Raw genomic sequence first — 114,883 nt, 5'->3', positions numbered from 1 at the left:
GAGTTTTTGGAATGAGATTTCGTGCAATTTCCATAAGGTAAGCTTGGGCCTTCTTATAACAGCATCATAGGGCCCTTATTGGGCGAACTGATGTTTCTGAGACCCCCTACTGTAAAGAGATCTAATTGTCATGAATTCCTCGGGCTGTTTCCGGTAAGCCAACTTCTACAGAATAAGGACGTGAAGTTAGAAATGCACAAATCTTTATGAGTTATTAACAGATCAACGGCACGGTTTCAGGGAAAAGGCAATGAATGGGGTACAAATGGGCGATGATGAATTCAGGAGCGTTATCTTATCGTTAATTGTTATCACCCGTGTGGGACAGTTTCGGCGCCCCTATGGCGTATAAGCCGCACCAGTAAAATAATCCTGGAAACTCGCTGCTGTGATCCCAGCCTGATAAAATACATCAAAAATCATGGTTTTCTCTGCGAATCATTCAGTCCTTCTTTCTTTTTTTCAAACCGAACACAACTCAGGTCTATCACCATCTATGGGCGATTTACTACCTAGTGAGTTGTGCCGGAAGTGTAACTGTGTGTGTACCTAACAGTCTGAGTGCGTATGTAGTGTTTGATTTTTCAGTGCTACCATCCATATTTCAGAAGTGGAGTGATGTGTTATGATTGAATTACATTTGTACTTTTTGTAGGTCTGTTGCTCTCTGTGGCGAGACTTTTTAAAGGGAAGATCGGCAATCATTCAGTTCAGTTCACTCATAGTCTGAAATTGTGCATAACTTTTTTCCTTTAATTTTTTTTTTGTTGTTGCAGTATTTGCAATTATTTTTCTCTTTCACCCTTGATTGGCCGCTCCGTGCGTCCGCGTAGGTTGCACAGCCTAGAGCCACCCTTTTGAGGTTTGATCTAGATCCCCTAGACCTAGATTCATAGGTGGAGATTTGAAAGTCGGTGATACTGGCACGATGATGATTGCTGGGGGGGGGGGGCAGAATAATGATGATGTCAGTTCATATATACACATATACATTAGATCAGTCGGCCCCACCGTTGACGCTGGGGGATCACCCCTCATGCCCCCTTTCCGTATTTCCGGCCATGCCTCTAGATTCTAGGTACTCACCAAAGCTGTAGTTCACCAAAATTAAGGTACCTGTGAGTACTGTAATATTGGACATGTTAAGATTCCGTGGTTGTTTTTGAAGCCGTTTCTGAAATCCTAACAAACAGTCGATGGGAGAAAATATATTTTAATGTTTTCAAAAGATTTTGAAAAAAAAAGTCTAAACATCTAAGGTCTCTCTATCATTTGAAAAATATGAAAGCAAAATTCCAAAAACTTCCAAAGATTGCCCGAAAAAAAAACATCCAGGAAATGCTATCAACGACTTTGCAAGTAAAAAACACAAAAAGGGCGGGGAAAGAATTTCAATGTCCGTGCTTTATATTATATTAAATATTCACATCATAATTCTGCCCTAAATTAGTTATTTCCGAAATTTTCATTTTTTTAAAATTTATAGATTCAATATCGAGTAAAGTATACTTGTAGAGACCGGGGAAGGGCACCAAAACCATTTAAGTGCTTAGGGTCTTCAAATGTCTTATTCTCGCCCTGCCCCTGGTAGAGGTTGGTGACACCCCTAGGAACCGTTTAGCACACTGTGAGGAACACTGCTGTAATGGAACACATTTTATAATGAGAATTCGTGCGAGTTCGGGAATTACTTAAACCCAAGGGTTATCTGGGTGGAAGTGCCAGAATATGCATTACAGACGAGCGATATTGAATTTTTGTGTTAGAAAGTCACTCATCGAAAGTGTTCGTGACACAATGGGTGATAATCCATTTGGTTCAAACATACAGATAAATTTCAGCCACCTCATTTGGCAATTTGCCTGTTGTGGCCTTTGTGTTTGTATTTTTAATTTCTATGGTGTCCGAAAAGAAATGAAACTATCAACATGGGGAAGAAAATGTTTGTTGAATCCACGCCATAAATACGATAATGTATTTTTTCTTATTTTTTTTCAACATTTTTATGTTACCAAATCCTCCTATATTGACCGATTTTCATGACTTAAGTAAGGCACCTGGGCGCTACTATCTACTCATGCTTATCAAGAATGCTATCCGTATCCATACTGATTATGACCAATATAGGGATAAAAGATAAATTTTGGTACTACAGTCAATATAACTACCCCTTTCATTCCGTCGAAAATGGACGTTATATTGAGAAGGTCGTTATATCGAAGGTAAAACATATATGATAATCATTCTAGGAAAACATTTGAGACTTCTTCTACCGGTAGTTGTAATGGAATGGTCTCTATAAAGCAAGGCTGTTATAACGACCGTCGACTGTATCTCCGAAAACAAGCAGCGTTTCTCCTCTGAATATTCCGAGGAATATATGATGGGGGGGGGGGGGGGATACACGCTCCTTCAGCAAAGGATAATAGCATTTTCTTCTCGCAATGGCGTCGGTTTAATAAAAAAATTATATTTTTGACTTGAAAATGTTTATGGTGACTCGCGTAGTGTTTTTCCTTGATAGAAAACAATACATTTCAGCACAACCTTTTAAAATTAATTCAACTTAATTCGAAATTGATTCATTATCAAGTGTAGCAGTATATTAATAATATTACTCAATGATTTAATTATATTATCAATCATATGCCTCCAAAAGGATTTTTCGGTGTTTTTTTTACGTTCAAGCGTGGTTTCATCTGAATGTAATTTTTTTTATTTAAATGTTTAAGCTGAAAGTTGAAATTTGTTGTAATCTAACAAAATTTCTGATGCGTTCATAAAACAATGGTAAATATTCAATGAGATTTTCATTCAGAATTACATGTAAAAGAAGATAATCAATTGCAATGATTTTTCCCCCGTTGATGCTTGCAGTTTTGGTCAAGAAAGGAACGAGAATCCTGCATTTGAAATTATGCAAAATTTCATTTTCTTAAAACATGGATCTAAATAATATCGTAAGAACACTGCTGATTTGGAAGATAAATGACAGATAGCCGGCCCAGACATAGACACAAGAAGGTCCTGGGCAAGGATAAGATCTGGCCTGTGAAAGATTGCTACCGCAGGGAGTCCCACACACACACCGAGGGGTTATCGCACCAACCTCTCGTTGAGTATAAAAAAGGCTGCCGTTCGGAATCGGCAATAGGCGTAGGTCCCGGTCTAATTAACCCTCGTGTGCAGAAAATGACCGTGGTGTGACAAAAATGATCAAATGGTCAACCTGGCCACGGCCCTCCTCGTGTCTAAGTCAGAAATTGGGGTCTCTGTGACTTCATTAAAGATATTTTGACTATTAAGTGAATAATGTCTGGATAACGTTTTGGATAGGAAATTAACAAAATAAAATATAAGATGGTTTTTTTTATTTATGCATTATCTTGTGTTACATTGCTTGGCAAAACTTCATTTTCTCTTATGGAACCGTTCACACCCGAAATAACATAACAAAAAATAAAAAAATAGAATAAGAAAATACTTGCGTCTGAATTCGTTTCAGAATTTACTAAGATAACACACCAAAAAGGACAAAAAATGTCTCACGAGCAGCTTGATTGAAAATTTCAATAATTAATTTATTTTAACGATTAAATTTTGATTTTTTTTTTCATAAGCACCATTGCTCGACATTTGAAGTTCAAAGTATTTATTGGTGTTATTGCTAATCAAAATTAATTATTAATCACACTTTATTAAATGACAAATTTTGCTTATATGAGAAAAGTAGGCCGGGGTCAGAATGCCCACGCGAATTACACACTTGATTCGGACCACGGAGTCTGACTTGATGAATTTCTTCCAATGTGATTAAAATTTGGTAACCAACTCAAGTGAGATCCCTGGTCAGCGTTGATAGAGTTTGTATTCATCCTTTGAAGACGGCATCTATAGTGTGTCGAAACGCTTCAGGTATTCGTGGCGTTTTCCCCCTTATTTGCCTTTATCGTTGATTCCTTCTTTGATTTACCAGGAAAAGGATCATTACTATTCTAAATTGACAACGTATTTAATTGCAAACGTACAAGATTGGTAAAAATCCAATCGACAATTGAATTGATAATCTAAACACACAAACGAAATAATTTTTTGGCAGTATTCTGGTGATTAAAAAAAACAACAATGAAATAGCTAGGACTCGTGTCCCATTGGAGTCGATATCTGATAAGGGGAAAAAGTCAATAAAGCAGCAGATTGCCAGGCAAATTTGGTTGCCGACCCGTGCTTCAGTAAAGAGTGAACACGATTGCGTATCAAGCGCGTTACAACAACACTAATTCTAATTGGATAGTCATGTGCGCATATCTCTAAGATTGTCACTATAAAATCGGAATCACCAAAGTAGTTTGCATCAATTGCATTAAAAAAAAAAAAAATTCAAATTTAGCCAGATGTAAGTGGCTTTGTTTGAACCTGAGTAATGATGATTGGCTTAATTTTATAATTAATGAAAGTTTATGCATTCATTGGAACTCAACTCATGAACACCTTACTTTATGGTCCATGTGAAAGTAGAATACTGAAGTCCAACATCCGTCGGCGGGAATAATTTCGCGTAAAATTAAATTTCCGGATATGCGATTTCATAAAAAGTGAATAACACATATTAAAATGTAGTTTATAAATTGTTTCAGGAATATGTGAGGCGCAATTGACAATAAGAGGGGAGGGCGGTTAAAAGAATAAAAACAAAAATTTTCATTTTTTTTTTCAATCTTTCAACTATAACAATAATCCCATTTACAAGGAAAATGCACAGAAATAGCATTAAAAGAGAGGCTGTGTGTGTGTGTGTGTGTGAAGTTAAAATTTTAAGATGGCTATTAATTGTTCGGATTGGAAAAGCAAACACGTACTGTACCCGAACTTTATGGGATATACAGTGGAATCTCCCATAACGGACACCTCACGTTACCTGACACTTTTTGAATTACGTCAAAGGGACTTCGGATATGTAATTAATTATTTTACTATCCATTAACGGACATTCCTCGTTACGGAGAAAATTTTTAGTCCCGTGAGAGTCCGTTATTGAGAGGTTCTAATGTAGCACAAAATTTTTAAGGTGAGAGACCTTTCAATGCAGTCGCAAGTTTTCACAACTCTTTTGACAAAAATCGAAATCAACTACAAATATTCGATAGTGGGAATTTGAGGATGATGCTTAGTAAAATAGTCCAGCACTAACAAATAATGACGATGCATCCTTCCCATTACGACTGCTATTTATAGTTGTGTCTGTTTTTTAATAATTTCATTATTAATAGATATTTTTTAAGTATGATGCGAATATTAATTTAACTGCAATCAATGTAAAGATGTGCATATGTTTTGTGAATTATAACTTTTAATTATAATTTTTAACTGGGTTCATGCCTACCTTGGGTTAGAGCATAAGCGCCGGAACCTAGGGGCTAAGACCATTTGAGCCCTTCCCTCAATAAATTTTGTAAGGGGGTTGAGCCCTCCCCAACAACTTTTGTAAGGGGGTTGATTGAGCCCCACCGCCCAATATTTTCTGGGAAAAAAATGCAATGCACCTTCCCTCTCCTGCGTACGTGCTTGAGTCCCGCATATACGGGATGACCACTAACTTTCACCCCCCCCCCCCCAGTGTTTTCTTCATGTCGGCGCCTCTGAGTTAGAGTTCAGTGAGCTTCCTTCTCGTGGGAGTTTTATGCATGGCCATCTCAACATCATGGGTCTGAGAACAAAGTGATCTTCTAGGGCCCATCATTATCCCCCCCCCCCCCACACTCTGAGCAGAGCCCCTAGGCTGGGATCTTTGGTGAGGTTCCTTGCCAGACTTTTCTTTTTACGGGCTCCTTTTTATTAAATTCATAGTGAGAAAAAATTGTAAGAAGCGTCTTGGGCAACCAGGCCTGTGGGGGAGGGGGCCCATAATTAGCCGGAAGTAACAGCTTACATATTTACATAAATACATTCGAAAATCATAGTACCAGCTCTCATTCTTCAGGTCCTCTATAGATATGAGACCCTGGGTCATGCCCAGGCCTGTGGGTCAAGCTGGCCCTGGTTCTATGGACAGCTCTGCTGGGTTCTGAAAGTAGCCACATTTTCATCCTCCATCTTCCACTTGAAAGCTCTAATTCTTCACAGCTCATCCCTTTCCGTGGATCCCTTTTCATCTAATTTTCACCAGTAGTCCTCTCAGAATATCCCAGGAAGGCAAGGGGGGCTATATGGCTCTAGGTTGAGAACCACTGGACCAGGTCACTCCAGGGTTCCGTATTTATTTCAATGATGTATGGGTAGCTAGAATTTATTCTGATTCAAAATTGGGAATGGTAATTTCTTTTCAACTCAAAAACGTTCGACATAATAAAAATGCTTAATCAGCATTTGGTAAAATGGGCTGACCATATTTCGTCAAGATAAATATGGGAAATGAGATTTCAACATACAAAAATAAAAAATATAATAATAATAATACGGACATCGTTAGTTATATATTGCCAAATATGATGCCAAAGGTAAAAAGAAGTTGCGAACTACTGCTAAAATCATTGAAAAATCGCCTGTGACAGGATTATCCTAACATAACTTATCAGTTAAAAAATAATTTCAACCCTTGATTTCAATAAGGAATAACAATTCGTGTAGTCTTCGTTGCGAATGCGTCAAAAAATGGTACAATTTAAAAAAAAAAAAGATGTCCGGATTACCAAAAATTACGTGAAAGTACCGGGATATACAGGATGTATGGTCATTGATTGTGGAAATTAGAAAAGAAATCTATGTAACGGTCACACACATTTTCTGGGCCTGAATTTATGTGGGAGGCATTTCTTGATGGCATCATCTTAAACTCATTTGCATTAAAGTGTCCCATGACCGGCTAAGTTGAGGAGTAAACAAACATTGCAAACACTGGGTATTTCGTGTCTTTAGCTTGCTTTAATTTTATGTCAGTAGTGCATTGCCTTCACCTTGTCTAAGCAATGGGCTTCGGAGAATTCGCCATTATTTAGTGACTTAAATATTGTTCGAGTTTTCTCCGAGAAAGTGAATAAATAACTATGGCTTTTGTGTTTGCATTATCGGTTATGCTGCTCGGTAGTAGTATGTTTCTCTCGAATGTGATAGCTATGCCAGTGTTTGATGGACGAGATGACTTTTTGGAAACTTATCAGTCTAGTAACTGTTCTTTGATTAGCAATATTACTGTTCCTATTTTCGACCCTACATCTAAAGAGAATGATGATCCAATGAGTAATTTGATGAAACCATTAAGTAATTGTAAGCAGCATCTATCCGTTGGTGATTATGATCTTTTATGTCAAGAAGTCTATGAAGTTATTTTTAGTATATCTAGGTGCGGCAGACCATTTTCCTCACAATTCGGGCCGTTCCATGGGCTCATCCACATCAAAGCTCGTTCTGATGTATGCGTTGGCTTTAAAGAAAGCGGTATGACGTTCCGAAAAACCGAAACCTTCGTGAGTCCTGTTTTGAAAGATCGGTCAATATGTGAAGTGATGTGCAAAGGCAAATATGAAGCTGTGTGTAAAGTTCTACTCTGGGCGAAAGAGGTTTATTCTCAGTTGCATGGTATGCTATGTTTTACCTGCTCAAAAATATATTTTATGCACTTTTGTTCTGTACAGGGTGGTTTGAAATTCCCCTGATGAAACGGAAAGCAATGTTAGGTAAGAACACACTCACATAATAGTGATAATACAGTAGGACTCCAATTATCCAAGCCTCGATTAACAAAGATACTTTTATAAATTCATTTAAAAAATTCAGTGCAGTAAAATAATGTGCTAAATGCACAGTGCTGCAGAATATTTCCGAGAAAAGCACTGGAACAGACCAGGGGGAGGGTTGAAGCTACAAATGCAACATGAAATCTCGTGGTTGAATTGGCCAGGAGGTGATAAAAATTTAAATTTTTCTGAGGAAGTTGAATTAGAGAAATAAATTTAGAACACTCCTCACTAGACAAACATCTTAAGTCTATTGCTTGCAAACACCAAGGTGCTCTATGAAGCATTTAAGCAGGTTCAGTGACAGAAGACATTGGAAAGACTATAATTAAAGCATCGTGTGTGATCCTTGAAATGCTGTAAAGTGTGAATTTCTAACTTTACACTCCTTCACTTATATGTTTCTCTCAATTATGAGACAATTTACTGCACTCCTAAAGGTGTAGCATAATAATGATATAATATGTCTCTCACTTCCATGTCTTTTTTCCTTGTACCGATGCAAAAGTGAGAGATCACTATGCTCTAAGATTTCATGTAACTTTACTGTATTCATTTTAGTGCATTGTACGGTAATTGCAAATAAGTACCATTTTCACCATTTATAGCTTTATTAGGTTCATTTAATCGCCAAAATTCTGTTAAGTCAGGATTATCCAAGGTAGATCTGATAAAAATTTAATTTTTTTGTGTTCGTAATGAAGTTTATTTTAATATGATGATTGTTTTCATATTTTTAACTCTTTTTATACTACCCTGTTGCACGGAAGCATACTGATGCGGAAAAAAAATCAAAAACTCATCAACACATCTTTTAATTTTTTTATGTGAATTTTTAACGTCAAATTTTGACTGGAATGTGAATTTTTATCTGGGTCCGTGTCTACCTTAGGTTAAAGCATAGGCACCGGAACCTAGGGGCTGAGACCATTTGAGCCCCTAATAAATTTTGTAAGGGAGTTGATTGAGTATATTTTCTGAATAATATATCCGCCCAATATTTTGTGGAAAAAAAGTGTAATGCAACTGCCCTCTCCTGTGTACGTGTTTGAGTCCCACGTATACGGGATGACCAACAACTTTCACCCCCCTTAATGTTTTCATGTCGGCACATCTGGATTAGAGTTCAGTGAGCTTCCTTCTGTATGTCTGTAACATGTTTTCTTCTTTGTCTGAAGAAAAGCCACCTAAAAAAACACTGCATTACTAGGTGGGTTAACAAGCAGTTATTGTAGAGAGTCTAGTGTATTGCTACGCGAGTTTTAAGACCATCTCTATGTATTTCAGTAGTTTCAACCTCTTGTGGATGATTTAAACAACTTTTTACCAGTGTCCTGGTTGAAATTGATTTTGACTGATTAAAATAACAATCCTGAGTGAGACACTTTGTAGCAGATACATTTGGATATCAGATTAGTTGCTATAATATATGATAGAGCTGTTGAATGGCCTCCACAATCACTAGACTCTCATTTCCATAGATTTCTTTTTCTTAGAGGTACACAAAAGCTAGGCTAGACATATCCCATGTTACCATGATGCTTGAAATTTTCTATGTGCAATAACTAATTGGAATCTGAAGGCAAAGCAAAAACCTTGAAATTTATGTAAGCATTTCTGTGTACATGAGAAAAGGTCACCAGGACCAAGGGCAGGCTATAAAAATTTTGGCTTTTTTTTCTCGAGGAAAATAAATTGCTTCTCTCCTAGGAAATTTGGCTGGTGCTTTATTTTTTTCTCAATTTATCAAGCCCTGCATAAAAGATATAGTATATGCAACACTACCCATTAGTCTCTTAACACATGCTGTTCTTTTCTTCATTTTCAGTGATTTTTTAATTCAAATATCTTGTGAATAGTGCACTTATAATCGGTGAAATCAGTTGAAATGTGAAATTTTTTCCAACTGGACTCAGTAAAGCAGGACAACAACAATTGGGAGTTAGATGACAAGTACACCAAAAAAAATAAAAAATAAATTTTGTATCTCCATACAATGGTGGCCCTTAGTAGAATAAATGACAAATCTTTTTGTGAGCATTGGTGACCATATTGATTGTTATTGGTTGGTGTTTATCTAGAAAAGTAAAGAGGATAGAAGAAATTCCCTGAAGTATGTACGCTTCACCTCTCTTTATTTCCTCACAGGGAGATAATATATATTTTTTAAATTTTTCTCACATACTCAAAAACTTCGACTGAAAGGAAGAAAACTTTGAGTTAAGAAAAACTTCTAACATTTAAATATTGAAGGTCTTCTTATATGGAATAAAATCTTTAACTGAAACAGATACTGAAGTTAGTCTTTGAGCCCCCACAATAATTTCTGAAAAAATAATGCACCTTCCCTCTCCTGTGTATGCACTTGAGTCCCATATATACGAGACGCCCAGAAACTTTGAGGCCCCCCCCCTTAATGTTTTCTTTACGTCTGCACCTCTGACTGGAGTCATCCAAATTAGACTTATCATGAATTGACTGCAAGAAAGAAATGAAAAATATAAAATTATACAAGAATATAAAAATACACTTTTTTCATGAAGGGTGGGCCTTTAAAAAAAATGATTAACTGTAAGAAAGACTAATTCAGGCCCGTAGCCAGAAATTTCGTTCTGGGGAACAAGTGATAAAACAATATATTTCGCCATCTTTTTCCCTTTTTTTGGTCATTTTCTCACATTTTGGGGGGGGGGGGAACATGACCTTCAAGTCCCCCCTTCGCTACTGCCTTGGATTAATTGAAGGTATCCCCAAAGTAGTATATGCTGAAAACTGATGTATGTGTGTCACAGAGAGCAATCTCAGCAAGAATTTTAAGAAAAAAACCATTCTGTTCTGTTTGGAAAATACTATTACGTGAACATTTACTGCAGAACATTTTCAGTCAACTGAGAGCTCATTGCTAGAAAATGAAAAATATTTTAGTGGGGGGGGGGGGGGATATAGTCCTCCAACCAATGAGATGAAACTTGGCTGCATCGTGTCACATGTTGGATGAGTTCTATTCAATTCTTTCAGGTGAAACAATTGTGCATTGAGAATAGCTCCTCACACACACAAATCACTGAGCTTTCATGTTTGACTTGTCCTTCACAAAAGAATAGAATTGTCTGATGTGCTAGTTTCATCTCATACCTACATGTAAACAATGACTAAATATTATGAACATAAGCATTGTTAGCAACGGGGCTGTAACAAATCTATTGCTTGACATACCAGACCCATGTAAAAATTTTTACAGGCATGCTTTTTCTTTTACTACGTACCCAGTGTGAGTATATATAAAGGAAACTGCTTTCTCTTTCTTTCAAACCATTGCTTTTCATATTTTTGTAATTATCTGAAAAATCTGGATTTTGAGAGATATAGATGGCTTTTTTCTCAGCCAGAGATATCAAGGAAACAGTTATTTTTCCGGATATTATGCTGAGGTGAGCTCGGAAAGAAAAGTCATCACGTCTGACTCTGTCTATTCAGCGCCTCACGACACAGTGCGTGAAATTAGGAAGGCAGATTCATGTGTCTCCAGTGGCGTAGATGGTAGCATGCTTGCCCGGTATGCAAGAGGGCCTGGGTTCGTGTCCCGGCGGAGACGTGATGACTTTTCTTTCCGAGCTCACCTCAGCATAATATCCGGAAAAATAACTGTTTCCTTGAATCTGGATTTTATTTTTAAAAATTAAATTATTTTGAATTTTTAAAGTTTTTTGAAGTAAATCCAATGATAACATGTAGCAGTATTTTTCGGTTGTGTAAAATATCAATTCTGGTATCTATTATTTTAAGTTACATGCCTGACTGGGCATGTGAATTTTTAGCGATTTGTTCAGTCCTGTTTAGCAACATGCATCAGTTTCCCATTTGAAGTTCTAAAACATGAAATTACTTGCATGAAACAGAAAGATGGCTGGGTAGATTTTATATTTATTGTTGGAAAAACTTAATTTAGTCTTTTATATTGTATTGCGATTAAGGTTTACTTTGTCACAAATGATTCATGATTTCTTTAACTTATTTTTCTTTTTTTCTTTTTACAGATAATCTCAAATCGTATCCCTTAGCTCGTTTCTTCGAGTTCATGAAAGAGGATAATTGTACTTTTTCTAAATCTTTTGTAGCTCCTGACTTCCATGATAATGATAAAAATAGTGATGTCATAACCATTTTAATGGTTCATTCAAAACCTTGTGATGATATCATCGAGTTTGAAAAACCTGAAACAATCCTTTGTACTGCACTCTTTCGATCGCTTTTGGCTCTTTCAACTTGTAACGGAGATATTATAGATGATGAAGAAACAAAAGTAGAGAAAGAAATACATTCAGATATATGTAAAGCATATGAAGAATCTGAAAATAGTCTTACTGTGCACGATAATGATATAATCTCCTATTTGCAAAGTTATTTAGTTTGTGAAGGCATGTGTTCAGGTTCTACTAAGTCAATCTGTCAAATTATTCTTTGGGCTTATGAAATAGAGCAAGAGTTGACAGGTGAGTTCTTAGGCCTACTTTTTTCTGCCTTTATTTTCATTTACATTTCCCTATATGAGTAGGGAGGAATGAAACACTTTTAACAAAAATATTTTAAAATTTTTTTCTGTAACATGTGAAACATTGTAACTGACAAATCAAGAATCTTATCACTTTTGAGATAAGAAAAAATATGGTGCTCAAAAATAAATATATTTATGGGACATTTTAAATTTGCAAAAAATTTGTCCCATTCCTCTTGCCCGTATGAGAGGAATGGGACAATAATTAAAAAGTAAAAATTTAATTATCATTAAAGTGGAATAAATTTAAATTAAGTTTATAATTGAAATGGCTATCAGTCATGACCACAATATTGATAAAGCTTTGAAAAATTATATTCCTGTGACCAGATTTTAATAAAATAACGCCATCTATATAAAAAGTTTGAAGGAAAAAAAAATCATATACAGTGGAACTTTGATTAATGAGCTTAATTTGTTTCACAATTACTCATTCACATAAAAATGACGTAAAATATGCTTCATCAACAATACTGTGCCGCTGCTTGTCTTATTTAACGAGCCATCCGCCAACTCTCACGTCACTATAATACAGTACATTAATTTATTTAATAATGCAATACACCATAAGTAAACACACAATACAATAATTTTTCAGCGACCAGAGAGAGAGGGACTATTTTTTAGGACTATTATAATCTGCTGGCTCACCAATCTTTTTCGTTTTTTGTGTGAATTCCGAAAGGAACCAATGGAATGACGCTTGTTTTTGATTCCTTTGTGAGGATTTCATGGAAATGAAAAATTGCATTGTCATTGGACAAATTCATTGCTCGCACACTGCTACTGCTTTAGTTGGGTGGTTGTTTTCCTGGGTGGGACGGTTTAGAGAGATAGATGCCTTTTTCTCAGCTCGAGAGCCATCTATCTCTCTCTAAGCCATCCCACCCGGGGGCCATTTCCAGAAGTCAAGAGGCTACTAGTGCCTCTACTTCAGCACCTCATGCCACAGTGCTTGAAATAAGGAAGACAGGGTCATGTCTCCAGTGGTGTAGATCAGTGGTTCTCAACCTTTTTGGAACCGTGGCCCGGTGAATCAAATTGCTGTGAGTTTACGGCCCGGTCTGGAATAGTTTACTCGTTCAAAAGTTAATAATTAATAAACAACCAATTACATTTTGATTGTGAGCTGATTAATTAAAAACCCATTTAATCAATTAATTAATTAAACCCTTCTTTAATTAATTAATTTAATCTATTTTAATTAATTAAAACCTGTTTATAATGAATTGAATTCATTATTTTCTTGCGGAGTGATGCAACATTTTTTTTTCCGGTAATGTATTAATAACGTGCAGAAGTCAAAACATAAACGAAGCGTTTCATCATCAACTGCAGTAAACATCATCATTGCTTAAGCGCTGGAACCTGGGTACTGAGGCTGTTTGAGTGCCCCCAATATATTTTACGAGATGGCTGAGTCACCAATTATCAATATACAATGCAACGCTCCACTCACTCTCCTGCATAAGGGCTTGAGCCCGTATATACGGGACAAATGGCAACCTTCAGCCCCCCCCCTCAACGTTTTCTTCATTTCGGCGCTTCTACCTCATTAAAAAATTCAATTGATCACAAATCAATCGAGACGTCTTAATATTCAATTCTACAGACTAATTTCGCATAGTGTGTAAAAATATAAAGTTTTCATTCATAGTGGGCAATGGAATTTTTTTGAGCTGACATCAACGCAGCACTTATTTATTAGCACTTTTTTAATAACTTAGTGTAAAATATATTTTACAATCAAACTTTGCATTTAATCTTAGCTAGAAAGAAGGTAATGATATAAAAAAATTGTCTATATTGTAACTCACCAGAAAAGTCCGCTGAAGAGCAGAAAATTGTTCAGTTTTGGACGAAACACTTTTCGGTATATTCAGGATAGATGCTTATGTTAAATTGTGTAACTTGATAAATTACAAAACGTTGATCGTGATTTTTCTACTCTAAAACTTAAACTTTTCTCTATTTCTTAACAACCATTATAGTGAAATAAACCAATTAGTTATTCGTGAAAATACAATACTTTGAGAAATGAAAGGGTAATGAATATATTCTCGCGGCCCGGCAGTTGAGAAACACTGGTGTAGATGGTAGCATGCTTGTGCCCAGTATGCAAGAGGGTCTGGGTTTCAGTCGCGGCGGAGATGTGATGACTTTTCTTTCCGAGTTCACTTCCGGAAAATAACTGTTTCCTTGATTTTCCTTCTAAGTTGCTCATGATATCCAAGATACCCTGAAAACCTTCTAGCTAAAAGCAACAATTGCCATATAGTATTGTAAAATACAAAATTCATTAATTTGCTCTTTAAATTCAGACTCTCGCTAAAAGTGGGTCTGACTGTTATATTTTTTTTTTATTTTCAGTCTAAATATGTGTAAATGAGAGAACTTATCAAAAGTTGGTTAACTTATAAGTATATAGATAAGAGATTTATATTTGCGGCAAAATATTTCCTTACTATGTTTTCTAAGAGTTTTATTTTTATAGACAACAACTAATTTACAATATATCAATACAGTGGACCCTCAGTTTACGAAACTGAATTCATTCTCAAAGTCTGTAAACCGAAATAATTTTTTTGATTGTAGGAATCAATGTAAAATGGATTAATTTGTTTCTGAACCCAGAAGATTTCTATTGTGAACTTTAACAGCAGTGCTCAAGTCCATCATACCAAGTTAATACCAAAATTAATACTGAAAATGCTTTTCTTTAGAGCAAGAGACAATCCCTACCTTATGAAGTAACAGGCTTATACCCCATACTGGGTAAGAGCAATGGGGGGGGGGGGCATGTTTAGTTTCTTTAATATCTATAATCTCAGTGTCCAATCCTTTTAAATTTCTGCCTGAAAATCTATCTAACCACAGTTCTGTTCCTTTTTCTCTGAAAAGCAAGTTTCAGAAGCTCCAAGTACAGTTTGATATCCTATTGTGCCTATTTTCTGTTGTGATAATTGTGTTGTGGGGATCGTTACGTTTTCCTTCTTGTAAATCTTTCTCTGGCCATGTCTTTTTGCTGCCTGGGGGTAGTGTGTTCTTATCCTAGATTAATAACAAAAGTGTAATTTTTTAAATTTTAAAAATAATAAATTTCATATTCCCATTGTCAGAACTTAAGTCATGTCCACTGCAGGAGCCATGATGAAACTTAGCTCTTTAGCCTGTGGAACATAAGCTTCTAAGATAAATCCAGAATGGAAACCTTTGTTGCAATTTTAAACTGTTGCAACCAAAGTAGTACAAAATCATACAACGCACAAACATAAGTTTCATTTGCACAGATTTTGGAGAACATAAATTTTAATAGAAAACGGATTGCACCCATATGGCAAGGAACAAGCTGCCAAGAAATATTGCATTTGAAAAACAAGAAACATTGTGGCACCAGATGAGTCTCTCTAACATTTAATAAGCCCCTGACATTGAAAAACTTTTCCCTCTATGTTATTTTAATACAACATGTACTTGGGGTGTTGCTGTACAGGTTGTCCTGTAAGTCCTAATTCAGCTTTTATTTCATCAACTGTTTGTTATAGAGGTATAGTTTCCATTTAAAAAATGCTCAAAATGTGTTCAGCAATCACTGTATACCAGTTTGGAGATTGAAAATGCAGTGTCACAAAATAATCTAAATTTTGTATGTGGTCCTTCTGTGTCTTCAACCTTCAAATTAGAAAGTTGTTGCTCTGTCTTTTCTGAGGCAACAAAAACATTTTCACATTTCTAAGTGCAATATTCACTGAGATATTTTTGGATTTAAAATCAAAGAAAATGTAAGAAAGAACCACGTGAACTAAGGGATGCTTCTTTCTCTAATTTATGCTGTTCTTTCCCAACTTTTCTCCGGTTTCTAAATTAAAATATCTCAGCAAATATTGGCACTTTGAAATGTCGAATATTTTTGTTGGCCTCAAGAGACACAGGACAACAAATTTTTATTTTGAAGTTAGAAGACAGACGGACTGTATAAAAATTTTAGATTTTTTATTTTGGGACACAACTATAGTTTTAATTTCAAAACTGGTATAGGTGTGAGTGCTGAACAGTTTTTGAGCATTTTTAAAATTGAAACTATACCTCTACAATGAACAGTTAATAAGATAAAACCGAAATTAGGACTTGCAGAACATCCTGTATTAATCAGCTGTACTAAATTTAAATTTTATATATTTTTATAGGTGATAACTCTGTTATGCATTCTTTAATTCTTTTGAGCTCATGTGGTTTCTTTAAAAAAAAAAATAGGTCACGAGATCAATTGCCTGGAAATGTGCCTGATTAATTTTTAACTAAAACTTCTGTAATCTAGACTGTCCATAATGTGGATAGATTTGTCAGGTTTTTTCCCCAACTTAGACCTTTATGATTTTTTTTCATTAAAAATCAGTTTCAGCTGCTTCTTGCTCACTCATTTTTTATTTTTTCACCTATTTTTTGTTTGAATGAAAACAATGAAAAAACATATTTAAAATATTCTGATTTTGAAAGTTTGCTACGGGGATAATTTTTCTAAATAGAATGTTGACTTTCATCAATCACTGTGAGAATGTCTGAGATTGTGTCAAACAGGTGAATGTGAAAGATATGGATTGGAGTATTGCACAAGCTTGGGACAGTATCATTCCAAAAAGTTAGCTGGAACAATGAAGATTTCACTTATTATTCATTGGATCACTTGCCCAGGATTGGCTGCTTTTTATGGAGCCACAATGCAGTCCAATGGTTCTTCAATGTTGTTCTAAATCTTTCTTTCAATAAAATGCACTTTTCCTCTCTAATGCAAGAATCCACCAAAAGTGGAAACCTGGGGTTTTGTGAAAAGAGGGGAAAAAGAGATTACAAAAAAAATAATCTTTAACTAGTAGAATATACTTGTGCAAAGTATAAAGAATTACTTGCACAAATAGATTATAGGTTTTAGCGATTCTATTAACAAAGACGATGTGGTACTGTATATGGAAATTTAGGGACATCAATCATTGAATATTGGTCATTACAGTAGGTAGCATTCTTTTCAGCAGAGGAACAAGTATTTGATATCTCATTTGTTTCTCATTTTAAAATGAGCCTTGTTTATTTTTTAACCCTTTCCGGCATGCTACCCTTTAAAGTTGGAATTTCACAAAGAAAATTTGTAGGCAGTCTATTCAAGCCTAGATGAGTGCAAGTATAATTTTATAAAGATTACAACTTACCGTTTTAATTTTGTGGGTGGGCTCGACTTCTAATGGTCTCGAATTCGGGACTTGATTTTAAGCAAACTTTGAATTTAAAAAATAAAAACTTATACAGAATAAATAGATTGGTGTTCAGCCAACAAAATAAATTCAGCTTAACAAATTTTTTTTCCAGAAATCCTTTTTATATCAAAAAAAATTTTTTTTTGAAATTTGAATCCATTTCTTTATTTTTTGAAAACCTTATTTTTCATAGGCCAAAAGTATGCATTGGCTTGTGTGGTGCTGTTTTCTAGTATTGATAAAGGTGGTTTTTCAAAGCAATCCCTAAACTAATTTTCATTTTATTTATTATGTTTATTTTCAGTATTTGAAAAGGGAAATTTTAGGTTGCCCAAGAGAACAAGGGAAATGTTAGGCTTTTGAGTCAGAAAGGGTTAAACAACAAATTTTAAACTCTTGACAGTGTAATAATCTATTTGAGAAAAGTGCACCAAAACTGGAAGTATTTTTTCTTTGTTTGTTATTCATTATATCAATAGAAAAGATACTCAATTCCGGCTTTATGGAAAAGGAAACAATTTTTTTTTTTGTCGCAAATATAAAATTTTTCTGCAGCTTAAACTGCATTTGGGCATCACTGTCAAGGGGTTAAAACTTCTTACATTAGGTATTGTTTATATAACTTTGTTGATAAAACTGTTGCATCTGAGTCATGGGTGCTTGAGCACTCAGAGTATTTTTAGGCATGTGTGTCCGAGCACACCAGAATTTTTACATGAAGCTCAAGCCGAGCACCACAGGTCTGATCTTCTAATGCTCCTGAATCTAATCCCCTTCACTTACACTGAGCATTTAGATTCTAACACCATGCATAAATCAGCATGGAATAAAACGTATATCAAATATAAAAAATACAAAATGAGAAATTTATCCTCTTTATCCAAGTGTAATATTGTGTCGAAAAAGAACTATTGGGTATATTATAATGGACAAATAACTATACATGGTGAATAGATGACAGGGCATGTGGCATTGTACTGGCAAACCGTTTATCCTAGAGGCATACTACCAATTAGAAAAGTATCCAAATAACGTTTAGAACTCTGGTATGCCATTCATGTTGCAAGGGGTTGTATAGTTATTAAAATATATATTAACTTTTTATATGGACACCCTGTGCTTAACCCAATTAGAAAGTTGTTGCCCTGTCTCTCTCTTGATGCCAAAAAAAAATTCACATTTCTAAGTGCAATATTCGCTGAGATATTCAAAAGAAGAAGGAAAGTTAGGGGAAAAATAGCATTAAATGCAAGTAAACCATTTTTTCCACATTTAATGCACTTTTTCCAAACTTTCCTTCATTTTTTAAATTTGAAAATCTCAGTGAATATTGCACTTGGAAACGTGAAATTTTTTTTGTTAGCATTTTTAGAGACCAGGCAACTTTCAACTTGGGTGTTTGAAGACAAGATGTCCGTATAAAAAATTAATTTTTCTATTTTAATAACTATACAACCCCTTGCAACAAGAATGACATACAATCATGAGTACTACATATTTGGATACTTTTTCTAATTGGAAGTATGCCTTTAGAATCAATGGTTCGTCAGTAAAATGCCATATGCTCTGTTACCCATGCACCCTATATAATGCCTAATCAACTACTAGCGAACTATATAATACCAAATTATCGAAGGCGTGAACTTGTATTTAGTCCATGAGCCCAAGCCCACTTAATATTTGCCTCCATCTCCATAAGACCTATATAAATATTGGGATTATTCCCAACCCACAATATTTTAGAGTCCCCTTGATATTTTTAATAATTTAATGTCTTTGCATATTATACTTGATTAGTGCATTATCAAATTTGAAATATCATTTTTAAATCCTCTCTACAAAATTATTCTTATGTAAACATATACATTGCCGTGCAGATCATGCAAATCCCCTCAAGCAAAAATGAATAGAAAAAAAAGAAAAGATTTTTTTTTATAAAGTGAGTGCTGTAGTGGTGGGTTGGTAAGATACAGAGTTACAGATGGGAAGAGTTCAGGGTACATGGGTTCAAACCCACCCACCTCCAGATAATTACATTTGTGGTCAGCTGGGATTGGTTTTCTGTGGTTCCCAACTTCAAGGCGCAAATGCGAGCCGATCTCCCTGTTAAAAAGTCTCGCCACAGAGAGCAACAGTCCTACAACGATAAATCATTCAATCATAACACTTCACTCATAGTTAGAAAAACTAGTGACAGATGGCAGCACTACACATAACAAGCATTACAGAAAAACAACAAAACTTCACGTCAGGTTTCACTATACGTACACGCACATTACCGCATGTACCAATTCGTTGGGGGGTTCCGCGGGGGTGTGGGTGGGGTGCAGTAGTGGTGTAGTAGGTAGGGCCTCCAAAAAATGGCTCGGGGATCCAAGATGTTCGTAAGTCAGCCACCTCGTTGGGCAATTTGCCTGTTGTGGCGTTGCATTTGTATTTGAAAAACACGTTTTTATCTACTTGCACAAAAAATTCTTAAGGTTACATTCTTATCTCAAATTGGCGCATACTTGGTGTGTTTGAATGGTGTTTGTATTTCTTCCATAGAACTTCCGATATAATATGTCAGAAACATTGTACGGGTTAACATTCTGTTCTTTGGCTTTATGGAGGTCTGGGTTCAAATCAGTTTGGGCATCCACATGTTTGTAACTAATTTTAACAATTTTTCTAGACATATATAATATATTTTTTATTTTGCATTTTATTAGTGCATATTATATATTATGAGGAATCATTTCAATTTTTTAAATAATTAAATTTATTTTTGTCTACAGTTCATCCAGTGGTGTCAAAGAGACTTGATACAGTTTCAAAAGAGGAATTAAAGTCTGATGTCACAGTAAGAAATGAAATTTTTGACCTTACTTCAAAATTGAAAGAAGTTTCCAAAGTATTAGGTGGTTCACCAACTACTAAAAATAAAATTCCGTACTCAAATTTCAAAGTACAAAATATGTCTGAAAACAGGTATGAAGAGAAAGTTTCCCATTTGCATATAAAGGAAGACCATAAAATTCCTGACAATCCTAATGAAAATGAGGATATTCTCCAGAAAATGCAGTTTGGTGGTGATATTGTCAATGTCAGTGAACTTGAAAAATCAAAAGCTATTGATGGGAATCTATCAAATTCCGAATCAAAGGAGAGTCATAAATCAGTAACAATAAATAAAATTAATAAAACACTGTCTTTTTTTACCTCTACAATTGATTCTAGTACAGTAAAGAAAGAAAAAAATGAAGTTAAACCTGAACTGAGTAGTACAAGAAAAAATATTGACCCCGAATCTTCTAAAACTGAACAAGCAATAGACATACGTACTATAGCACCTCTTTATAATATTGGAAATGCAGTAAGCAAACCCACTGATTCAGTAACTGAAGGTGATGATTCAAACAAGGAATCAGTTAAATCAACAGTGAAGCCATTTTCAACAAGACTCACTGGGCAAACTACAGAAATTCCTCTAGTCATTACTGCAAGCATTGTATCTGTGACAAGTGAAAGAATGGGAAATGTTCATCAAGAAAATGTTTCTTTTAAAAGTTCATTTAATACTGGTAAGCTATCAAATAGTAGAATAATATGTTCTCAAATAAAAATTGTTTTTTATTTATATATGATTATATACATTAAAAGTCAGACATAAGGAGTGCAGCTTATAATGAGAATCTCTCTCTCGCTATAATTAGTAATTTTCAATACACCATAAATGAGTTGATGTTAAGAATACTTATTGATTATATAATGAGAAAGCTGTTACATTGAAAAATTTTCTTGTTAATGTGAGTTCTCATTTGGATTAAATTTTACACGTTGTCTACTCTTGTCATTGTCCAATAGCTTGGGAAATAAACTTCAAATTACAAAAAAAGATGTGTTAAATAGCTTCATTCAATGGCAACATTCAATTTGAAAAAAAGCATATCTGAGAAGTTATAAAATTTGAATTTTTGTAAGGGATTGTGGCCTATAGCCTATAAGTTACATCTAATAAAATGATCTCTGTATACTTCAATTAAAAATTATAACCAAAACAGGCAGTGTTATAGCTATTTGATGGTGAAGCACTTTTTTTGCTGAAAAATTTAAAAAAAGGATTACACATACACTAAATTATTTCAGAGACAAATAATTTAAAAATATGTACAAATTTTGACTAAATTTATTCATCAGAAGCACTCTAATAACTCCTAATGTTATGTCATTGAATGAAACTCTTATTGACAATCGAGAGAATAGTCAAGCCTAAGACTACCTGTTGAGAAATGAGCTATTTGACAATGAGTGTACATACAGGGTGAATAGCAAACAGGGGGTATGGCACTTTACTGTGGTGAACCATTAATCCTAGAGATATACTTTCAATTAGAAAAAGTTTCCAAATAACGTGTAGTACTCAGATATGACATTCATATTGCAAGGGGTTGTATAGTTATTAAAATAGAAAACTTGACTTTTTTTATACAGTCCCTGTGTGCCCCAAAATCCAATTAGAAAGTTGTTGTCCTGTCACTCCTGATGTCGAATAACAATAATTCCACGTTTCTCAGCGCAATATTCACTGAGATATTAGAATTCAGAAACACAGGAAATTTGGGAAAAAACAGTGTTAAATATAGATAAACTGTTTTACCCGTACCAGTTATGACGTTAAACATTTCTGACGTTTAACCATTTTACCAGTTATGAAGAAAAACTTCAAGAACTGCTGAAGCTATAAATATAAAATTTGGTCAGTATTATATTTTGTAATATAGGGACTCAATAAGGGTGGTATTCACTGACATGGTTTAAACTATAGTCAAAATTTTTGGATGGGAGATCGACACTGTCAGTGAATATCACCCTTAGATGAGATTTCTGGAAATTCAACCCCAAGGAATTCAAATGTGATATGGGGGAAATAATTGGTGAGCAATTTTCAGATTACCAAATCCATGTGAGTGAAGCCGCGGGTAACAGCTAGTTAGTTCTATAATCGTGTGTTGCAACTTTTTTGGATGTTGCTTTTATTCATATTTCATTTAAAAAATATGCATTCTCTCTCTCTACTTTTTGTGGTTTAAAACATTTCATTTTCACAGTAAATCACTTGGATCCTTCAAAAGAAAGTTCTGAACTTGATAGTCCTGCAGCTTATGATGTTCCATATGAAGGAAATGATCAGAAAACGTATGAAGATAATGATCAGAAAGCATACGAAGAAAATGATCAGAAAACATTAGAACCAACATACAAAGAGTTGGAAAAATCAGTTCAAGACCCGTTTATTGAGAAAAAAAGCTCCCATTTTTTTCTATACTTCTTATGCATGGTAGCTTTAGTCACAGGCTGCTATTTACTAATCCACAACAAACAAAAGGTATGTTTCTTATTGCAGTATGTCAGATTAACATGAATTTTTAATGAGAGGTGAATGGATCTACAGATAACAAAAATACTATTTGTACCTAAGTTAAGATTAATTTAATTACAGTAGACTAATTACATTTATATAACTTTCATTGTATTATATTAAAACCTATAAATGACATAATTGTGCAACCGAATTACCATTTAAAATGAGAAAACCCATTTCAAACCACAATTTAAAAAATTCAGTGTTTTTAATGCATTTTCAGTTTTGTTCAAAAATATCACAGAAATAGAATAAATCATGTTAGTAAATTGCTGAAAAAAGTTTGATAAATATTTTGTTTATTCAAACCTTTCCTTTTTGCGAGTTACAAAAATGTTATGAAATTATTTTCTCGTAGTACATTCTATTGCGAAAGGCATATTTAAATATTGTATGGCGTTTTTGTATTTAGGTTATTGCCTTAATTGTTGAAGGAGGTCGTCATAGACGAAGGCGAAGACCCCACAGTGCAAGTTATAAGAAACTTGATAGCTGATGATGTGCCATTTTTTTTTTCATAGTGAGAATGTAATTTCTATCAAATTTTTTTGTACAGATAAATTCATTGTGTCTGAACAGTTGATTTTTATGTGTAAACAAAGCTGTGTAATATAAAAACAATTGCATAAAAAAGTCATACCATAAAATGTTCCTTATATCATAGCTAGTCTTGATTTTTGTTTATGTGCTTAATATACTATGGTGGGGGCTCCTGTATAGCTGAAATTTGGGTCCAGAAAATGCACCCTTCTGGATTTGGAGAATGGACTTTGTACAAAATATAAATTAATGAACCACCCATAAGTTAGGCATTTCTTGTCTTGTGATAAATTAACTAGATTGTTTTACTTTCCACAATTTTTCTTTCCCATCAAATTTATGACCATTTTTGCGAAAAAAAAAAAAAAATTCACAAAAACAGGACCCTAAAAAAATCAAAACCCTCATGAAATCAAACAATGCAACCATGTTACATAACTTCTTTCTTGTAGACATTACTACTATCATCATTTCATTGCATTGTAGCTTAAGAAAAATTAAGACTTAAAATTAAAGACTTAAGAAAAATTGATGGAAAAGCTGTTTCACCATGGTATATAGATATCTATGAAATAATTATGTTTTACCAAACCTTGCTGTTTACAAGCATAAGTAGGCTGATGAAATATTTTACTCTCAAATTATCCACTCTTTGCAGATATCAATACATATTCTGGCGGTGCAGTTTATATTTCAAGGGTTTCTGAATTCAATTTGTATTTAAGAAATTTTCAAAGATTGTTTTGACTTTATTTTGTGCAGTAACTTGTACATCTATCAAGGTGATCCCATTAACCCTCTGACTGCTCAATTTGTGGACCGAAATTGCTTCAAAAATTGTCTAATTTTTTTCACTCAAAAAGTGAAGTTTGAGCGGTAATACCACGTGCGTTCAAATGCCACAATTTAGTGGACAACTAACAACATCTGTTGGCCAAAACATAAATGAAACGTCTAATACTGTATATAATTTATTTCAGTGGTTAAACGGGGGAAAAACGGGATGCGCTCCTCAATAAAGGAAGAAAAGCACATGCCCGCGGGATGAGCAGATTTTGCTACATAATGTAACATTTGAGTTGCCCGTGGAAATCGCGGGATGAGCAGCCAGAGGGTTAAAGCTCAATATTTTGGCAAACTTTTTTTTACATTCTTTTTAATTTTTTACACAGGCAAGACACATGTTTGGGATCATTATTCTGCTGTAAAGTAGACTCGCATTCAATAAAATGAGTTATAGATGGTACTTCATGTTACATCAAAGGCCTGTTTACATGTACAATGCTGCTGTAGCATTGGGAGTTCTAGCATCCGCCTAATGACTTTTTCTCCTCGTAAGGAAAGAAATGGAGAGCAGTAATTGGTGAAAATTCTTGAAGCTGGTTTTAAACCCGCTTTTTCTATTTCCCATGTAAACAGGGCTTATGATGATGCATTTGCTGTGAACCTATAATTTCTTCTATTTTAATTAAGTCAACTATACTGAAAACTCGGAATACATAGTTTTATTGCCCGAAATTAACACCTAACAATGTTTTTCCATATCTTATGTGTGTTACCTTTTGTGTTTAGGTTTTATAAAGCATTTGTGAGAACAAAAGAAACTTGAATTATATTTCAAAATCAAAAACAATGTAATTGACAAATCGCACATATGAAGAGATATTGGAATGAATGTGTGTGTTGATATCTCATCAAATAACGATCCTATTCAAAACAATATTAAATCCAAGGGATTGAGAAAAAATTTAGACAACAGACCAATTAATTAAAAGCCAAAAATATGGTAAAAATTACCCTTTTTCAAATTCCTACACATGCTGATATTTCTGAAAATTTGTTGTCCCCAGCCTCCAATTAAGGGAGGGTTTATAGGAAATTTTAGGCGATACTTCAAATTTTTTTAGTCGCCATGATGACCTGACACCTGGCAGTTATCAAGCTTTGTTCAAAACTTTGACACAGCCAAACATCATAAAGCTTGTCATGCTATGATGATGACCGGAATTGAGAAAATTTAATTTTAATTTCTTTCAGTAAAAAATGTTTTACTTTCTGGCAATTGATTAGAAACAGCAAGATTTTGTACATAACTTGTGGTGGTTTTGACTGTTCAAGGTAATAGTCAAAATTTCCAGCAGATTCTTTCTCTCTCTCTCACTCACGTATCAATTTATTAGAAATTCTTCAGAGGAATGGTTAAGGACAAAATGCATGTGTAGTTCAGTTGTATATAAGCAGTATTAAGAAGCTACTATATTTCCCCCAATGGTGCATATGAAAATTTTATGCAAATGAAAACGTTTCAGCTGTACAACAGCTTAGAGGGTACATTTATTGAATGTAATCGTGATGAATCCAAGAGGGTGATATTAAATTATCTAGGAAAATCAAAATGGTGCAGATTGCAATGGAGGGAAAAATAATAGGTCCTCAGAGACACTGATCAATTCTAATTTACAGTAAGCCTAGAAATTAGATTACTGGACAGGCCAGATTATGGAGCATTTACTGTGTAGCCTATCAAAACTAAATGTAAAAGATAATAAATTTCGTACCTTTTGGGCTGTTATGCCATGTTCCAAACTGTTTTGTAGTAGACGTTTCATCCACTACTGCAATGGACATCTTCAGTGCCATTTTTGGTAAGCGAGGAGACAAAACAACCTCCTTGGATGGCCGTTGTACACTGACGCTTTCGCTGGAGATGCGAAAGGATCAACTTCGTCATTGTAACATCGAGCAAGTGACGCTGATGTTACGTGCCGATTTCGGATTAGGTGGGTGGAGATCGGAGTCTTCAAATTTGAATGGGGGGTGGGGGTCCGAATTCGGAAGAGTTGATTTTCTAACCATCCTGATCTTAGTATTTCAGATTGTCGAGTGCCATATCTTGCTCAAGTGCAGCCCTTCCTTCCTGTCAAAATTATCTCTGTGCTTAATGATCTCAATAGCTTCACGGTTTAGTCGGAAGTAGAAGTGGGTTCTATTATGATAACCGAAGAGAGAATATCTGTGTCTTGGAAATGGATGTGCCATGACCCTTGGAGGAAGGCATGTTCAGCGACAGCAGATTTTTCTGTTTGCCCCAGGCGACAGTGGCGTTTAGATAATTTCAACAAGAAGGCAGAAGAGCTGCACCTGAGCAAAATATGGCACCTGCCAATCCAAGATACCAAGATCAGGATGGTTAGAAGATCAACTCTTCTGAATTTGGGACCTCAGATCCCCACCCACCAAATCAGAAGTTGCCACGTCCCATCAACATGTCACTTGCTTGACATCACAACAGCGAAGTTGATCCTTCCACGTCTCCAGCAAAAGCGTCAGTGGACAACAGTCACTCAAGGAGATCACGTCGTCTCCTTGCTTACCAAAAACAACACTGAAGATGTTGACCACAGTAGTGGATGAAACGTCTGCTACAAAAAAGTTTGGAACACCGCTTAACAACCCAAAAGGTGTGAAATTTATTATAAACTCTGGCCATGAAAGCCTACCTTCTCTTTTTAAATGTAAATGAGTTGGAAATTTACTGTATATTTATTGTTAAAAAAATCAAAATGTTACAAAGTAATAAATATGAGATACAACAGTAAGATAAAACATCAGATCATACAGTAACAAAAAAGTTCACACGATGAGCCCAGGCAGCAATTATTACCCACAATGTAGTGCTCCATAGATCTATAGCTAATTTTGCACCATGGTTTGCGGGAACTTTCCATGACCATGGAAACATTTGATGTGTGATTGTATGCCCAATATATAAGAGAATCGAATTCATACCTGAAAAAAGTCATTTGCATTTTCACTTGTTTTCGTGTCAGAAAAGTTAAAATTCACTTGTTTCCTCAAGTTGAGAATATCACTCTTTACAGTTTAAAAAAATAAAAGTTACATATCAATATGGTTGCCAGATTTTAGAAATTAAAGTATGGGATACGTTTTCTGAGCAAGTTGTGTGTGAACTTAAAACTTTTCTCTATCCTTTGACTTTTCCTTCTCTGACAGAATGAACTTTGCTGGACTGCCCACTTACAACAAAGAATAAATAGAAAATTTCCTAACCATATTAATTCATTTGCAAAGTTTTACTCATGCGTGGAGTACTACAGCTATTTTACGCTCATGAGGGCCAACTAAATCAAACTTACACTATCTGGAATCAGCTATAATATTTTATCTTCCATGAAGGAGATGTACTCTAACTACTAGCGTAGGGACACATTACACTGCTGTAGTAGTCATATTGGCAGACTTGCATCACAAGGTCCTGGATTTGAACCCCACTGGTACCACAGTGGTGGTTGGCTGAAGTTGATTTTCTGTGGTTTCCAACTTTAAGGCACAAATGCAAGCCAATCTCCCCATAATAAAGTCTCGCCACAGAGAGCAACAGGCCGACAAACGGTACAAATATTCAATCATTATACTTCACTTCTGAAATATAGATGGGAACACTGAAAAATCAGAACAATCACACTTCTGGTACAAATCACTAGATAGTAAATTGAACATGGCGATAGACCTGAGTTGTGCTTGGTTTGAAAGAAAGGGACCCATCGTGATAATTGTGCCTGTTTGGTCATCATGACACTCTCTTTCACAAGATGCACCTCTGGTCAGAAATCATTCTGACAGGATTGAGCCAATTTGGAACCTACAAAGCCTCTGAATGCTCTTGTGTATCAGACAGTTATTTGTTTGGGAGATGCAGCCATCAAAATTCATGCTCAGAAGTGAGAAACTCCAGTAGAGGATGGATATTTGTGTGAATATTTCCTTTTAAAAATTTTGTGGGCAGGATTCTTGTTGGCTTTTTATTAATTACAGCAATTTGACTATTCAGGCAATAAAATTTTCTGCCAAACTAACACACATTGTTTGGTGACATTGAATTTGCTAAGTAACAAGTGCTTCATCAGTTATATTTATTTGCAGAATGAAACATTTTGGTGATCACACTAGAAACACTGAGGTTGTAAATGGGATAAAGGTAATGCTTAACTACCACCATGAAGACAAACATCAGATCTGCAAGTTTGATCCCAGAGATTTGCAAAGAAGAAATCTTTCTCTTGACCCCAAGCAAACCACTGATAGACGAAAGCTTCACAAGATGCCACTGCTTTCTTCCATATTCAAGAAAAAAAAGTACAATTTGGCATGTGAACATGTGTCGTCCCATATTGAATTAAAGTAACTATAAATATTCTAATACCAGAGCTATGTACTCCAGAAGTACTTTCTCCAGAGAAAAATATTTTCAATCCAATCAGTGGTAAATTTTTCTATGCTGATATGACTACTGAAGTTGGTATGTGGTAAAGAAAGAAACACTGATTGTGTACCTGTTGTAACCATGATGAGACTTTTTAAATCAGATAGCAGTTATCATTTGTCTCAAAATTGAAAAATCACAGAAAACCAACTTTAGTTGACCACCTCTGAGTGATTTGAACTTTCTTGATAAAAAGTGATTATAATTCAGGCCACAACTAGAAACAAGAATGTTACTCTGTTACTCGGGGTAAGCATATTTTGGCATCCGTCCCCGTAATTTGAATCAACAGAATGGATTTGGTGCTCTCCTGTTCAGTACCAGGTCCAAAAAATCGCTGCCCTCATCACAATACCAACATGACCACACAGTGGCTGCTGCAAGATTGGATGAAGATTTTAATATTTGAACTTTAGCACGCGAGTGTGCAATGAACAAAAAGTTTTTATTATTCATGAGGTCTGAAAGTTTTCAATAAAAAATTGGGTTTCTATTAAAAGGGAGTTTGCCCATTGTTGTCTTTATATTATATAATACAACACAGCAACTGTACTACAGCATAACCTGTATGAAATGGACTGAAATAATCTGTTTTAGACAGGTTTTCATTTTACAAAGGTGCAATCATTGATGGAGCTGTGGCCGGTAACCCAGGTCAATAAGATACTTGCCTAAAGTACCAGAGAATGTGTAGGGTGTCGTGAGTTCGATACCTGGTTTTCCCTTGCCAGAAACTTTCTTCAAGGGGTACATCAGAAACGGCAACATGACCACAGAAAAAAGATTGCTATTGCAGGGAGTCCCACACCGAGGGGCTAGAGCACCAACCTCTTGAATACAAAAAAAGGCTGCTGTTTGTAATTAGCAATAAATTGTAGGTTGCCTTGGCCTAATTAGCCCTAGTGTGAAGAAAATGACAGTGGTGCAATAAAAATGATTGATGGAGCTATCTCCTTATTCTGTTCAAGACAAGTTTCACTATATATGATAAAATATTCAAATCTGGCTGGAACCTGTCATTTCTTAGTTTGATAGAATGTGTTATATAAATAGTAGCATTTTATTTACCTCTCCTTGTGATGAATTTAATGGCAGCACATATATTAACTCTTTATAGGTCTCTGAGATAATAATTTCCCTTTTTTTCTTTTTTTTAAATAAGATAAAAATAACATGAATTTTTTCCACTAAAAAATTATAAATGTCTATTTCTTGGTCTTTTGCCCTATAAAAGGTTAAAAAATAATAGATGAATTCTAGAGTGCTCACGTCATGAAAAGTTATGATCAAAATTTATGGAAAAGGCATGCGATAGATGCTGTGCAAGCACTCTGTAGATGATATATAAGTTAATATTTACCAGCACAAAAGAACGGTGCACCTGTCCACCACTTCTTAACATCGATAACCATATAACAAATCGAGATCAATATGAATGCCATGCTTCCAGTTGCAAAAATGTATGATACAGACCTAAAAAAAAAAAAAAATTGCTGACCAAAAGTTTCCACATTTAACCTCTTCCAGGTCCAATTTATACTTATTTTTATGATCAGATTTCAGGAGACAATTTTTGAGAAAAAAATAATACATAATTTTGTTGTGAAAAGTAATTTTGTGGAAGCGAAATCTTAAAATTTTTACAAATTTTTTTTTTCAAATTTATGGTTTCATTAATTTGTATTGTTATGTGAAGGGTCTGGAAAACAGACACAAAGTTTGGCTGGTATACTCCCTGGATATTCTTGAACATAATAGCATAAACTGCATGCAATTTTTCCAATATATTATTTGAGGGGGCAAACCTTTTGTTTTTTATTGTAAAATTTGTCCTGCTAGATTTTGCTGCAATGAAGTTAGATTTTAGAGTTTCTACTAAAAAATTTAATATTCCTTTAATAAATTTTTCTCTTCATCACACTCTCCCTTCAGGGTTCTCAGCAAAATCTGCTTGATCATTTCCCTGACTTTTCCTGACCAAATTCAAAAATTTCCCTGACCAAAAGCGCATACACTGTAACGCGCATAATAATTCTAAACCATCCAATATCACTCTAAATTATCATCGCCCCCCACCCCGTATTCATGGGGGTTACATTCCAGGGGTGGGAAAAATACGGGAAATCTGCGAATAACCGAAAACATAGTTTTATTTGTTTATCTCATTTCTTGAATATCATGAGAAGAGCAGGATGACGAAAAAGTATAAGGGAATGTAAAAGAGGGTGCAGCGATTGATTGTTGATGTTTTCTGAAAGAACATTGCGATTTCTGTTTGTTGTTTCTTCTTCATATCATCAAGTATGTTGGATTGTGTTGACAAGACTTCCTTTACCAATTTTTCTACATGTGTACCATAGAATGTACCGTAGAGGGACTCTACATCATGAAAATAATCTATGACTGATTTCAACTTGCGAAGCCCTCCCCTATGTTACTCATGGTGAACTTGTATTTTACTTCTTTATTTTGATTCGTCTGGTAATGCTTGTTTCATGAGCAATCAACTGCATTAATTCTTCCTCGGTCAATGCCTCTGAATTGCTATTAATTAGCTGTTCCGACTTCTCTTCTATATCCATATCATTGAACCCTTCCCCATCCACCTGTTTCGCTAACATGACAATGTCTTTTATAATCTTTTTAGTTGGCTCAGTAAAAATGGTTGTGTCTTGGAGTGCACATTGTGGCCAAAGATCAATCCAACCGAGTTGAGATTGTTTCTCTCTTAAGAGCTGCCATGGTTCTAGTGATGACAGTAATGGCATTAGTGATAGCGTAATTTGCATGCACAATCATCTTCATTGAGTGACATGTATAGTGAGCCTTGAATGCTCGCATTACCCCCGATCAAGGGGGCTAAATGATAGATGTTGTATTAAAAGATATATAACAGACTTCCACACCATCAACTTTGAACTAATTGACATCTGGGTGTCCAATAGTTTTATTCAGTATCAAAAGAACTTTGAATGGCATGTCTTCACTCTCAAGGTACTTCCAGACTTTTGGAATGAAACATTGTTTAAACCAATCCAGGAAAAGTGTTTTCGTAGTCCAACCTTTTCTAATGTTCATCAAAAATACTGTGCGTGAGATTTAACTTATCCTTTCCCTTCAATGATCACGGATTCATAGATTTAAAAATGATGGTCGGCTTTACCATGTACCCATACGCATTTGCACAAACAACATAGTAAGTCTACCTTAAAACCAGGAGCTCGCTTTTCTTCATGGGTGATAAATGTTTCCTGCTGCTTTTTCTTCCAAAATAGTGCAGTTTTATCAGCGTTAAACATCTGCTGAGGTGAATATCAATTCTCTTCAATAATTTTCTACAAAGTCTTTGGAAATTTTCTAGCTGCCTCCTGGTCAGCAGTGGCTTGATCGCCAGTGATTTTTACATTGTGTAATCCAAATCGTTTCTTAAACCAATGTAATCAACTTTTACTTGCATAAAATTCTGATGAAAGAGACGTTTCACTACCCCTTCCCTTTATAGATGAATAAATTAATCTTTTTGCTATTACCCATTATGATCAATTGGACTACCTTCTTTGTAGCAGTCTTCTGCTACAAAGAAGGTCTGCTACTAAACTTTTTAGCAAAAAAATCCTGCATTTTCGGTATGAGAAGCATGTGGATTGCATAGGCGATGCAAAGTTTTCACTGCCACAGGTGCAGCTACACCCACGGCTGACCGAATTTCAGTTCCCTTTTCTTGATATATCTCACTGTAGATTTGTTGATTCCGTAATGGCGAGCCACGGCAGCAATTGACTTACTTTCGCCAAGCATAGCCAATATATTCAATTTTTCTTGTAAAGTTTTCACTTCTTTTTCTCCTTTCAGAGCATTATCAGTAGCACTAGACAAATAAGCCATCCTAAACACGCACAACTCAAATCTTGTAAACAAAACATGTGAATGACGATTGCTAAGCATTGCTGAAAAAAAAATTTCAATGAAGAAAAAAACCCCGCAAATACAGGAACCACGAATACGGGGAGAGCCGAATGTATAACATTTTGTGATAATATACCATTGAAAAGCACATTACAGACAGAATGTTAATATTTTGCCACCAAATCAAATTGTGTATATGATCTTGCACACAATACCAGTTTCCTTGGAAATCTCACACAGATCAAATCATTCTTCAACATAAAAAGGTTAAAGGTTCTCTACCCACAGGCAGGAAAAAAAAAGCAAGAGGATAAATGTGTTTTCAGAAGAGATAGAAAAGAAGTTAGAGCTGGTATTGGCTTTGTTTTCAACAATGGAAAGGAGGGTCTCTCCTCTTTAGACAGATCCCATCATCTATTTACTCAGAGGGCAGATTGTTCCTTGGCCAACATTGTTTCCCAGTATGTAAAATCCCACCCTTCAACTGATAACACATTTCTCTTAGTAGGGGATCTGGAGGAAAATGCTGATAAGGATTTTTTTTCCTTCCTCTGAGGATCTGAAAAATAATCTTCCATGGAAAAAAGTGAAGGTAAACCACTTGAATGTAGATTTATCCTCTGACTTTTTTCTCCTTCAGATTTTCCCTGACTTTTCCCAAGTATTTAGAATTTTCCCTGACTTTTGACAAATATTTAACATTTTCCCTGACTTTCCCTGACTGTTTTCCAATTGCCTGACTTTCCAGGTTGCTGGGAACCCTGCCTTTCCTTTAAACTCACTGCAAAAATCAACTTTAACAAGGCAAACTTTTCCCCTTATGCAAAATATCCTTTGCACTCATTTCCCTGATTTTGTCTCATCTTCCTTAAATGATATTCATATTCTCTGGAGTAAATTCAGAGAGCCTCTCTCTCTCTGTTCCCATCAAAAATACTTCCTCAAAATGTCTCTAACCCCTGGATCAATCGTGTATTATCCATTTAAAAGGGAAAATTTGCTGAAATGTCTCCAAACTCAAATTCAATAACTCCTTTTCTCTCCAAAATGAGATATACAGTATACACGTAACCTTAAAGATCTCATCTTTCACCAAAAAACAAATTATCTAACTAACTCTTTACCTCACTGCCTTAAAACTAACCCATCAAAATTTTGGAATTTTCTTCGCCAAAAATCAGCTGGCCCTTCTTCCCTTAAAATTGATAACATTGACATAACTTCTCACCTTGATAGTGCCACAGAATTTAATCAGGCTTTTTCTTCTGACCACACTTCCTCTCTCAATACTCTTTTTCTGATACATTACTCAACTCTAGTCCTGTGGTCTTCACTAAAGTAGACCTTCTGAATCTTTTAAAAAAAATTGAAAGCCCACTCCACTGGCCCCCGATGGGATCCCAAAACATTCTCAAACTTTGTGCTGATGAAATTTCTAATTATCTTTAAAACGTCTCATTGAACACATCTAACTTGCCCTCTGACTGGAAAATTAAGATAATTCCAATTCATAAATCAGGTTCTCTCTCTCATCCTCTTAATTTTGACCGGTTAACAATCTATATATACTGCAAGCTTTTTGAGCACATAGTTACCAAGGAAATTCACTCACACCTTGATTCAATAAACTTTTTCCCTAATCAACATGGCTTTCGATCATCTTTATCAGTAACTACCCAATTAGCTCTTTTCATACATGATTTATCAAGCAGTGTCAACAAAAACATCCAAACTGATATAATTTTCTTGGATTTCTCTAAAGCTTTTGACAAGGTGTCCCATAATAAACTTCTACTTAAACTCAAAAACCTTAGCCTATGTGTTCAACCACTTAAATCGGTGGAAGCCTTCCTCACCAACCGCAGCCAGTTTGTCTCCTTCAAGAAACAGAACTCCCCATTTCTCCAGGTTAAGTCTGGCATGCCCCAGGGTTTGGTCCTCTTGCCTTTATTATTTTTGATTTATATAAACAATCTTCCTAATTCCATCAATTGCCATATCAGACTCTTTACAGATGATTGTGACATCTACCAAACAGTGCACAACGAATCCGACCAAGCATCTCTCCAAAATAACCTCAACATTGTATCGGAATGGTGCTCTCCTGGCAATTACCCTTAAACTCTTCAAAAAGAGTTTTTATGAAACTTACAAAAAAAACTTCCCTTGATTCTTCTTACTCTATCAATAACTCTATAATCACTGAGATTTCTTATTATAAATATCTGGGTGTAATCATTTTTGGCGACCTCCTTTGGAACCTTCATGTCAATTACATCTTTCATAATTGTCTCCAAAAAACTCTTATATTTCTTAAAAACCTTAAAAACTCTACCTATCACCCCAGACATCTCTGCTTCCAAACCTATATCCTTCCTGTACTCTCATAATGCCTGTGAAATCTGGGACCCCTATAATCTCTCCAATAAAGACTAATCAGAATCTATTCAAAATAAATCTGCTGGTCATCTTCAGCCTCTGTAACTGAACTCAAGCACCCAGGGCTGCAAATAAAGTGGACACAAAATCTTGCACACAATACCAGTTTCCTTGGAAATCTCACACAGATCAAATCATTCTTCAACATAAAAAGGTTAAAGGTTCTCTACCCACAGGCAGGAAAAAAAAAGCAAGAGGATAAATGTGTTTTCAGAAGAGATAGAAAAGAAGTTAGAGCTGGTATTGGCTTTGTTTTCAACAATGGAAAGGAGGGTCTCTCCTCTTTAGACAGATCCCATCATCTATTTACTCAGAGGGCAGATTGTTCCTTGGCCAACATTGTTTCCCAGTATGTAAAATCCCACCCTTCAACTGATAACACATTTCTCTTAGTAGGGGATCTGGAGGAAAATGCTGATAAGGATTTTTTTTCCTTCCTCTGAGGATCTGAAAAATAATCTTCCATGGAAAAAAGTGAAGGTAAACCACTTGAATGTAGATTTATCCTCTGACTTTTTTCTCCTTCAGATTTTCCCTGACTTTTCCCAAGTATTTAGAATTTTCCCTGACTTTTGACAAATATTTAACATTTTCCCTGACTTTCCCTGACTGTTTTCCAATTGCCTGACTTTCCAGGTTGCTGGGAACCCTGCCTTTCCTTTAAACTCACTGCAAAAATCAACTTTAACAAGGCAAACTTTTCCCCTTATGCAAAATATCCTTTGCACTCATTTCCCTGATTTTGTCTCATCTTCCTTAAATGATATTCATATTCTCTGGAGTAAATTCAGAGAGCCTCTCTCTCTCTGTTCCCATCAAAAATACTTCCTCAAAATGTCTCTAACCCCTGGATCAATCGTGTATTATCCATTTAAAAGGGAAAATTTGCTGAAATGTCTCCAAACTCAAATTCAATAACTCCTTTTCTCTCCAAAATGAGATATACAGTATACACGTAACCTTAAAGATCTCATCTTTCACCAAAAAACAAATTATCTAACTAACTCTTTACCTCACTGCCTTAAAACTAACCCATCAAAATTTTGGAATTTTCTTCGCCAAAAATCAGCTGGCCCTTCTTCCCTTAAAATTGATAACATTGACATAACTTCTCACCTTGATAGTGCCACAGAATTTAATCAGGCTTTTTCTTCTGACCACACTTCCTCTCTCAATACTCTTTTTCTGATACATTACTCAACTCTAGTCCTGTGGTCTTCACTAAAGTAGACCTTCTGAATCTTTTAAAAAAAATTGAAAGCCCACTCCACTGGCCCCCGATGGGATCCCAAAACATTCTCAAACTTTGTGCTGATGAAATTTCTAATTATCTTTAAAACGTCTCATTGAACACATCTAACTTGCCCTCTGACTGGAAAATTAAGATAATTCCAATTCATAAATCAGGTTCTCTCTCTCATCCTCTTAATTTTGACCGGTTAACAATCTATATATACTGCAAGCTTTTTGAGCACATAGTTGCCAAGGAAATTCACTCACACCTTGATTCAATAAACTTTTTCCCTAATCAACATGGCTTTCGATCATCTTTATCAGTAACTACCCAATTAGCTCTTTTCATACATGATTTATCAAGCAGTGTCAACAAAAACATCCAAACTGATATAATTTTCTTGGATTTCTCTAAAGCTTTTGACAAGGTGTCCCATAATAAACTTCTACTTAAACTCAAAAACCTTAGCCTATGTGTTCAACCACTTAAATCGGTGGAAGCCTTCCTCACCAACCGCAGCCAGTTTGTCTCCTTCAAGAAACAGAACTCCCCATTTCTCCAGGTTAAGTCTGGCATGCCCCAGGGTTTGGTCCTCTTGCCTTTATTATTTTTGATTTATATAAACAATCTTCCTAATTCCATCAATTGCCATATCAGACTCTTTACAGATGATTGTGACATCTACCAAACAGTGCACAACGAATCCGACCAAGCATCTCTCCAAAATAACCTCAACATTGTATCGGAATGGTGCTCTCCTGGCAATTACCCTTAAACTCTTCAAAAAGAGTTTTTATGAAACTTACAAAAAAAACTTCCCTTGATTCTTCTTACTCTATCAATAACTCTATAATCACTGAGATTTCTTATTATAAATATCTGGGTGTAATCATTTTTGGCGACCTCCTTTGGAACCTTCATGTCAATTACATCTTTCATAATTGTCTCCAAAAAACTCTTATATTTCTTAAAAACCTTAAAAACTCTACCTATCACCCCAGACATCTCTGCTTCCAAACCTATATCCTTCCTGTACTCTCATAATGCCTGTGAAATCTGGGACCCCTATAATCTCTCCAATAAAGACTAATCAGAATCTATTCAAAATAAATCTGCTGGTCATCTTCAGCCTCTGTAACTGAACTCAAGCACCCAGGGCTGCAAATAAAGTGGAGCACGCAGGTCTCGTGCCCCGGCCGCTAGACCTGAGGGGGGGGGGGACGCAAATTTCATTCTGAAACCTCTCCTTCAACATTACAAGAGGGCGTCAAAATGCGCGCTTGCCCCAGGTGACCAAGCATCTAGTTGAGGTCCTGCAAGCGCCAACTTAATATCCAACCGCTTTCCACACAGACATATTTCTCAATTAACCTTTCTTTTCATAATCGTTCATGGCCTTTTTCATATCGACACTTCTAATTCTCTAAATCTAGCTTCACACTTTTCCAATGGAATTAACCATTCCCAAAAATTGAAACCCATCTTTGCATACATAGATTGTTTCAAATTTAGTTTCTTTCCTCTAACAATAACAACCTCCCATCAAACATTATTGACTGTACAACAGTTTCCAATTTCTTTTGCAACATTAACAATCTCCTCTGTCAAATTTTACCACTGCATTCCCTTGTATAGGCCTCTGCCAAGCAATATTGAATAAATAAATACTATATACAGTTAAATCCTGTTATAACGAACTCCAAGAGATCGAAGAAATCACTTCGTTAAAACGAAATTTCATTATAAAGGAATTCTAGGTTTTTTGCATTATTCCTATGTAAAATTATCTGAGGAATAAGAAAAGTGTTCGTTAAAATGGGATTCGACTGTATATGCAATTTTGCATTTAAAAAAACACATTTTTTTGTGTGTGTTTACATAGTTGCATTTATCACACAAAAAGGTCACTGCACCTGATGTGTAGTACTACATTTGATGGCCAAAAAGGTGATGAAGTGAATAAAATACTGATGTCACACAATGCAAGAAAGAAAACTTAAACAGTATAAAATTTCTCTGCCCCTCCTACACTCTGGATGGGCCAAGAGCATGGAAAATCACATAGGACCAACAGTTTTATACATTAAATCAGGGTCAAGGTTACAAATATACACACAGATATCAAAAATGAATAAATAATTTGGCATTTTTGAAGCTGATATCAATGATATTAGCCCTCAGAGAAACCAATATTTTTCTTGCCATTTTGCTTAAAAGATTTGACTGGAGAGAAAATTACCACATAAAAATTACATTTTAGCAGAAAAGTGTTGATTTTGATAAAACAATTTTTCAAATCTCATTTGGCTAATACTTTACAAATCTGGTGATAAATTTGTCAATATAGAATGGGCAAAGGTAACAAGGCTATAACATCATTCTATATGAAGAGAAAAAGTGCCAATCACGAAAGAAGACAGAACTTGGCTTTCAAAGAGATTGAATATATTTCAGTTTATTTTTTTGCAAAACGCTTGCAAGGGGAAAATTAACTTTTGTTGGGTGTTTGGCGCGTGACTGACCAGATCAACATCACTGACACGTTACAAAATTTCAAAGCGTTATAACTCTCTCAATATTCAACCAATCCTAAAAATAGGAAGCCCTTTTCCATATTGGTTTTTGACAAAAAATCATGTGGTGTAGTTTTTGGGCGATTGATAGTTCACGTTGCATATACAAGATGTAAAGATAAATTATTTTATACCCTTCATCATAGGGATATACTTCCAATTAGAGAAGGTATGCTAATGTCATAAAGATTTCAGATATTCATTTTTCAAGGGGCTGCATAGGTATTCAAAATACAAACTTACCATATTTTAACATGCATAAGGAACCCCTTTTTGCCAAAAATTGTGGGTGGAAGGGTTTCCTCATACATGGATAGTATAGATATTAACATATATGATAATGAACCAGTTTATGTAGCTGATTGGGATGCAACAGATGAGAGTGATGAGGAATTTATAATGGTTTCTACGATAAATAGAAAAATATTTTTTTTTTATATCTTAAAATAATAAATATCCTTGATAAATTTCACCCAAATTTTAAGCCCAAAATATCATGGGGGTTCCTTATACACATTAAAACACTATAATTTTTTTACACAATCTTCCCTCTTTTAAAACTTCCAGAACAACAGAAAACTTGTTCTGCCTGTAGCAAGGCCAACAAACAAAAATGTATGCGTCTAAGCCAAACATTAGTGGAGAATTTTTCAGCATTGGCAAACACATATCACTCAATTTTATGAATATGCATTAAAGATACAAAGTTGATCAAACAATGGTATCTCAATGATGCACCCCTGTCCCACCCCTAAGAGTATGCAGTTAAGCTTCGTAAATCGGACGCCACCATCCTGCTCAGTACATGCTCTGGCAGGGCAAAATGGAAATAAATCCAGAGTCGAGTGATTTGAGGGGAAGGTGCCGGCCCCTTAATATCCATCGTGTGGTTTTTGGCTATGGCTACAGAGCCAAAGCCGCTGACCCCAGGGCTTAGTGCAGAACGTGCACCAAGCTGAAGCCTCACCCATCTGTATCAATCTGGAAAGCTCAGCCTATCAACAGTAGGGTAAAACTAACCTGTCTCACGACGGTCTCAAACAATGGTATGATTAGAAAGATGTTTTTCAGCTTGAAATATACTTAGAAATTTTATACTTAGAAATAGATTTTCTGCCATCCCAGAAAAATGAAGGTTGTGTTTGCATGGTATGTAAGAGGACCGGGGTTCCATTCCTGGAGGAGACAAACAACTTTCCAGAGATTCGTTTCCACATAACATCAAGAAAATCATATTACACGATAAATTTCAGACTGAAAAAATATCTCTCTATACTATCACCAGTTAGGGCAGCCATTGCTCTAGTTAAGGGAGACTGCAATATCTTCAACCATCGTTTCATTCTAATAATGTGTTTTATAAGGAAATGAAAGTTGTCTCTGATATATTGGTTAGTGCACTTGTCCAGTATGCAAGAGGATATAAACAAATTTTCTTTTCAAAATATTTGTTTCGGTATAACATCCAGAAAATCCTATTGCTGAATAGTATGACTACCATTTTAATCAATGATTTTGTTGGTGAGAGTTCACAAGTTTTGGAGCTTGAAAATCTCTTTTTTAGAGCCTATACACAAATGGAATAAAAATTACTCATTGGTTTTTATTTCCTAGGATAAACTATTAACAATAATACCTAAACAATCAAAGTCATTTATTTATTATCCAGTTCTCTGGTTTTTTTTCAATTTTTTCTTCTTTATTTCACTTTATTGCATTTGTTTATTTCAATTTTATTAATTTTTATGTATTGATTTTATTTTATTAAATCTATAAAGCTCTGCTAGAGTATTTTGGATTAGAATATTTGAAACTTAAAAAAAAGTTACTTACATTACAGTTTCATCACTCACTGTGTTTGATACTTCGCATTCTCCTGGATGAAATTGTTTCAATATATAAAATTGTAATACAAGATTCATCGAAAGACTGGTTATTTGTGGAGATGAAGATTACAAGGAAGAAAATTCATCGCTGCCCCTACGGGGACTTGAACCTCGGTCTCTCACTTGCCGGACGAGTGCTCTACCATCTAAGCTATGAAAACAGATAGAATATTTCAACCTTGGAGTGTATATATATGTTGAAAGGCACCGTACATGGACGGCATCAACAATCAACTAATAGCTTGTGTAGGACATTTCTATATGCATGTGGCCTATGTCATTCACGAGCTATTGGTTGATTGTTGACGCTGTTCATGTACGGTGCCTTTCAACATATATATATATATATATATATATATATGCTCCAAGGTTGAAATATTCTATCTGCTTCCATAGCTTAGATGGTAGAGCACTCGTCCGGCAAGCGAGAGACCGGGGTTTGAGTCCCCATGGGGGCAGTGATGAATTTTCTTCCTTGTAATCTTCATCTCCACAAATAACCAGTCTTTTGATGAATCTTGTATTGACAAGTGGAGAGGACATTTCTATATATATAAAATGGTAACTAACTAATTTAACAAAATTACTTAATTTCTTAGTCAAAGGACATGTTGATGTGGTATTCCCATCAAACTCTCCACAAGGGAGAAGAGAGAAACATTTTTGAATGCACGACATATCATAAGAAATAAGGTAATTAGAACTTGTCATAAAACTTTCAAACAATTGAAAAGTACTCAAACCTAAATGTGCTAAAATATTACCATAAATTCTTATTGATAGGTATCCAACCTTCATTTTTTGTTCCTTTAGATAATATAATTGCCAATATTCCCTGAAAAAAAACAAAAACAACAAAGAAACTGTTGAGTCAAGCAAATCTTGATGGGATTTCTTATGCTTTACTGATATTGCCAAGATGTATTTAATTGCAAGATGTTTCATAAAATTTTAAGTACTGATAAAAAAAGAGAATCCTTGCAACAAAATGTCAAGTAGAGATTATCAATCAGAAAGAGAGAAGAAACTCTCAATCAGAAACTTGAGACCATATTTGTATTAATCATCCAGTAGGACTAAAAAAAGAGAATCCTTGCAACAAAATGTCAAGTAGAGATTATCAATCAGAAAGAGAGAAGAAACTCTCAATCAGAAACTTGAGACCATATTTGTATTAATCATCCAGTAGGACAACTTTTAAAAAATATTATTGGAATGTACATTGTTTTTTGTAATAGTCTCTGCTGAGCAAAAAAACCTGAAGCTTTTATTAAAAAATTCAATCTAATTATGGACTTTAGTTTTGCCCCTGCACTTTTTAAAACATTACTGCTTATTTCCAAACATAAACAATGTCCAGCTGACATTTATATCAGAAATTTGAAGAGCTAAAGGAGGTTGTGCTATAAACTCAAGTAACTAAATAGTCATTTACCTCTTGGAAAATTAAGAGGTTCACATGTGTACAAAAGTCAAGGATGAAGTACTTTTCTTACATATATTGAGAAAACTAAGCATAAATAGTGACAAACATGCATCACAAATGTTTGTCGCTATTCATGTACAGTTTTCTCAGCATATGTAAAATAATGCTCTGTACTTAATTTTTGGACACTCGTGCATAATGAGAAAGTGCAAAAAATTTTCTTAGTGTGACACACTTATCAATACTTAGGTCCAACAATGTGTCAGAACATAGTTATATAGGGGTTACTAGATCTTTAACTATCAACATAGACATCTAAAGCTGACCATATTTCATTGAGAATAAAGTAAGACATCCAGTCACTTGGCACTCATCATTTTAACTAAATCAAAATTGAACAAGAAAAGATGAACAACTCTATGTTATTACTACTTAACCAAACACACACCTCGCAAAAACATTCCTTTGAAATTTCTAACGAATTGGTACATACTGGAACATGTGTTTTGATTGTATGTGTGGCTCTAACAGATTTATTTTGTCACTGTTATGAATTTTTCATGTTATAGTGGTACTGCCATCTGTCTTCCATATTTTAAAGTGAAAGCTGCAGATGCCAGAATTTTCATGTATTATACAGGTTCTCAATGTGATGATAAATTTCGAAGAAATGGAAGCAGAAGTGACAGAAGTTGTCATTATATCCAAGGTCGTTTTCATTGACATCATAAGCAAGGTTCATTAACATTATTCTTTGAGGGGATCAGCCAGGTCTGCCAATTATTACTGTTACAGTCGAGGTGTTGTTACACCTGTGTTTCATTGTGTATGATGTTTTAAAAACTACAGACACTTCACTTTTTTTTTAAATATGGAACCAACAGGACCTATACAGATGTCTGACAACCCCATTTTTATATCATTATTTCGCTATTAATTTATATGAGTACATTTTATTTTGAAGTGGTATGGATGTAATGCCAAATATGCAAGATTTACAGAAAATATTAACATATACTTATGCACATGGTAACATATTTATGAAAATAATTTAATATTTAATCCAATGCAAATTACAGATAGTAGCTATAAACATTAAGTAAAGATGCAATGAGTATAAAAATTGTGCAGTAGAAGCATAAACTCTATATCTCAAATGTTTTCTCATTATGAATTCAAACCTGTCTGTTAAATACCAACTCAGCTTCATTCCACTTTTATGTACTTACTGTCACAACAGCCCATGCTGTCCAACGAATCAAGCGACTTCTTGGAGTTTGATATATCAAAATGATTTTTCCTGCCTGAAAATATAATCATTTTAGTGGTTTCAAGAATTATTTGGTTGACAAGAAAGTTAATTTGAGAATTGTAAAAATTACCAAACATACAAGATATAGAGATAAAGATGAAAATGGTTTGGCACTATTTTCACATTTACCACAGTAGCTACACTAGTAATGGTTTTGATGTCTAACACTTGCACAAGATCTTCAGTGATTATAGATGGCTGCCTAAGCCTAGATCAGCGGTTTTCAACTGGTGGGTCATGTGCCGCCGAAAATTCTATAGAACATTAACCACATTATTTTCTAGGGAAGTCCAAAATATGATAAGTTAAAATTTTATAACAACTAGTGTATAAACCTAAATTAAGACCTTTATGATGTTTGTGTATTAAGTATTTGACTGAAAATGCAGAATTCCAAGTAATATCTCACCTGAAAAGACAAAATACATAAGAAATGTGTTTTGTCTTTAGGTGATGACTGCCGCCAGGCAGTCGAGTGGTTAGGGAGCTAGCCTCTCACTGTGCAGGTCTGGGTTCGAATCCCGGTTCGGGCATGGATGCCAACTATCACTAACAAATTCCCTTGGGAATATGTGAGGTTCACATTTATTTATTTAAAAAATATATATATATATATAGTTGGATACTCTAACTTTTAGCATTCAGTGAATTTGTTTGCAAAGATATCGTAGAATATTTTCACTTTATCAACCATTCTAAACAAAATGACAAGATATTTTCGATTTAATTTATAATTGTCTAATAACTAGCTAGGGATTCAAAATATTAAGCAAACACAGCATTTTTCAGTTTTTAATGCACATTCGTGCATCAGCGTTAACTTGCATCCATTTAAGATACAAATAATGGAGCCATAATACTAATGGTATAATAATGGCAAATATTGGAGCCTGAGCTCCAATATTTGCCATCATTTCCAGAATATCTATAGAAATATTAGGTTTGAGCCTACCCCCCAATATTTTGGATGAATTTCTGTATTTGTGTGAATCATTTTTTTCGGGATTCACAATGTGGAATATTAAAAATAAAATTGATCATATACTTGGAAGGAGACAACCCTTTAAGAGGCAATTAGAAATTACTAAGCAGTATGGGGAAAAGTTTTCCATTGAGCGATCAACTTTAGAAAGTATCTGGGCTTGTCAATGCTAAAATAAGAGGGTTTTATGGAGGCAAGATATCCCACCATATTACCACTTGAAGGGTTTAAGACTATGCACATTCGAAATTTGACCTAGCAAAAAAGATATTGTACATAAGCTTTAAGGTTAGATATCTAATTAAGACTCAGGAATTTTAATTACCTTTCATTACAAATCTCAATTTAATAGTGCCGCAGAAGTTCAAGTGTACCGCAAGATAAAAATATTGAAAAACACTAGCCTAGATAATCACACATGTTCTGAAGAGCTTCCTTAAACAGGCTAACCAAACAGACAGATGTGACCACCTAGAAAGGCTATCTTAGGATGGTTTGTGCTCTTTCCCAAAGAGTTGGATGGTCTCTGAGAGCAACAGACTAACCAAATGTTCTCCAACATTTTTATGGCTACAGATTGGTGAAAGTAGTTGAATAATACGTTTGCCTAGTTTTTTCAATGCAGCTTGTTTGAATTTATAATGCTTTCTAAAATCGGGAATAAACAACGTTTTAATAATCATTATGATAATTATGTTTATGAATACAAATATCCATCTTATGTATTTGTTAGGATCAACATTTTTTTCCTCAATTTTTCAGCGATTTTATCTACAATCAGGGAATTTGCCGACTTATAGATAGCAACATTTCTGATGACAACTGACATGACGTCCTGTATTTAAGATCCCAATTCTTCTTTTCTCCTCAATAGAATGTGTTCATCTGTGCATTTGAATGTTTTTCCCGTCAAATACATTTTGTTTGCTGTGATTTGTATGCCTCTTTATTTCTCCACCCTTCATCCATTTTTGCAGTAATTAGCAAATTTGTCATAAATTAAATCTTTTGGCTACAATCGGCGATATCCCATATTTAGGATCACAATTTCCCGCATTTTCCTTGATGACACATGGTGAACCTATATATGGAGGTACAATTTTTATTTGATCAATATGGATATTACTTTTATCAATTACAGCAACTGAAGAATTTTCATTCAGTTAGAATCGAATTATGAAGTCTGCCAGCTGACCACCTAAGCCATCGTTGCAGACCATAGGTTGAGAAATGCTGCTGTATTATATTGAAAAGTAAATTTTAAATTATGTAGCGGCTATATGAATTGGTTGTAATGTTTCCCAGACCAGCACATGTTCATGGACCAGTGGTTGAAGAACACTGGTCTAATCCATTTAGACACTGCCACTACTCATGGCATAAATTTCACAGATTTTTCAGATCTGTGCACAAACCTCTCTGCATCTGTCAAACTTATCACAGTCAGAAAAGGAATAATGAAGCTTATTTCACAAGAAGTGGGCTGCTCAATTTTCTCATGCATTTCCATCATAAGACATGAAACAGACTTCTGCCAACTTGATTTAAAATGATGTTTATCAGTGTGTAAAGGATTTCTTTTAAAAACAGATATTGTCAAATCGCCGCCTGGCAGTCGAGTGGTTAGGGAGCTAGCTTCTCACTGTGCAGGTCTGGGTTTGAATCCCGGTTCTGGCATGGATGTTTACTAACACTAACAAATTCCCTGGATGGATCATGCTGATCCCTTGGGAATACGTGTGGATCACGGTATTATTATTATTAGTCCCTACTTAGAAAATATTTCCTTCTATGTTGATAAATTAAAATTATAATCTGAACTGCATACCTGTAAGCCAAGAAAAACAAGAAAAATAGATGTCAGGTATCCCAAAATGCCCTCAGGATCATATGGTAAGCTATTGTTATATAAAGGCTGTAAAAAAAATTAAATACATGTAACATATATGGATAGCATATTTAGATAAAAATAAATATGAAGTAGGAACATCTTATAACAAGTCCACATTTAGTATAGCAACACATAGCACCTGATCCAGTGGGGGGAGGGGGGGGGAAGCAATTGCCCTATCAGACAGAAATTTGGTCAATCAGAATCACAATTATTATCAACAGGACCCCATATCCTGAAGTGGTTCCCTCCCCTTAGGCTAGGATTTGTGTCTGGTCAATACTTTCTAGACTATGGGTTTTTAACCTCCTCAGCCATGCCTGTAAGAGACATTAGACAGCATTTTTTGAAAATTACATCTAGCTAAATGAGATACTCACAGAGACCTCAAAATGAGTTCCAAATCTTGCTATCATTTGGTAGAAATTTATCCATAATATGTCAACAGAAACTTACTTTAGGCTGTTTTATACTTAAAATAAATGTAAAATTCAAAGTTTCCTTCAGGACAGAGGTGGTTAAACTTCTATTTTTTACAGCTTTCCCACTAATGCCCTTAAGACTACAAAACTTGCATACACCTCCCCATGCTCTATTTCTAAGAAAAGAGAGAGAGAGAGTGCTTAAAGAAAATCTCATCACAAATAGATTTCAAAATTTCAAGAATTCTTGCGAGTCATAATCTGAAACCTCCGTCTTAGACACTTTATCAACTGTTCTAGGAGGAAGGACCTCCCAAAACCCTTCTTGGAGCTAATGCTGAGAACCCCTTTAAGCCAAGAATTTTCACAAGGCCCTCTCTAGTAAATTTATTCTGTGAGAAAATTAGAAGATTCATCCAAGATTCCAGGTGTAGTCATTATCCCACGTGGGGACCATGCTGATCAATCAGAATCGACCATAGACATTTCAACAAGTAACTTGTAATGTGAAACTAAGTCATTTTCTATTAGAGGTCTTCCCATTTAAACACATCTATTTTTATTTTACAATAAAATGTTAAATAAAAGAGACACATGCAAAATTTTTACATCATCATACAGGATGATTATAATTAAACTGACACTACTCAGACCTATGTAGTGCCTGTTCTGGCGGATGCATTTTGTTGTAACTTTGTATGTAGGTTATATGAACCATAGGGAAAAGAAAACTACAAAAAAAGTTCAATTTTTGATGACCAGGTGAAAAAGTGAAATTTTTTTTATATTAGTTTTCCTTATGGGCCATATAACGTACATACCAAGTTCCACGGAAATGCATCCACCAGAACAGGCACTACATAGATCTCAGTTGTATCAGTTTACATTATATGGATTATGCTGAAAAGAAAACAATTTAAATCCAATGGGCTTATGTCTGGCAAATAGGGTGGGTGACACTAAATATGAATGTGCTTTGAAGACCAAATTAAAAAAAATATTGTATTCATATCAAATTAATGAAAACCTTCAATAGTTGAAGGCCCTTGTTTGATTTTGGGTTCCTTCTTGAACTCTGTGGGCCCATTTTTTAAAATGCCACTCACTATGGGAAAGACATTCTTGGTATAAGTGTATGAAAGACTTCCTCATCGTCTTTAATGTTCCATGACAATGGAAGTAGGGATTTTTCAAAGCGAAGCCTCAAGCTCTGATCTTTGTATCATTCTGAAAAATCCACGTGTCTTAAATACAAAATATGAAGTAAAATAATAAAAAATAAATTAATCTGCATTTTATCTTTGAAAAGAATTGTGGTTGGGTGAGACAGTTGTGAAACAAATTATTTGAGTTTCTATTGTTTTATTCATTTTATAAGAAACATAAATTAAATTTATTAGACCAGTAATAATTAAAATTACAATTATAACAATTACCTAAGGGTGTCATTTGAATGAGACCAAAACTAACAAAACAAAAAGTTATGTTCAATTTTATAACAGAACTACAAGATTCTAAATTAATGGTAACTAATGATTTATGTCAGTTAGTGGGGATGCATGAAAATTAAAATTGGGAATCTCTATCACATGGCTATCTCCTCTTAGAGCAACCTTAATGTGGCCTGGGGACCTTAAATGCACAGGTATCCCTATTGATAATGAGATTTAGTACCATGATTTTGGAGAGTAATTGTGTAAATAGGTAGGCAGGAACTTCCTGCTAGATAGGGGCCCCAGAATATCTTTTTGCAAAAGGGCCCTATGATATTATTAAGACGATCATACACTTTCGCCTATCCATGTCTCTAAGCAAGGAACACTTCTGGCAGGTCACTCTGTAGTACATTTATGGAGTGCAAAAAACACTCAAACAAAATTAGATTCATCTGTGGCCCCCCAAGGCTGAAAGTCTATCAAGCTCCCTTAAGTGGGAGCTCATGTTCTGTCGAATGGCAAAAAACCATCAATAGTCAAGTATCAAGCTTATCATGTATATTGTATGAAGAGTTTGATTTCTATGGAAATTAATGAAGGGTATTTTCATAAAAGCAACTCCTTAAGCGGAGTGGGGAGATACATTATCCGGAGTTTAATAACATAAGAATGGCATTGAAGGTAATCAGGATTATACAAAAGTGACCCTGTAAGTGTGGTGACTCATAATCCAGGTGATCCACTAACAAAGTTTGACTGTATATATATAATGGAATAATAACAAAACTTACACAACTAATGTAGACAATCTACCAGGGTAGAGCATTCAGATTGGTAATACAATATTTCTATACTCCTAATATAGGCATATATACAGGGTGCATAGCAAACGGGGGTATGACATTTTACTGGCGAACCATTCATCCTAGAGGCATGCTTTCAATTAGAAAAAGTTTCCAAATAACATGTAGTACTTAGATATGTCATTCGTGTTCCATAGTTATATTAAAATAAAAAAATTAACTTTTTATACAGTTCTCGTGTGTCCCAAAACCCAGTTAGAAAATATTCAAATTCAAAAAATGAAGACAATTTGGGAAAAAAAGTATTAAATGCGGGTAAAATGAATTTTATGTGAGAGAAAACATGAAGAGAGAATGCTTAGTTTCATACTTTTTTAAGTATGAATGTGGAAAGACTTGAGGTTCTTAGATTTTAATGCGATAAGTTGTCTCAAATGGTTTTTTTTCTTTCAATTTCACTTATTTAGTTATGTATGCAAAATACAATAATTCTCTTATCTAAAATATAAATAGTATCCACTTACTCAGTTTTTCTTGTATTAATGTAGGACTTGTATTAATAGGACTAGAAAAAAAATTATCCATTTAACTGGTTTATTATCTTATTCAATATCCACTTACTGTGTATTAATTTCAAAATTACATTAATTTATATTACTGATTTGAGAAATAGATTGCAGCACCTATCGAGCATATACCATGGCTGATACTAAGCACTCACTGTTAGGCTTCCCATATATACTCATGTATAAGCTGACCACTCAACTTGAGGATCACCAAAACGATAGAAAATTTGAAACCGTGTATAACCAGCTCCTAAAAAATTAGACTTATTTTGGAGGAAAAAATTTATATTTTTAAGATATAAAAATGAAAAATGATCAAACCTCGAAATATCCCCCCCCCCCTATTCATCCTCAACTTTGGAAGATAGCATTAAAATGTTTTTCTATTGTATCAATGGTTACAGAATGAGCAAAAGGCATGGTTGTACAAAATGTTCACTCTGCTGGCCGGATAAAAGAGATATTGCTACCATTTGCAGGCCACAAACTATTGTAATTACAGTGCTGTGTGCATTAATACTTTTTTGGAAACCCCTTTGATGTAGGACCATCTTAATGCAGGGGATCACCTGAGCACTGCTTCTGGGCCTCTTGGTGCATGAGTGGCCTTAGATAATCTTGCATAGCAATTACCATAAATTGCGTCCAACTTGTAGGAGTCTCAGTGTATTGATAGCCCAGAGTCTGCTCCCATGATGATGAAACATGGTTTTGTTTTTGTGGGCTGAGTTGAACCAATTTTGCAGGCCATCATTAGTGCACTTTGCTATGAAGGGGGGGGGGGGGGGGTCGATAAAACTTGGGCTGAATTTTTTCCCTCAAAAACTGACTTGTGCATAAGCTGACCCTTCCAATATATGGAAGATTTTCTGAACAAAAAACTTGGCTTTTATGCAAATATATACAGTAAATATACAGATACAGCTCTTTTTTTTTTGGGGGGGGGGGAGAACAAAAATCAGTAATTGAAAAAAAAGTCTCAATAATTGTGATAGGTTGGGCAATTAGCAATCAAGATAAATAAACTTTTCACATTTATAATTGCTTAATATTTTTTTTATAAATACAGTCAAATCCTGATTTAATGTCACTAACCATCTCAAAAAATTTTGGCACTATAACGAGTTAGGCGTTACATCAGATCATGGTCGGAATAGCATTTCAGAGAAGCTCCATTACATGAATTTACACACTTTTATATGAACAACTGTATATCAATGTCTTATAAGTGGTAGCTCTATGAATATAATAACTTTTTTCATACTCATTCAATTTTAAGTTGAGAAAATTCGTAAAATTGTAAACAATATACTATTACTTGAATGTTTCTTAATATAAAACTTAACAGCATGGTCCTAACAATCTGGAGCAAGGCTCATAGGATGGGACCTTTGGTGGGCTGCCACGTTAGACAGGTCCATCTATAGTTAATAAATTTATACGTGAAAAAACAAAAATATTATGAGAATCATACTGGATTCCAGGGCTAGAGCCATGTTAACCCCACCCTTGTGGGGGCTATACTTAACAATAATATACAGTTACCTCTGAATTATTTTAATTCTGCATAAATTTAGTGACGTCTTTTATGTGTAAAAAAACAAAATAAACAAAGGGGGAAAATGGTGGTATTGCTTTTATAGCCTGTATTGGTTTTATAATTACAAATTTCCCGTTTTTAAGATATTGAAAGAAAAACTAATTTCCACATGATTGACTACCCATACCACTAAAAATGTAATGACCAGCGAGGAAAAACATGCACTGTTGAAAAACTTTACGGCCTTGAACAAACTGGTGCAATATGTCCATTGTACACTTTCCCTTATCAATAAATCTGTACCCTTGAAAAGGTTGGTTGTTTAAGTTTAGGGTTCTCACACACCTTCAAGTATTTATTACAAATGTGCTTTTCAAGACCCTTGACCACACTATTCTTTATTCTACAAGTCATTTGCTCTAAATTATTGTTATGTGGACTGATAATAACAGTGGAATGAAAAGGATAAATCTTCAGTTTCTTTCGAAAAAAAGGAAACAAAATGATGGGAGAAGAAATGTGGAAATTCTTGAAGAATGACACATAGACTTTGCATGCACCTAAGGAGTTGGCACTACATAAAACAGGTTTTTTACATTATAATCCCTATATGGAAGGATTTGTTCATTGAAAATTTATGGCGCTAAGCAGGGTTGGTGCTTTAATTGGGGGGGGGGGTACAACCAGGTTTCACTGTATAAAAAAAATTTACTGTCATCACTTATGTCGCAACTCACCTCTGCGCTCAGTTCAAAATTAATCTTATGCATTGTGATATAAGCCCACAGTAACCCAAACATGCCAAGCTCATGGCTGATAAAAAAAAACTAAACCTATTCAATTTAACATCTGATTCTAAAGGAACAAAAATATAAACATAGGAGAGACGGATGTATTAAAAAAACTATTTCTTGAAAATTAATTGACTGAATGTAATATTTTTATTAAAAGGAAGTTCACAAAAATAAACAAAGGAGCATGCAGCTTATGACATGAAAATGTTAATGGTTAACAATGAGCAGAAAAATTTGAGATTAATTCTTTTTTTTTCACTCGCTTGCTTTTTTATAACTTGAAAAGCTACCTTAAAAGTTGGGTGCTGATATAGATGCTTTTCACCCAAAATAACTCTATCAATATATCCAGCTGCACCACCAGTGCATAGAGAGTAATTCCCATCCATGTGCAGACCACCTGGCCCTATGTATCCACTGCAAGCAAATCAGTATAAAACATTCCATTATGTAAATATTTAATATTACTATATATTGAAGTAAAGGTGTTGTTATGGAATTGAAGGGCTTACAGCAAGAAGGAGTTAGCTCCATTTTTAGGAAAATTAAAAAAGTTTTAAAATTCAAATTTTAAAGTTGTGTCAAAAGTATTTTTCCACTTATAGTCCATGCACCTATGCATGGTTCATCACCAATAACATCCAAAAATACCTATTTTCTGAAACTGGGTGAATTTTCTAATTTTGGAGCCATAACTCCCAAACAAAAATTCAAATTTTTAAAATCATCTCATTTTTGGGGTAAATAAAATAATAAACTACTAAATTGAGTTGCAAAAGGTTTATATCCCGAGTGACGAAAAGACTTTTTGTATCAAGTAGGTGGTTTATTTTTTTGAAACTCATAAAGATCTTCTGGCCAGGGCCCCTTAAGTTCTTTTTCGATGTTGTCACATGTTTGGCAAGTGCATAGGCGGAGATAGGCTTGGAAGTCTGGGGGCACACGATGATTATGATGTCAATTGATATATACATTAGATCAGTTGACTCCACCTTTGACACTGGGGGGCGGGGGAGGCAATGCCCCATGCCCCGTATCTCCGCCCATGGGCAAGTGTATGATCTTGGGCAGGGCCAGAACTAGGGGGAGGGCAAAGGAGGAAACTGCAAGGGCCAACAATCCTTAGGGGGCAGAAAATTTCAGGAAAGAACAAAAATACAATAATAAAATCATCAAATACTGCAGTGGTGGGACAGAAAAATTCTGTTTGCCCACTAACAAAAATCAAATTAAGGCCCTGACTGGGAATCAAAACCTGATATTGAAGTTCATACTCATGAAGTACTTTAAGTAGGTCCATCTGAAGTAGAAATTGGATGAAATATTGGCACATTCTGGGTGCTTTTGCAAAGACAACTTGCACATTTTTTTCACATTCAGTTTTTGAGACATATGTTTTTCCTATGTTGTCATTTTGGCTGTAGTGTGAAGATCTAACTGGAGAGCTGTCAAGTTTCCTCGGGTATTGGGTAATCATCTTCCATTCAACTCCAATCTTGAGCGAGGCTTTGAAATACTTCACTCACATCAAGAAAAGCACTTTGTATTGGGCCAAGAAGAAGTCTGCTACATGGTACTAAAAATCATGGTACTAAATCTCATTATCAATAGGGATACCTGTGCATTTAAGGTCCCCAGGCCACATTAAGGTTGCTCTGAGAGGAGATAGCCATGTGATAGAGATTCCCAATTTTAATTTTCATGCATCCCCACTAACTGACATAAATCATTAGTTACCATTAATTTAGAATCTTGTAGTTCTGTTATAAAATTGAACATAACTTTTTTTTTGATGATGTTAGCTTCATCTATTTAGAAATAAGGGAACTAACTGCTGGAGTTACTTTCATCTTGCACCACACATAGAGATTGTTTTTTTAAACAAGAAAGTGGGTTTAATTCAAAAGTGCCAAAAATGAAACTACCCCCATTTTTGCTGCAAGCCCTTCAGTTAGCAAAATTTCTAGCAAATGATTTAAAGAGAAAAAGGTTTGAGCAATATAGCTCATGTTCCTTAATTTAAATTTTTTCTACTCATTAATAAATTGATCATGAAAATTGTCTTTTCCCACAAGAATATTATTTTTGTCATTCATTTTGAAAATCTCTATTTGTTAGTCATCTGTATCAGAATTACAATGCATAACATCTTATTGTTACATTATCATGCATGTATAATTTCCATCAAAGCTGTTTAACATAAATGAAGCAAACTAACACTTTGAAACACAAATAATTTAATGCTTTACCTACCGTGGACAGTTTGGTACTGGAAGTATAAATGTGATCAAAAGATGAGAAGCCAAGATCAAAATCATAATTAACCATTCACCTACATACAGAGATATATCACGAAAAGCTGGAAATTTTGATACCTGGAAAAAATAGTTATTTTCAATATTCTTCCGGAATGAAAGTTAATGAAAAGTTAATGTTTTAATTTATTAAACAAACTATGTATAATCTTTTAAAAATGTTCTGAAAATTGGTTTTCAAAAATAATCTTTGCTACCACATTCAATATAGGGTTGCAATGACTTACTCAGACAAACAGATCATGTATTAATTTTTGTCTCACCACAGTCATTTTCTGCACATGAGGGCTAAGTAGACCAGGAACTAAATTTACTGTTTATTCCAAATGGCAGTGTTCAGCATTTTGCCGTTTTTTACACTCACCGAGAGGTTGGTGTGTTAACTCATTAGTGCGAGACTCTCTCCGGTAGCAATCTTTTTCTGTGGTCAGGTTGTTGCCATTTCTGTTGTAGCCCTGCATCAGGAAAGTTTCTGACAAGGACAAATCGGGTATCAAACTCGCAACTCCCCTAAACAACCTTTGGTACTTTGGGCAAGTATCTTACCGACCTGTACTACCGCGCCTTCAGACAAACTTTATTCAATTGAATAGCCTATTAAAATGTTTTATCATCTGTTTTATCATTCTACATCATTAATATTTCCACTTTTGAAATATTAGACACTCAACCAGATTTTGAGCAAATACTATCTACATACACTACCAGAAATTAAAATGCAACACCTTGAAGGCTTTATGCTATATGGATGAAATTTTTACCAGAGGAAATGCATGTGTAAATGAGTAAATTGTCATAAAATCAAAAGGTAATATATTTTATTTCAGGGGTTTTACAAAGAAAAATAGAAAAATGAATTACGGAAGGCTAAGATAGAGTGCTTCTATGTGCTGCTGGGGCATGGGCGGTGATACGGGGGGGGGGGGTGTACCCTTGGCCCAGAAAAAACTTTATTTTACACTTTTTTCGTAATTTAAGGGGCCTACTTTTTTTTAATGCCTGGGGCCATAACTTAATTAAGAGCATCTTCACGGTGCTGATTGTTGCCTTAATATCGACATCTTACACTCCATTCTTTGTGTTGTATAAAAAAATATCAATTTTGATTTTCCCCCCTTTTAGACCTTGTTATGGAGACATTTTTGTCTCTCAGTAGTTGCTGCCATGGCCATAATAAGAGAGGGAGGGGGTGTGGTTCCACAGGCACTGAACGAGGAAGGGTGCTGAGTTTAATCTTTTTCTGTTCGAAAAAATGCATACTGGCCTCGGGTGATAGTAAATTTTCATTCATACTTGCGACCCGTGTTGCTACATATCATGGTCAGATCCAAAATCGGGGACACAGTGCCCTAGACGACATTTTTGATGGAATGGCATATTTAAGAAAAGGCAATAAATTCCTTTGTAAAATTTTCGAATTTCACAGTAAATGGCCAGCAAAATGCCTTTTCCCCTAAAAAAATCATATTACAGCCTTGTTTAATTAGCCAATTCACTGTTTTTGTTCATTCAAAATTACAGGAGGAGTCAGCGCTAATGTGGCAACTTTTCTCGTGCTAAAATTGGCAACCCTGACAGCAGCATCTGTAAACTCTTTATCAGCCGCATTTATAAATGCCATATTTTTTTTCGTTGATTCCATTTTTGTGTTAATTTTATCCTAATTTTCCATATTTCCACCATATTTCTATTGATTACTGCATATTAGGTTGATTCATATAATAAATTATATATATTTTTAAAATTTTACGTGCCTTTTGCCTTTGCTAGCCATCTTGAACTGACCACAGTGAAACTGATTCCTTGGCACGAAAAAAGTGGCCACGTTAGCGCTTACAACGCTCATGGGAAATTTACCGGGGAAAGCCGGTCTTTTTCTTTTGAGAAATATGGGGGGGGGGGAGAGAGAGGGACAAAAATTGATACTGGCTCTGTGTGATGGAGTAAATGTTCTTTTTCTGCTGGCCTATATGTTCTGTGTAAAAAAAGAATAACTATATTTACGAACTTCAAAAAGCCAAACAACAATTTCAAAGCTTGTTTATTGTCTCTCTCCCCCAAGAGCAGTATTATTTTGGTGTCTCCCATGGGCGGAGATGCGTGGGCATCATAGGTGGAGTCGATTGATCTAATGTATATATGAATTGACATCATTATCATCGTGCCCCCCTCCCGAGACTTCCAAGTCTATCTCCGCCTATGTGCTAGGGTATATCTTGTCATATTTCAGTAAGACAATGCTCTGAATTTGTTGAAATTGCTCATTGAATCTGATAGCATTCAAACTCTTCAGGGGCCCGCCATGTCCTACACGTTTTCAATGGGTGAAAGATCTTTTCAGTTGGTTGGCTATGGTATCGTGCTTAAGTATAAGGGCTCATATATATTACATTTTGGATGCCCTGGCAACATGTCACATGTATTATCCTGTTGGAGTAATGTGGCATGTTGCCGGATAAATGGACCATTCAATAGTTGTAAAATAACTACTACATAACATACCAAGAATGTAACTGTTCAATAATCAGTTCTGATCGCGATGTAATGGTCATGGCACCACAAAGTTTTAACGAAGGTGTTACGTCTGTGTACCGATAATATAGAAAGTATACCAGACAGATACCCATGTTAATATTCCTTACGGAACCTTTAACGTAAAGGTATACCTCTAACACAAACAGTATGGTTAATTTCTTTTTATCGCAAGGTATCGTACCTGCTGTCAAACATAGTTTTGACCAAGACGAAAGCAAGATCCATCATTAAAGCCATCCTCTTTCCACTGTTGAATGCTCCAGTTTGTTTTAGCCTTACCAATGAGGACAATGTAGTCTATGCATCGATGTAAGAAGCAAATGCTGTGCTGGACAATAATATTGACACAGGAGCTGCAGAAGTACATTGCTTTCAGTCAGGCTGTGACAGGCAATGGTGCAATACACTGCCACGTGAGATACACCAGTCACTACTTTTCTTTTTTTGGAGTAGGTGATCAGCTTGTTCATTAATTTCCAATGGTCAGCCAAAACCTCCTTGACAGGAGCTGTGAATGAGTGAACATAATGATACCACTATATGTGAACAGTGCTCCCATTTTAGTCATTGTGGTGCTCAACTACATTAAACCAACTTTCACGTATGCAGATAATTCTGCCTCTTTTGTTATTTTCATATTCACATTGTTGAATCTTTACTGTCTATTTCTTCAGAGAGACATTGCAATTGATGGTGAGAAGAAATGCAAGCAAAAGTAGAAGTACAAAAACCTGCGGACACTTTTACTCACTGGCTTATAGCTAACTTGGATATCCCTTTACACATGATTTATGGTAAAATCATGATGAAAGCATCGTCTGCATCTTTCTTGATACCATGGGTGGAGATATGGGGGAAGGGAACAGCATCAATAGCGAAGCCAACTGATCTAATGTACTGTATATACATATATATATGAATTGCCATCATCATCATTGCCCCCACCCAGACTTTCAAGTCTATCTCCACCTATGCTCCATACCTTATGTCTCTTTGAAATTTCAGATCAAAGCATTACCTTTTCAAGGTGTTGCATTTTTATTTTCCAATAGTGTATATGTTTTACAGTAAATGTGATGAATTCTGTGCATATAATCACCAGTTATTATGCATAACCACTGACAATTTTAGCAAGTTTGATTAATTTTGCAAATTCATCACATTTACTAGTGATTATGTATATTCCCCAGCTCATATTGGTAAATATGATAAATTGACAATGAATTAATTAAATTTATCGAACAGTTTGTTCAAAATTCAGTCTAGGATGATTGATTCGATTGATGATATTATTATATTATGTTTGAAAATCTTGATAAATGTGAAGAAAGCTAACTAATTTATACATTTTCTATCCTAATAACACTAATTTTCATGCCAAAATATGTGTAGCGCACCCATCACATACTAGAATGACTGTTAAGCTGTTGAATTTAAGTGATATTTTTGCATGTTTTCTGCCATATTTATCATACTTGCCAACTTTATTTGGGAATTATGCATAATCACTGCTAAAAGTGATAAATATAGGAAAATTTATCAAACTTACCAAGACAATGGTGGTGATCATGCATAATAATAAGCAATTATGGGTAATCACCAATATATCACATTTACTGTATCATATAAATTTTTTTTTTTAAATTTCTGCTCATGTTCAAAGATCATTTCTTGTAATAGAATAAAACGTGTGTTTTTTTAAGTGTGCAATAATGCCACACTATTAGCGTTTGTTGTTTCCAAAAATAAATAGCATTAGAACTGCATTTTTGAACATTTTTGCCTCAACTTACTTCTGAAGCTTCTTCAGTTTTTGCAAACCACAGATGAACAACAGCAACGATGAAATATGATATGCTGAATCTTTGAAGAACTCCAGAAATGCGAATGTCTTTTAGATCCACCGCTGCACGAGAAAGATAAATAAAAATATTCTATTATCAGAGATCACTGATTTTCATCAAGAAAAGAAAAACTCATCGAAGAGCTAAGATGCATATATACTAATGTATATGCGTATATATGAATTGACATCTTCATCATCATGCCCCCTCCCCCAGCAATCATCATTGTGCCCTCCCAGACTTTCAAGTCTATCTCCACCTATGCATTGCCAGTGCTTCCATTAAGAAAGCATGGGGAATCCGGGCTGATAGATGAAGCCAGTGATCTCTCTTTTTAAAGGGACCAGAAAGCCTAAACCATAGTTTCCAAAAAACTTTTGTTCCATCGCCCCCGTTTTCAGAATTTTTTTTCTCTCATTGCCCTTCTTACTCAAGCAAAACCCATAGGATCCTATGCTATACTCGTAGCTTCTATTGCCCCCTCCCCCGGACCATTCCATTGCCCACTTTAGGAAACACTGGCCTAAACAAACAGTAACTTGAAAGAGGGGAAACAATGTTAATTCTTGATTTCAGCTAGAAAAATTAAAAATAAATGCTTCAAACTTTTTTTTTAAAGGTCTGCTTCTTTTCTGAAGTTACATTTTTACTTGGAATTGAATTTTTAAGTCAAATATAGTATTACCAGAAATTATCAAATTACTAAAGGCAAAATAATTAAGTGTAAATGAAGAAAAAATTAAGCTCTAATGGTTTATCGCGGCTTGTAAAGCAACTTGTTTTTAATACTTTCTCCCTCAATATGCTATACCCAATAGTGGAAGGTTCAGATGGGCAGCATATTTCAGTAATACCTGTTCAAGAATATGAGACTATGGAACGGAATAAGTGTGGAAAAATTTGTATGGCATACAGGCAGCAAAACCATAAATACACAGTAGCAAAGGACGTTCAAGCACTTACAGAATATTGTAGCACACGGCTGATCATCCTTAGAATGTATTCTGAAATCAAAATACACTGAAGAGCCAAAAAAACTGGTTCACCTGCCTAATATCGTTTAGGGCCCCCGCGAGCCCGCAGAAGTGCCGCAACACGACGTGGCATGGACTAGACTAATGTCTGAAGTAATGCTCGAGGTAATTGACACCATGAATCCTGCAGGGCTGTCCATAAATCTGTAGGAGTAAGAGGAAGGGGGGAAAATCTCTTCTGAACAGCACACTGCAAGGCATCCCAGATTTCAATAATGTTGATGTCTGGGGATTTAGGTGGCCAGCGGAAGTGTTTAAAGTCAGAAGAGTGTTCCTGGAGCCACTTTGTAGCAATTCTGGACGTGTGGGGTGTCGCATTGTCCTGCTGAAATTGTCCAAGTCTGTCGGAATGCACAATGAACATGAATGGGTGCAGGTGATCAGACAGGATGCTTACGTACCTGTCACCTGTCAGAGTCGTATCTAGACATATCAGGAGTCCCATATCACGCCAACTGCACACGCCCCATACCATCACAGAGCCTCCACCAGCTTGAACAGTCCCCTGTTGACATGTAGGGTCCATGGATTCATGAGGTTGTCTCCATACCCATACACATCCATCAGCTCGAAGCAATTGGAACTGAGACTCGTCAGACCAGGCAACGTGTTTCCAGTCCTCAACAGTCCAATGTCTGTGTTGTCGGGCCCAGGCGAGGCGTAAAGCTTTGTGTCGTGCAGTCATCAAGGGTACACGAGTGGGTCTTCGGCTCCAAAAGCCCATATCGATGATGTTTCGTTGAATGGTTCGCATGCTGACACCTGTTGATGGCCCAGCATTGAAATCTGCAGCAATTTGCGGAAGGGTTGCACGTCTGTCACGTTTAATGATTCTCGTCAGTTGTCGTTGGTCCCGTTCTTGCATGGTCTTTTTCCCGCCGCAGCAATGTCGTAGATTTAATTTTTTACTGGATTCCTGATATTCACGGTACACTCGTGAAATGGTCGTACGTAAAAATCCAAATTTCATTGCTACCTCGGAGATGCTATGTCCCATCTCTCGTGCGCCGACTATAACACCACGTTCAAACTCACTTAAATCTCGATAACCTGCCATTGTAGCAGCAGTAACCGATCTAACAACTATGCCAGACACTTGTTGTGTTATATAGGCGTTGCCGACCACAGCGCCGTACTCTGATTGGTTCCATATCTCTTTATTTGCATACACATACCTGTACCAGTTTTTTTGGCTCTTCAGTTTATCTCCTACATATAACACTCAGAAGCAAAGAATGTATTTTAGACTTATGGGTGATTTTTTTTTAACTTTGTGCAGGAAATTTTGATTTCTGAATTTATTCTGGGATGCTCGGCTAGAAATTGCTAGAAATGCTGTGAGGGTGCTTGACATGCCCCCCCCCCCCATCCTGATGCAGGAGCTCTTTTTTTTTTTCATGCTATAAAGCCTACCAAAGGTCCAAGCTTTGGGATCTTTCTTCAGGATGTGGGGGGCCATGGTGCATACCCAACAGCTCTCTAATGCTACATCTTCTTTGGAGTCGAGCACTCACACATTAGAAACAATATTGTCTTAATGCATGGGCCCACATGAGCACGGCCCGGCAGGAGCCTCAAGATAATGAGATCTAGTTTAAATTTTCAATAGTAAGCATGCTAATTCATTGGCAAGCATTTCTGGCCAGGTTGGGGCCTCAGAAAATTCACTTTGCTTAGGAGGCCATGATGCTCTTGAGATGCCCTGGTTTGAAATATTGTTGAATAATATTGTCTGGTCTATCACAGTGGCATCAGAACTGAAGGTGCTCAGGCACTCAGGTTTTGTTGCACAGAGACCTGAGCACCTCAGAATTGATTCAGAAATAAAAATTTCCCATTTCAAGATGAGCATCGACAAGTCTGAAACATCTCCAAAATGCCCTGGATCTATCATTAATCAAAACAAAAAGGCAATGAAGATCAACAAAACAAAAAGCCAAAATAAACAGTTAAAAGAAAAAAAAATGAAAATTACACTTTATATTGCAACTTCATATTATTTTAATTAACCATATTCCCATAGAAATTAATAGGATATATCAAATGTTTAAAATAAATTGAAGGCATTGAACTAAAATCTTATGTCCAGTTGAGAGTGAAAAATGATCTCCCTCTTTCAAAAGAAATTAAAAATACAACCCCTTATATAAGGGAAAACATATCTTTTCTATCACTCGGATCATGTCGATTACCTGAAGATACATTAAATAGTCAGGGTGCTTAGATTTATTTAGTTATTTAGGTTTTAAATGTATTCAGTCCAGCAAAAGCCATTTGTTTGGGCTTACTCAGTCAGCCCATAGGGTTGCCACAATGGCTTCAATTTCCCCCTCCTCATGTCATCTCCAGTAGTTTTCTAACCTCTTTGGTTGACTGTAGTAAGGGCTTCAATATTGAGTTTTTTGTTGTTGCCAGATTTTTATTGACACAATTTTTCAATATTATGATACTTTTGTGAATGTATGTGAATTAGTTTTATTCTTTTTTGGGATGTTAGGCTAATTTCTGTGACAGTGATTCTTGAAGCTGAATGGCTCTTATGGTCATGCATGACCAGGAAATTTTCCTTCAATACCAGTTGTGTATTGTGAATGTTCTCTTCCTCTGTTTTTTTTTTTTTCAGTTATGATCTAAGCTAAAGTGCCTTGAGTACTTCCAAGATCATCTCGATGTTATGGCAGAATCTATGTAATTTCATTTTGATCATCTCACTACTCTCATAATGATGATTGAATGGATAATACAATTTCCCCCGGTAAATATTCTCTGCTTCCAATGTGATTATGCTCTAATCACTCTGTGGAGATTGTCACATGCTTGTGTTGATGATGGTAACAACATATCTCCCTGTGATCTCCCATTCGTTGATTTCTTGAGTCAATTGTGGACTGATCCAATGATGCTCTCTCCCTGACGGTTCTTGGCCTTGCTACTAACACAGTACGATGTGCATGGGAAGGCAATGCGGATGCGCATAGACCAGTGGTTCTCAACTTTGGCAAGCCAGCGGCTCAGTTTCGTGCATTTTTGTGAGTGGAAGGCTCGGTCAAACACAACACCAACAGAAAATGAAGAGGAAGAATTAAACGGCTGATTACTCGCGGCTTGGTATGAATGATGTCAGGGCCCGGTGATTGAGAAACACTGGCAGACTTCCTACTTAGTGCCTGTTGACCATGCCGTGCCCACAAGGGAGCCAGTGGAGATGAGCAGTACCTTAGTAAGTCCCATTTATATTTGTGTGTGTAGCATTGCAACAGAGTTCATATACTGATAATATATTCTTTTATGTTTGAATGTGATTGTGGTGCCACGGAAAGGTAGTTCCAGAGAAAGAAACAAAACTTCTAGAAATTTCCTGGTCATAAGAATAAAGAATCACATCTCTAGTCATATAGACCAGTGCCCGAGTGGCGCAGTGGTATACCATCAATGTCCATGGGTTTGCATCCGGGCATAGAACATCAGAAGAAAGTTATTTACCTACCGAGCCTAGGGCAACCACCGATGGATGAAACCTTCATTTACCACCGAACTCCACTGGTTGGAAATTGCCATATGGCGATATATGATCGGAGTTGTTGTGGTGGTAAAGTAGTAGTCATATAGACCAGTGCCCGAGTGGCGCAGTGGTATACCATCAATGTCCATGGGTTTGAATCCGGGCATAGAACATCAGAAGAAAGTTATTTACCTACCGAGCCTAGGGCAACCACCAATAGATGATGCCTTCATTTCCCACCCAACTCCACAGATTGGAAATTGCCATATGACAATATATGACTGGAGTTGGTATGTGGTAAAGTAGTGATATAGACCATTATGAATTGATATTGGCCATCGATCGGGTGAGATCTATATAAATTATGATACATTAATTTGTGATATTTTACTAAGGCTGGGATTACACTATAAAAGACTGATAAAAGTTCTTTTATAAAACATAAAAAATGCAGCTAATAAGACTATCAGTTGCATTTGCTCCAATGTAACTGATACAATTATTGGTTGCATTTTTCAAGTTCTATAAAAGAACATTTATCAAACTTTTATAGTGTAATTCCGGCCTAATGTAAACCTTAAATTGTAGTAATGTGCTTATTTGATTGTTGAAAAGAAAATTCAAATTTTTGAAATTTATCATGTAACTGAGTTTATTTAATTGTAATAATAGAGTAATTGTTCACATTAAAAAAATCTGTATTGTGTGATTCTGTATTGACATCCGCCAACGATTTTATATTAGGGGAAAACTTAAATTTAACTGAGAGTGAGCTGGGTTGTTGTACACCTGCCTTCATAAAAGGAGAATTTTCTCATGGCTCCATTCTTAATCAAACTCATAGGATTCTATATTGCATATGTAGCTATTACCCCCCCTCACTGGCACATTCCATGCCCAATTCAGTAAACATAAGCAAAAATGTTGTTATATTGGGAAAAAATAATTTAGATATTGATGATAAACTGTCTCTATAATCTAAAAAAAATTACATAAACAAAGGCTGTGGTAATAATAACAATTTGACAAAATTTTCAAACCATAATTATCATGCACAAAACTTTTTTTTGAATCATTCAATTCATTTCCGATTCATTCTGCTTCTAAGGCCGGGATTACGCTATAAAAGTTTTCTAAAAGTTCTTTTATAAAATTTGAAAAATGCAACCAGTAAGATTATGGAGTGCATTTGCTCAAAAGTAAACTATGAGCTTTATTGGCTGGATTTTTCAAGTTTTATAAAAGGGATTTGATCAAACTTTTATAGTGTAATCCCGGCCTAATTCAGCTTTACCCTTAATTTGTCTTTTTTTCCCTTCCAAGTACTTGATATTTTTTTCTTTCTCCTTTTTTACTTCTATTTTTAATTTTCTTCTGGCTCCTGTAGCTTTTGCTTGTTCTCTATGTCTTGTTTGTATCTTCTATGACTACCTCAAATATATGAGAGAAGGCCCTCGCATTGATGTCAATGGTATGAATTCCAACAGTTTCTGTTTTGCATCATACACATCTTTGATGTATTGAAGTGTAAGTTTCCTCGACAAAGATTTGTTTATGAAAAAGCCTTTCAACAAACACTATATGCACCAGAAGTGGGGAGGAGGGTGGTGGCCGAGTCTGTTTGAATAACCAGCAATAAATTTTGTGAGGTGGCTGAGCCCTCAAATAATGAATAAATATGTAATGCAATGCACCCCTGCTCCTGCATACATACCTTAGTCCTGTATATACAGGACGACTGGCAACTTTCAGCCTCCTCAATGCTTTCTACATGTTGTGCCTCTGACAGATGCATTGTCGTTTGAGAAAACTAAACACATTTGAAAACCTTCCATAATTTCATACGACCCTACTTTGCAGAAATTTTCAAATTTATATTCGAGACCAAAATTGGCAGCACTTGTTAGATTAACATATTGTTCTTTTGTTTTTTCAGCAAAATCATCACTTATCTGGTTCAAAAGATACAAACTCTGGAGCATCACTTCCTTTCTCTGGATGTCAATTTTCGGAACTGTTTGATTATTCCTGGGTATAGTGCTGACAATCCCTGAACTCTGAACTATAGAATATTTAAGAGGACTCTTTTCCTTTAACAATAACAACTAACAGCCTCTTGTACACTGCAGACAAAATTCAATTATATCTCTGTCATTAGTTTTGCTTTGCACAAGAACTTTTTTGCTGCAAAGCCTATATTAATATTTTTGTTTAGAAGCTGCAGCCTCCAATTTATCAGATTCAACTAATCTTGCAATAAGTTTTCACACAGAATCTGAAAAGAGTTTTAAACAAAAAAAGGAGCAAGTGGTTTGGAGCTCTGAAATATTTTTGGATATGACTTGCACTTTTGGATTGACGCGAGGCCACAGTGTTAAAAAACTCATCTCTTACTTAATGAGAATCCTTTACTGCCAGACAAACAGAGGTAGCAGACATACCTGCCCATGCTATACCCCTACTATAGATATGATATTTGAATAGCCCTCTACACAGAGGCAGGAAAAAAAAAGTAAGCGGGTGAAACATTTTCTCAGATGAGATGGAAAATAAATTAGAGCTGGTATTAGCTTTGTTTTCAACAATGAAAAGGTGGGTGTCTCCTCCTTAGACCTCTTCATCCATTTATTCAGAAAGCAGGTCCAGTGACCTTGACCAACATTGGTACCCAATACGTGGGACCTAGATATAATGATGCTTTTGGACCCAGAAAAATATAGTTGTAGGAGGATTATTGTTATATCAAGAGACAGCAGTTTAGCATTAGAGTATAGACATTTCCAAACAAGACTTGAAAAAACATTGTTGTAGAGGGATTAATCTTTATATCAAGGTTTCACTGTATACCCAACTTTCTCTCAGTAGGGAATCTGAAAGAAAATGCAGATAAAGACTGTTGATAAGGTTTTTTTTTCTCTTCCATGGGATCTGAAAGAAATAAACTTCTATGGTAAAAAGTGCAGACAAACCACTGGAATGTGGATTTATCCCCTTAAATTTTTTTCCTCCTCAGATTTTTCCTGACTTTTCCCAAATATTAAGAATTATTCTCTGACTTTTGACATATTTCACATTTTTCCAGACTTTACAGGTTGCTATGAACCCTGTATAATGTAATGGGCACAAGTGGATTTATAAATAAGCAACTGCTTCTAAAATCTGCTCAAAGGCATCTCACAACAATGCAAATAAAAAAAAATGTAATTACCAACCTAAACAATGTGTGTTGAGCATGAGTCCAAGGGCAAAAAGTATGACACTTCGCTTCACAATTTTGGTGAAAATTTTCCAACGAGGGACTTCTTTTCTCAATAGTGAACGCATGGATAAGGCCATTGACATACCCATCATCCATATGAACCTGCAAAAATAAATAAAATAAAATATTATATACAGGGTGTCCCATAGAGTTGTAAATAGTTTAAAAATTCATAAAAATTGAAGGGATTGGTATATTTGAATGTGGTTTGCAGATTTCTTTTGATCAGAAAAAAAATTTAGTTCAAATTTTTGTCGATAGAGGACACCGAATGAAAAGAAGTCACAGAATTTTTTTTCTGAACCTATCTTAAATCTCTTTGGTGTCCAAAATGTTTGTAAATCTTCAATTTCTGATTTGTGGCTGAGGTAAAACAATTTCATTAACAGTGCTTTATCCATCAATGTCAACATCACATTGAAAACCTTGTGCAAGAGCCAGTAACAGGAAAATTTAGAAATTACCTGTTAATAGTATACCATTTTATAGGACTCTGATTTGCATCAAATTATATATAGAAAGAAAAATTTCAATTGCTAAAATTTTTTCAAATTTTATAGAATATCTTCAAATTTTTCTGTAATGTCTAAAAGCATGGTCCAGTCAGACCCGACATACTTACTCTATATTTTAGATTATATCAAGATTTCTTGATGTCAATGAATGAACGCCAGGGTCTCTGCCACTGGACTTATCCCGTTGCCGAGATCTCTTCCAGCCCAGCTTCGTGGCAGAGTCTGGAACAAAGTGTCCTAACAATCTGAGTGTGTAGCTAGTGTTGTGTATGATATTTTAGTGCTGCCATCTATACTTCAAATTGTGAGTGAAGTGTAATGATTGAATATTTTTAACGTTGTAGGCCTGTTTCTCTCTGTGGCGAGACTTTTTAACGTGAAGATCGGCTCGCATTCTCGCCTTGAAGTTGGGAACCACAGAAAACCAACTTCAGCCGACCACCACTGTGGCGCCGGTGGGGTTCGAACCCGGATCCTCGCATTTCTTGATGCCAATGATAAATTTTATTTTTTCATTGATATTTTCTTGGAACAGTAGATAAACTTTGCCCAATAATACTCAGAAATCACCAACAAACAGGAAAAATGTACAGGAAATACAAAACTCCTAATGTATTTTGATATACACAGTTGGTGTTGTCTTCAGAGGAGAAGTATATAACCACCAATCATGCTGACTGAGGATACCGCTATCCCACTTGGGTTGCATACCAAATCTTAACCCTCAGTTTCTCAGCAGAAAAAAAGTGTGTCTATTCACTTTATTACATTCTTTTGTTCATTCTATGATTTTCAAAGTGAACAGACATACTTTTTTCCGCGAAGTAACCGCGAGTTAAGATTTGGTATCTACCCCAAGTGGGATACTCAGTTAGCGTGATTAGTGATTATTATTTTTCCTCTAAAAATGACACATTTTGTGTCGAAATGCATTAAGAGTTTTGTACTTTCGGTATATTTGCCTTATTCTTTGGTGATTTCTGAGTAATATTTTCTTAATGGGTATTTAAAGGAATGAAATGATGTATACTATGGACATAAATATTTTAAACTTTTTTGAAGTTGCAGACAGAAGTTTGAAAGTAGTCACTCCATATGTCGCAGTCCAAATATAAATTTACTAGGACAACAAATTATAAAAACAAAGCTCTAACTTAATAGCAGTAACAGGTCTCCACCACCTCTTCTGAAATGTGAATTTTTATGTGTTCTTATAGTACATATTGAAATATTGGAGAAAAATGAAATAGAAAAGTTAATAAAGGTGAAAATTATAATAAAAAACAGATTAATATAATAATGAACATTATTAACTTCAAGAGCCAGGTTGCAGCTAAGCTGCATAGCAATAACTTTCTCAGAAGACAAAAAGAATTAATTATGCTGTTTGTACCCTTTTTATACGTCTTGTGAAATAAAATTACACCAAAGTACATATAGCAAAATTTAGTTTTAAAAGCTTTGATGCTCATGATGAATCATACATATGAAATAATGTACATATCTTGATGAAAAAAAAACATAGGAATTTATAGAAATATGTATTGTGTCAAAGAAAATGAAACAAATACAAACCATGGAAAAACAAGATCTGCAACTGTTAGTCCGTTCCATGGAATATGATCAAAAAACCAGTATTTACCTCCCCCATAATTCACAAATACCATCAGCACTATGGCTATTCTAAAATGAACAGAAATATTGTCCACTTCACACCATAAAAGAAATAAAGATAGAAGTTTGGATATTTATAATAAAAAAACACAAGTAAAAAAAAAAAACAAAACCCATGAACTATATGAAAAATCCAATTGACATTCAGCAATAAAAAATAGCAAGAAGTGAAATACTTCCAATGCAGAGCAAATACTAGAATAGAATGAAAAGCAAGCCAGCAATTTCAAGAAACTTTAGGAATCAAAGCAAACATGGGGGCAAAAGCCACAACATATGATGAAAAAAAAAATTAGAAAGATTTAGACGGGCGTAATAAATTGATTACTGTTGATTCTGTTTGGAATATCTGCTCAAGTCAAAGATGGTCAAGTAACATTTCATTTTCTTTACTGACTGGTAGTCCTGCACACATACAGGGTGTCTATTCTTATCACTGTACAATAGCTAATTCCCAACATGTGAAATATAAAAAAACCCATGTTATTTTTTCCAGAAAATTGGTGGGAATAGGGCTAATTAAAATTGAAGCATTTTTTTGCTGAGAAATGGGAGGGGAAGAGCATACACAAAATTGTTTGAACAATTTTAACAAACCAAATTTAACCCTTTCCCTGGCATAATTCATTTCACAGATACACATTAGAAATGACACGGTCGAAATCACTATATACCAATACTATATCTTCTATATCTATCACTATAACCTTACTATATGCAAGACAGAAGTATGATTCTAAGACTGGCTCTAGAAGTCAGAGAAATTCTTGTTGATTTAAAGATAAAAGAAAAGACAAAGGTATTGTGTATATCTTAAAAAATAAAAAGGCTGATGGTGATTCAAATTCAACAGTTACATGCCAGTAAAAAATGGGTTTAGAATTATAAAAAGAGTAATTTGGCTTATGGTGGGAATGCAACACACGAGTATCACTACTACTTAACCAGACATGCACCTTGTAAACATTCCTCATTGAAATTTAGAATGAATTGGTGCATACAGGAATGTATTCTTTGTGTGGGTATATGCGTGAACCTAACTTATTTACATTATCAGAATTATGCTTGTTTCATGTTATGCCAGTGCTGCTGTCTGTCATCCTTATTTTGAAGTGAAAATGACAATTGCTTGAATTGCTTGCATGCTATGTAAGAATCATGTTGTAGGTCAGCCTGTTCTACTTCTCTGTAGAGAGACATTTTAATGGGAAACTGGCTCTCATCCATGTCTTGAGAAGTTGGAAAATCACAGAAACTAATTTAAGTCAACCACCCATATGAATACCACAAGTTGACTTTATACACATAAAACATATTTTATTGCACTAACCATGGGAAAACAAGATCTGCAATAGTTAAACCATTCCATCGTGCATGATGAAAGAACCAGTATTTCCCACCACCATAGTTGACAAAGATCATTATTATCACAGATAGTCTGAAAATAAAAGCAGATAAGCAAAAGCAAACAACAGTTAGCTGACCATTTATAAAGCAGGTATAAGAAAAAATTTGATGACTGCAGGTAAAAACAACACAAAAATAGGAAAAAATATTTACGTTATCATAGTAACACTAGTGATTACAATTTAAGAATTTGAATTCTTCAGACTTTTCTTTTATAACCGTCTTGTTTCCACTTGAAATTTAATATAATAAATTCTTTAGAATTTTGATGACATTTCTAGTCTGGTCAAAAATTAACTTTATAAAAAGTTTAGGTCTATTTAATGGAGTAATTTGATTCCTGGAAAGAAGGCTGCACATTAAAAAATACACACTTCCAGAGAAAATAAATATTTTCATAATCCTACAGAATTTTTTTCCATAGAAACACAAAAGCCTTTTATATAACACATACATTTTTGTCAAAGGATTTAGCTGATAAAGCTCTTACACTGGCTTTCCCCCATTTTTCAATCTGTATATTCTGCATACAAATTTTCATGCTTTGATAAACCTTTGAAATTCTCAATTACATATTGACAGGCTGGTTCAAGACGGCAACAACTCAAAATTTCTTGTTTAGAGTTATCAGTGTTTTAAAGATTCACTTTGTTTGGAACTTAATGGGAGTCAGCTCACATTAAACTGGAGTGGGGAGCATATAAGCACAGTTCAGAGTTTACATATCAGTGGGATATTTAGAGGCGTTTTTCATCATATTCATGGTGCGCATAACTCAAAAATGAAATTTTTTGAACTGGTGCATCTTGAACCAGCCCATCAATATGCACTAAACAATAGGCAAAACCACTTCAGGCAGAGCAGGCACCATTCTTGTAAATGCTATAATCTAGTCTAGTATGAAAAATTGAAAGCCAGAAATGTTTTTCAGTAAGAAGAAAACCCTGATATTCCATTTGAAAATATCCTTATATTCTTTCTCTCTACAACAGCTAGGATGTGCAAAAAAAGAGCAGATTGTAATGATGGAGGGTTGACTCTCTCCATTATAGGGGAAAAAATCAATGAAATATGTGATCTGAAAATATAAAGTGTTGAAAAAAATACAGCGTGTCCCCCTTTTCTTTAAAAACTCACTTTTGTTCTAAACTCACCCTTTACAACATCTCAAGAGTTTTAAAAGCTTTTGAAAATATCATTTGATCATTTTTGTCGCATCACGGTCATTTTCTGCACACGAGGGCTAATTAGACCGGGACCTACAATTTATTGCCGATTCCGAACGCCAGGCTTGTTTTTTTTATACTCGTCGAGAGGTTGGTGCGCTAACCCCTCGATGGGGGACTCCCTGCGGTAGCAATTTTTGCTGCGGTCATGTCGCCATTTTTGTTGTACCCCTTGTGTCGGGAAAGTTTTCTGACAAGGACGAACCGGGTATCGAACTCGCGATACCTCTAAACATCCTTTGGTACTTTAGGCGAGTATCTTACCGACCTGGGCTACCGCGCCCCTAATCATTATATATTATTATCATTAAATATAACAAAAGACAAAAAGTCTCTCTGACTAAATAAAAAATATTTCACTATGCTTTCAGGCTAAGCAAAGTAGAATAATTCTTAACTCATAATGAGCTAAAAGAAATACACTGTCGTTCTTCTATCAAGGTTGTTGAAGCTTGATACAAAACTAAGTTTTTTTTAGTCATAATGCCTATTGAAGATGCAGACAAAATTGATATCTTCAGGGTTCAGCACGGAACATGGCCTCAAAATTAGAGAAAATAGTGACCAAAATGTTTAAAAAAGTGTGACCAAAATATTTTTAAAAAGTGACCAAATAGTGACCAAAATATTTTTAAAAAGAGAATCAAATGGACAATGAATTTTGATTATCAGTAAATTGAATGAACCGTTTTTACTAAACTTTTCATTTCAATGAAACTCTTTTTTAGAAATAGTTTATTAAGAGAAAAAAAAAACCAATATATATAAATATATAAATACAGTATTCTACTCAAGGGATCGCTTGATCCGTCCAGAGTATACAAACATAAATTTTTCTGTGGTGGCAAACACTTTCATATAGGCTACTAACAAGTACTAAGCAAAATACAAGTATAGAAATAGACAAATATTTCAAAGGCCTAGGTGACACAACACTGTATACTAGGGGCCGAGAAGTACCTTCCTATTGTAGTAAAATATTAATATAATTGATAATTAATTGTTTGAAAGCTCTTAATTTATTTTCATATTTTATTTCATTTGGCAGGTTATTAAAATATAATGGAGCCAAATATATAAATTGCTTTTGGGTTAATGTTTTTTTAGGTTGTATAATATTATATTGAAAACCTCGACGGAGACGTGTGTTTGTTGGGCATTGCTTGATTTCAAACCAAGTAGGATTTTTATAAATAAACATTAGACTTCGGTATATATACAATTTTTTAATATTAAATCTATAGTCTGATTTATAATTATAGGCAGATGGTGTAGGGTTAACGAGAGGAAATAATATTTATAGTTTTTTTCAGAGCACTTATTAAAACATTTAAATTGGACTCATAATCACCTCCCCAAACACATATAGCATACTGAATAAGTGAGTAGAACCAAGCAAAATAAAGTGTATGAATAAATTGAGGAGATATAATATTTTTTAAGCAATATAAACGAACATTCATGTATTTTATTTTGTTACTAAGTGCAGTTGCATGAGAGTTCCATTTCAAATTTTTGTTTATAGTGACTCCTAAATATTTATACTCTTCAGTTTCCGAGACAATCGGACAAAAACATTGGTCATCAGAACATCCCAACTCATGGCATCGAATTATAAGTGTTTCAATATTTCTATTGTATAATTGAAAATTTATGTATTTAGTTTTGTTGAGATTCAAGGTTAACTTATTATGCCTCAACCAAGTGTTAATTTTTGTTAAATCTTCTTCAGTATCAGATTTCAGCATGGTATACGTTTGTTCTGACAAAACAATAGCTGTGTCATCGGCATAGCTAATCAAATCACCATGTAGATCCAGGTTATTGATATCATTAACAAAGATTAGAAATAAAATCGGTCCAAGAACAGAACCCTGTGGGACGCCAGTTTTAATAATCCTGTATGTACCTATTGTATCATTTATTTTAACTGCTTGCATTCTATTTGACAGATAAGTTTTAAACCAGTGATAAGTGTTGCCTCTCAGACCTGAACAATATAACTTATGCATAAGAATTGGATGATCGACACTATCAAAGGCTTTTTTTAAATCTAAAAACATAGCAAGGGTTCTTTTGCTCTCGTTAATACTTTCATATACTTTTGCTGAAAATTTCAAAATTGCCATCTCAGTATTCTTATTTCCAAGAAAACCGAACTGATTGCTCGAAAAAAAATTAAATTGATTTAGAAAATTTATAATTTTGTGTTTCATTATCTTTTCCAAAATTTTCGAAAAGACGGGCAAAATAGAGATCGGACGATAGTTTTTGAAATCATTGACATTACCTGATTTATGAATGGGTATAACAAGAGCACATTTTAATTTATCAATAAAAACTCCATTGAGAATTGAAGAGTTTATAATGTGGGTTATAAACTTTAAATGGTATTTACTGACAATTTTTAGCATTTTTGGAGTGATTCCATCATAACCAACCGCTTTATTATTCTCAAGTATGTTTATTAAATTCTTTACATTCCTTTCCTCTATCTCAGTAACAACTATAGAATTATACTGGTTTGGTACTAGAAGCTCTATTTCATCTATTAACTCAGAATCTTCAGTTATTGCAGAATTGATAAAAAATTCATTCATTTCATTCACTGTTTCAGAATTAGTATTTACTGGAAGTACTATTTTATTTATTTTTCGATTTATGATATCATTAGTAACTTTCCATTGTTTCTTGACGTCGTTACCACATTTTATAAATTTATTATAGTAAAACGCATCCTTTGCAGCTTTTAGCTTCTTTTTTAACTGTTTGTTATAGTTTTTGTAATTATTTTCCTTATCACGATCTGAAGGATTTCGTTTAAAAACTTTATAAAGTCTTTCTTTAGTATCGACCATACATTTCAATTCATATGTAATCCATTCACTTTTCAAATTATTTCCTGTTTTGCATTTAGACTGTTTTGTCCAGAAATTACGATGCCTAAACACAATATCAAGAAATTTGTCATATAATACATTTGCATCAGTCTCATTGAAAATGTTTTCATCAAATTCATAATTTTTTACACATATTTCAAACTTATCATAATCCACATTTTGACAAAACCGATTTTTATTATTTTGATTATTATTTAAAAGTTTTGTATCAGTTCCAAGATTACATTTAATAACCAGTGGTAAATGATCCGTTATCTCTAATTTTGATACTGCTGTTTCAAATCGATAATTTAACCTCGCGTTTCGAATGAAAACGTGATCTAAACACGCTGACTTTCTTGTTGGTGTATTTATGTATGATAAAAAACCAAATTCAGACATGAGACTCATGTATTCATCACTGTCCGTGTCAGACTTCAATATATCCATATTAATATCTCCAGTATAGATAATATTTTTATACCCTAAATTGCTAATAATTGATCTGAACTCATTAGTATAATCCATTCGAGAAAAATCATGGGATCTGTAAATTAAAATTATGCATAGATCTAACATTTCACTGTACAAATATAAGCCTTCAGCTGTATTCATATTCAAGGCAGTACTTAAAAATGAATATTTTTTATTTACATATGCAATAACGCCGCCTGATCTATTTCTATTTCGACATTCACAAAAACTATTATAGCCAAAAATATTGTACAGATCAGTTTCATGATCTTTGATCGAAATTTCAGACAGTAATACAACATCAAATGGAACCACTAATTTTTCTAAATGCAATAATAAATTATTAAAATTTTCACGAGCGCTTCTAATATTTACATGCATATATTGCATGTAAATATTAGAAGCGCTCGTGAAAATTTTAATAATTTATTTATTAATATTAATATTATCATATTGATTAAAGATCATGAAAGTTTCAGGACTATTTGAAAAACTCACCAAATCATCGAATGTTTCAAGGCAAGATGAGTTGATACTTACATTATTTATTCCTGGGATTCCTGGGAATTCTGCTGTTGATTAATTTTATCCAAGTCATTTATGTTACGAATATAATAAAGTTTTTCACCCTGCCTTTTCCTCAGTAAGACCTTGCCGTCCCTCACCCACGCAAAGTCAAAGTCGTTATCCTTCTTGAACTTCCGGACGTGATAAAAAAGGTCTTTGAGAGTCTTAGTAAGATGTTCATTTATGAATAGCCTTGAATCACCATAACGTTCATCAATTTCACTTGCATTTAGTCCCTTCTTGCTTCGGCTAGCTTCAATCCATTCATCTCGCACCGCGGAGTCTCTAAATCAGACAATAATTGGTCTGATCCTATTTTTGTTTACCGAATTTACCCTATGTAGCTTCATTATATCATTCGGTTTATACACATTCAAAGTTTTACCAATTTCAGTCACTATTTCCATCACATCCTCCCCCTTTTCCTCCGGCATTCCTTGTATCTCTATATTGGTTGATTTCGATCGTAACTCAATTTTATCCAGTTCATCGTATATGTTCTTGATTTTTTCCTTCAAAACATTATTTTCACTTTGCAACCCCTCATTCGATCTCTTCATTATCTGTAATTCTTTCTTTACCTCCGATAGTTCAGCTTTCATGTCCCTGAGTGTTTCATCATTGAACTCGATTGATTTTCTCAATTCGATCATTTCGGATTTCAACACACTGCATTCTTCAGAGAATTTTTTTTCCATCTGTTTAGTCATAATTCGACATTCTTCACGAATGATATCATGTATTTTTTCAAGCTCCAATTTTTCCCGTTTTTCAATCTTTGCTGATATTATGCAGTCAGTACATCGCCATTTTTGTTTCATTTCAGTAGACATTTTTTTGAAATTTGTGTCTGTGGCTCCAACACATATCGGATGAATAAGTGATTCACAACCAGAACATGAAAATACCTCCTTCCCTTTCAGTACTTCGCCTTCACAAATTGAACATGTATCCACCATTATTATGATTGATCAAAGCAGATATATCAACATAAATACCAAGAACGCGGTGGACGTCATTCGCAAAGAGATCATATATGTCTATGGATTAATTTTACTTCATCACGGCATACTTAGAAATAAATACCTTTCTATCAGACGCAAACAAATTAAATATTTTTAAAAATGATTAATAAATAAATGGGAAATTTAATAAATTTCCGGAGCATTAGCAACATGCATGCGTCCTCCCTGCCGTCGTGTTGCCACGTTCTTCCAAATTGCTTTTTTTTACATAATAGTGTGAAATAATTAAATCAAACTCAAACCTAAAAACCAGTAGTTTTGAATAACATCAAATTTATCAACAATTATGTGTGAGAGAGTAATTACATTACATCATTTATAAGTAACAGTTGCAATGCTTTTCCCTCATGTTGCTTTCCACAACCCATCTTAAAATCAATTCAAGCAGGAAAATTTTCAAAACATGAAGTTTTCACATTCAAAAGAAAAATAAAATAATGAAATAACACAAAGTTTGATGAAAGAATTTGTTTCATCCATGAAAATGAAAATTGGATTTTTGTAGCAGCAAAAATTTTGTTTTTATAACAGCATTTATCAGTTTTGTAGTGCTTTAAAAATTTGGCAGCAAAATAAAATGCACAGTTTTTATATACATGTATGCACTATATAGCTTACACAGGATTACTTTTTACTCCAAAAAACCATGTTATCTCCCCCAGCTCAGAAGTGAGTGTCCCTCACCCCTACAAAGCACAAAATAGATAATTTTACCCATTTCATATTTATCAGCAGTGTTTTTCTGCTGCTAATTTCTAATTTAGCATAAGTGTTTCTTGTTGAGTTCGCTCTTGATCATTACCTCAGTTTCATTCGAAATACTTTGAGATGACTTCTCTTGCTGGGTCTTAGAATATTTATTAGAAATTTTAAGAAATTTAATACGGTTAAAAACTATAAAATTAAATTCTTAACAATATTATTTTAAATTATTAACTTAAATAAATTACTTAAATTATTGAATTAAATAAATCATTTAAATTATTAAATAAAATAAATTATTATACGTTGAGGGGAGGGGCAATTCCATACCCGCAGCATCAATGACAGAGCCTACAGATCTATATATATTATGTATATCAATATGTGAATTGACATACATTATTATTGTGCAGCTCCCCTCAGACTTTCAAGTCTATTGCCACTTATGGCTGGACTGGGAAGGGTGGTGAGTCTCATAGGTGTACACGGAATGTTCTCAGGGGGGGGGGGGGGGTGTTTAAATTTTTTTTCTTTCTTCTAAAGGGAAATTGAGATTTTTTTTTATACAAAACAAAAAATGGAGTGTAAGATATCAATATTAAGTCAACAATCACCATCATGAAGATACTCTAAATTAAGTTATGGCCAGAAGCAGATAAAGGTCAGTTGACGGCCTCAGGCATTAAAAAAAAGTAGGTCCCTTAAATTAGGAAAAAAGTGTAAAGTAGGAGTTTTTTCTGGGCCACGGGCACACTCGGTGTGCTGACCGTTAAATCTGCCTCTATTTACGGCTCGAATCCATGTTAACTGAGTTTTTATCAGCCTGATGTCAATTTTCGCAAGCTCTCTGAAAGCAGTCAAGGGATATACACGGCTTCTCAGAATAGTTTAACAAAGAACCATTTCAAAGCAACAAACAGGTAAACATCAGCATCCACAGGTTCTTGGCATGTTCCTAGCAGCTCAACACACACTTAGAGAACCACTGGTTTATTCTTTGAGACCTAAAAATGTTTGACTATTTTTGAGTAAACATCTCAAATAGAAATATACATTTAAGTACAATATCATTATGTTAATAACAGCATGTAGCTGAAAGCTTTGAATTTTATAGTTTCTGTAATCTTTTTTGCTATTAATGTTTGTAACACATTATTTCATAGTTAATTAATCATACCAAATGATGAATCCAAACCTAGAAATTGAATAGGGTAGTGATTTTTAACTCTTAACTGCTTTTATCCTTAATTAAAGGATGCAGAAAATTTTTTAAACATCAAAGTAAATTTGGTTCCTCAGTACCCATTAATCATTACACCCATTACCCTCGTACTGTATCCAATGAACGTAGTCTCTGTTTTTGATGCGTCTGTTTCCGATCTTCAATAACAGAACTACTTGAATATGCTGCACTAAGCTCCTGAAAAAGTAAAATTAGTAAAGAAGTTACAATGACTTAATCACAAGATGAACATCATCACTAAAAACTATTTTATATATACTGAAGAGTTATTTATAAATAAAGCAAATTGATGCTTACATTTGCCATACTCACGTTCAGGGAATTTCTAGACCTAATCACTTTTTCCCATATTTTTTGCCTAAAATAAAGGAGTGAAAGAGAGTGGTAAGGGTTGTTCTGCAATATAATTAGAGAGATGGTGATCTATAGAGAAAGTGCTACTGATAAAAAGTACAGCAAACTAAATAGAAAAGATAAACTTCTCTATGATTTTTTTCTATAAAAAATATCTTTGCATTGTATCTAGTCTTTTGTACTTTGTGAACAGCGACATGTGTGATCCTTTCTATATTATAAATCTCACATTTGAATTTTTAACATTTGTGTACAGTGGAACTTAACTTACAAATACTGCTGCATGGTGTACCACATTTATCTTGAATAAACAAAAATTGATGACTACAACAATTTATAAATGCTCATTTTTTACCTTATATTACTAAATAAAAAGATATAAACTTTGTGCATGAAAATGTTGAGCTCAGTGTATAATAGTGTCGAATATTTCAAAAAGAACAAAGCATAACTTGACTGTTACCCAAAATAATAAAATTAGCTGGAATTTTTCACACCCACTTCTGTAATACAACTTGAAAAAAAAAAATTTCTCACCCTCATACATTTTACACCCCCTGCAATAAATGTGAATGGGATCTCCTATATAAGTGAAAGTTTGATTAAATATGAGAGACTTTTATGGCGCGAGTAACTTTCTATGAACAAGTTAATTTCATTAGTGTAGGTGTTGCCACAGTACAATATTTACTAAGCTAGTGCATAAAAAATACTCTATTCCATAATACAGTCAATATAGTCAATGACAGATATAAATATTAATATAGATTTTTTATCATATATAATCATCAGAGAAAATTCATGATAAAACAAGGAAAAAGTGATATTTACTTATACATAAAAGATCCCAGCATCCACATTACCAGAAACAAAGCATAAATGGCCACAGCAATATATATTGCTAGAAATAATTGTATGCAAGTATAAAATATTTATATTAATATTATTTAAATTTGAAAGAATATCAAATAACTTACAGAGAATTGCCTAAAAGGTCTTACTTTCAGATCAAAAGAGTTCAAAAGGAATCAAGTATACAAAAGCAAACATTTTTTTTATCATTTTTGTCACACCATAGTCATTTTCTGTGCAGTAGGGTTAATTAGACAGAGACCTATAATTTATTACTGGTTCCGAATGACAGCCTTACACATCTTGCTTTTTTTTACTGAGAGAAATTTGTGTGCTAACCAGGGTTTAAGCTAGATAAAACTTCATTTAGCAAAAAAAAATCAAAAATGGGGAAAAAAGCTTTAGCAAAATACTAAAATGCTAATGATTGAAGGATGTATGTCTACTCGTTTTGTACCTCCTGTACACATTTTTGCAAAAGGGGCACTACTTTTTTCGCATTTTGTAAAAAATATGACCCTAGCTTCAGCCCTGGTGCTAACCCCTCAGAGTGGGACTCCCTGCAGTAATCGTTTTTTGTGGTAATGTTGTTGCTGTTCCTGTTGTACCCCTGCATCAGGAAAGTTTCTGACAGTGACAAATTGGTATCAAACTCGTGGCACCTCTAAACATCCTTTGGTACATTATATAGGCAAGTATCGTATCGACCTGGACTACTGTGCCCAAAATTTTTTTTAATTAAACGGCTGGCAGTTTGAGGATTTTAAGGAAATAGACTTGAAAAATTCTTCATCTCTGGAGTAGAAGGTTTGTTAAAAAAACTCAATTTTTTTCTCCCTCCTGCATACAAACAGCAGAATATGGGATTTAGCTTAATGTGATTTAACATTTTCATTTTTGCCAGTCCCCAATGCTTCTTTGTGGGAGGGAAAAAAGTGTGTTAATACCCTTGTAAAAAGGATTCAAAATTACAGAACTTAGTTTTTTGTCACCCTTTATTTCTTCCATTCTTTTCTTCACATGTTTTTACTTTTCAAGTAAGCATCAGGGCTAACAAGCACTAAATACAGCAAAAGTCAAATTAATTTATTTACACAAATTAATTTTTCTCACAAAATAAATTTAATTACAGCAACCAGCTGAACATCCAGGACCTAGGCCCTCTGTAATCATTAATTTATTTCTGAGTAAATTTATAGAGTGCAATTAAAAACAATATAACTAAGGTTGTATGACCTCTTGGTTTTTGGTCTCAAGTCCTGTCAGCCGATTCCATTGTGGGGACCAATGTGCCATGGAAAGGCCATAACCAGGAATTTATTCTGGGGGGGGGGGGAAACCAAAGTGGTATTTTGAGGATGGAACAAACTGCTCATGTTTCATGTTGTAAACTCAATCAAGGTCACATATATCAGCAATATTCTTACAATTTAGGGGGATGATTGGATCCCCAGATCACTACCTTAGATAGAAAAAAAGTAGTCAATCATTTATTTACATATTCTTGTTTGTGAAAGTTTGTTTATTTACATGTTTTGATCCCTAAAGCAGAATATGCTGAAATCTGTGATGTACGTCATAGAACAATCAGTGCCACTGCAGAACAATCCGGAAGAATTTTAAGAAAAAGTGTAAAAAACATAATAATGGGGATTTTTATAGCAGAACATTTCCACGTAGCCGAGGGCTCGTTGCAGAACAATGCAAAACATTCTGCTTTGGGGGTTTCGATATGCATTGTACAATGTGCAGCATAATGTTGTACAAACTTCATTAGTACAACTTTAGTAAGCAAAAGTTTTTAGTAAGCAAAAAGTTGCACTTTTTTTTCACAGGACCCTAATCTCTAGCCATGGTTTATTTTTTACTTGATTTTCACCTGTGGCACTTTCAGTAGTATATTCTAGGGTCCTAAAAAAGCCACACACGTTCCCGTGGTGAGAACTACTGATATGAGCTCCTTGCAAGGGCGCTTTACACAGATAAAAAATTAAACAGTGAAATCCCAAAACAAAGATTATCATTCTATGCGTGAAAAACATAACTTTTAGCTTCAGTGAAAGACAAGTGTTCAAAATAACTGCAATCATTTGCACTTTGTTATTCGAAGTCGATTTTTCCACTACTGAATTTTTTCTTCAATTCTTTCCTCAGTGATAATGAAATTATCATAAGTTTTAAATCCTTCTACTGATGTGAATAAAGATAATACTGAGATGAAGAAACTGCAAATGAGCAATTATGTAGCAAATTTTTTTTGAGCAGTGAATTTATGCCTAACCCCCATAGAAGTGCTGACAGGGCTTCAGCCCCCGGCCTGGGATTGAATCATATCATTATTTGTTATTATTTTTTAACAATATAAATTTAGTTTAGAGGGACTCATAAGGAAATCCTTGAGCAGATTTCACATAGGATGAAATTTATTATACTGTTGTAAGGCATGATCATGAAATCACATAATATAATCTTTATTCATAAAGGCAAAAAGCCTCTCTAATAGTGATAGGATATGACAACAGCTTTATGTATAAAACTTTTTTTTACTATAAATATACTCAAAAACAAAATCAGTAAAACAAGCACAAAGGATTTTGCTCTTAGACCCCCAGAAAAGACATGGGCTAAGGGATCAAAACATGATTAAAAGAGTTGCCCTCAGGAAAAAAAATTAAGAAACACTGTTATTGATGGCAATCTGTGTTTGAATTGATGCACATTTGATTTTACAGTGTAGGGTCATCCCAATTATGTCAGATAATTGAGGTTATGCTGTATTGTATTTAAAGAAACGATAAGATCAATAAATATAAAATAAAATTTGAGAATTCCATATATACATTGATAAAAAACAAAATCACACTGAAAAATCAGGATTTCGCAAATCAGAGAAAAGATCTTGCTAATCTTATTCACTTATTTAGTGTTTCACGGCCACTGAGACTTGATACAATGGATCTTGCTAGCGAAAGAAATGAATGCCAGTGTATATCTCGTAAAATAAGAATTTCTACAATAAGCTAAACATGAGCTTTCAGGTGGACATTTACTGCTAAAGAACAGACTCTTCATACTTTCTGAAAATGTATCTAAGTTTACAAAAGGATTAAGGTCTTCTTGAACTAAACTATTCGAGAGCAGATGGTGCTCCTCAAACATTTATAACTGCTAAAAAAACTTATGTATACACCTAATATTTTGAGTGAGATAAAATCATGGCATTGTATATTTTGCATATAATGCTGCATGAATACAGACTTCATATGCCTTTTGATTCCATCTCACACAAAACACTTCTTTCAAAAATAGTCTTTCAAAGATATCCTGCAAATTTCATACTCATCTTGCACAGTTGTCTTCACAATCGCTCTCCTAGGGTATGTATAAATGACTCTGATTCTTTGACTCATCTGTTGCGAGCATCTCTCTGGCAGGGGTGCATTCTAGACCTCCAATTATTTACCCTTCATTAATGATTTTAATGAACCTGACAGAGGTCTACTAGTGTTATATGCAGATGATGTAAAGTTCACATGATGGCTGAGAGAAAATGGGATAAAGCTTTGTTCAATCTCAATGAAATGACCAAGACGGTCATTTTGTGGAGCCCTGGGCCAACACACTTGAATTCAATGAAACTAAGTGCAGCTTTTTCTTTATCACCAATAGGAAGCTGGCGCTAACAACCTCTGTTACTTTTGGATGAACTGTCCTAACACTAGTATCTCAAGTGAGATATTTGGGATTAATAATAGATAGAAAGTTAAATTTTAAGGCACAGTGTCAAGAAGCAAAACAAAAGGCTAATAAAGCCTCTGGGATTCTCAGTAAAATTTGTTATCCTCGCTCAGCTCTGAGTCAGAAAAAATAAAATACATATGTACAAGGCAATAATCCACCTGATTATGTGGTATGTTCTCCTGTTTTGCTATCGCAAAACCAACTCATATCAAATAGATTCAAATAGTCCGAAATAAAATTCTGCAGTGTTACACAGCGCCCTGTGGTTTGTCAGAAATATCAACTTTGGCAAAGATTTGATATAATTGAATCAATCATACATTTTATCCACTGCATATGTGTTGCTTAGTTTGAACCAGGAAATAACTCAGAGTACGAACATATCAGGGAGATCTCCACTATCCAGGTGGACGATGACTGCCCAGTTGGGAAAAAGCTTGGCTTTCCCAGACAGTGGTAGACTATGCTCCCTATAATCACTATTTGTAAATATTATATTAATATAATGTAAATATATTGCTGGAATTTTTATTAATTTGGAAATTTTTAATTACTCTGGAACACTCTGAATATTGTCAAAATTTCACTATTGCAATCCTATTTGCTGACAAGATGGATCTGAATAGCCACAAATGAAAGTTACGAGAGCAATCACTACTAAATGTGGCCACTATAGATGGCAACACTAAGAGAAATCATTCTTTTAGTCTTTCTATAGAGAGAGATGATCTTTCCTCTAATAACATTTAAACTCAGGTTTTACTCAATATGTCTTGAACATATTAGACTGTTTTTCCTGAAGAATCTTCAGAGTATCTATCTGAGATGGAATAAAACTATTTAAGGTTTTTCTTAAAGCAAAAACATCGTCTGAAGTTTCTATTTCCTGAAGACCCACTAATACCAGGTATTTTTCCTGCCTCATTAAAAAGCTGCTTTTTGGTTTCTTTGGATAAGCCAATAATCTCCTTGTAGATAATATAAGCGAAGCCATGAGTTAAGGTTTTCTTGTCATCTCAAATTGCCCATAAAGTGAAACTATTTTGACTGAGAAGGGGTACTTTATCATCAAAACTCTTTATTCCTTTTTATTATTATTATTTTCTTTTGCTTACTCATACACATTGTCACCTATACTCATACACTCTTTCAGTCAATCAAAGCAAAAAATTTTTCTCTCCTCATCCAGCTCGCATGGAGCAATATTAAACAGAGGAATCTAAGGAAGGCTCTACACTTCAGCACTCCCTAAGAAAAAGAAAATGCATTTCACTCCGTCAGACTCATGCTTGTTAATGAGAATTGAAATAGATGTTGAAAATAAATGGATTTACTCTTAAATGACTTTCCTTAATAAAAGTTTTTATAAGGAAAATGATTTTCTTCTGATGATGTTTGAATTTTAGCAATATTCAGACTTCACTTTAAAATCCAGCTTGAATTAACAACCAACAAGAAAGTAAGACAATCTTTCATGGGCTTGTGTTATGAATGGCACTCCCGTAGTCAGGGGCGGGGGTCCAATCAAGCAAAGGTCCTTAAACTATTGAAGGGTTTTGTTGATACACATAAGATATAATTTCCTCTTTGATTATTCATTAAAATAATAAAAAGGAACCTTGAAAATACTTTAGCATGGCCCCTTAACTCGTTAAGATGGCTTTGCCTGCACTGAGAAAGAACAAACCATAGGCTTTCTAGTTGTGATTAGGCCTATGTGTCACTCAACAAAGAATGTGAATACTTTACGTAATCATTTGACAGACAACACCAATTCAAAAAGTTTCATATTAACCTCTTTACTATCAGGGACGTAATATTGCGTCCAAACACCAGTGGAACAAATTCAATTCATCTCTTCAACCTCTCATCATTCAACCTCTTTTTTCCTGATCGCGAAGTGTTACTATAACCATATGAAACAGAGTTGTGTGTATTTTTCCCCTCTGTTCTCTCACCATCATTATGATATCTCAACAAGATAATGATCAACTGATAACGATGGTGGCGTTCTCCTCCTCCTTCTCACAGCATCTCCCCATACATACTCACACAATGTAATTCTTCTATTACATACTGCACATACAAGTAAGGAAGAGAACAAGTAAAAAACTACAAAACAAGTTTGTAGCTGAGGGAGAAAAAGCAGGGCACTGTACTAATACTTTCTTATACAATTATATCTGTACGGTTCCTTCCCACCCTTATTTCTTTTTTACCCTTTCTTCCTTTTTTATAACGTGGAACAAGGCTACCACATTCATCGGCTATACATCTAATACAGATCATTCAAATTGATTGCTAGCAGCTAGTATGCAAAGAGGTTAACTAGTGCTCATCTAGGAGTGCTTGGTGTACCTACTACTCGCATTGTGAAAAATATTCTTTTTATCAAGTCAAAATAGATTTAAAATTTTAAAACTTTTGTTTGTCTTACAAGACATTGCTCGTAATAAGTCAACATTTGTTTAACCCTTACAGAGGCAATCCCAAGATATCTCATCAAACTTTATCTGTTTTATTTTGGTCACCCCAAAAGGTCGCAGGTTCTTAACACACTTTTATTCCCGATGTGACAGTTATAATGCAGATCAAGAAAATTTTAAAAACCGCTTAAAAGGTTAAAATATTTTCTCATCGTGCGAATCACTTGTAATCCGTAGTACTAAGTAGGCCTACTGTAGATTCATAATTTATAGAAATTATAGATAATCTTATTAAGAGCATAATAACTTACGAGAGAGAACAGATGGTCCTTTTATGTATTCACTCATAAGGCAGTTTCGTCCATCATATGATAGGTTATACCATGATCCTTCTCTAAAGTATTCTTTAGTTAAGCTAAGCATGGAAAAAAAGTGTTCACATTTATAATTTGATTTATTATCTAGTTTTAATGTCACTGTTTCTGTATGGACATGAAGCAAACAATTCTGGTGGTACTTTGATAACTTGCACTGAAATGAAGTTTTCTGTATTGTTTGGACATTACTAAAGGAATACCTGGCCTCCAAAATGATATGAAATGGTATACCACTGGATGAAAAATTCATTAAGCCCTTGAACGAATGACTGTGTGTCTTTGAGCAGTAAAGCAAGCAACAAGGTTTAGATCAGTGTTTTTTAAAGTGGGCAATATCATTCCCTATGAGGCAACAGAATGGTCCAAGGGAGCAACAGAAACTACTGGTATAGCATAGGATTCTATGGGCTCGTTGGAGTTAGGAGATGATGAGAGAGAAAAATTTCTGAAGAAGGGAGAAATGGAACAAAAAGTGTGTGTTTGGGAAACAAAAGTTTAGGTGGGTGGATGTTTTCTTCAACTTGTGAAGGGGTAACACAAAAATAATAACATAGGGGTATCAGTCTTTTCTCAAATCCATATCCATATCTTTGCCTTGATTATTGAAAATCTTTGTCATCAAATCTTGCAAAATTTTTTCTAAAAATTTTACACTCTCATCTGCTTCTGTTTTTTTTCTTATTGAAATCATATTTTTGATTATGATTTCAATATATTTATTTGATTTCGAAATTTTTATTAATATAGTTTTAGTACACTTCTTTTATTCACAGCGTAAAATAATTGTTTCTAGTCACGTAATACCAATCATAGTCCCCCTTATAACTTGTAGTAGTAGTAAATAAAGCAGGAAAAATAGCTAAACTATTTGCTACATACAAGCCATAGGCGGAGATAGACTTGAAAGTCTGGGGGAGGGGGGCGTGATGATGATGTCAATTGATATATACACAGATACATTAGATCAGTCAACTTTACCTTTGATGCTGGGGGCCCCCCCTTCCATATCTCCGCCCATGATACAAACTTTCTTATATTCATACCAGATTGAAAAATTATGAATTTTAGTAAAATGAAACATGATTTGAATGCACAATACACATCTGAGCATTCTTAACCGTTTAAAGGCCAATAGTTTTTATTTACAAAAATAACAGATAAAAATTAATTCAAACATTTCCAGTTTTTTTATCATGTATAGAGAGTTCAAAGTATTTTTTTGAAATAAATTCGGAAACTTTAGGTTGATATAAACATTTTTGACAGAATTTTTTAAATTTGATATTTTCTGGGTATTTTTTCCCATTTTGATTAAAATTTGCCAATTTCAATTTTGAAGTAAATTGAAAATTATTTTGTGTGTTTCTACCACTTAATATATCAATCAAAAGAAATCAATTACTTTCTTTGTACTGTTAAACGTTAAAGAGCTACACATGTTCAAAAATACATGTTCCATTTATGAAACATTGGCCTTTCAAGAGAGCGGGATTCTAGGGATATCTAATGTGCAGTGCGCTGCTTCGATTTTCCCGTTCGAACCCCAGGGTGTTATCATCATTTGACATGATTATAGGGGCTAATTCTGGGTAATATGACACAGAGGAATGTGCTCTCTGGGGTGGATTGCTTATATTGGGTGAGTACTTTTTTATTCTTGCCTTCTTAGAAATGTATATTTTTGCGAACAGCAGACTAATCAAACCGAGTTTGACAATCCTAGATAGCCTTGTTGCGATCGGATGAGTATAACCATATCAAAAAGATACCTCACATTAGAAGAAGCTGTACGATATTTAGAAAATCTTTCAGATTCTGAATTAGAGGATGTAAATATATGCAAATTAGTGCTAATAAAAATGAACATCATGGATGAAGATGATATTGTTGAAAATGATCTAGTATCAACAGTTGCAACTAATGTATGTGAAATGCTAGATAATTTAACAACAAGGAGGATGGGGTGTTATAAACTCCTAAAACGTGTTCTTCAAAAGATGTAGGACAGAAAAAAAGACCAAAACAAAGTGTACCACTCAAGTTTCAAGAAAAGGCAAAACAGTTTTTAGCAATCCGAAAAAAAATTGGAGCATGGGATAAAAAAAGTTTTCTTTAGAATCCGATTGAAACCTTGGCTCTGGATTCCATTGGAAAAGATTTGCCATATGACCATTATAGCACGTTGGATAGTTCATTAGTTTATTCAGAGTTTCGAGAAGCGGATCATAATTCACATTTGAAATTCCAAAGAGTAGTGATAATGAAGGAGGGGTTAATTATTTATCCAGGTTCACGTTGTCAACTGAAAAAAAGATGTCAGGTCATTTGATGGCCATTATATTGTGTCTGCAATGCGAGGATGGTATGCGGTTTGCCAAAAATGTGTATAAATGCTACCAATGTGACAAATGGGTCCATCAAATATATATGTTTTCTTTCTTTTATCACTGACATTAGAAAAAATTTTGAATTTTCTGCACTCACACATTTTTATGTTGAAAAAGCCAGTCTGTGTTGTGAATTTGAATTCATAGTAGAAAATAAAAAATTTCGTGTGATAACTGTACCCCAGAAATAAATAATTGTGAAAATATAGGCGATACCACTTTTCGCTTTCACCTCTCTCCAAGTGCCAATGTCCCATTTATGGAACATCGTGAAAAACAAAGAAAATTTTTTTTTTCTTTAAATTTCAAAGTTGATCTATGTATAGGCATGCAAAAGGACCCCGAATTCTAAATTTCAAAACAATAAGTGACTTTGTTCATAGTTCGGCCTATAAATGGTTAAAATAAATTAATACATTTTTTAAAAAAGGTTAAACTTTTATTTAAAATTTTTTTAAACTGAATATGTCAATGATAATATTTGTCAATTGTTATTATTTTTGCCTTGATTGTGAACGAAAATGTTTTGTGACAGAATCAATCTTTCCTAATTAGTACACAAAGCAATTCCTTCGTATACAGAGCTTACCTTAATATACAGTTATGTTTTTTCTTTAATCAAGAACCTGGTAACTGGAATATTTTTCATCTTTTTTTTCCAAACCATTTAAAAAGAGCTGCTTCCTTATCAGTATGAGCTCTTTCCCCAAATCCCTTCTTGCAAATTTTTAGTTCACCATTCAAAACTTTCTCTAAAAGTCCTCTTTGTTCTTCAAAATTGTATACAGGGTGTTCTGTTAATGGACTGACTAACTCAAAGAGTTGTTAGTAAACATCAAGAGGAAAAAAAATTGAGATGGAACATGGTGCCACAAACCACATTGAGAGGGTGAAAATTGCAAAAAAACACATGCAGGTTTTGCCATCACGCTGGAACAACAAGAAGTACAATGATAACTACAAAAAGATTTATTTGATTAATTATCACAGGAGTTGTTGGAAGTGGTGGCCGCTGACATCATTGCACAGTCTACAATGGCATAAAAATGATTTCCGGACACGCTCGAAGATACCAGGTATGCTTTTGTGATGTCTGCTGCAGTGACAACAATCCGCACTATGACATCCTCTGGCATGTCCACAGGCATCACATAAACGAGTGATTTAAGGTGACCTCATAGGAAAGAAGATCGTAAATCAGATGCATACCAGTGTATTCCTCGTTCGTGTAGTCAGCCATCACGATACTCATTGAAACAGACAGATAACTGCTACACTTGCTTACTACCACAATAGCGCTAATTTACGTTGTCTGCAGCGCATGGTCCTACCATAGCACATGTGTTTCGCAATGCTGCTTATATCAGATATGGTGAGCAAACCCACGAACGCATTTAGCGATCAACTGATATCCACCTTTTGTCTCTTCTGGACTCAGAGCCTGCATGCATTTTTCTTGATTTTCACCCTCTGTTATGTATCTGGCAACACCAGAAAATAAGCAACATTATGTTGTATGAAGGTGGCAACACTTCAAGGAAATGACAACATGCCTGGAATCAGTTGTAAATATTGTTCCATAATAAATTAGTTAAGAATTATCGTTCAGCTCATGATTCACTACAGAAACGGCTCATAAGATACAATAAAGTTGACGACGAGTGAAGAAAAAAAAATCGGAAATGGCAGACATCGCCGATCTTGTAACCGTTTTAAGTAATTTCGTCTCGAAGCTAAACGAAACTCATCCAGCACCTTCAACCGGCGTCAATGTGAAAACGCTTCTTCAATCACAATCGATCTCGTTTGAATGCTACGACGAAGCTAACGAAAGTTTTTTGGTGAATATGTACAAAGACTCGAAAACTAGTTCCAGCTCAAAGGACTCACGGATTCAACAGCAGAAATCGCAGAAGCCAAGAAAATGGTGTTAATCAACTGTCTCGGATCTAAATACTATCACCTGCTTTCCAGTCTAACTTCACCAGATCTCACTTCATCGAAGATGTACGACGACCTGCTGAAAATCTTGAAAGATCATCTCTGCAAAAGGGTACACATCCTGACGGAACAACACAAGTTTCTTTGCCGCACACAACACCCAGGTGAACCAATTTCGAATTATATCGCTACATTAAAAGAACGTTCGAAAACCGCTGAATACAAATCTAGTTGTGGAAATGCTGAGTGCTCAAAATCTGTCATCAACCTCATGCTACGTGCTCAATTTATACGATGATTACAAGATGCCGAAATCTGCGAAAGAATTCTACAACAAGCTGAACTGACGTTTGGCGAAACACTCGAAGTCGCATTAGCGATTGAAGCTTCGAAAATCGAAAATAAAGAACTCTACAAGAGTAATTACTGTTCCAGCATGAATAAAATTGCACAATGTAACAAACACAGGATTTCGCGATGGAAATTGACTCCGCATCGACGCGACAAATCGGCAAGTCGAAAGCGAAACCTTAACCTGAGAGACATCGGGTTAGAAAACGAACTTGTGTCTCCATTGGGGAAAAGGCAACCACCAGACTCAAAACTGTCGAGTGAAACACAAGCTCTCATGCAAGATTTACTTCAAAAAAGGTCATATCAGTAGAGTATGTATTACAGAGCTTCTGAAACGGAAAAATAAAAGTGGATCTGAAGGAAATACTGTTCAATACGTGGAAAATCCGGATCACTTTCAAATAAGCCAAATTGTTGATATATGCACCAACACTGCTGAAAAAGACGATAGAATATTTGCAGTCATTCAATTAAATGTTAAAAATTAGCGCCAGCTCCATCGAGAAGCTACAGCTGTATATTGGGCATGCAGAAAGTTCTATGATTACATCTTCGGTCGAAAATTCACATTGGTAGTGGACAATAAACCAATGATGACTCTCTTGTATCCAGAGAAAAAACTTCCAGCATTGTCAGCTACAAGAATGTTGCGGTATGCACATTTCCTTTCCAACTTTGACTATGACATCAAACACAGAAAATCATCTGAACATGCAAATGTAGACTATTTGTCGAGAAGTCCCTTACCATTGACAGATGCACAAGTCAACACTGTTGATGATGAATATATCCTGCAAGCCCCCAAAGCAGAATGTGCCGAAATGTGTGACGTACGTCACAGAACAACCAGTGCTGTTGCAGAACAATCTGGAAGAATTTTAAGAAAAGTGTAGAAAAACACTATTATGTATACGAGAATTTTTGCCGCAGAACATTTTCAGTCAGCTGAAATTTCATTGCAGAACATCGCAAAATATTCTGCTTTGGGGCTGCAAGCATCAGTGATCAGACACATATCCACAGACACAATTACTTCTGAAGAAATCCGAAAAGAAAAAGAATTGGATGATGATCTTCGTGAACTAAAGAAAAATGTTATGGAAGGAACTTTATATGACCCAGAGAAATAACATTACAAGAAGAAATTCTACTTTGTGGACAGCGTGTAATAATACCTAAGACACTTCAACCAACCATCCTTCAAGAACTACACTCAACTCATTGCGGAATTGTGAAAATGAAAGCACTTGCTCGAAATTACTGCTATTGGAAGAATATAGACTCTGACATAGAAAGTCTAGTGAAAAGTTGTAAGAACTGTTGTAACGTCAAGAAAAACCCCCAGAAAGCTCCAGTGCACAATTGGGAAAGTCCAACAAGAAATTGGCAATGTGTTCACATGGACTATGCGGGACCCTTCATGGGACATTTTTTCTTACTTGTCATCGATGCAAAGTCTAAATGGCCAGAAATCTACTACATGAAGAAAGCTCCAGATTCTGATATTACAATTCATTTCCTGTGAGAAATATTCAGTCGACATGGATTGCTAGAAATTCTCGTTAGTGATAATGCTTCAATTTTCAAATCACAAGAATTCATGGACTTCTGCAAACGAAAAGGTATTCGACAACGAATGATAGCTCCTGGTCATCCCTCAACGAATGGACAAGCAGAACGTTACTGCCAAACTCTGAAGACAAAACTGAAATGCATGGAATTCGAACGAGGAACACTTCACGAAAAATTATGTAAACTACTGTTTCGGTACAGAGCTACACCTCTTTCATGTGGAAAGACACCAGCAGAATTATTGTTGGAGAGAATCTCAGAACAAAGCTAGATCTCTTCAAACCTACAACTCCTGAGTCATACAAAAACAATGCAACACAGCCAGTCTTTGACAAATTTTTCAAGGAAGGAGATAGAGTACAGTCAAGGAATTACACTCATTCAAGCCTATGGAAGTATGGAACTGTTGTTCAACGATTGGGTCGTGTTCATTACCTAGTTGAACTAGATGATGGATACATTATCAAGAGACATTTTGAACAGCTTCAACGGTGTGAAGTCAATTGACCATCTTCTCCAACTCCTATTCGACTATCTATTCCTATGAAACACTTCCCTCGGAAGAAATTTGTCACTTTTAGTGATCATGTAAGTCAACGAGAGATTCCTGCAATTTGACAACACAAGACTTCATCTATGGCAGATGCTTCTACTGAAACAGAGCAAACTTCAAATGCAACTCCTCGATCAACAAGAACTATTTTTCCTCCAGCCCCGACTACCCAACTGAGACGCTCAACTCGCTCCAGAAAACCAGTTCAAAGATTGAACTTGTGACTGTTCAAATGTTGATTCTTGTGTATAACTTTTGATTGTATCGTTGTATCATTAATCATCTCTTAATTTAGAGTGGGAGAATTGTTATGTATCTGGCAACACCAGAAAATAAGCAATATTATGTTGTATGAAGGTGGCAACCTTCAAGGGAATGACAACATGCCTAGAATCAGTTGTAAATATTGTTCCGTAATAAATTAGTTAAGAATTACTTTTTCCGCTTATGATTCACTACAGAAACGGCTCATAAGATACTATAAACCCTCTCAACGTGGTTTGCGATATTATGTTCCATTGTAATTTTTGTTTCTCTTGATGCCTATTAACAACCCTCTGAGTTTGTTGGCCCATTAACAGAACACTCTGTATAGCAAACTTTGAAAAATTCCAATTTTTTTTAAACCTCACTTTTTTCTCATTTTTTGTTTTCAACCAACTGTACAGCTTTAATTTTTGAAGCAATGAATAGCATTTTGCCCTTGACATTTTCAAAAATCAACTCACACACAATAACATCACAGCAACCAATGTCAAAATATGCACTAAAAGTATTCTGGAGGTTAAACTCTTGGGGATAAATAACCTTAGTATTTTTCTCTCCAACGCAGAGAGGAGTGAAAAAAGGGAGGCAAAGAGTATTTTAAAGTACGTACTCACAAATGCCTGACTAGAATGTCTTCTAGGGAAAAAAGGGTGCATTATCAGTTGTACCTACATACTGTAGAAAGGTAAATACCCATAAGAGGATTTAGGTAAGATTACTAAAAAATTTGTGAAAATTTGCTATAGGTGTACTTTAGTGAAATCAGTGTTTGTTATGAGGAATTAAAATAGAATAGATAAGCAATATGAAATCAACAGTACACGGAAAAACTTTGTTAAATGTGAAAGTTTGTTATAAGCAAGTCAGACAATTAGAATTTATCAAAATTTTTAAGCTGCTAAAGTGTTTTTTTTAGTATGTTAGGATAATCAACCCTTTCAGACCTAGCACTTACTTTTGCTGTAGGCATTATTTTTTGACTTCAACACCCTGACTTCAATGATAATACAAACATAATCGTTGAAGTCAGGGCTGAATGCTCTGAGGTTAGAAAAAGAATATCTACAGCGAGAGAAAAAAGCATTGAGAAATATTTTTTGCAGATTAAGGTTTTAGAAATTCAAAACAGTTCTGACATTTTTGTAAAATTAGCCCAGTTACTGGAAATTTTCTGGTCGTATTTCTTTGAATCAACTGTATATAAAACATTTTAATGAAAATTCATTAGAATACTTTGAAAGCAGAATGAAAGGGAAAAAAATGATTGAATAGGCTACAGCTTTGAGTTAGCTGAAACAGCTAAAATTAACTTTTGAAGCAATGCAAGTTGCAGCTTTATTATGGTAAATTATGAAAATTTCAATATATATATTGCTGCACAAATACACCAGACCTTGGGTAGGTTTTTCAGGCAGAAAGAAACTCCTGCTCATTCTTGGGAATTTTATATGATTTCTTGTTCCTGAAAACCTGAAGCACTTAAGTTGGAAGTTGGGAAAATTACTGTTAATACAGTAACACTAACAATGGAATATAAAACAATTTCCAAACAAATTAATGGGAAATATTTGTTGAAAATTTAATTAATCTTCTCTAACATTGCTTGAAAAAAAATAGAAGAAAGGAAAAAAAGATAAGAGCTTCCAAGTTCAAATCTTAAACTAACAACCAAGTCAACTGAAAATTTTAATATTATAAATGTTAATAAAACTGTAGAAGGAGCTTGAGGGGGGGGGGGGAAAGATTGCTTTCTTTCTTTTATGAGACTAATTTTTATGATCATACTTAAGAAAGTGAAAACATGACAGATGATTTGCAAGAGATGAGATGTAAAGAGATAAATAGCATTTTCTGGAGAAAGAGTTTGGAGGTCTTTCTGTCTTGTAAAAAACAGACAGCAAGTCACAACTCAAGTTTCTTGTGATCTTTTACTGAAATTTTTTTCAGTGTGAATCACATCAAAATGGTGTTATGCAAATGCAGGAGAAGAGAAGATAAAAAATGAAAGCTTATGAAGAAAAGATTATTATACAACACCCTGTTATTTTTAAATAATCTTAAACAGATGAAAATCAGATCAGGATAGCTATCTAAAGCTGAACACAATTTGCTTTTTAATGCAGCCGTTTTGATGCCAGACATTTGAACCCCTTATTTTTGAAGGCCATTTTGATCACATTTATTGCATTTGATTGTATTGATTCACTAAAAAATGCTTAGATTATTTTCTGACATTCTCAAAATGTGGTTCAGGTGTGTTTACACACGCTTATAGGCCATTAGTAATGCTTTTTATCTCTAGGCATGCATAGCATGAGCTGAGCAAAGCTGGGCTCGGCTGTTATTTATTGATTCCATAGGCAGAGATATAAGGAGTGGGGGGCAGCATCAAAGGTGGAACCGACTGATCTAATATATATGTATATATATGAATTGACATCATCGTGCCTCCCAGATTTTCAAGTCTATCTCTTTCTATGATTGTTTCACTGAAAAATGCTTAGATTTTTTCTGACTTAATCAAAATGCGGGACATGAAATTCTGAAACATAGCTATGCTTTCTTTATGCGTGCTTTGATAATGCTCACATCAAAATGGCAACATTCAAATGTCTGTAGTTCAAACGTAATGTTGGCATCTGAAGACAGAAATGAAGAACAATTGATGGTACTTTTTTCTTTCACTCTCAAGTGGGATCACCACATTTGGCGCTTCAATTGCTATAAAGAAGAATAATTTTGTTTTACAGTTGAAACTTCAAATCTCAAATGTTTATTGAGATGGAAGGTAAGGTGGAGAAGGCACTATAATCTTTATTTTGAAGGATATTTTGGTGATGGCTGACACTTTTTAATGAAGTTGACCAATGGTCACAAATCAATTCACTCAAAATTATTTATCAAGACTTATGATTGTGTGGCAAGACATATCAATGCCTTTCAGTGGACATGTTGTGTAGAATTACATATGAAGAAAGATGAAAATCTGAGACTTGTAGATTCAAAAACAAAATGTTGAGAAACTCTAGTTTGTTTCTTCTGCTCTACTGCATATTAATTTGCTTTGCACTAGAGAGGTGTGGTAGCCCTTTGATTTTCTATAGATGATTTTCCTTAGAATCAATGACGCAAGTAATTTTTAAAGTGTATTTCCAGATATATTTTTCTAAAGTCTATATTTCTCAGAGCTGCAACATTTTTTTACAAATGTACTTCTTTTTTCAACCACAAAGAATCTCCTTGATCAAATTTCAATAATGTAAAATGTCCCTTATTTGTACAGTCAAATAATCCGTATTCAATACCAAATTATACTCAAGCTATTATTTTTGGGCGGAGATACCCCTGAACACCAATGATGTGTGAAGGTGAATTAATTGTATACCTATATATATATATTGACATCATCTTCTTCTTCAAGTCTATCTGTGCTAATACTGTTATAATATACTTGTACATTGAAAAATTAGTGGTGAAGACTGATTATGAGAAAAAACACAGAATACTTAACTTGAAGATCAATACAAGAGTTGGGATTAAAAAAGAGGGGGGGGGGGGGTGGGAAAGTTCCAAAGAAATAGCAGGTAGTCACCCAAATTGAAACTTACCTGCACAAATTAGAATTCTTCTTCCCTACCAACCTCCATACAGTGCCAAAGGAAACATAATCCAATATAACTGGTGTCCCAGATTGGTTGAAAGCAACAGTGTTTGTCAAATCACACTGAAATTTAAAAATAACATCAGTATCAGGAACATAAATGATCAAACAGAATAATTTTTCAATAAATTCTTTTTTATTAATGTAGTCAGAACTTGGTATAATGTCACATCTGAGGACCAAATGAAAATTATTTCATAGGTGAGGTGACTTAATAATGAGTAAGCCCAAAATTTGCAAATAAGGCTGATATAACCTTTTAAACGTTGACGCTGAAAGTAATAGACGCTAAATAATTTTAACATGTTAATAATGATTCAATAGGTAAGATTTAAACAAGTCAAAAATATTATCTCTTACTCGAATTAAATGAAGCTTGATTCGTAGAATTGCGTAATTAACAGTGTCAAAAGCTTTGAAAATAACTAAGAAAATAGCTGCTATATCAATACTGTTATAAGTGAACTTAGCAAATAGTGCTAATACTTAGGTATTATCAGAGAGAGATTAAGGTCGGTAAAGAAAAAAGTATAAAGTTGGGGTTTTGCTGGCCCCTTCAAAAGTCGAGGCCCAGTGCACCCACCATTAAATCCACATCTGGACATTTTTAGTGTTAGAGTTAAATCAAAGCTTGATATATTGGGAAAATATTTAGGCACCAGCAAATTTTTATAGGCATCAATATCCCCCCTGACAAATTTGATTAAAATTCAATTCTTTTGACTTCTATTCTTTGACTTTTCTACAGGACTTGGAAACCCCTTTCTGTAGCAGATAGATTGACATAATTTTATAAAATTTTATAGTTCTGAGAATTCAATTCATTTATCAAACATATAAAAAATTAGGCGCCAATCTCAATTTTTCAGTCACCATGGCAACCTGGTGCCTGGAATGTCAGCCCTGAGTTAAGCAAAAATCCATACTTGTTTTTAGAGTTGAAACTAATTTTATCTAGGCATGAAAGTAAGCGGTTTTTAAAATATTTTTTAAAGATTTCGGAAAGTAAAGACAAAAGAGATATAGGTCTATAATTACTTAATTCCTCCATATCACCTTTCTTAATCGCTTTGCTCACAAGCGATTGGTAAGAAATTTGAATGATCTCTGTTTGACAACTCAGCGATAAATGTGATACAAGTTTTGACAACCTTGTTCTAACGTAATCGCATGTTAGAAAAAAGAAGGAATGGGGAAAAAATGTAGAAAAGTAAGGAAAAAAAAAACAAATGAAAGGACTATTTCTCATCTGTAATAGTTAAAAATAAGAGATAGTAGGTATGAAGTATGTTTCACTTCATACCTACAATCATGTAAAAGTTTTGTGGTGATGGGGAGAGAAGAAAGAGAACAGACTTGTTTGAAATTATTCTACTGGTGTTTGGGCGCAATAAGAAAATAGAGGTAACAGTAGAGATTTTGAGAGAGTTGGGAAAAGTACCTCAATTCATAAGATCGTCAAAAAGATATGTCAATATAGTTGACCAGGGCTGACCAAATTGCAAAAAATCTAGAAATCAAAAAAAAATTTTTGCCCAGAAAAAAAGTTCCAAAATAATGCTTCTTTTGACTTTTTCGGGGCATAGTAACCCTCTTTGATGTTGGCACATATGCTGCTATAAATTACAAACATTTTGTGCTGCTCTGAGCTTGCAATTTAGTAATTGCACAAAGAAAACTTTAGGCACCAATACTAATTTTTTAGTCGTCATGATGACCTGGCACCTGTGATTTGCCCAGCCCTGCAATAGACTATTGCTAATCTGGCACATATCAGATCAGGTGTGCTGGTTTAACGGAATTTAGTTAAAAAAAGCCCATTTAAATAATATAAACATTTGCACACAAACATGCAGAGAGAAGTTTTGCTCTGCTCTACTATAGAAGAAAACCTGTCTAAAAACGCCAGATCACTGGATGGGTCAGACTAGTGCACCACCAGATTATTGAGAGTCAACTGTACAGGATGTGAGTTTTTTTGCACAAATTTTTAGCAATTTTGCATCAATTCATATTAAAAAATTTTATCATTTAGTGTGAACAAAGTATCATAAACTTCACTAGATTCTATCACAGTGCAGTAAAAGGAATGTGTATTCAGTCTAATATGTGTTATTAGGTTTCTAGGGTGATTTCAGGGCCGTCTTAAGAGAATCATGAGCCCCCCCGGGATCAAGTGATTTTTCTGAGGTAGTACCTAGCAAATTCACAAAAATTTCAACCAGATCACATTTTTGTGAGGCCCCTCTTTTCTAGAGGTGCCTGGATGGGTCAATGCATTAAGATGGCACTGGGTGATTTGCTGAGGTGAAGCACTGGTTAATTAGATGGGTTTAAAATGTCAATATTAATATCACCGACTAAGAGAATGTTTTTATTTTTGATTAGTGGTAAAATTTTCTGCCTTTCATCACTAAAAACATCAGTAGGGATGGAATGGGATCAATATATAGAGAGAAGGTTCACAATATAAAACAACAGGATAACAATGTCCTGTATTTCTTCAAGATAAGTGTTTATATTTGAAAAAAAAGACAATTAATAAAAATGAACAGTACCTCCTCACATTCCATATTTTGATATTGGAAAAAGAAAACGCCATCTTGATCTGATTTCAGAAAGATACAAGCTTGATCGATTCCTATATTTTCGCACGGATATCTAGCTTCAACAGATTCCATCTCCAATTTGCAACAATGAAAGTATACATGCAACTAACATTATTTTATCCTGTTGACATGAAATAGAATTTTAGATTCTTTATAAATAATAACTTAAAGAGGCAAAAATAATCGAAACAACGAAAAACTGAAGTTTTACTAAAAACTCAATGTATTTGACAGGAGCATTCCACAATAAAACTACATGAGCAAATAAATATATTACCCTCAGTAACAGGGGAAACTGTGAATTTTATGTTTTTAGAACTGAATTAATTGGGAAATCATCAGAAATTAGTTTCTGTTGACAGAAGCACATGAAATTTGCTATCAAATATTTACGATCTGGAACGTTGTGACGCAAAACGCATACTAACATGTGAAGCCTTCAATATCAGGATTCTTGTGATTAGACTCTCGATAATGGAATATAAGGCATCTCAACATAATTATGAAATCGATCGCTTATCGTTAGCAAAAGTATGATCACTTGCTAAATCATATTACAGTGACAATCAAATACACGTGATCTTGTTTACCAATATATAAAATATACCGAACCAGATTATCGCCATACTCAATCTGACCATATTTTATCCAGAAAAATATGCGAATATAGGGAATATACAAACTGACATCATCCTAATGCGGATTATAGCTGGAGTGACCATATTTTCTGGAGAAAAATACGGGAAATTTGGTTTGCAAATATACGGGACATTGCCAATTGCCTCCAAAAAGTTGCAAAATTATGACAAAATTGCCAATTAAGGCACAAAACTAAAAAATTCTCTAAAATACCACAAATAACTGTTTTCAATCCGCAAGTATCTAGATTTTCAGAATAGGCACCGTTTGTGGTGATTCGAGAATTCAAATCAAATCAAAAATTTATTCATTTTCAACATACAGAGATTTATATTAGTTTTTTACAACAATATTTATCATCCAGAGGCTGTGACGCCTGTACGGATGATTGAAAATTTACATGATAATTAATGAATAAAATATATAAAACATACGACATGAACAGGAACATTAAAAAAAGACATATACAACATAAACGAGACAAAATTATAATTAATTAATTATTCCGAATATTTTTTCCTAGTTAATCGATTCAAATTTATTTTTTCCACCCTCACAAAACCTTTCCCCACAAATGAAGGGAAAAAGACTGCTGCCACAACATTTTCTCATATTTGTTTAGTTTCACTTTGTGCTCAGAACGTGTTTATTCTGCAAAATATATAATAAGAAAAAGGATTTTTGGTGAAATTTACAGACAGTGTCTACGTTTTATTTAAAAAAAATTAGTGTTACTCTCAACGCACAAGATGATGAGTAAAATTTATTAAATGTATTAACTTATTCACAGCTGCTTGTTAAATGTGAAAAGCCGCAGGCTTCTGCCAAAAAAAAAAAAAAAACTCCATGTATATATATACCATTTATAGTGTATTTTTGAAAGCCGGTGGGGAGGGGCAATATCTCCCCTGATCCCCCCAAATGACGGGTTTGTGTAAAAACATGGGCCCAACCGGGCACGAGCCCTTGGGGGTTTCAGAAGAAGATGTGTGTGTGGAGCGTCACGAAAATTACATCTGGTAAAAATTTCAGGAGTGACCAAGTGAATTTGCCAAGTAGGGCCTCAGAAAAAAAACACATGGCTCGGGGGCCCGTGATACTTTCAAGACGGTCCTGGGTCAGCACTTATAGGAATTTTCAAATTACGGTCTACTTTCACAACGTGTACCTAAACAAGTACATGTTCTATAGGGATGTTCCCTTTGCTTGGAATGTCTGTAATTTAGGTCACGTATACGCACATCTGTGTGTGGGAGTATTCGGGGAAAATCATTCCTTGAAACATAAACAACAATTCATGTTGTTTGTCTTTAGTTTTGCCTACAGTTTACTTTTTGCCTCTCGGAACCGTAGCTTTCGCCGTTTCATCTCATGAAACTACTCAAAATTTTACGTGAGAATACTTTAACTAATAAACAATAAAAATATAATAAATCCAACGCATACGTACTGAGAGGCATATTTATTAAGGAAAACCAGATTAACAAAAATTAAACCAAATTGCTTCATTTCTTGTGGTTTAATTAATTTATTGTTCAAAATTTCAATTTTTTTTTCAAGTTCTTCCATTGACTCTTGTTTTTTACCTTTACCAAGTGGGTGAATTCGAGTTCTTATTTTCTGGACTTTATTTTGTACTTACACTCTACAAAAGATTCATTTAATGGAATTTTATTTGCAATATTACCCTCCATTGCTTCTTTGTTGTGACCCATCCCAAGACCATTGCTTATGATTATTTGTTGCTTTTATGCTCTTCATTTTTTTAAAATTTCAAATCTTTTTATGTGTAATTTTGGACTTGGAGATCTTAAATCTGGTGGTATTTTTGGTAAAATAATTCGTCCACTTTCTTTTAGAGGGGCGGGACGAAGTGCATACCCATCATAAGTACCAGTATGTGGCCGTCTACAGAAAAAACACGTTGATTTATTCTGACCTCCTCTTTCTGGGAAATTTATGGTTGAATGAGGTTTGGCACACATTGCACAGTTTGGTTTACGATGGAAAAATATGAGCTGTGCACGAAGTTAAGGCAATTTTTACACTGCAACGGGAAATCGTTCCCACGATACCTTTCTATAATTATATCGGAATGTGAGATATGTCTGTAATGTTTGCAATGTGTTTAGAAGTTAACGGTACTTCCACCAACAACAGTGGAAGTGGTCTTCCATTAAATATATTTTTCATATTATTAATATTGTTTACCTGTATTCCCTTGGCAACTAAATCATCCTCAATAACACATATATCCACATTAGCAGGAAGCCCTTTCAGTACAAATTTCAAAGTCCTCTCAGATTGTAACCGATAAGTATGGTATTCAAAACTTTTACTGTCCAAAATTTTTTTTACCTTTCTGTGATTCATATCCGAAAAAACATTAATACAACTGAAAGTTGGTTTAGAGGTTGGGTTGATCGCACATATTTTTTTAATGTCTTTAAAATCGTCAATCTAGTTATCACCCCATTGAGTAATTGCAATCGGTGGAATTTTCTTAACCCCAGAAGAGGAAAACCTGTCACTGCATGTCTGTGCGCAGAAGTTTATGCAGTGCACGCCGCTTTATGTGATCACATCGGAGGATTCAGGGTTTCTGACGACAATGACCATATCCGAACTTTATCCGAAAGACACCCAAAAGCAAATATGATGATCATATCTCCAGTTTAATCGAACGGGATTTATGAAAACGGGACTCTTGAGTTTTTGTTTTCGACGCAACTGGTTGCAAAATGTTCAGTCTTGCCGTTTTATTTTTCCATGTTGTTCTAAAATAGGATATTTTTATTTTAAGCTTAAACCCTGCGTTTATTATGACTCAGCTATTATGAGAAGTCTAAATGAAATCATCGTATTTCATAATTATTAATTGATTTTATGAATTATAATTTTTTTATATGTACGCTACGCTTTCCATAGATAACTAAGAACGTCTTTCGGCCGAGTAATTGTGAATCTTGTCTACTGAAAGAAACTGACTAAAAAAGAGCTGAAGGAAAGGCCGTTTGTGTGTATTTTTACATTACATTTGTCTCCATTATAGGTGAGCCATTGCAAAAGTAACTTCATTCGTAAATGAATTATAGCAGGTGCTACTGCTCAAATAGGGAATTGTGAACCGAGTATAGAAACGATTACCAACAAGGAAAGAGTACAACTTCTATATAGTATTGTAGGTTGATAACGATCATTTATCGGGAAAAAAATTCTGGTTCAACCTGATGGTCAAAATACGCAAAAAACTTTTGAAAAAAATTGATAACATAAACCAAAATTCAGATTATTATAAACGATTTTTTCCCCAAGCTATGATATTGATCTGTTCCGTACTTTGCAAAAGTCATAGCAATACTCGAATGATTATAATATCCGTGATTTCGATAAGTGGCATCTACTGTATTATTCAAATGGACTTTTTCAACATACTTCCAATAATCCCGCACACATTGGTTTGGTATGTGCCGGATTAGCGAGAGTTTACAATAATTTTTTACATGAACATATAATTATATAGCACTATTGAAGCAATATTTCTATTATATTGTCTTTGCGATTCGACGCTGTAATGTTCTCTGAGAAAGATTTTCTAAGACGTTCCGTTTTTATCAATTGGTTTTGCGTTGTTAATGAAATCCTGTATTTGATCCGGTTTCTCAGCTAGACGATCTAACCACCCTACACCAGGCGTGGCTGCAGACAAAATTTCCACCCATCCGAGGCATCGTTTCGGCATCCATCCAACTTATAAGCAGCATCAGTGAAACGACCACGGAAGCTCACAGCTGTTTTCCCAGCTAGATGAAATGCTTTCAAAATTAGTTTTCTCAACAAATCCCCTGCTTCCACGCGTCATGTGAAATATTTCCAGAACGATTCCAGTATAAATTTACCAGCAGTAGAATAGTTTTTAAAATAAAATAAAAAATTGCCAAGGAGACGCATATTGATTGCTACCGATGAGCATCCTAAAAGACAGTTTGCTATTTAGCCCTTTCAGACCCGAGCATTCATTTTTTGGAAAATGCTTTGAATTTTTTTGATACTCAAAAAATACATTGAAAACAAAAACATCAGCAATTTTTTATTTTTTTCGAATTTAAAATTTTTATTTATTTATTTTTTTGTGAAGAAATAATCCACTCTTCAAGTTTTTTTCAGCCAAGATGAGATGCAGGGTATATTCATCTTAACATAAATTTTTTTTCTGAATTTTATTGATAAATTTTAAATTTTATGTAATAAATCACACCTTTTGCGGACGTCCTTTCTCCTGGAAGCCATTTCAAGAACCCCCGAAAGTTCAACTTTAAGTGCTGCCCTCTGATCAAAGCCCCTAAAGTTCATATTCACCATATTTCTTACTCAAAACTTACAGAATCCTTTAAGACAGAGCTTAACTCCCTGAGGTTAAAAAAAGCAATCACCACATTTGTTGCATGCAAGGTCTGAAAGGGTTAGAGGAAGTGTACATACGCCCTCATACCTTCTCTAAAGTATTTTATCAGTTTCGCGCAATCAGCTAAGGGAGCATTTCTCAACTTATGGTCAGCGGACCAGAGGTGGTACGTGACGATGTTATAAGCGATTCTCAGAGAGATCCGATTATTCGATTCTAACTGAATGAAAAACTATTCTATTGTTGTAATTGATATTAGTATTAACCATATGGGTTCAAAGAAAAATTGTACCTTCACACTTGGGTTCACCATACCTCATCAAGAAAAATGCGGAAATTGGGATCACATAATACGGGATATCACAAATTGTTGCCAAATGATGCAATTTACGATAAAATTGGTTTTTCTTCAAAAACTGGCGAAGGGAGGAGAAATGAAGGACTGCTACAAATCGCAGTAAGCAAAAATGTATGTGACGAAAAAAATTGAAATGACTGATGACCACATATCATTGGGAAAAATAAGGGGCACCGAGATCTTAAATACGATAAAATACAGGATGTCGTCAATTGTCATCAAAAACATTTCCATAAGTCAACAAAATCTCTAATTTAAGTTATTTTGATATGTTAATTGTTTTTTTATTGCTTGATTTAAATTAATTTCAGTTAAACTCACTAAAAGATTGAGAGAAAGCCCGCTGAAACTGACAAATATGTAAGATTAATATTTTTATTTATAACTATAATTATCATAATAAGTTATCAAAACTCTTTTTTATTCATGATTTTAGTAAAAATTACAAATTAAAATAAACATCGTTGAAAAAACTGGATAAATGTATAAAACAATTCGGAACAACTAAAAATACAGGAATGCCCGTAATACAGGACATACGTGGTCCACCAAATTGTTTCAGACATTTGCTGATTCTTGAATTCAGAAAGGTTGAGAAACGCTAAGATAAGGTACGGTATTTATCAACTTATCTGAACTGGGTCCATGTTTCGGATATGGGAGGGTCAACTCTTTTACAATATCAAACAGTTTTTAAGTATGAAACTATTACACTTTTTCGGATGGTTAATTGGTGATAGGCAGCGAAAGTAGCCTAATTAATACGCGAGACAGAAGAAAAAGGATAAATACTCACCAATCACTTATGTATTCTGAGAATCGAAACGTTCGCAATCGGTGAGCGAAATCTGAAAACAAAACTTCTAAAAGTTCTATTTTTTTATTTTTCGTCTAGCGGGTGACATATATAAATGAATTTTTTTTTCTCGAATGTTTGGCATGCTTCGTTTTGAAGACAATGCTGAAGGCGAAAGTAAGACCGGTTCTTGTAAGAAGACATCCTAGTATCATATCATTAGAGATTAAGGAAAAAGGAAATTTAAAAAAAAAGAACACAAGCAGAAAAATTTACCTTCAGAAAACTTTTAACTGATTATAAATTTGAAATATTCATAATTTTAAATTTTAACAACTAGATTACATTGTTAAAATGGGTGGCAAAAAACAATGAGACTTCCAAAAGTATGTTTTCACGATTTCTTAGAATAAATGAAGAATCATTTGAAATAATACCTTAAAAATAAAATAGAAATAGTGAATATTAAATTTAAAAAATTAGGGTAGGCTGTGTCATAGACACGGCCGCAAGTGTTGACGTGAATACGTTCTGTGGGTATACATTTGCTTGGTAAGTACTGACATAATGGAATTTGTATCATCAGATTTATCCTTGGAATAGCTAACAGACGATATAAATACTGTCCATTTGCGTTCGAACTTCACGAGATATAGCGTAAATCAATTCGTTACGTAAAGCAATTTCATTACGAATGCTAGCCGTGAGCATGTTGCCTAGAATGGAAATGGTATTAAAACCAGAGTAGTATTATTTTATTTGTCTTTAAAATGCCTATCAGACGACACCATTAGCTTCTGTTTGCGTTGCGAACCTCTCGAGATATTGCGTAAAATAATTTCGTTACGAAAGTGAGCCGTGAGTCTAGTGCCCAGAGCAAAAGGGGTACAGTCGAACCCCGTTGTAACGCTACCATCCATCCCAAAGAATTTTGGCGCTATAACGCGATTGCGCTATATCGGCTCATGGTCGGAATAGCGTTCAGAAAAGCTGTATTACATAAATTCACACGTTTATTATGAATTACTGTATCTCAGTGTCTTATTAGTGTTATTCCATAAATAAAATAACCTATTTTATACGCATTCAATTTTTAATAGAAAATATTCGTAAAATTGTAAACACTGTAAAATTACTTAAATATTTCTTGTTAAAAAACAATGTATTTTTAAGACAAAAACACATACACTTAACCTTCGAAATTATTTTATTTCTGCATAAATTCAGCGTCACATTTTAACGTCATTAGTACAAAAACAAAATAAACAAAGAGCAATAACGGCAGCATTGCTTTTAGTCCGTATTGGTTTGATAATCACAAATTTACCATTTTTCAGATATTGAAAGAACAACTCCTTTTGACGTGAATCGAGGGAGATGATTTTTTAATGACTAGCCCTACCATTCGAAATGTAATGACCAGAGAGTAAAAAGCATGCTCTCTAAACAAAAAACTTATCTTGGCAATGTTGAACAAACTGCAGTACGCTCATTGTACACTTCCCTTATCAGTGAATCCGTTTCTTTGAATAGGTTGGTTATTTAGCTTTAAGGTTCCTATACACGTTAAGGTATTCATGAGAAATGTGCTTTCTAGATTTCCAGACTACACCGTTCTTTATTCTTTATACGTCATTTGCTCTAAACCATAGTTTTCCAAACTTTTATGTTTCATCGCGAACCCATAGGATCGTATGTTATACTCGTAGCTTCTATCGTCCCTAGACCATTCTATCGCCCACCAGGGGGGGGGGGAGGCGATATTGCTCACTTTGGGAAAAACTGCTCTAAACTGTTGTTATCTTGGCTGGTAATAACAGTGGAGTAAAAAAAATGATAAATCCTCAACTACTTTGAAAAAATAAAATAAAAAAGCAAAATGGTGGGAATTTTTTTGGAAAACGGGGGGGGGGGGGGGAGGACACATTGACTTTATATACATCCAAACGTCCATTGGCGTTATAACGAGTTGGCAATAAAACGGTTTTTTTACATTAAAATCCCTATGTGGAAGATAGATTTGTTCACTGTAAATTTGCGGCGATAAACGGGGTTGGCGCAACAACGGGGTTCGACTGTATTAAGACCAGAGTGGTATCATTGGATTTGTCTTAACTAGATCCAACCCCAAACATACAAAGCATTGATATATGTACTCTGTATACGAGTACTTCCCGGGATATGAGTGTTTAAATTATTTCGTTATGCAGCTTTTTACGTATTCAAGTCAAAAAAATTTGAATACAGGAAATAAAGATTAACTGACAAAAAAAAAAAAAATAAAGTAAATACCTGAACAAAGTTTTAAACTATTATTTTCTTTCTACATTGAAAGGATTAAAAAGAAAAGAAGAGACGAGTCCTTTTTAATTGTACTCTCATCAATTTCTTTCTCGACTTCAATCGATTTTAATTTACAGATAAGAACATTGAAGATGATGTCACTCTCCGCTATTACTACGAAGGTTTCGACAGCTAGCTAAGAATTAATCTTCGCATTAGACAGCTGTTGAAACCTTCGTAGTAATAGCGGAGAGTGACGTCATCTTTGAATAAGTCGCCATCTGGTGGCAATGTCAGAAATTGTGACCTTTGGTCTGAGTTGGATCTGACTGACCATGTACGGCCCCACTCAGCGCACACGAGCTCTAACATGTTGAGGTAAATCGAGAAACTATCCATACTTAGAATAAGACAACCATAAATATTTTGTACGGGCATTTTGTGTTATATTTTATTATGTATATATAGTTCTTAATTTTTTTATAATTGCACTTTTAATTGGGGGTTGCTGTATTTTAGAAATGTATGACATCCATATTTGTTACGGGCATTATTTTCTCAGCCACCTCGTTGGGCATTTTGCCTGTTGTGGCCTTGTATTTGTATTTGTAGTTGAGGAGCGAGATAAAGAGAAAAGACCACTCAACGAGGTGCGCGACTTGAACAATCCCGTTTGTTTTCACCTCGATCTGCCGATTTTTGCTATCTACTGATTGGACTGTTTCTCCCTTTTATTTCTTTCCCTCAGCAGAAGAGGGATCATCATCACCACACCCTTACATTTCATAATCTCTCCACCATTTTCTTTATCCTCTTTTAGAATGTGCGGACATCTCTTCCTCCACCCCTATGCGCTTTTTTTCCCTTCCTAGTTGCAATTCTTGGAACTCGTACCGGAGCAGCCTATGGAAAGAGGTTTAGTTGGCTTTGTAGTCTAGTGCGCTCACTTGACAAGTGAGAGAACGTGGGTTTGATCATTTTTGATTCTTTTTCCACTGTTATTTTCTGCTCACGAGGGCTAATTTTACCGGGACCTACAATTTATTGCCTTTTTTTGTACTCACTGAAAGGTTGCGCTAACCCCTCGGTGTGGGTAACAATCTTTTTCTGTGGTCATGTCGCCATTTCTGATGTACCTCTGCGTCAGGAAAGGTTCTGACAAGAACGAACCGGGTATCGAACTCGCAATACATCCTTCGGTATTTTAGGCGAGTATCTTATCGACCTGGGCTATCGCAACTACGTGGATTCGATTTCCCGCAAGGCCAGTTGAGTTTTATTTCCTGGATTTATCATCGTATCAGCCAGCTGTCGAAACCTTCGTAAAAACACACAATATGGGCTGTCAATTCAATTATAATAATTCTTTCAATTCATAAAATAGGATACTAACCAGAAGCCATTTGATGTTTCTGAACGAAATCCACTGATATAACTTTATGTTTGTCAGAATTGAATAAATTTAAGAATGGTCTCATGATCATAATGAAACACGGGTGGGGTTAAAGCTTAACGATATATTTAACTAAGGGGGCTCTGCCCCCTTAGTTAAATATATCGAAAGCTTTTTGGTTCATTATGATCATGAGACCATTCTTAAATTTATTCAATTCTGACAAACATAAAGTTATATCAGTGGATTTCGTTCAGAAACATCAAATGGCTTCTGGTTAGTATCTGCTCAATAAGAGAACTCTGACCTGCCACCTTTGGTGGCCAACCTCCCTTTTCTCTTCCAATCATATCTAGTTTATTTCGTCACATTTCGTCAGAGTGCTATGAAAAGTGGCATGTGAAAGCAGCAGTGTACTGAGAAATTTTACTATATTAAAGGAACAAAAAACCAATGTGATTCATCAAGGGCCCCCGAAATGAGTGAACTTCCACGTGAGGATCCCCAGCCTGGAACTCTGTTGCACTCGCCTCCCCCGTGAGGGCAACGACAAATATTGATTTGTATTCATTTTACCAATTATTAAAATCCAAGGGTCCCCAACCTAGGAGCGGGGAACCAATACGAACATTTTTGATGGGCCTCGTAAGTGGATTTATAGTAGTGGCTTTCGCTTTAGCAAACGTTTTACTGCTAAAGCAACAATAAGCAATGAGAGCCATCAAGGAACCGCTGAAATGAAACCTGTCAACTCGGGGGGGCCATCAAGTTGGATCCCTGACATACTTCCCCACTGTGAGGGAAAAGAAAAAAATTTCATTTGTATTCATTTTATCAACGAATAAAATCCATTCTAGATTTATCTAGAAGGTCTCCAGACGATGTCGCCACAAAACCGGAACTATAGAAGAATTCTAGAATTTTCATCGTATCTATAGAGTAGCTGCTCTGTCGATGAGAAGCTCTCGAAGAAGATACAAGAGATGGAAAAGAAATTTCAGGGGTCTACGTTTACGTAGGCTACGTCCGCTTACGCGGACGCTCACCAGGTCTTGCCAGCCATAGTTGACGTCAGCCGGCTGAACATCAAGCCATCGACATATGACGGAAGGACATCGTAGTTGATCTACAGGACCCAGTTCTAGATGATAGCCTCTGCGAACGGATAGGACTCTGTTCTCAAGGCGACGAATACGTTCGAGCTGAGGTTCGGCGAAAATTACCTGAAGGACTTTCACCGGCTGCAACTGAAGACCAGGCAGCAAAAGGCTGGAGAAACATTGCAAGAACTAGCTATGGACATCGAGAGGCTCTGGCAGTTGGCGTATCCCAATTGGGGATATGCCATCTACCAATATCCGTCCCGGACATCAGGGACGGATTGACCCTACAGTGCTTCGTCGATTCCGTCAAGGATCTAGACATTCAGCAGGCGTTACGTCTGGAGTACAAGGAGGTGAAAAGTGCCCTCGTCTACACCATGAAATTCAAAGCAGCCTAGCAAGCTTGGAGACGAGAACAATGAATGGTCCACGGCGATGTTGCAGAGGACTCTACGGTGGGCATCATCAGAGAATTGAAGGAACTCCTGAAGAGTGCCAGGAACGATCATGAGAACCAGAAAGGCAAGTCATTGGTGTGCTGGAAAAGCCCTGAAAAAAGGAGATGCGTCATGCCGATTGTACCACGTCTCACAGCTGCATGGTGGAGACCATGGACGGTACACGAGAGGCGAAATTAATGGACTTCCATGTAGAATGGTCATCGACACCGGAGCTAACGTGAGCATCGTCAGGACGGACATGGCTCAAAAATTCCAGCAACAACTTCTCTACGTACCAATATCGTTGACGCTGCAGACAGTCACGGGAGAGAAAATGACACAGAAAATTGGAAGTCTCAGTGAAACTCTCCACGGTCACCTACTCGCCTAACAACACACCGTCTTCGTGGCCGACATAAAAGACCCGTGTATCAATCATCTGACTGGACTTTCTGAGGAAACATGGATCTTCTTTGAACATGAGGAATGACCAGTTGCAAACGCCGAAGGAACACATCGCCCTACTTGGATGTGGTCGTGACAAATTCCCTCCAGAGAAAGTGATCACCACTCCAAATACGGAAAAACAGTTCATACCCGATGGCATGAAGAGGAAGATTCAGCCTCGTAAAGAAAAAGCGCATAGAAATGCTGACACCCTGACGAGAGGACCGGATACACAGAACCGTCGCCATTGCCTCAAGGCAGAAGAGAAATGCGAGCCGGGGAACCCTGTAATGAGACAGATAACATCTAGGGTCTCCAGTGACGATCTGTGGACAACAAGAACACCCAGAAGGCTCAACTGGAAGACCCCGACACACGAACATTACTGGACTTGATGGAATCCACCGGGAATAAACCAACTTGGCAAGACGTCGCCTCTTCCAGTCATACGACCAAAAGATACTTGGCGCTATGGGACTCTCTGGAGATGAAAGATGGCGTGCTGTACTGCAAATGGGAGTTGGAGGATGGGAAGACGTTCAGATGACAACTCATCCTGCCAAGAAGCCAAGTGGAAGAAGTTTTGGACGAGTTGCACGGGAACCTGACCGGTGGACATTTCGGCATAATCAAGACTCTCCAGATGGTCCGTGAACGATTTTATTGGGACAACTCCATTACCGACGTGGAAAAGTGGTGCAAGAATTGCGACGACTGCAACGCTCGCAGAAAACCTCCGAAGCGCGCCCGGGCGCGCCTTCCTCACCATAATGTTGGAACGCTGTACGAGAGAGCCGCCATGGACGTTTTGGGACCGTTACCGAGAACCGCCCACGAGAGCACTGAATTCTCGACATCACTGGTGCTTATGGGACGAGATTTTCGAATCGCCAGAGAACGGATCAATATCGGCTCCGAAAAGATGAAGAACCGCTACGATGCGAGGGCCACGTCTCATGATCTCAAGAAAAAAGACCTCGTCTGGCTCCCGAAGCGCCGGGAGGGACTTTACTCGAAACTCTAGACATCTTGGGAAGGACCCTACAGTGTCGTGAAGAAACTGAATGATGTGGTAATTCGGATTCAAAAGACTATTGTCAAAATGTAAGGTGGTCCATCTGAACAGACTTTCTCTCTACCACAGTAAGCGACTAAGTGTGACCCACCGACTTGAGGACTGAATTGTCGGGACGAACAATTTTAAAGAAGGGGGCAGTGTTACGAAAAATATCGTAGCGCAATATTTTAAGAACCCCTCGGGACAATAATCTTCTGTTGCCAAACCGGAAATGTAAAGATATGCTCGAAGCTTCTAGATTTATCTAGAAGATCTCCAGAAGGGGGCACCACAATACCGGAACTATAGAAAAATTTAAGAATTTTCGTCGTATCTATAAAAACACAGAGAGAGAGAGAGAGAAGAGAACTCTGATCTGGTTAGCGTATATGTCTGCTTGTAAATACATGTAAAAATTGCTGTTCTGTAAATAAATTTGTAACGTCCTGCAAAGTGTTCCCATCCTCTGTTTATTTCAAGGACTTGTGAGACATTATCCGGTACAATGTTGAATAATTTTAAACCGTAAGAATGCTGCTTGCACTAAGATTTCGTAAGCTTTGTTTTGCCAGTTTTTAAGGCATTTTATTGAATTTTTATGGATTTTTTTTCGAGTTTTTGGCACATTTTTTATGGTCATTTTTCAGGATTTTTTGGGTCAGCGCCATTCGGACCTTGGCTAAAAATATAGGACCTTGGCATACATTTTCACAACCAAACTTTTCGTTTTAATTCAGAAATATCCGCAGGTTAATCTGAGCCTCCACTCCTAAACACCAAAATACAGTTGAATCCAGTTTTAACGAATATCGTTATAACAAGAATCTCGTTTTAACAAACACTTTTCTATATAAGGGTATTTGCATGATTCCTTTATAACGAAATTTCGTTATAGCGAAGTGATTTTTCCGGTCTCTTGGAGTTCGTTATAACGGTATTCGACTGTATATACAGTTTATATAAATAAATACAATAAAATGAATAACTATGTATGTGATGATAAAATATGGTTTATAATTTTCAATGAAGTCAATGAACACATTCCCTTAACCTTGATAAAGAAGATACATGATAGATAACATTTGGAGGGTAAAAATGTTCTTTACAGCTCACATGTGCTTTGCCTGTTGCACTAAACTTACCACTTTATCAGTAATGTCTTTTTTTACCCGCGTTATCATTTCATTATAATAAGCCCAAAACTGATAAATTTTTATATGCTCTTTGCTCTCGCAATCGTATGCCATAAAAGTAAAAATGATAAAATGTCAAGTGCTATTCCTTACATGTAACTCGGGAATGACTTTCCGAAGAGTCATATTCTCATATTCTTCGAATGAGATAGGAAACACAATTATTGGAAATGAATTGCATTTTTTGAATGTTAAAGAATCGGGTCTGCTGACTGAATTATCATATATGTAATAATTCTACGATGACAGCGCAAATTTATTGAGATGGATCCTAAATGACTAGATGATTTGTACTTATATTTTCATGCATTAAAGGTGGTTCTATGGTTTTTACAGTAAAATTTTTTACATAGAAAGTGCCCTTTTTTGATACAAAATACAAAATGTCTGTCATAGAGGTACGCAGGAGGGGAGAGGGGGCATAGGGGAACCCGTTAATCCATCAAGATGGTCAAAAATGAAAAATATTTGTGAATATTTTTTTGTAAAAAATGAAAATATCGAAAGAAAATATGTTTTGGATCTATCATCATCGATTTCTGTTAACTAAAAATGCTTTTTGAAAGTAAGTAACTTAAAAAGTTTTAGTGCCCTCTCAACGCATGGGATTACAGTCCCGGCCCGGGGATCTCAAGTGCAGGGGGGGGGGGGGGCTCATGAAAACGAGATCAGGTTAACATTTTCGAGAGTAAGTATGTAAACTGGTAGGAAGGTATTTCTATCCTCGGTAGGGGCCTCAGAAAAATCACAACCCGGGGACCCATGATTTTCTTTAGAAGGCCCTGCTCACAGGTCGATTTTGCGAACGCACATGATGTCTGCTACTTATTAAAAATATTTTGAATGTGCCGAAATCGACGGAACGTTAGCTACAAAATGTCAAAATATCAATAAACATATCTATATTTTCTCGAAAATTAAATTTATGGCTTATTTTTTGTTCGGAATCATCTATTTTTCCTAGTATCGAGTAGAAAAGATACCAATAAGATTTCTCATATTTTTTTGTAGTCATCTGATGCGTCTCAATTCTAATGTCGAATGTGTGTGTGTGTGTGTGTGATGCTATTAAAAAAAATCAATCACGCTATATACCGTAAGATTACTAATGTTTTATATAATATCAAATCGATCATAAAGCAATAAAATATCCATCTATCATCAAGAGAGCTGAAAAATCATTTAACGATTTTTTTTGTGTCAAATTTTATGTAAATCAATATGGATCGATTCTGGGTTTATTTATTTTTTTGTAGAAAAGTACTATTGATATAATTTTACTTCTGTATATTGTTGTGAAAGAGTGGGTCGCGCGTACGGCATCAATACATTCAATTATGAAAGCCCCATTAGTGTTTCAATGTGATCATTTTAATGCTTTTTTTATTTCTCAGCTAGAAAAAGGTAAACAAAGGTTGCTGAACGGTAGCTGGGCAGAATTTAAAAAAAGGCACAGAGAGAGAGATAGACACACACGCAACGCGAGAGCGCCATCTAAA

General features: G+C 35.0%; 2 protein-coding genes across 9 annotated transcripts; one reads left to right on the top strand and one right to left on the bottom strand.

Moving 5' to 3' along the window:
• Positions 1 to 6,797: 6,797 nt before the first annotated feature.
• On the top strand, positions 6,798 to 23,604 carry LOC149080652 (uncharacterized). The gene is made up of 5 exons (XM_089239833.1): positions 6,798 to 7,575; positions 11,771 to 12,226; positions 20,315 to 21,100; positions 22,628 to 22,905; positions 23,354 to 23,604. The coding sequence occupies exons 1-5, from the start codon at positions 7,044 to 7,046 to the stop codon at positions 23,435 to 23,437; spliced, it is 2,136 nt and encodes a 711-aa protein (XP_089095959.1). The 5' UTR covers positions 6,798 to 7,043; the 3' UTR covers positions 23,438 to 23,604.
• Positions 23,605 to 27,005: 3,401 nt separating this feature from the next.
• Positions 27,006 to 105,555, bottom strand: Hgsnat (Heparan-alpha-glucosaminide N-acetyltransferase). Of its 8 annotated transcripts, none has more exons than XM_089239827.1 (17): positions 105,469 to 105,555; positions 99,220 to 99,391; positions 96,609 to 96,724; positions 85,861 to 85,964; positions 79,362 to 79,431; positions 78,474 to 78,534; positions 78,259 to 78,353; positions 69,984 to 70,091; positions 66,418 to 66,566; positions 58,619 to 58,731; positions 54,229 to 54,350; positions 52,266 to 52,392; positions 46,352 to 46,438; positions 43,459 to 43,533; positions 41,568 to 41,638; positions 30,126 to 30,238; positions 27,006 to 27,270 (listed from the first exon to the last, which is right to left on the bottom strand). In XM_089239827.1, the coding sequence occupies exons 2-17, from the start codon at positions 99,340 to 99,342 to the stop codon at positions 27,095 to 27,097; spliced, it is 1,710 nt and encodes a 569-aa protein (XP_089095953.1). In that variant the 5' UTR covers positions 99,343 to 99,391; positions 105,469 to 105,555; the 3' UTR covers positions 27,006 to 27,094. The 8 variants fall into 8 exon arrangements, with proteins under 8 accessions (XP_089095953.1, XP_089095951.1, XP_089095954.1 ...); XM_089239825.1 differs by lacking the exon at positions 105,469 to 105,555 and adding an exon at positions 99,699 to 99,922; XM_089239828.1 differs by lacking the exons at positions 69,984 to 70,091; positions 105,469 to 105,555 and adding exons at positions 68,555 to 68,662; positions 99,699 to 99,922.
• Between the last annotated feature and the right edge of the window lie 9,328 nt (positions 105,556 to 114,883).

This window comes from Pholcus phalangioides, unplaced genomic scaffold, assembly GCF_987345545.1.
Source record: "Pholcus phalangioides strain wild (caught in Gottingen) unplaced genomic scaffold, Ppha-v1.0 ptg000011l_1, whole genome shotgun sequence".
NCBI classification, from domain to species: domain Eukaryota; kingdom Metazoa; phylum Arthropoda; class Arachnida; order Araneae; family Pholcidae; genus Pholcus; species Pholcus phalangioides.
This window is presented reverse-complemented; position numbering and strand designations above follow the sequence as displayed.

Coding starts and splice junctions, on each gene's coding strand:
- LOC149080652 (XM_089239833.1), top strand. CDS start 7,044: ATGGCTTTTGTGTTTGCATTATCGGTTATGCTGCTCGGTAGTAGTATG. Junction 7,576..11,770: donor GGTTTATTCTCAGTTGCATG/GTATGCTATGTT, acceptor TTCTTTTTACAG/ATAATCTCAAATCGTATCCC. Junction 22,906..23,353: donor TAATCCACAACAAACAAAAG/GTATGTTTCTTA, acceptor TTTTGTATTTAG/GTTATTGCCTTAATTGTTGA.
- Hgsnat (XM_089239827.1), bottom strand. CDS start 99,342: ATGGAATCTGTTGAAGCTAGATATCCGTGCGAAAATATAGGAATCGAT. Junction 66,567..69,983: donor GCAGATCTTGTTTTCCCATG/GTTAGTGCAATA, acceptor TTATTTTTGCAG/GTTCATATGGATGATGGGTA. Junction 43,534..46,351: donor TTGTTTTTCTTGGCTTACAG/GTATGCAGTTCA, acceptor TTATATTTTCAG/GCAGGAAAAATCATTTTGAT.